This window comes from Chiloscyllium punctatum, chromosome 1 (assembly GCF_047496795.1).
Source record: "Chiloscyllium punctatum isolate Juve2018m chromosome 1, sChiPun1.3, whole genome shotgun sequence".
Taxonomy (NCBI): domain Eukaryota; kingdom Metazoa; phylum Chordata; class Chondrichthyes; order Orectolobiformes; family Hemiscylliidae; genus Chiloscyllium; species Chiloscyllium punctatum.
Window position 1 is genome coordinate 137,477,524 of NC_092739.1, and position 124,462 is coordinate 137,601,985.

The 124,462-nt window shown below is 41.6% G+C and overlaps 3 protein-coding genes across 3 annotated transcripts; 1 reads left to right on the forward strand and 2 right to left on the reverse strand.

Moving 5' to 3' along the window:
- Nucleotides 1-5,241: 5,241 nt before the first annotated feature.
- nicol1 (NELL2 interacting cell ontogeny regulator 1) lies at nt 5,242-15,233 on the reverse strand. The gene is made up of 4 exons (XM_072575195.1): nt 15,025-15,233; nt 14,777-14,896; nt 8,156-8,244; nt 5,242-6,249 (listed from the first exon to the last, which is right to left on the reverse strand). Exons 2-4 carry the CDS (start codon nt 14,868-14,870, stop codon nt 6,178-6,180), a joined length of 255 nt encoding a protein of 84 aa, XP_072431296.1. The 5' UTR covers nt 14,871-14,896; nt 15,025-15,233; the 3' UTR covers nt 5,242-6,177.
- Nucleotides 15,234-15,343: 110 nt separating this feature from the next.
- On the forward strand, nt 15,344-84,704 carry nelfa (negative elongation factor complex member A). The gene is made up of 11 exons (XM_072575182.1): nt 15,344-15,639; nt 63,789-63,960; nt 66,028-66,189; nt 69,897-69,983; nt 70,221-70,348; nt 71,513-71,582; nt 76,315-76,403; nt 76,988-77,099; nt 79,275-79,576; nt 81,041-81,140; nt 83,741-84,704. The coding sequence occupies exons 1-11, from the start codon at nt 15,430-15,432 to the stop codon at nt 83,923-83,925; spliced, it is 1,617 nt and encodes a 538-aa protein (XP_072431283.1). The 5' UTR covers nt 15,344-15,429; the 3' UTR covers nt 83,926-84,704.
- Nucleotides 84,705-92,081: 7,377 nt separating this feature from the next.
- Nucleotides 92,082-103,913, reverse strand: ino80b (INO80 complex subunit B). The gene is made up of 5 exons (XM_072575210.1): nt 103,804-103,913; nt 100,359-100,548; nt 99,499-99,605; nt 96,740-96,912; nt 92,082-95,284 (listed from the first exon to the last, which is right to left on the reverse strand). Exons 1-5 carry the CDS (start codon nt 103,841-103,843, stop codon nt 94,826-94,828), a joined length of 969 nt encoding a protein of 322 aa, XP_072431311.1. The 5' UTR covers nt 103,844-103,913; the 3' UTR covers nt 92,082-94,825.
- Between the last annotated feature and the right edge of the window lie 20,549 nt (nt 103,914-124,462).

Consider the following 124,462-nt stretch of genomic DNA (forward strand, 5'->3'; position numbering starts at 1 on the left):
TCTGCCTGCACAGAAAGCATCTGTCTGTGATAGGATCAGTTGGAGTGACCACCACAGAGCCTATGTGAAGACAAAGTCCTGCTTCCATATTCACAATATCTCAAATCGTATTGTACGGTGCTATCACAGTGATAAATGAGGCAGATTTCAAACAGATCTAGCAATTCAAGACTGGACATCCATGAGGCAATGGGCACGATCAGATACAGCTGAATCAAACTGCAAACACATGGCCGGAGATGTTCCTCACTCTACATTACCATCAATCCCAGGGGCATGAACTCTGGTTCAATAAAAGAGTATAGGAAGGTATGTCAGAATTAGCACCAGGTGTAGCTAAAAGTGTGTTAATCTGGTGACGCAACAAAACGGATACCAAACAGCATAAGCAGCAAACGACAGAGCTAAGCAATTGCACAACCAATGGTTCAGACCTAAGCTCTGCAGTCCTGCCATAGCTGGTTGTGAATGGTAATGGGACTTGAGAGCAAAGGCTTCACAAACATCACCATCCTCAATGAAGCATTCACAACAGTCTTCAAACAGAAGTGCAGAGTGGATGGGTGATCCATCATGGTCTCCTCCACTGGTCCCCAATGCACACGCGCACCCACACACACAGCCATGGCTGTTGGCTCATTATCCTTAATTACAGCTCTTCTGCTCCTGTAATACTCTTATTTATGTTTGTACGTTGCTGGTACTAAATATAGCTATCTAACTTAGTGCCTTAAGATCTTGCCTTTTGCTCCCCCTTCTGCCATTATACCCTCTGGTTGTGGACTTTCCCAAAAGGGGAAACAACTTTTCCAGATCTATCACGTTATGGACTTTAAAAATCTTGTATGTTTCAATAAGGCAGCCTCTCATTCTTCTGAACTTCTAAAGTTGGGCAGAGAAATGGCAGATGGAGTTCAACCCAGGCAAATAGGAGGTGATGCATTTTGGAAGATCCAATTCAAAAGTGAACCATATAGTAAATGTAAATGTCCTGGGGAAAAATGATGTACAGAGAGATCTGGGTGTTCAGGTTCATTGTATCCTGAAGGTGGCAACGCAGGTCGATAGAGTGGTCAAGAAGGCACATAGCATGTTTGCCTTCATCGGACAGGGTAGAGTCTAAGAGTTGGCAGGTCATGCTACAGTTGTATAAGACTTTGGTTCTGCCACATTTGGAAAACTGCATACAGTTCTGGTTGCCACATTATGTAGATATGGATGCTTTGGAGAAGGCGCAAAGGAGGCTCAGCAGGATGTTGCCTGATATGGAGGGTGCTACCTATGAAGACAGGTTGAATAAATTAGGCTTAATTTCATTAGAAACACAGAGGTTGAGGGGAGGTCTGACTGGAGGTCTACAAAATCAGAGATATATAGACATAGACAAGGTGGATAGCAATAAGCTCCCCCCCCCCCACGAGTGGGAGACTCAATCACTAGGGGTCACAAGTTCAAGGTGGGAGGGGAAAGGTTTAAGGAAGTTATGCATAGAAAGTTCTTTACGCAGACGATGGTGGGTGCCTGGAACCTGTTGCCAGCAGAGGTGGCAGAGGCAGGCATGATAGCATCATTTAAGATGCATCTGGACAGATACATGAATGGGCAGGGAGCAGAGGGATACAGATTCTTAGAAAACAGGTAACAGGTTTAGATAGAAGATCTGAATCGGCACAGGCTTGAAGGGTCAAAGTGCCTGTTCCAGTGCTGTAATTTCCTTTGTTCAATAAATACAGACCAATTCTATTAAACTGATCCTCACAGGACAATCACTCTGTACTCAGGATCAACCAAATTATCCTTCTCTGGATGCCTCCAATGCCAGTGTTTCTTTCCTTAGATAAAAGGAATAATTTGAACAGTTTTAGTCCCAAGTGTGGGACTAAAACTCATGCATTATATTGTATTAGTAAAACTTTACAATTCTTATACTCCATTCCCTTTGAATTTAAAGGCTAAAAGGTCCATCAGCTTTACCTATAATCTTCTGAACTTGTATGCTTGTTATTTGGGATTTATGTGCATCCTCAAATCCCTCTAAATTTAAATAATATTCATCTCCTCTATTCATCTGGCCAAAGTACATAATCTCACATTTTACCACATTGTATGCCATCTGTGACTTGTTTAACCTGTTCATATCCTTCTGCAGATTGTCACCCTCAGCACTTACATTGCCACCCACTTTTGTGTCATGCACAAACCAAGCGATAGTACATTCACTTGAGTCATTCAGGACATTAATATATGCTGCAAATAATTGTGATCAAACCAAACATGTAGTCCCTTATCAAAGGCCTTCCAGAAATCCAAATAGATTATACACACTGCTTCTCCTTTGTCCGACTTGTTACATCCTCAAAAGAATTCTAATTTGCCCTTCATGTAACCATACTGACTCTGTTTAACTGTTTTATATATTTCTAAAGGTTGCGTCTGACATCTGAAATGGTTCAGTCTGCATTCTGCGCATACACTCATTGTTAAACTCGCAAAAAACATGGTGATGCCCAAATGTGCACAATAAATATAAGTGGAGAAGATGATGTCATTGGCAGGGCTGGCTGTGTTACCTAGCATGCACATTTTGTACATGCATATTGAGCACATTTTCATTTCTCAATTCTCTGCTGTTACATGCTTTACAATAAGCTTAACATTTTCAGAATGGCAGGATATTACACTAACTGGCCTATTAGTTATGTGCTTTTTGTCTCCTTCCCTTTCTAAGGTGTAACATGAGCAATTTTCCAATCCTCTGGGACGTTTCCAGAATCGGAGTAGCCTTGGAAGATTACGACTGGTTCAGTCATGATCCCCATAATTACTTCATTTAATATCCTGGGATGCAGCCCATCAGGTCCAGGGACTTATCAGTCTTTAAACCCATTTATTGCCACCTTCAGGGTACAATGGACCTGAACACCCAGATCTCTCTGTACATCCAGTTTTCCCTTGGGCTTTTCCATTTACCATACAGTTCACTTTTGAATTGGATCTTCCAAAATGCACATTTTCTCTAGTGATAGTTACATTTTGCTCCTTGATTATTTAGATTGCACCAAGACTAGGTCTCAGTGAAAGGAAAACTGCACTGAAGATAGTGAGTAAGTCAACCTGATGTTAGGTCCCAAACAGAAAGATCAGCAAGAATTACAAGCTGAGTGAGTGAATGAATCTCATTCAATGTATACATGGGAATGATATCATCTGGCTCACTTATTCTAACATGGAGGGATATGACAGATGAAGACTGAGTGTAAGGTGATGTTTAAAGTGAAAGATTGCTGGAAATCTTGGCACTTTAAAGTGAGCATGGCAGAGAACAAGTTCTGTAAATGAACATGGATGACTAGAAGAGCCATTAAGACAGTCACAGCTGAGAATCATGGGAAAGTTCTTTCCAATATTTCCCTTGCCAGACTGCAGATCTTTGTGTGGTTTCATAACTAGATCTGGTACCATCTTATTGCTCATCACAACAGGGCCATGGGGTCAAACGACCTACTCATTATCTGAATTTTAATATGCAATAATTGTTCCTTTATCAGGGATTCAAGATAAAAGTGAGCCCAGTGTTCTGCAATGACTATGCTGTACGAGCAACGGCAGCCTCTCTCAGACATGTAAAGAGTTTTCTCTGACCATCAGCATCAGAAAGATAAATGTCCTATCCAGAATTCTCATACTGCCAATGAGATACTGGAGTTTGTCAATAGCTTTAAATATCCAGGCTCCACAACAATTAGCAACCTCTCTCTTGCTGAAATCCACATGCATCACAAAAACTGCTGCTACTCAAGCTGAGTAAGAATGGACAGCAACAGCAACCTCACTGAAAACACCAAACCTGACAATCTACCAAGTCCATATCCTTAGCACACTTCTCTGAAGTAGTAAGACCTGGACGACATATTCTACACAGAAGACGCTGTTGAATAGTTTCCATTTCCACACTCTCGGGTGTACCCTCTGCATCACTTGGCTGGATAAGGTCATGGACTCAGGTTCTGGAGCATGAAAATTCCATCAACCGCTGGCCAATATCTGCATTGGCCTGGCCACGCTACGCTCATCCGATGGATGACGACTTGTAGAGAGTAAGCAGCTCACTGGCTCACATCACCTAGGTATCCACCACTACTACAAACTCAGATGCATGATATGAAAATGGTGGATGCTGTTATAACATTGAAAACTACGAGATAGTCAGTTGTGAGAGGTCAGAGCAGTCTGAGACTACTTGAAAGGACATTGAAAAAAAAAGAGGGAAGCAGAAACAATAAGCATAGCTGGCCATGTAGAGGGCCCAAAGGATACAGAGGCTGCAAACCTTACACCTTCCCGTTCTTTACTTTGCAGCAAAATTTGCAATGAAGCAGGGCTGCAGAGTAGCAGAAAACACTGCTTAGTATACCCCATAGTATAAACCATTGTCTTATGTATTTTTCTTAGAGCAATTCTCAATTTAGATTAGATTAGATTCCCTACAGTGTGGAAGCAGGCCCTTCGGCCCAAGAGGTCCACACCGACCCTCCAAAAGAGTAACCCACCCAGACCCATTTCCCTCTGACTAATGCACCTAACACTGCGTAATTTAACATGGCCAATTCACCTGAACTGCACATCTTTGGACTGTGGGAGGAAACCCACGCAGACAGGGAGAACATGCAAACTCTACACAGACAGTCACCAGAGGCCAGAATCAAACCTGAGACCCTGGTGCTGTGAGGCAGCAGTGCTAGTCACCGAGCCACCCCATTTACTTACCTGATAATTTTGGATCCCTTTCCTGAAAGGGAGTTTTAACATAAAAGTTAAGTTTCCAAATTCAGTAGCTCTGCATTTTAGTTATGAAAGCAAATTTGCATATTTTAAAAACTATAATCTAAATACTTAATGTATGATGTATGAGGATGCAAAAGATTTTAAGTAAGTTCACCGCGCACGTCTGATTTACATTACAATGGCATTCCACAAACTGTTGAGAAAAGCACAAAGCAATTTTTTGCAAACAGATGTTAGCCAGAGGCGGAGTTCTAACTATTCTGATATGACCACTTGAACAGCTTCATGGTTAGAAACTCTCTCAAAACAGGATTTCAGTCTGACTTATAGTCAAGATGCAAGAGAGGGAAATGAAGTTTTTTTAAAATAAATTAATTTGCACTAAATTCAAGATGATGCAAGAGGAAGTCTGTTCAAGTGAAACCTGCTGCTAAATATTCAGAATGACAAAAGCAACAAGATTAAAATATTTTAATGAAGCACACTGATTTTTATACAGTAAATTGCAACAAAATAAGTCAATTCAAAGTGTTTCATAGAGTAGAATTTTACTTCAATGTAGCATGTTATATTTGTAACAGTACCATGCATATTCTCATTATGAAATAAGTTACACTTTTAGGATCAAACATATATTAGCATAGAAAATTACTTGTTAACTTGACACAAAACCACATTTTCCCCCACTAAATATTTAAATCTTACAAGACATAGTAAAGTACATTCTACTCACCAATAATTGAACATAATGGAATCCTATAAGGACACAAGAAATAGAAGCAGGGTAGACCAATGGCCCCTTCAATTTGCACATCAATCAACTGAATCATGGTTAAACTTGTTTCTCAACTCTCCTTTCCTGCCCTATCCCTGTGAAAGCTAATAGTACAGGGATAAACACAATACAATATTAAGCTGTCTTATTACATCACAGTTCATGCTTTCTAGTGAAGTGCAGGATAAATAAAAGTGCAAACAAATTATGCCAACTAGCATATTAAAATTTACATGCAGTCACATTACACCTATTCCTCACAGAAAAAAAGATGCAAAATATTTGACAACAGGACAGGTAGGTTGGGTAGCTTTGAAAATATTAATTGAAGGGAAAGGGAGAAATAGAAAGATCAGTGAAAGAAAAATGGTTTTCAGAAGACATCTGAAGACAGGAATAGGAAGAGAATTTCAAACAACAGTGCCTTCAGGAATCAAATAGTTTATTTGCCTTTTTTTGAAAAAGGTCTCTGAAACATATTTATTATTTCACTGTGAATATTTAGCTCATCTCAAACGCTTAAGACATATTTCAAACGCTTGAGACATATTTCATTTGCATGTCACGAGGCACAGGAATATGTTCTGAGCAAAGTGTCGCGGCCCACCTCTAATACATCAGGCTAACAGATTTGAAGGCAGACAGTCACATAATGCCCGCTTTTCCACTCTCAGCAGCAGATCATCAGTCTGTAAACATAGATATAAATCAAATTTATATGCAAATGCTCTTTCCTCTTAAAAATAATCTATATTTCTTTATGTTGCAATTTGACTGTAGTCCAAGTAATCAGCAAATTTGAATATCATATATAGCCATCACAATTTAGTTCTAATATGCATGAAAATAATTTAGAATATTTAAAAGACTGAAGAAATATTTAAAATATAATTGAAAGTATTTCAGATTTCTGCATTGCATTAATAAAATGTACTAACAATTTATGATCTTAGTCAAAGCACACAGATCATTGACGGTGGCAGGACAGATGAAGAAGGAAGGTAATAAGGCATACAGGGTTCTTGATTTTATTTACAGTATGAGTACAAGAGCAAGGAGGTGGATGTTGAACTTGTACAAGATACTTGTTAGACCTCAGCTAAAAGTACCATGTATGGCTGTGAGTGCAACATTGTAGTAAAAATGTGTGTACTCATTGGACAGAGTGCTAAATTGGTATTTACTAGAATGGTACCAGATATGGTGAACTTTAGCTATGAGCATAGATTGAAAACATTGGATTGTTCTTCATGGATAGAAGGCAGCCAAGAGGAAATCTGATTGAGGTTTTCAAAATCATGTGTGGGTTGCACAGAATAGATAGGATGAAGCTGTGTCTACTTGTCAAAGAAACAACAAAGGGGTGTTGGTTTAAAGTGATGTGCAAACAAAGCAGGAATTATTTGAGGAAAAAAAACGTTTCCATCTAGTGAGTTGTTAGGGTATGGAAAACACAATTTAGTGGAGGCACATTTAATTGAGGTATTTAAGAGGGCAATGGGTGTTTTTTTTGGATAGAAATGGTGTCAGGGATAGGGAGAAAAGGCAAGAGATTGGCACTAGATAATACAGCCAGTGTGGGCACCATGGGCTGAATGGCCTCCTTCTGCACCATAATAAATTGTGATCCTGATCCTGTGATTAGCCTTTTTAAAAAAAAAGATACAAATCTAAAGGAAGTGACTCATCCCCAAATATAAATATGATTATCTATTCTCAAATGGATTATTTATTTTAGCAATGAATACTAGTAAAAAGCTGGAGAATACAATATTCAAGCAGAGGCCAAACTAACATCCATCACAACCAAATCATGTTTAAGTAAAGATCTCTGGAAAGAAATAGAAATGCAGATGCTAAGATATTCCATATGCAAATCCTAAAATAATCTCGAGGTACTTCGAATTACAACATCAAAAAGTACTTTTAAAAAGCAACATCCAGAAACGTCAGTATCTCATTCATTTGAGCAGAGCTCAAAAGTTGCAGCAATCTCTTCTCAAAGACAAACTAGATGGCAACAGATTGAGGGGTCAACCTAGGATAGTTGGATGACATATCAAGTGTGTTGCACATGAACTACAATGGATGGGTGAGGATGACAACACGGATGGGCGTGAAGTGCAGATCTCCTCTGTGGGATAAGCAGTAGCAACAACAGTAATCAAGATGATTTGGCCCTCTGGTTACCCATTGCCTATGACAATGAACTAAATGCAGTTTTACATAGTGAAAGGGATGCTTTCCTCGCCCCTTATTCTAACTGCAACTCCATATAGTAATTCAGATGATTTTATGGTGATATATTGCAATAAGTGTATCTGACAATTTGCGATGATTTTATGGTGATATGTTGCAATAAACATACCTACCAATTTGCATCGTGTTAATGCAATCCATCATACATTTCACCACCTCTGAAAGTTAAGCTATATTTTCTTACATACCTGTTACAATTTACCTACAACATGAACACTTCTGTTTGTAAATTAAAATTACTGAATAAATTTTGAATGGCTCATAGCAATAAATGTTTAAGTTTGTTCTGCTTCGATTTACTTTATCGACTGGTTATAATGAACAATATACATTTACCCGCGTGTTTAGGTTATTTGCAGTCCTTTTCAAGTCTTGTAATGCTCTCTGCATAAATTCAAACGCATGGCAGTCAACACAGGGACGACCTGTGGAAGAAGCATTAAAAACAGCTAAAATGCGCTTGACAGTTATTATTAAAATCTCATGTCTCACACATTTAACAAGTTAAAACATAAAATCATAAACACTGTTACTGTGTTATGTATATAGCAGTAATTCAGGGATCAAAATATTTTTGAAAGATCTACATGAGATTTTTGACAGCTACCTTTTAGTTTTCAGGGATTCCTTTTTTTCATTACCTGGGCCTCCCCTTTTCTGCCAACCCCTCTCTCCACAGCCCAGATCCAACCTTTACAGCACTTTTTAACTCTATTTTGCAATTCTTCTTTTCCATTTGCGAATTCACTTCACCCCAGTCTGACTCCCCAGGCTCAACAACCTCACATTTCACCTGTCCTCTGGCTGTTCTACCTGTTTCATCACTCTACCAGTGGTCCTGCTTCACCTGACCATTTCTTCCAGCACTATGACCTCAAGAGACTTCCTCCTGCTGTCAGCAATCCTGTTGCTTCTCTAATCAGAGGTGGCTTCCTATGTTTTCTGCTAAGTTTACTATGAGGAGCAGATTCTAATTGGTTACCTTTTGATTGGAGTAGTTTGCTGGCAAAGGGAGCTTGGCAAGTCTTTAAAAGAGACATTGAGAGTTCAAAGTCTATATGTTCCTTTGGAGGATGAAAGGCAAGGTTGACAGGAATAAGTAACCCTGGATGACAACAGATATGGAGGCTTTAATGAGAGGAGGTATGGCTCAAATACAGGCAGCTGGGACAAAAGGAATCCCTGGAGGTATGTAGGGGTTACATAGGTCCCACAGATATATCATCTTCATGCTGAAGAAATTCCTCCTCATTTCAGTTCTAAAGGATCATCACTTCATCTGAGGCTACGTCCTTGGGTCCTAATCTCTCCTATGCATGGAAATATCTTCTCCGTGTCCACTTTATCCAGGCCTCTCAGTATTCACTAAGTTCCAAGGAGATTCCCTCCCATCATTGCAAAATCCATTGGAGTAAAAATTCAAAGTCCTCATCCGCTCTTCATGTAACAAGCTCGTCACCCCCAAGAACAATTTTGTAAATGTCCTCTGGACTCTGACCAAAGCCAGCAAATCCTTCCTCAGATATGGCACCCAGAACTGCTCACAGTATTCCAAATTCAGTCTGTCTACAGCTTTGTACAGCCTCAGTAGTACATCCCTGCTCCTGTATTCTCACCCTCTTGAAACCTTAATTTCTCCTTCGAATCCTCCCACTTCCTCCAGACCAAAGGGGTAGCCATGGGCACACATATGGGCCCCAGCTATGCCTGTCTCTTTGTTGGCTACATAGAACAGTTGATCTTCCGTAATTACACCGGCACCACTCCCCACCTCTCCTCCGCTACATTGATGACTGCATTAGCACCACCTCGTGCTCCCACGAGGTGGTTGAGCAATTCATCAACTTCACCAACACATTCCACCCTGACCTTAAATTTACCTGGACCATCTCTGACACCTCCCTCCCCTTCCTGGATCTCTCCATCTCCATTAAATGACGACCGACTTGACACTGACATTTTTTACAAACCCACCGACTCCCACAGCTCCCTGGATTACATCTCTTCCCACCCTACCTCTTGCAAAAACGCCATCCTGTATTCCCAATTCCTCCGCCGTATCTGCCCCCAGGAGAACCAGTTCCACCACAGAACACACCAGATGGCCGCCTTCTTTAGAGACTGCAATTTCCCTCCCCACGTGGCAATTTCCCTCCCCTCTTTAATATACTGGTTAATATAAGCCTCACAATTCATCTTCTCTCCCCATATTGCTTTTTCAATTATATCCTCTTCTGGTTTTTAAAAGCTTTCCAATCCTCTGGCTTCCCACTAATCTTCACCACAATTTATGCCTTTTCTTTTGCTTTTATGCTGTCCTCTTCTTACATGCGTTTTCTGTATCCAGATTTATTTTCTGCTCCACATCCTGACTACTGCTAGGGGTCCTGTACATAACTCCCATCAGCATCATCTTTCCTTTGCAGTTCCTCAACTCTACCCACACAGATTTCATGCCTTCCAAGCCTACATCACTTTTTGCCATTGATTTAATTTCATTTCTTAATAACAAAGCAACAACAACCCCCTCTGGCACATGCCTATCCATTCAATGGGACATGTATCCTTGGATACAGAGGAACCTCGATTACCCGAATATCGGATTATCTGAAGGAGATCTCAAGGTCCTGATAGAAACATTACATCAAAGACTGTTTCCAACACTGATCACGACTTTTGTTTACAATGATTAAAAGTGAAGTCAGCTTATTGACATGCTGCTGGAAATTGGTCGTGGACTGATGGGAGCCCAGGCACCATCTCCAAATGACTAACCTCCCACCCTCTCTCCCCCCACATACTTCAGTTGCAGAACAAAGGGGTGTGTGCGCATGCGCTCTATTTGGAGACTCACCCTCCCCGAAAGGTGGCAACAGCAGCAGTCTTGTTGTTGGTGTCCAGTCCGGCTGCCCCCTGGAGTGGACGGAGGTGGGTGGGGGTGATGGGGGCGGGCGGGGGTGCCATTGGACAGGTTTGGGGATGAGCGCGAGGCTGCATTGGACAGGGTTGGGGACATGCGTGGGACAGCGTTGGGAGCAGGCAGGGGGTGGCGTTGGGAATGGATTTGGATGGCGGGCAGGGGGCTGCATTGGACAGGGTTGGGGGCAGGCAGAGGGCAGTGTTGGACAGGATTGGGGGGCGGGCAGGGGTGCCATTGGACGGGTTTGGGGATGACCACTGGGCAGTACTGAACAGGTTGGGGGCGGGCAGTGTTGGACATTGTTGAGGGGCAGTGTTGGGGCGGGCAGGGGTGTGGAATTGGACTGGGTTGGCGACGGCTGCATTGGGCGAGGTTGGGGCGGGTGGAGGGCAATATTGGATAAGGTTAGGGGCAGGTGGGGGGGTCGGTGTTGAACGGGGTGGGGGAGCCTTGCGCAATGCTGCTGCTGCCTCATCTCCCAAACAGGGAGCGGACTTAACAGAAAACTGAGCCCAGAGGAAAGGTATTGAATCAATTAACCGAATAAATCAATCAATTATCCAAACAAAATAGTGCCTGCCCATCTCGCTCAGATAATCGGGCTCCTCTGTATATGGATCCCCGTCCTGATACTTTTGCAGCCACACTTCACGAGCCATAACATCATACCCGACAATTTCAATCTGAGCCAGAAGCTCATTTACCTGGTTCTGTATATTGCATGTATTTAAGTGAAACACCTCCCCCCCCCTCCCCCCCCCCCCTTCTCATAGTTGTCTGTTTATCTGCTATCAGCTTCCTGATTATTTCCCTACTCTTTGGATGCAGGTTTGCTCGCTGAGCTGGAAAGTTTGTTTTCAGACGTTTCATCACCATACTAGGTAACATCAGTGAGCCTCCGGATGAAGCGCTAAGGGCATGGCCTGCTTTCTATTTGTGTATTTAGGTTTCCTTGGGTTGGTGATGTCATTTCCTGTTTTTATCCCCCCTCAGTAAAAAAACAGAAAATGACATCAACTACCCAAGAAAACCTAAACACAAAGAGAAAGCTGGCTACATCACCAGCGCTTCATGCGGAGGCTCACTGAAGATGTGACCTGGAATAGTGTCAGTGAGCAAACCTACATCCAGAATATCAACCTGAGCTACAAATCTTCTCAAAACTCCCTACTCTTTGTCCTATCACTTGTTCTGGACACCTCAATCCCTTCCAGGGCCCTCCACCTCCTTAACTTTTTTTCCCCCCCCATAATTTACCACACAACTGCACCCAGCCCCTCACTGCTTTTTCTCTAGAATGTAGAAGGGTGATCTGATCGAAGTCTTCAAGATATTAACAGAAAAAGCCAATGTAGATAAACTATTTCCACTGGTTGGGGACTTTAGAACCAAGAGGCATAGTCTGAGAATAAGGGCAAGACTATTCAGGAGCAGTACAATGAAAGAATTCAATATTCAAACACTGGTAGATGTTTGGAACTATCTTACACATGGCAGCTGGATCAGTTGCTGGTTTTAAATTTGAGTTTGATTGTTGTTTGTTGAGCAAAGGTATTAAGGAGTATGGAGTTAGGCAACAGATCAGCCATGGTCTCAACGAATGGTGGAACAAACTCAAAGAGCTGAATATGCTATTCGTGTTCCTATGTTTTATTAAGTAATTATTTCTTTTCAAGTGTTACTTGATATAGCAGGACATCATCTCCTCAAGCCTCTACCCAAAAAAAAAATCACAGGCAATCTGATAGTTCCACTTTCCCACATAGCCTAATAATTCTGCATCTGCTTGCATATGAAGAATCTATCTACTTAAGAGTTATAATCATACAGCATGGAAACAGACCCTTTAGTACACCTACAATAAAAATGTTCAAAAGACTGCTTCCACCGCTTGAGGAAAAGAGTCCCAAAGATTCAAGTTAGAGAAAGCAAACTTGCCTTAAATGGGCAACTCTCTATTTTAGATCAGTGATCCAAAGATGCAGAGGAACTATCCTTTTCACCTTCATCCTGTCAAGACCCCGCAGCATTCTATATATTTCAATCAAGTCACCACTTACTCTTACGAACTCGAGTGAATATAAACATAGCCTGTCCAATCTTTCCTCCGAATACACCCTCCCAATTCAGGTATTAGAGTAGGAAACCTTCTCTGAACTGCCTCCAGTACACCTCCATCCATCCATTCATCATTAAATAAGGAGATTAACAAGGTGTTCTCGTTATGGTCTCACTACTGCCTTGCAGAGATAAACCATAACCTCCCTGTTTTGTATTTTATCCTGCTTGCAATAACTAACATTCTATTAACTTTCCTAATTACTTGCTTAATAGCTTTCTTAATAGTCTCTTTACAACTTACTTTCCTACCTATCTTTGTGTTCATTAGCAAATTTAGTGACTCTACCTTAGTTCCCTTCATCCAAATAACTTAAACAATTATAAAAGCACAAGATCCCCAGCACTGATCCTTGTGGTAGACCATATTGTCAACTAGAAATTGACCCAATAACGCCTTTTTCTTGTTAGCTAGCCAATCTTCTATGCATGGAGAAAGTGAGGACTGCAGATGCTGGAGATCAGAGCTGAAAAATGTGTTGCTGGAAAAGCGCAGCAGGTCAGACAGCATCAAAGGAGCAGGAGAATCGATGTTTCGGGCATAAGCCCTGAAGAAGATTCCTGAAGGAGGGCTTCTGCTCGAAACGTCGATTCTCCTGCTCCTTGGATGCTGCCTGACCTGCTGCACTTTTCCAGCAACACATTTTTCAATTTTCTATGCATGCCAATACATTACACCTTGCTTTTAATTTTCCACAAAAAGCTTTTATGTAGCATCTTATCAAATTCTCTGGAAATTTTGTAGATCAATTGGTTTCCCTTTACCCACAACAAACTACTTCCTGAAAGAACTTAAATAAATTGATTAAACATTATTTTTTCACAAATCCCCATTGACTTACAAAAACCTAAGCTAATGGGCAGTGTCCATACCCAAGTATTTGTTTGCCCCAGTCTTTCTGAATACAATATCAGAAGGGAAAGTCTTTTGTAAGCAAAACGTTTAACCTAAAAATTCTTAAAATTAATTCTTGGTATGTAGATATTGCTGACTAGAGCCACTCCTAGTTTTCCATCTGTTACAATAAAGAGGCTCAATAGAAGGACAAATCAGGTTTCCTTCCCTAAGGCACATCTTTACAGCAAATGGATGTACATGACAACTGGACAGCTTCACAGTCACTTTCACTGCCAATTTTATATTCCAGATTTTTGTTTTATGTGAATCCACCTTCTGAAACTGCCATTCTGGGATTCCTGTACCATTATCACTTTTAAGATTAACTTTGGCTGAGCTGGAGGTAGTCATACATCTTGCTGCCACTGGTCACCCAACACATACCCATTCCTGATAGAGGGCTTTTGCCTGAAAGGTCAATTTTCCTGCTCCTCAGATGCTGCCTGACCTGCTGTGCTTTTCCAGCACCCCTCTAATCTTGACTCTGATCTCCAGCATCTGCGGTACCCACTTCTGCCTACCCAAAACATACAGCATATACCACCTTACCATGACACCTGGAAGAGCAAAATCACACAAACCATTTGCTTGCTGGATGGGTTTTGATAATTAGCCATACAGCTTGGTATGTAGGTATTGATGACTAGAGCCATCTCTAGTTATCCATTCGATACAACAAAGAAGCTTGATAGAAAGACTTAATGGGTTTCCCTTCCCTTAGGGACATCTTTGCAGTAGAAAGGGATAAACCCTTACCATCACAACCCAGTGCTCTAAAATGTGAATAAACATACATGCAAAGGCTTTTTTTAAAAACAAAGACACGTTTCGCTTTCACGCCGGTATGCGTCTTTATTTGGTTTTGCTCTCAGCAGCCTCCTGGAAAACGGACCTTTAATTCCAGGAGTTTCCCAGGCAACCCAGGACAGTCAGCAAGCCCTATCCGAGACGGTCCAAACTGTCATGCTATGAAAATACGGATTTGGGCGTGGGTGGGGGGGAAAGAGAATCGGGAACTTACTTTCAGCCGGGATCACAGTCCCAGAATCACCGTTGACTTCGGCTATGAAGCCGGCAGCGAGCAGGACGAAGACACAGAGCGAAGGAACGGCCATGATCCCCCGCGGCGGCAGCAGCGACCCTGTTTCAGACGAGGGCGGGTGGAGGAAGAAAACCTGCGTTATTTCCAGTTGCCTATCGAAAAACTGCACTTTTAAAAATTAAATGGCAACAAACCCCTCTCAAAACCGCTCTAAGTATAAAACCTACCAAGAGAAAGATTTCAAATTTAAAACCACTCGACCGTACCAAACAGCCCCGCCTCGATCCGACCAGACGAGTAACGGATGCGCAGGGAGGGAGGGGCGGTCATGCATATGATCGACGTGAATTCTAACCAATCGGCGAAGCGGCCCGACGGGGGAGGCGGTTCACCAGCACGTCAATCAGAATAACTGACTGCAGCATTGACCGTTCTTCCATTGGTGGCTCCCCAACAGGAGTGGGGGAGGGGTTTTGGGATGTGGGCGGGGCTGCAGCGTGGTTGTGTTGCAGTTGTAGGAAGAGGGGCCCCAGCGGCGAGGGGGCGTGGCCCTATGGCAAGGAGGCGGAGCCCACAGCAAAGGCTCTCGTCGTCCCGGTTAATGCCCGTCCATTCAAATCTCCTTCTTCAAGATGGCGTCCATGAGGGAGAGCGACACAGGTTTGTGGCTGCACAACAAGCTCGGCTCAGCCGATGAGCTCTGGGCGCCTCCTAGCATCGCCTCGTTGCTCACTAAGGACGTCGTGGACAATATCCGAGTGTGTTTTCACGGTTTATCGTCGGCAGTGAAGCTGAAACTGCTTTTGGGGATCCTGCACCTTCCCAAGCGGACAGTAGACGAGGTGAGGTGCCTTTGCTTCTCTCTGTGTGTGTGTGTGTGTGTGCGTGTGTCAGGAGCTGGAAGGGAAGCTGAAGAGAGCGCGCCAGGAAGTACATGAAACATAGGGGTCAAAGCACTAAATATAACCGCCCCTTCTCAATGTAAGACGTGTAAAGTTTTTTATATGTATGTGTCCATTGTAAAAAAAGCTGATGGATCATCGCCAAAGAGTTTGTTTTTACTGTGTTCATAGAAAGGGAAACTGTGATAATACATGAGCTTTTTGGAATGCGTTTAACTTTAAGCAATGAATGTAACAGGTTTTTTTTCAAAAAAGTCATCTAACAATAACGGTTCATTGTAGAGATTCCCAACCTATATTGGCAAAGGTTCGTCTTTTCCAAGGACACATTTTATCATCTCTGGAGGACCTTATGAAGCAATGTAAAGCGCATAATGTCAAGAATGAACTTGAACAAAAAAAGAACATTTAGTACGTCAGCTTTATCTGAGCTTGTTTGTTAGTGCACAATTTGTGGAATCTTGGTTTGATTTGGAGTTTCAGCTGCAAATCACTCGCAATATTCAAGAGACTTTCATTCTTTTTGATGTAAGTAAAAGAATTCCAGCTTCATGCTCATGATTTGGAGATGCTGGTGTTGGACTGGGGTGTACAAAATTAATAATTGCACAACACCAAGTTATGGTCCAACAGGTAATTGGAAGCACTAGCTTTCGGAGTGCTGCTCCTTAATCAGGTGGTTGTGCAGCTTCTTGCTGTTATGTTGAGGAAAGGTAGGCAAGTAATTAATTCAACTACTCTTTGGACAGCACCACGTTTTAAATAGATATCCAGAAGTGGTCAAGGAACGCAATTAAAAATTATATATTTAAGCTGAAGCAACATAAACATCAGTTGTGTCGATTGGTAAGGAATTCACAATAGTTAAGAAGAATGGGAGGAGATTTTAACTTATTCAATTCTTGGCTTAAGACTGTTAGTGACAAGACCAGAATTTGTTGTGCATCCCTAATCACCTTTGAATGGAGTGGTTTGTTAGGCTATTTCAGTGGTCTGTTAAGACCTGATCATGTTCCTATCAATCTGTAAGTGAGATCAGGTATAAAATAGTAGATTTCCAACCCATGGATATTTATGAATCAGTTGGGTTTTTATGACAATTGATCGTTTCATGATGACCAGTACTATAACTAGCTTTCAACTCTGAAATTTAGCACTTGAATTGAAATCCCACCAGTTTTCAGAGTAGAATATGAACCTGAAATATTAGCCTGGGCCTGGGATTGCAAATTGTGACATTTATTACACCACTATCTTCTCTCATTGAAGCATATACAATTATTAAAGAACTTGATTGGCTAGATACTAAGAGGATTTTCCCTTGGCTGCAGAGTTTAGAACTAGGGGTTGCATTATGAAGGTAATGGAATGGCTGTTTAGGATTCAAGATGTTTCTTCACTCAGGATTGTAATTCCTTGGCGTTTTCTACCCCAGAAGGATGTGGTAATGTTATGAACACTCGAGGATATCAATAGATCTTGTTTTGGGCATGGGAAATTGGGAGTTATGAGGATTGGGTGGGAAAGCCACAGCCTTATAGAATGAATGAGAATGCTTGAGCTTATACATAATGAGAAAGCTGAGAGGCTGTATAACCTACTTCTTATGTCTTGTCTGCAAAAATGTCAACAATTATGCAACTGATTGTGGGATGAGACATGACCTGCCAGCAACATCTGCTCTACTTGAAAATAATGCCTTTTCAATTAATGTTAACCAAATAAAATTTGCACCAATCGACTGAAACTTTCCATTTGCCTTTGTGATGCCATGGGGTGTATCAATTGCTATAGTAAGGGTAGAATTGTACATCTCAAATATGTTACTATGTCTTTTTAGTTAACTGCATTGTTAAAAAGGCCTACTGTTTATGTACAGAAACAAGATGTTGGAGCATTGGGTTGTATTTTAATTTCCTTGGTTTCATATTATTTTTATCAAGAACATTGGCACAAACACGCTGGTCCTATTTTGTGGTCAGTGTTGAGTAAACAATAATTGCAAATTCCCACAGTCATGAACTGTTAGATATGATTCTGCCATTGGGCAGTACTTGTCGAACAATCCCAAATGTGCTAACAGTTACACTAAACTTCGATTTAAGATAATAGTCAAGGTTGTTGCACATACTAGGAAGTGTAATGCATTTTATATGTAAGGATCCATTCTTTGGAGCAGAAGGGTTCAAGGTTGCCCTTGAAATGAGTGGCTTGCAAGTCCATTGTAGGGGCCAGTTTAAACTCAACAAACTTGCTGTAGGTGTAGGCCAGACTGGATGAGGATGGCAGATTTCCTTGCTTAAAGGATCTCTGTCAATCAGTTTTTTTTTATTAATGACATTCATGCTGGTTGTTACAGTGATTCTAGCTTCCAACTACATATTTATTATTAGAAATTTAATTCTGCCGACTGCTGTGGTGAGATTTACACCCATGGCCTCAGGGAATTAACCTGGATCTCTGGATTCCTGATACATTGCCATCACTATGACACCATTTCCCCATTAAGATTTGGTCTCCCAGCTGGTATAGGATAACTTATATTGCAGCGATTTCTAATAGATTGGAATATGATTGTCTGGGGCTGTTGCAGAGGAGGATTTGGATTCATGGGGGTAATGTACAAACCACTTAATTATTGTATGGATCTAGTTATGAATCCTGAGTTTTAATGTATAAGAAATGCCACTCAGCCCATTTTAATTGATCTAATCAGGTTTCTAATGAATGCCGCTGTTCTGTCGTTTGCAATATTGTTTAAATTAATCTAAGAATTTTTGTTCCACCACTGTATTTGAAAGTTTATTGTACATGTTGACTATTTATAGCCGAGTGAAAGATTTCATCAGTTCTAAAATTACACTTTTCTGAAATGAGCCTGTTTCCTACTTCTACCGCAATTTATTTTGAAGTAGCATTGTATCCTTCATCATTTTTCTAGTGCTCTGTTTCACAATGAAAAACCCAAGTCTCTTGCATCACCTCTTATATCCACTGTTAAAAACCACACAACACCAGGTGATTTTTAACTTTGTACACCGCAGTCCAACACCGGCATCTCCAAATTATATCCACTGTAGTGGAGATTAATTTTTTCAACCTTTGATATTGAAGACATGGTCCAGCTAAATACCAGAATGTTTTATTACCTGTTTTGTTGCATATTTTACTGTTCTGCCTATGTACTTCTATTAATCTTTTAGGTTAAATGATTGTCATGCACTGCTTGGCATCATCACCATTGAGCATTAGATCTCCTTCATTGCCTTTTCATCATCAGTTGTGGAGTGAATACATAGTCTGTCTAGTACTTTGTCAGACATAAACAAGCAGGTAACACTGTCCTGCTAATTTTTACATCTTAACCTTCTCAAGCTGTGACTTATTAACTCCCCATTCTGAGTTGGCAAAGCTGGATCATAATGTAGGGAAAATGAGAAATTGTCCATTTTCAAAAAAAAAATAAGAATAAAACATTATATAACTGGTGAGCTGTTGCAGAACTCCAAAAATTAGAAAAATCTGCTTGACCTAGTGCATACATAGCAAAACGTTAGAATACAGGTACAACGAATAATTAAGAAAGCAAATAGAATGTCATCAATAATTGTGAAGGGAATTGAATGTAAAACTAGGGAGGTAATACTTCGATTGTACAGTGTACTGGTGAGACCTGAACTGTGTTTGCAGTATTGCATTCCTCATTTAAGGTAAGATGTATATATTGGAAGCAATTTTAAAAAAAAACACATAAGCTCAAGGGACAGGTAGCATTGAAGAGGCAGGAAGGGTGTAGGGTTTGGACAGGTTAGAAGAGTGGGCAAAAAAGTGGCAGATTAAGTACAATGTGGAAAAATGTGAGGTCATGCCCTTTGGTAGGAAGAATAAAGGCATGGACTATTTTCTAAATGGGGAGAAAATTCAAAAGTCTGAAGTGCAAAGAGACTTGGGAGTTCTAGTCCAGGTTTCTCTCAAGGTAAACTTGCAGGTTGAATCAGTAGTTCCGAAGCCAAATGCAAAGATGGCATTTATTTTGAGAGGATTTGAACATAAAAGCAGGGATGTGTTTCTGAGGCCCTATAAGGCTCTGGCCAGACCACATTTGGAGTATTATATGCAGTTTTGTGCCCCAATTCACAGGAAAGATGTACTAATCCTGGAGTGGGTTCAGAGGTTTATGAGAATGGTCCCAGCAATGAAAAGCTGGAAAGTTTTAGGACTCTGGGTCTGTACTCGATGGACTTTAGAAGAATGATGGGGGGATCTAATTGAAACTCAAAGAATACTGAATGGCCTGGTTAGTGTTTTCATTGGTAAGACATGCGAGGACCCGAAGGCACAGCCTTCGAGTAAAAGGAACACCTTTTAGAATGGAGATAAGGAGAGACTTCCTGAGCCAGAGAGTGGTGCATCAATGGAATTCACTGCCACAGGCTGTGGAGGCCAGGTTATTGGGTATATTTGAGACTGTGACTTGATTGTCAAAGGAATGGGGTTGAGAAACTTAGCAGCAGACGGACTGAAAAGTCTAATTTCTCTTCCTATGTCTTATGGCCATATGGGATGTTCTTCGGACTTGTTGGTGCTGTTTCCGCACTGGGGAGTCTATAAAAATTATGGCTAACTCAGCTCTGAAAATGTTCAATATTTTCGCCTCAACCTCAAGCGCTTTCAGTGGTACAGGCTCACCACTCTGGGGAAAGACATTTTTCTTTATCTCCATTTTAAATGGCCTACCCCATATCCTTAAACAGTGACCCCTGATTCTGGACTCCCTGGTTTTAGTTCACTTCAGATCATTTCATTTATTCCACTTTGGTTCCCTGACTTTGCCTTCATTTATGTTCAAATAATTTCAACAGTTGTTTTGGGTCCATGTTACTTAATTTTGAAATCCATTTTAGACCATGAAGGTTTCAGATATCAGAAATAGATAATGGTAATTAGTTCAGTTGAGAGAGGCAGATGCAAACATGCTGACAAACAGAGGTTCATGTCCTCTGCATGGTACTGGGGTTCGAGTTCCCTGGGGTGGGTGTGATGAGGTTAGAGTCCTCTGTGCAGTATTGGGGTTCAGGTCTACTGAATGGGTTTAAGTGAAGTTTGAGTCCTCCCTGCTGTGCTGGGGTTTGAGTTTTCAGTATTTAAGTGAGCCCCCATGAGAAGTAAAGTGAGAAAGGGGTTAAAGTCCCCGAGTGGTGACATTTGAGGCTCTGCAAGTCTTTGTTCTGGAGGAAAAAGACCCGTGTGGTCCGCTGCAAGGGCTTTCTCTTTTTAGAAGTGTCATTTCAGTGAGAGGATCCAAAAAAAAACAAGAAACGCTGAAATTAAGGTTGTATTAATACTTGTGTTGAAAAGGGAAATTTTGATGTTTAAAAATTTTGGATTGTTAAAATCCTGGTTCAGAAAATCCTTTTGAGCAACTGTTTTGCCTTGCTTGAGTTAGGATCTCAATTCAGTGTGTTTTGTGGGCAATGTAATGGGGCAGATTTTGTTTTTATATTCAATTGTCCAACATTATGTCCTTAAAACAAATTGATCTGTTTGAAATTCTGCAATGCCTGTTTTTGGAAAAAAAAAGTTGGGTCAATGGTCATGCTTTAGCCAGATGAGAATATTGTATTAAAATATCTTTGCTGCTTTTTTTTAATGCACAGTATTCACAAAACGAAGTGTGTTTTGAGTTTGATGTTTTAAGATTTTACAGAATATTAGAACTTGAGGCTGACCTGTTTCAATTCTGTTCATTATTGTTAAGACTTCATTGGCTTCTTTCATATGGTAAATTCAAAGAATGTTGATCTCTACCAAAGTTGCCACTATGACTCCGATTGTGTTATTTGGGAAGTTTCATTTGGAGAACATGTTTTAAAATATTCAGCACTTGTTTCCCACGAATGTTTGAGATTTAAATCAGAACTGAAACTGCCTCTTCAATGGCTAAGGCACAGGGAAGATGTTGTTTTCTTGCTGTTCCAGATTTTGGAAATACTTTTCCTGACAGCTTTCACATTAGCCAAGTATTAATTTATTAAAGGAAAATAATTTTCGAATAACCTGAATGAGATACCCGAGGGTTTGATTTTAGGACCATTGATTGTTGTTTGTAATTGACTGAATTGTTTAGGCAGTACAATTTAGAAGTTTATGGATTGTATAAAACCTGATAATATCATAAATAGTGAATTCAAAGAGTGTTGAAATAGGCAGACAATTTAGTGGCGTCAAACGTGTGACTGTCTTCATACTGATATCCATCTTGGCAAGGAACGAATGAGAGAGGAAATGCAGAGATACTTTCAGCAGCTAACATCGTCTCTAGAGTTTCTCCATTCACAGGTAAAGCATGCCTTTGGACCACCGCCCACCCCTCCACAACCCGATCCAATGGATTCAATCAGCTCACCAGTCATGAGCACGAAAAGTGAAGAAACCAACAACAGTGAAGAGGAGGTCGGTGTGCTTTTTGTCAGTGGCCTTCCTATGAACATTAAACCACATGAGCTTTATCTTCTCTATTGATCATTTAAGGGATATGAAGGTTCACTGATCAAGCTAACATCGCAACAGCCAGTTGGCTTTGTTACATTTGACAGCAGAGCAGGGGCCGACACAGCAAAGAATGCTGCATTCACCTAGCCTGCTGCTGCAGCTGCTGCATGCTCAGATGTGCTGGTATCCTCCATCTGAAGCATCTCTGCAAGGATGGAAGTCTCGTCAGTTTTGTGAAGCATTTATCTGCCCTTATCCAAAAATCAGATTTCTCTATGGAGTGATGCATGAGGACAGACTGGATTTTGTTTTCAGGTTGGACTTTACTGAAGGAGATTTTGGAGTATTGGCTCGTTTCCACTTGACTTGGAGGGGATGGAGTGGTCACTAAAGACTGTGGATTTAAGAACTTTACTAGTGATTTCTTTTCCAGATGGTAGGATTGTTCAAATTCTATTTACTGTAACAGGTGAGTAATTTTTGTTGTTACAATCATTGTATGCTGTGTGTCAATAACTTGCTTAAATACTGGCTATCAGAGTCTTAGAAAAGTTGGTAGTGCCGTCCAGGTGGTTATCATGAAATGATAAAAGGAGGGAATGAGAATTTGTATTGGGTATGAGCAGGTAGGGAAAGATTTAAGTTTTGAGTTTTTTGAAACAAGAGGTTCAGCTGAACATGACTCCAGAACAGATAAGAACTTGCAGTTAACAATGGGGTGCTGGAGCTGAGGGTAATGGGTTAACAAGGTAGAAAAACATGTATTATGTAGAGCCTTTAACAATGTTGAAAGCATTAAGTATATAGTGTCAGTTTAACAAGATGAAAAGAATTCATTATGTGAAGCCAGTTAAGGTTAAGAACATTCATTGTATAACAGCAGATGGCTTAATCTTTACTGTTGATGTTTGCTAGTTGTAATGGTCATCCAGTCAATATGTATGTTACCTTATCCAAATGCTTCTCCCTGTAAAATGACAATATAATTCATTAAGAAGCTGCTGTGCCAGAGAAGACTGGGAATCCATATCCCTGTGCACATGGGTGATCGTTTTTTCTCTCTCTCTCTCCCTCCAGAATAAAGATGGAGGTAAAACTATACTGTCTCTCTGAGTGTTTTGCTTCAACTGAGGAGGGGTGGGAGGAACAGGGCAACAGTTTAGCTTATATTGTTTTAAACTAAATAGTTGAAACACAAGCAAATGGGACTGAGTAGACATGTGCCCAGACAGAAACAAGCATGATGACTTAAACAGCCATCTGGAAAAATGTCTCTCCATCTGTCTGTTAACATAATTGCCAGGTCCCTCATTATGAATGCTTGATTGATCTGTAATAGATCAGCTCAGTATGGTATCTGTTTATAGCAGTAGCCGTTGGAGTGTTAGTTTTGACATCTTTTGAAGTTATTATCTTTTGGGTTTTTTTAATGTCTCTCCACATTTCTTTGGACAGATTTCTGACCTGTGAAATGAGTAAACCTAGTTATTCAGATTATGAATTGCAATGTCTGACACTTTTTTTCTGAAGATTGTAAGAACAACAGTTTTCTTCAAGACGGATTGTGAATGGGTGTTTTTCTCATGAACATTTACAGACTTAACATAGTCACAATATGACTCAGCTACAGTGACTGGAATTCAGGTAGGATCTGTGAATGGAGAAATGGCATTTTCATATTAGGTCATCTGGGGTGGGGAGGGTCAAAATCCTGCAACTCCATCCCTAACAGGTCTATCTATAGCACATGGACTGCAGTGGTTCCAAAAGGCAGCTCAACACCACCTCAAGGGCAGCTAGGGACAGGCAACAAATGTTAGCCAGCCAGTGATGCCCATACTCCATGAATTAATTAATAAACATGCTGTTGACTTTCATCTTGCACTTGGCAAGATAGATGCAACAGTGCCAAAATTTCAAAGTGAGCAAAATTAATGCTATGAGAAAAGGGCACTGATAGATTGGTAAGTTGACTGATTGGTTAAAGGAGCTGCCACAGAGCATACACCATTGAACGGTGGCTCAGTGGTTAACATTGCTGCCTCACAGTGCCAGGGACCTGGGTTCGATTCCAGCATCAGGCGACTGACTGTCTGTGTGGAGTTTGCACATTCTCCTCGTGTCTGCGTGGGTTTCCTCTGGGTTCTCCGGTTTCCTCCCACAATCCGAAGATGTGGTTAAGTTAGGTGAATTGGCTGTGCTAAATTGCCCATAGCGTAGGTTATTAGTCAGGGGTAAATATAGGGTAGGGGGAATGGGTCTGGGGGAGTTACTCTTCGGAGGATTGGTATGGACTTGTTGGGCCAATGGGCCTGTTCCATATTGTAGGAATTCTAATTCTAATTGCTTTAATTTAAGAAAAGAACAATGCCTGGCCAGGTTTCTTTCCCCTGCAGCCAACTGTTAATTAAGCTATTAATGTAATTTTTAACATATCTTGTATTGTTCAGTAAGTTCAGCCCAAATGCAGAATCGCACAATATTAGACGTTATATTCAGAGCACAGGCTAGTTGAATATGTTTAGTATGCTGCCCACTACCTCCTCCACATATCAGGAAATGGTTGGAGGCACTGGAAATCACAAAGGCAATATGCCCTGACAACACTTAAGCAACAGTTCTGAAAACATGCTGTTTAGAGCTTGCCACACCTTTTTAACTAAGCTATACAGTACAGTTAGCATAGATTCATATAGCGCAAAAAAGGTCATTCAGCCAGAGTCTGCACCGACAATATTTACCAATAAAATTGCTCTAATCCCAATTTTGCACTTGTCCCATATCTTTGGATATTATATTTTAACTTTTAAACCAAATATTTGGTTGAATACTTAAGGTTTCCAGCCTCCGCTATCTTCCGAGACAGTGTATTCCAGATTTCCACCACCCACTTAGTGAAAATGGCTTCCCCCCCCCCCCCCCCGCCCCCACCCAAGTCCCCTCTGAATCTCATAGTTTTAGAGTAAGGGGCAGAACTATGTCCTCTCATGATTGACCCTTCAACTAAGGGGAACAACTGTTTTCTATTCACCCTGTCCCTACCGCTCATAACCGTATACACCTCAGCCTTTTCTGCTCTAAAGAAAATAATCCAAGCTGATAGTTCAATTTCTCCATCCCAGGCAACATTCTGGTGAACCTCTTCTGTACCCCTTCTAGTGCTCTCACATCCTTCCTGCAGCGAGGTAACTAGAACTGCACACTACTCTAGTCATGGCCCTACCAATGCTTTGTACAACTCCAACATTACCTCCTTGCTCTTATACTCTATGCTAGGACTGACAAAAGCAAGTCCCCCATATGTCTCAACTATTCTATTCATGTGTTCCGCCATCTTGAGGGATTTGTGAATAATTACCCATCACAACAACACCCTCACAGGCATAAAGTTCACCGAGGAGGAAGAAACCTACAACAAACTCTCATTCCTGGACATCACAGTCAAAAGAACGGACAACGGAGAGCTACAAACTTGCGTATACAGAAAACCGACAAACACTGACTTAACTGCACCAGCAACCATCCAAACACACACAAACGAAGCTGTATCAGCACACTATCCCAACGAGCCACCTCACACTGCAGCACAGACAAACTTTGGAAAATCGAGGAAAACTACCTATACAACGTATTCAAGAAGAACGGATACTCAAAAAATATAGTCCGCAGATTCCTTAAGAACAAACCACGACAAGCAGACCAAACACAGCCAGGAACCCTAACCACCTTACTATACATCAAAGAAGTTTCAGAAATGACAGCCAGACCCCTCGGAATTCTAGTAGCATACAAACCCACCAACACTCTCAAACAAAAACTAACAAACTTAAAAAACCCAGTACAACCCATGGACAAAACCAATGTCATCTACAAAATCCCATGCAAGGACTGCCACAAACACGACGTAGGACAAAGAGGAAGAAAGTTAGCCACCAGGATACACGAACACCAGCTAGCCACAAAAAGACACGACCCTCTCTCCCTTGTAGCCCTACACTCGGAGGAAACAAAAACACCATTTCTACTGGGACAACACATCTATCCTGGGACAGGCTAAGCAAAGACATGCCAGAGAATTCCTAAAGGCCTGGCACTCCAACCACAATGCCAGAAACAAACACATAGATCTGGATACCATCTAACAACCCCTCAGAAAACGAACAGGAAATGCCATCACCACAAACCCCAGGAACGCCATCCAGGAGAAAGATATAAATAGAAAGCAGCAGACAACAGCTTCGCTTCACTTGGAGGTCGCCACTGATGATGTTACCTAGCCAGGTAATGAAACGTCTGGATATCAAACCTACAGCTCAGTGAGCAAACCTACACCCTATAATTACCCTAAGATCCTTCTGTTCCCTTTAAGCTACTCAATGTCCTGTCATTCATTAAATACTCCCTCTCTTATTTCTTCTTCCAAAGTGCATCACCTCATACTTATGGTTAAATACCATCTGCCACTGATCTGCCCATTTGTCAACATGGAATTTCTAAAGCTTTTTAAATCTGACTGTTTGAATTACCTGGACCTTCGAATTCTGAAAAAAAAAGTGATGAAAGACTATTCCCGCCAGCCTACACTCAAACATAGAATGCAGATTTTCACCAATACAGGACAATCCCAAAAGGCAATTCTACATCAAATAATTGATAATAAGTTTTACTAGTAAAAGATCATTTTTATTTATCAAAAGGTTACTGTTGGGTTTCCAAGGCAGCGAGGTGAAGATGCTAAAATGCATTGTTTTAAAAGTTTGTTTCAGAATAAATTTAATATTTGTAAGTACCCTCCTCTTCAAATATTATCCATGATCTTTCATTTTCCCCTCTCTGCAACGACCATCCAACGCACCTTTACTTGATAGATTCACCGGCATCATACAATCTCAGCTTGGCATAGTTAGTTGCATTCTTAGTTCTAGGTCAGATGATTGTTGATTCAAAGCATTGTACCAGTTTTCATGGACATTAGAGGTCAACTTTGCAGGTTTAGAAGGATATAGGCCAAGTGCTGGCAAATAGGACTAGACTAATTTAGGATAGGCGTCGAGTGTGTGGTGCTGGAAAAGCACAACATGTCAGGCAGCATTCAAGGAGCAGGAGAATCGACGTTTCAGGCATAAATCCTTCATCAGAGATGGAAGCCCTCTTGATGAAGCCCGAAACATCGATTCTCCTGCTCCTCACATGCTGCCTGACCTGCTGTGCTTTTTCAGCACCATACTCTTGACTCTGATCTTCAGCATCTGCAGTCCTCACTTTCACGAATTGGACCAAAGGGTCTGTTTCCATGTTGTACTTCTCTTGAGGCTATAATTGTACTGGCCTTCACCACTTCCTCTGGCAGCTCATTCCATACACTCTGAAAAAGTTGCCCCTTAGGTCCCGTTTAAATCTTTCTCCGCTCACCTTTAAACCTATCCCTCACGTTTGACTCCCCCACCAGTGGAAAAAGACCTTCGCTATTTACTCTATCCGAGCCCTCATGATTTTATAAACCTCTAAGGTCACCCCTTAGCCTATGAAACTGCATAGAAAATAGCCCCAGCCCATTCAGCCTCTCCCTTAGGTCAAACCCTCCAATCCTGGCAACATGCTTTGTAAATCTTTTCTGAACCCTTTCAGGTTTCATAACATCGTTGCTATGTCAGGGAGATCAGAATTGCATAGTCTTCCAAAATGGCCTAATCAATGTCCTATACAGTTGCAACATGAGTTCCTAACTCTTACACTCAATGTTCTGACCAATAAAGGAAAGCATACCAAATGTCTTCATTATCCTATCTATCTATCTACAACTCCACTTTCAAGGAACTATGAACTAGCACTCCAAGGTCTCTGTTCAGCAACACACTCAGGACCTTACCATTAAGTGTATAAGGTCTGCTCTGATTGGTCTTTACAAAATGCAGCTCCTCACATTTATCTAAAGTAAATTCCATCTGCCACTTCTCAGCCCATTGGCCCATCTGATCAAGATCCCATTGTACTCTGAGGTAACCTCCTTCATTATCCACTACACCTCCAATTTTGGTGTCATCTGCAAACTGACTAACTGTACCTCTTAGGAGAAAGTGAGGACTGCAGATGCTGGAGACCAGAGTTGAAAAGTGTGGTGCTGGAAAAACGCAGCAGGCCAGGCAGCATCCGAGGAGCAGGAGAATCGACGTTTCGGGCATAAGCTCTTCTTCTTCAGGAATGAGCCGCTTGTGCTCGCATCCAAATCATTTATGTAAATGACAAAGTCCTCGTACCTTTTATAGATCGTAGCGAGGCTTTAGGGAGTCTGGAGGTGAGTGACTTGCCACGGCTTTCCTAGCCTCTGACTTGCTCTTGTAGTCAATGTTTATGTCAAGAATCCAGTTGAGTTTCTGGTCAGTGGTAACTCCCAGCATGTTGATAATAGGGGATTCAGTGTTAGTGACACGATTGAATGTCAAGGGGCAGTGGTTAGATTGCCTCTTATTGGTGATGGTTATAGCCTGGCATTTGTTTGGCTTGTGTGAATGTTACTTGCCATTTGTCAGCCCAAACCTAGATATTACACAGATCTTACATTTGAACATGGAATGATTCAGTAGCTGAGGAGTCGCAAATGGTGTTGAATGCTGCAAAATCATCAGCGAACATCCCATTTCTGACCTTAGAATGGATGGAAGACCGTTGATGAAGCTGCTGAAGATTGTTGAACCGAGGACACTACACTAAGGAACTCCTGTAGAGATGTCCTGGAGCTGAGATGACTGATCCCCAATAGCCAATTCCATCTTCCTATGTGCCAGGTATGACTCCAACCATCGGAGAATTAGCCCCGTGATACCCATTGATTCCAGTTTATTTAGGGTTCCTTGATGCCATACTTGGGGAAAAAAAAGCACCTTTTGATGTCAAGGGCTGTCACCCTCCCCTCCCCTCTGGAATTAAGCTCTTTTGTCATGTTTAAACCAAGGCTGTAATGAGGTCAGGAGCTGAGTGGCCCTGGAGGAACCCAGACTAGGCATCACTGAGCAGGTAATTGCTGAGCAGGTGCTGCTTGATGACACTTTCCATCACTTCACTGATGACCGAGAGTAGACTGATGGGGTGGTAACTTACTGGGTTGGATTTGTCCTGCTTTTTTATCTATAGGACACACCCTGGGGCAATTTTCAACATGCACAAATAAAAACCGAAATTGCTGGAAAAGCTCAGCAGTTCTCACAGCATCTGTCGAGAGAAATCAGTTTAATGTTTCGGGACCAGTGACACTACTTTAGTACTTTGTTAACACTGATTTCTCTCCACAGATGTTGCCAGACCCACTCAGCTTTTCCAGCAATGTTTGATTTTATTTCCAATTTCTACATCCGCAGTTCTTTTGGTTACAATTTTCCACTGTCAGGTAGATGTCAGTGTTGTAATTGTACTAGACCGCTTGGTTGGTTGGGGGGGGTCAAGTTCTGGACCACAAGTCTTCAGTGCTATTTCATGATTGTTACCAGGCCCATAGCTTTTGCAGTATAGTGTCTCCAACTGTTTCTTGATATCACGTGGAATCTGTAATGCTGGGGACCATTGGAAGACACCGAGATGGATCATCCACTTGGCACTTCCGTCTGAAGATTGATGTAAAAGCTTCATCCTTATCTTTTGCACTGTTGTTGGCTCTTGCATCATTGAGGATAGGAGTATTTATGGAGCCACCTCCTCCAGTGAGTTATTTTCAACGTCATCACCATTCATGACTGGATATGGCAGGACTGCAGTTTAGATCTGATCCTTCAACTACTTACCTGGCTTTATTACCTAAAATTAAGTTCAGGACCATCTTGTAGGGCCTTCTACATATTGGTTTAAAAGCCCTCCAGGGTTCATTTTAAGAATTTTGCTCACTGAAATTTTCTCACATGACTACCCCAATTAATTTTGGGGAATTTTGCACATTGGGTGTTGTAATAAGAGAGCTCCTGAGCTGATGGAGGTCTGAAGGCTTCACACTATCGTACTCGCTATATGGACTTCAGTAAGGTGTTTGACAAGATTCCTCATGGTAGTCTGGTTAGGAAGGTTTGATCACATGGAATACAGGGAGAACAACCATTTGGATACAGAACTAAATTGTGTCTGCCTATTTCAACATTCTTTGAATTTGCAATATGAAGGAGGCAAATGAAGCTTTAACAATAATTGACAGACCTGACAGCTCAGCCTCAAGTTCTAATATTCTCCGAAATCTTAACAAAACATCAAACTCAAAATACACTTCTTTTTGTGAACACTCTGCATTAAAAACACAGCAGCGGCAAAGATATTATAATACAATACTCTCATCTGGCTAAAGCATGACCACTGGCACATTTTTGTAAACTGGCATTGTAGAATTTCAAACAACCCTGGGGCTCAAGGACTCAATCAATTTGTTTTAAGGTTACGTGTTTGATAATTTAAAAATGGATATAATGTTGTATACGAATGTAAAAACAAAATCTACCCTATTACATTGTCCACAAAACACATTGAATTGAGATCCTGATTCAGATAAGGCAAAAAAGTCACTTAAAAGAATTTTCTAAACCAATATTTTAACAAACCAAAATATTTAAATATCAAACACTCTCAGCATGACACAATTTACATTGAAACCTCTCTTTTCGACCCAAGTATTAGTACAACTTTAACTTCAGCATTTCTCTTTTTATTTGCATCCTCTCTATGAAATTGCACTTATAAAAAGAGAAAATTCTCGCAGCGGACCTCCGGGTGCCGGAGTCCATGTCACTCCCTCCCTCAGAACACAGACTCGCTGAGTCGAGTCCACAGCCCAGAAACTGAGACTCTCCTAACAAAACCCCAGACAAAGCTTCCCTGGCAGTCAATGCACTTCACTTCAGGATCCAAGCAGACTGGCTCTAGTTTCTCCCCTCTTTCTCGGTGACGCCATGTTGTCCTAAAAGTACTTCTAAGGGAAGATGTGGAGGATAAAGGCAATAACTTTTAAGAAGTGCCAAATTTTGTTTAGGTGTTTTTTTACTGATTTCTAACTTTTTTTAATGTTCCGGAGCCTCAAATCTCATGTCTGTCGTCTCCACACCCACTTTAGGGTTCTGACCTTCGCATGGGGGACCACCCCTCTTAATAACTGGTCAAAGGGTGGGTGGTAGAGACCGACACAGCAGTTTTTTTCCCCCCACACTATGCTCCGGTGCCTCAAACCTCACCGTGAGGGCATTAACCTCCTTTTACCTGGGGGACTCTAACCCCTTTCTCACTTCTCACAGGGACTCAAACCCCTTTTCTTACTCTACATGTTCAGGGACATGAAGCTCTGTTTGTCAGCGTGATTATGAAACTGTGTCTCTCAATTGAACTAATTATTATTGGAGGAGTCCAGAGAATAGAAATGAGGGGACCGTTTCCAACATACAGGAATATTGAGAGGGCCAAGGTTTAAAATCTTACCTTGTGGGCCCATCTGTCTCTACTGGTGATCTGGGCGATTGCTGACACCATCCGGTCATAACTGTTTGTTTGGAATCCTACCTGGCTCACCAATATTGTTGTCCCATTTCTGTATCAGTCGAAGCAAAAACAGAGACACAGTTGGGTCTACCTTCTTCATCTATATTCCGAGCCCTGGAGAGAGAGCGCTTGTCTATGTACACAAAGGCATAAGTTCTTGGTCTTCTCTCAAATAGCAGATTCTTAGAGAATTATATAGTCAGTTGCAGAGAGCAGCATCCAAATAGGCAACATCTATATTGATTGGGTGACCGTTACAATCAGCAAGCATCAACAGTAAAGATTAACCAACTGGCATTACACAATCGATGTTCTTCACCTTGTTAAACCACTACCCTTACCTCCAACACCTCATTGTTTACTGCATGTCCTTATCTGGCCAAAGTCATTGTAGCTGAGCCTTTGTCACGCAACTCTAAACTTAACTCTTTCCCTACCTGCTCATACCTTAAACGCATTCTCACTATGACCTATAATGCTGGGCTATTTATTTCTTTACTTTTTTTATTGTTTCATAAAAATTTGATCTTCAGTATCTGTACTTTTGTACCTTAGATGGTGCTGTAATATGGTGATTGTGAATCTTTCACTGTATTCATTTGAGTACGTGCAACAGTAAAGTCATTTCAATTCATTTGGAAAGGAATGGACTGAAAAGAGATAGTCAACATAACTTGGGAATTCATGTGTCACTAACTTTATTTTTGTTTGAAGAGGTGACAAAAGCAGAGCAGTAGATATCTGTAGATTTCAGCAAGATGTTTGACAAGATCCTGCATGGTAGACTGGTTAGCAAGATTAGATCACTTGGAATCCAGGGGTGCTAGTCAGTTGGATAGAAAACTGGCTTGAGAGGAGGCAGGATGGTGTTTGAGGGTTTTTTGGGATGGACATCTGTGACCAGTTGTGTGCTGCAAGGATTGGTGCTGGGTCCACTGCATTTCGTGATTTATATAAATGGTATAGATGTGAATAAAGGTGATGTGATTAATAAGTTTCTAGATGACACCAAATTGGTGGTGTGTAGAAGATTATCTTAGAGTACAATGGGACCTTGATCAGATGGGCTAGTGAGCAAAGAGTGGCAGATGGATTTTAATTTAGATAAATGTTATTAGGTGTTGCATTTTGGTAAGGCAAATCAGGGCAGGACTTACACACTTAATAGGATTCTGGGAAGTGTTGCTGAACAAAGGTACCTTGGGGTGCAGGTGCACAGTTCCTTGACAGTAGAGTCACAAGTAGACAGGGTAGTGACGAATATGTTTGGCATACTTACCTTTTACTTGTCAGTGCATCGAGTGTAGGAGTTGGGTTGTCATGCTGCTACTGTACCGGACATTGATTAGGCCACTTTTGGAATATTGTGTTCAATTCTGGTTTCCCTGCTATAGGAAAGATACTGTGAAACTTGAAAGGGTTCAGAAAAGATTTACAAGGATGTTGCTGGGATTGGAGGGTTTGAGCTAAAGGGAGAGATTGAATAGGCTGGAGCAATGGAGACTGAGGGGTGACCTTTATAGAGCTTTATAAAATCATGAAGGGTGTGGCTAGGGTGAATAGATAAGGCCTTTTCCCAGGGTCGGTGAGTTCAAAACTAGAGGGTATAATGAGAGGGGGAAAATTTAAAAGGGCCCTGTGGGGCAGCTTTTTTTATGCAGAGGGTGATGCATGTCAGATTAGATTAGAATTAGATTGCTTACAGTGTGGAAACAGACCCTTTGGCCCAACAAATCCACACTGACCCGTCGAAGCACAACCCACCCAGACCCATTCCCCAACATTAACCCCTTCACCTAACACTACGGGCAATTTAGCATGGCCAGTTCACCTAACCTGCCCATTTTTGGACTGTGGGAGGAAACCGGAGCACCCGGACCAAACTCCACACCATCAATCGCCTGAGACCGGAATTGAACCCAGGTCTCTGGCGCTGAGAGGCAGCAGTACTTACCACTGTGCCACCGTGCTGCCCATGTATGGAATGAGCCACCAGAAGAAGTGGTGCAGGTGGGTATAATAATCAAGTCATTTAAAACTTATCTGGATGAATACGTGATTAGGAAGGGTTTTGGGATATGGGTCAAATGCTGACAAAAGGAATTAGATCAGTTTAGGATATCTGGTCAGAAGGATTTGGACCAAAGGGTCTGTTTATGTGTTGTGTATAACTCTATGATTCTATGACACAATGAGTAATTTAAGGTTCAAAGAAATCTTAGAAATTGTAGGATTTAGATTGGTAGTGATATTACAGGGGAGCAGTTTTTTTTAAGCTGTGTCCAGGAGAGGTTTTTGTAACGGTATGTGGATAGTCCAATGAGGGAGGAGTTGAGAGTGTGATGCTGGAAAAGCACAGTAGGTCAGCAGCATCCAAGGAGCACGAGAATTGACATTTCGGGCATAAGCTATTTCATGAAAGGCTCATATCTGAAATGTTGGTTTTCCTGCTCCTTGAAGGTTGCCTGACCTGTGCTTTTCCAACAACACATGCTGCACTCTGAGCTCCCCCATCTCCAGTCCTCGCTTTCTCCCAATGAGGGAGGAGCCTATGTAGACCTGGTATTGGGAAATGAACCTAGCCAGGTGATCAAAGTCTATACAATACGAAATATACAATAAATGGCAAACCTTTAGGAGCATTGACATACTGAGAGATCTGGGCATATAGGTCCACAGATCCCTGAAATTGGATCAGTTGGTCAAGAAGATATATAGCACACGTTTCTTCATCAGCCGGGGTATCGAATATAAAAGTTGGCAAGTTATGTTGCAGCTAGACAAAACTTCAGTTAGGCCACATTTGGAATATTGCATGCTGTTTGGTTGCCACGCTCCCAGAACGGCATAGATGCTTTGGAGAGATGCAGAGAAGGTTTACCAGGATGTTGCCCGGTTTTGGGTATGAGGGAAGGTTGGACAAACTCCAGGTTGTTTTCACTGCAAAGATGGAGGCTAAGGTCTATAAAATTGAGAAGCATAGTTAGGGTAGATACAGGCTTTTTTCCCAGGGTGGAAAGAAGTGCAGGGAAAATGTTTCACCAACTCTGCCAGTGGAGTTGGTGGAAGCAGGCACATTAGCAACACTTGAGGGGTATCTTGATAGACACATGAACAGGAGGCAAATAGATGGATAGAAACTGTGCATGGGCTTAAATAAGGATTAGCACAAGCTTGGTAGACCAAAGGGCCTGTTCCTGTGGTATGTTGTATTGTACAGTGATCTCGCCAAATCGAGAGACTCCATCGCAGACATCCACAGCTCTATTGTTTAGGGATGGAAGTGAAATGAGAGACGAAGTGAAGACTCTTGAACTATTTGACAGACAACAAACAACAGTTCTATTTTTGTGGCTTGTGTTTGTTTGGCCTTTTAGGACTTGTCTCTTAATGAGGTATTTTTTTCTGTTTGACTCAGTTAATAAGACTGAACTAGACTGGGGCAAGTTAAACTTGCAGTGAATTGGTAAATGCAAATGCGACTTAACCAGACTAGCAACTGGTTATTCTCTGCTCCCAGATAGAGGTGTACTCTATTGTAGGTTGCCTTTAATAATTCCTATTGGGCTAGTGAGCTACAGACTTTGATCATTAATGCTTCTGTTGCCCATTGCTTCAGCAGCAAATTCAATATGCAATGTATGGCATCCGCTTGTATTACTTTTCTTGTTGTATGCAGTTCGATTACATCAGCATTACTTGATCGTCAGGTGGCAGAATGTGGGAGTTTGTGAACAGTGAGACTCCCCAGGTGCAAATGTTTGCAGGTGATGTCTCCATCTTGCTTCTCTGACTTTGGAGTGAGAGTTAGATAGAATCTGAATCAGTGAACTGGGAGGAGTTTCTGCATTGCTTTATCCAGAGTTTGTCAAATCCCAGAGGAGAACTCAGACTCAGGAAAGTGAGCATGACTGATGAGATGCCAGGCAGTGGGGATTTAAGAGAGGTTGAGAAGGGGATTATGATCGCACACACTCACATCTTGTCAAGAAGTGGGATGTATTCATTAACTGAAGATTAGGAGAATGACTGCATGGAGACATTTTCAAAGCAGGTCAAGAGAGCATGGCTCAGAGATTATCCAGAGGGATTAACAAAAGTGAGAAGAGGGACTGAGTAGAAATGTGTTGTAATAAGGGAACCATCATTAATTAATTTGTTTTATACTTAGCAAGGTGGATAGTTCCCCTGCAGTCAATAGTGCGAATCCTAAAGGGTACATTGCCTACCAGGGTTAAGAGACTTTGTGGCTGAAGAGGAAATTGGAAAGGGAGGGGGTTTCGGTTGTCTTAGTCTGTATGCAGAAAATAGAACGAGTGAAGATGTCCTGTTGAAAGGACATTTGGAATTAAGACTTCAAGAATAATTTTTGAATTGAGCCACTGAGCAAATTGTCACAAGAGCAAACCGATTCGCAGAATTAATATGTGGCTGAATGGTTGGTGTGATGTGGGAAAGATGCGTTCCTTTTTGTGGGATGCTGATACCAGGACAGGAAGGTGCTTTTTCAGTAAACTGGACTCCACCTGATCCAGAATGAGATCCATGGCCTAGCTGAAAGGGTAAGTCAAAGAGATGTATAACGTGGAATAGACCCTTCGGTTCAACCCGTCCATGTCAACCACATATCCCAACCCAATCGAGTCCCACCTGCTAGCCCCCGGCCGATATCCCTCCAAACCCTTCCTATTCATATACCCATTCAGATGCCTTTTAAATGTTGCAGTTGTGCTAGCCTCCACCACTTCATCTGGCAGCTCATTCCACACACTCACCACTCTGTGTGAAAAAGTTGCCCCTTAGGTCCCTGTTATATCTTTCCCCTTTCACCCTAAGCCTATGCCCACTAGTACTGTACTCCCCCACCTCAGGGAAAAGACCTTGTCCATTTACCCTATTCAAGCCCCTCATTATTTTATAAGCCTGAATAGGGTCACCCCTCAGCCTCCAACCCTCCAGGGAAAACAACCCCAGGCTGTTCAGCCTCTCCCTATAGCTCAAATCCTCCAACCCTGGCAACAACATTCTTCCTATTGGAAGAAGACCAGAATTGCACGCAGTATTCCAAAAGTGGCCTAATTAATGTCCTGTATAACAGCAACATGACCTCCCAACTCCTGTATGCAATACTCTGACCAATAAAGGAAAGCATACCAAACACCATCTTTACTATCCTATCTACATTCGACTACTTTTGAGGAGCTATGAACCTGCACTCCAAGGTCTCTTTGTTCAGCAACACTCCCTAGGACCTTACCATTAAGTGTATGCATCCTGCTAAGATTTGCTTTCCCAAAATGCAGCACCTTGCATTTATCTGAATTAAACTCCATCTGCCACTTCTCAACCCATTGACCCATCTGGTCCAGATCCCGCTGTAATCTGAGGTAACCCTCTTTGCTGTCCACTGTACCTCCAATTTTGGTGTCATCTGTAAACTTGCTAACTGTACCTCTTACGTTCGCATCCAAATCATTTATATAAATGATGAAAAGTAGAGGACCCAGCATCGATCCTTGTGGCACACCACTGGTCACAGGCCGCCAGACTGAAAAACGACCCTCCACCACCACCCTCTGTCTTCTACCTTTGAATCAGTTCTGTATCCAAATGGCTAGTTCTCCCTGTATTCCGTGAGATCTAACCTTGCTAATCGGTCTCCCATCGGGGACCTTGTCAAATGTCTTATTGAAGTCCATATAGATCACATCTTCTGCTCTGCCCTCATCAATCCTCTTTGTTACTACTTCAAAAAATCTCAATCATGTTTGTGAGACATAATTTCCCACACAAAAAGCCGTATTGACTATCCCGAATCAGTCCTTACTTTTCCAAATACATGTACATCCTGTCGCTTAAGATTCCCTCCAACAACTTTCCCATCACCGTCAGGCTCACTGGTCTATAGTCCCTGGCTTGTCCTTACCACTTTTTTAAACAGCGGCACCACGTTAGCCAACCTTCAGTCTTCCCGCACCTCACCTGTGACTATCGATGATACAAGTAACTCAGTAAGAGGTCCAGCAAACACTTCCCTAGCTTCTCAGATACATCTGATCAGGTCCTGGGGATGTGTCCACTTTTTTTTATGCATTTTAAGACATCCAGCACTACTTCCTCTGTAATATGGACATTTTTCAAGGTGTCTCCATCTATTTTCGTACAATCTATATCTTCCATATCCTACTCATTTAGTATCTTTCCCTCTTTCCCCCCCCCCCCCCCCCCCCCCCCAACCCACCATCTTCTGCGGCTCCACACAAAGGCTACCTTGCTAATCTTTGAGGGGCCCTATTCTCTCCCTAGTTACCCTTTTGTCCTTAATATATTTATAAAAACCGTTTGGATTCTCCTTAACTCTAGTTGCCAAAGCTATCTCATGTCCCCTTTTTGCCCTCCTGATTTCCCTCTTTAGTATTCTTCTACTGCTTTTATACTCTTCTAAGGATTCACTTGATCTATCCTGTCTATACCTGATGTAAATTTCCTTCTTTTTCTTAACCAAACCCTCAATTTCTTTCGTCATCCGGCATTCTCTATACCTACCAGACTTTCCTTTTACACTAACAGGAACATACTATCTCCGGACTCTCATTTCTGAAGACTTCCCATTTTCCAGCTGTTCCTTTACCTGTGAACATCTGCCCCTAATCAGTTTTTGAAAGTTCTTGCCTAATACTGTCAAAATTGGCCTTCCTCCAATTTAGAACTTCAATTTTTAGATCTTTTCCATCACTATTTTAAAACTAATAGAATTATGGCCGCTGCCCCAAAGTGCTCCCCCACTGACACTTCAGTCACCTGCCCTCCCTTTATTTCTCAATAGTAGGTTAAGTTTTGTACCTTCTCCAGTCGGTACATCCACATACTGAATTAGAAAATTTTCTTGTACACGCTTAACAAACTCCTCTCCATCTAAACCCTTAACACTATGGCAGTCCCAGTCTATGTTTGAAATATTAAAATCCCCTACCATAACTACCCTATTATTCTTTCAAATAACTGAGATCTCAGTTCCACCCAAATACCTTCCTTGAATGTATTTCTGGGAATATCCTCTCTCAGTACAGTTGTAATGCTATCCCTTATCAAAAATACCACTCCCCCTCCTATCTTGCCTCCCTTTCTGTCCTTCCTGTAACATTTGTATCCTGGAACATTAAGCTGCCAGTACCATCCCTGAGAAAAGTTTCTGTAATTGCTATGATATTCCAGTCCCATGTTTCTGACCATTTCCTGAGCTCATCTACTTTCCCTGTTAGGCGTCTTGCTTTGTAGTAAATGCAGTTTAATTTATTAGTCCTACCTTATTCTCTGTTTTATCCCTGTCTGCCCTGACTGTTTGACTTGCTTCTGTTGTCAACTGTACCAATTTCAGATTGATCTCTTTCCTCACTATCTCCCTGGGTCTCACATCCCCATCTCACCAATCCTCCCGAGCAGTTCTAGCAAATCTACCTGCCAGTATTTCGTTCCCTTCCAATTCAGGTGCAAGCTGTCCTCGCACAGGTCACTTCTACCCCAGAAGAGATTCCAGTGATCCAAAAATGTGAATCCTTCTCCCCTGCACCAGCTCCTCAGCCATGCATTCATCTGCTCTATCCTCCTATTCCTACTCTCACTAGCTTGTAACACCAGGAATAATCCAGATATTACTACCCTTGAGGACCTCATTTTTAAATTCCTGCTTAACTCTCTATATTCTCCCTGCAGAATCTCACCCTTTCCCCTTCCTATGTTGTTGGTTCTAATGTGTACAGTGACCTCCTGCTGGGCCCTCTTCTCCTTTGAGAACATTCTGCCCTTTCTGAGACATCCTTAATCCTGGCACCAGGGAGGCAACTGACCATTCTGGTTTTTTGCTGCTGGCCACAGAAACGCCTGTCAGTGCTTCAGACTAGAGTCCCCTAACACAATCGATCTCCTGGAACCCAACATACCCCTCTTTGCATTAGAACCAGTCTCAATACCAGAAACTTGGCTGTTTTTGCTACATTTCCCCTATGAGTCCATCGCCCCCTACATTTTCCAAAACAATGTACTTGTTTGAAATGGGGAGAGCCACAGAAGACTCCTGCACTACCAGCCTACCTCTCTTACCTTTCCTAGAGTTTGCCCATCTATGTGACTGTATCTGTGGCTTTTCTCCCTTTCTGTAACTGCCATTCATCAATAGGCAATAAACAATAGACAATAGGTGCAGGAATAGGCCATTCTGCCCTTCGAGCCTGCACCACCATTCATTATGATCATGGCTGATCATCCTCAATCAGTATCCTATTCCTGCCTTATTTCCATAACCCTTGATTCCACTATCCTTGAAAGCTGTATCCAACTCTTTCTTAAATGAATCCAGAGACTGGGCCTCCATTGCCTTCTGGGGCAGAGCATTCCACACAGCCACCACTCTCTGGGTGAAGAAGTTTCTCCTCATCTCTGTCCTAAATGGCCTACCCCTTATTGTTAAGCTGTGTCTTCTGGTTCGACACTCACCCATCAGCGGAAACATGTTTCCTGCCTCCAGAGTGTCCAATCCTTTTAATAATCTTAGACGTCTCAATCAGATCCCCTCTGAGCCTTCTAAACTCAAGGGTATACAAGCCCAGTCGCTCCAATCTTTCAACATAAGATAGTCCCGCCATTTCAGGAATTGACCTCATGAACCTACGCTGCACTCCCTCAATAGCCAGAATGTCTTTCCTCAAATTTGGAGACCAGAACTGCACACAGTACTCCAGGTGTGGTCTCACCAGGGCCCTGTACAGTTGCAAAAGGACCTCTTTGCTTCTATACTCAATCCCTCTTGTTATGAAGGCCAGCATGCTATTAGCTTTCTTCACTACCTACTGTACCTGCATGCTTACCTTCATTGACTAGGGTACAAGAACACCCAGATCTCTTTGTACTGCCCCTTTACCTAACTTGACTCCATTTAGGTAGTAATCTGCCTTCCTGTTCTTGCCACCAAAATGGATAACCATATATTTATCCACATTAAACTGCATCTGACCGCTCACCTAACCTGTCCAGGTCGCCCTGTAATCTCCTAACATCCTCCTCACATTTCATCCTGTCACCCAGCTTAGTATCATCAGCAAATTTGCTAATGTTACTATTAATACCATCTTCTATATCATTAATATATATTGTAAAAAGCTGCAGTCCCAGCACTGATCCCTGCAGTACCCCACTGGTCACCGCCTGCCATTCCGAAAGGGAGCTGTTTATCATTACTTTGTTTCCTGTCAGCCAACCAATTTTCAGTTCAAGTCAGTGCTTTGCCCCCAATACCATGCACCCTAATTTTGCTCACTAGCCTCCTATGCGGACTTTATCAAAAGCTTTCTGAAAGTCCAGGTACACTACATCCACTGGATCTCCCTTGTCCATCTTCAGAGTTACATCCTCAAAAAATTCCTTGCTCTTGTAAATTCCTCATTACCTCTAACTGTCACTCCAACTGATCCATTCGATCTGATAAGATTCACAACCAATGACACTTATTGCAGATATAATCCTCCGTAACATGTAAACTCTCCATAAACACACTCATCCATCGAGAAGAGCATATCACTGTACTAAGGGTCATTTTTGCTTCTTCCAATCTGCAGACCCAGAAAATAGCACTGTCTTATTTCTCTACAAAACACTGCTTCAGGCTAACTTAATACTTATGGCTTATATTTTTAAAGTTTAATCAAGAGATATCTCAAGGGGATGTTTTTAAAGAAAAAGGCTTTAAGCTTGGAAGAAAGAGAGAATGGATGAGAGCGTGGACCTCCTCCACCTCCGCTGAGTTCCAGGGAGGTGGAGGAGAGGATTGGCAAAATGATTCTGGGTAGGAGTAAAAGGAACACTGGTCATTTTGGGGGACTTCACCTTCCCAACATTGACTGAAAATGCTATAACTCTAGTATGTCAGATGGATCCATTTTTGTCTAATGTGTGCAGAAGGGTTTCCTGACACAGTATGTCAAAGGGTCGACAAGAGGGGAGGCCACACTGGATCTGGTGCATGGTAATGAGCCAGGCCAGGTGTTTGCTTAATGGTAGGTGAGCACTTTGGAGAGAGTGACCATGATTCAGTTACGTTTAGTTTAGCGATGGAAAGGAATAGGTACGTGCCACCGGGCAATAGTTATTGATGGGGCAAGGGCAATTATGTGGTTAGGCAAGACTTAGGATGAAGAATGGGGTAGCAAAATGCAGGGGATTGGGACAATCGAAATGTGGAACTGGTTTAAGGAACAGATATTGCATATCCTTGATAGAGACATGAGAGACAGAGCTAAGATAAGAGGACCGTGGTTTATGACAGAAATTGCATCTCTTGCTCAGCGGAAGAAGGAGACTTGTGTGACCATGAGACAAGATGGTTCAGATAAGGCGATGGAGAGTTACAGATTAGCCAGGAAGAATTTAAAGAGTGAGAGCTAAGAAGAGCAAAGAGAGGACATAAGCAGTCTTTAGCAGGTAGAATAAAAGAGAACCCAAAGCTTTCTATATGTTTGTGAGGAATAAAAGGATGACTAGGGTAGGAATAGGGCCAGTCAAAGATAGAAGTGGGAAGTTGAGAGTGGACCCTGTGGAGATCAGAGAGGCGCTAAACAAATATTTCTCATCTGTTTTCACTCCGGAAAAGGAGAATATTGAAGAGAAGAAGAATGAGATGCGAGATATTAGACTAGAAAGGATCGAAGTTCGTAAGGAAGAGGTGTTATCAATTCTAGAAGGAGTGAAGGTAAACCAGTCCCCTGGGCTGGATGGGATTTATCCGAGGGTTTTCTGGTAAGCTGGGGAGGAGATGGCGGAGCCTTTGGCTTGATCTTTTGAGTCGTCATTGTCTACAGGTTTAGTACCAGAGGGCTGGGAGGTTGCACATGTTGTGCCCTTGTTCAAGAAGGGCAGTAGAGGTGACCCAGGTAATTCTAGACCAGTGAGCCTTACATCTGTTTTATGAAGAGTTTTGGAAAGGATTTAAGAGAGAGGATTTATAATCATCTAGCAAGCAACAATTTGATTTCAGATAGTCAACATGGTTTCGTCATTGAATTTTTTTTGAGAAGGTGACCAAGCATGTGGATGAGGGTAGGGTAGTTGATGTGGTATACATGGACTTCAGTAAAGCCTTTGATAAGGTTCAACATGGTAGGCTGTTGGAGAAAATGCAGAGGCCTGGGATTGAGGGTGAGTTAGCAGTTTGGATTCGAAACTGGCTTTCTGAAAGAAGGCAGCGAGTGGTGGTTGATGGAAAATAGTCAGCCTGGAGTCCGGTTACTAGTGGTGTGCCGCAAGGATCTGTTTTGGGACCACTGCTGTTTGTCATTTTTATAAATGACTTAGATGCAGGCATAGGTGGATGGATTAGTAAATTTGCAGGTGACAGTAAAGTCGGTGGAGTGGTGGACAGAGTGGAAGAATATTGCAGGTTGCAGAGGGACTTGGATACACTGCAGAATTGGCATGAGGTGGCACATGAAGTTCAATGCAGCTAAATGTGACGAGATTCACTTTGGGAAGAATAACAGGAAGGCAGAATACTGGATCAATGGAAAGATTCTCTGTAGCGTGGATGTGCAGAGGGATCTTGGAGTCCATGTACATAAATCCCTGAAAGTTGCTACCTAGGTTGATAGTGCTGTTAAGAGGGCATATATGATGTGTTAGGTTTTATTGGTAGAGGGATTGAGTTCCCCAGCTGTAATGTCATGCTGCAACTATACAAAATGCTAGTGCAGCCTCATTTGGAATATTGTGTACAGGTCTGGTTGGTCCATTACAGGAAGGATGTGGAAGCATTGAAAAAGGTGCAGGGGAGATTTACCAGCATGTTGCCTGGTCCGGAGGGAAGATGTTTTGAGGAAAAACTGAGGGACTTGGGTCTGTTCTCATTGGAAAGAAGAAGGCTAAGAGGGGATTTGATAGAGACATACAAGGTGATCAGAGGATTGGATAAGGTAGACAGTGAAAATCTTTTTCCTAGGATAATGACATTAACTTGTACGAGGAGGCATAACTACAAATTTGAGGGGTGATAGATTTAAGACAGATGTCAGAGGCAGGTTCTTTACTTAGAGTGTGGTAAGGGCGTGGAATGCCTCGCCTGCCAATGTAGTTAACTCAGCCACATTTTCCAATCCTTGGAAAAGCACAGGGATGATGATGGGATAGTGTATGGGGATGAGCTTAGATTAGTTCACAGGTGAGCACAACATCGAGGGCCAAAGGGCCTGTTCTGCGCTGTATTGTTCTATGTTCTAAGAAACATAAGCTGCCTATATGTCAACAAAACAGACAGGAGGTTGTTGGAAAAAATAAAATGACGGATGACCGTGATAGGAAGGGCATATACAACAGGAGTCTAAAAAGATAGTTTAACAAACATTGAAAATAAACCCTATTGTACACAGTACATAATAAAACAGGAGATAATTCTACACTGGGAGGAACCAGAAACAGCATGTATTATGGATATGTGGCTATAAAACTATCAGTTTTTCATAGAATCATGCAGTTCAAAAGAGCCCTGTTGGCCCATTTGAGTCTCTTCTGCCAAAAATATACGACTACCTACACTAGTCTCACTTCCCTGCACTCTGCCCTTAGTCTTGAATGCTATTTAAGCTTTTTAAAGGTTGTGAGGTATCCTGCCTCAACCTCCCTCACAGGCAGTGCATTCCAGTCTCCTAACACCTTTTGGATGCAAATGTTTTTAAACAAATCTCTTCTAAACTGTCACTTTAAAATTACATTCCCTTCATATTGATTAAGGGGAACAGCTGCTTTCTATTTACCCTATCCATTCTTCTCAATCTTTACCTGTCAGATCCCCCTCAACCTTCTGTACTTCAAAGGAAACAACCTGAGCTTATCCAACCTCTCTTCATTGCTGAAATGCCCCATCCCAGCTAACATCCTTGTCAATCTCCTTTGTACCCTCTCCAGTGCCCCTTTAGAGCATTTGGAAAGGCTGCTGGAACTGTGGGTTCACCCTCTCCATCATACGTTGACAAGTCCTCTGAATTAGAGGTGGACATGATGGATATCTTGATGCCTTTGTCGCCAGAAGATGACTGAGATTCCACTGAGATGTTCCTGTCGCAAGTGGTGAACTCTCATGTGTTTAGACGCTGCCCATGTTGGGTGCCAGGTCGGAGGAACCTGACTCCCCAAGAAGCTCTTCAAAGAAAAAAGGACTGGCCTGTGTTCTTGGTCTCGGGGAGGAATGTAGTGATTGTAACGAGGTCAACCAGCTGGATGTCAGAGAATATGAGTTCCCTGATTGGGGCTGTTAACCTAGTCCAATTGGGAGCCCTGGCAGACAGATCATAAGTCAGATATTGACATTCTGGGGTTGGTTTAGCTCAGTTGTTTGGAGAATTGGTTTGCAAAGCAGTGTGATGTCAACAGTGTGAATTCAGCCCTTGCACCGGCTGAGGTTACCATGAAGGACTTTCTTTCTCAACCTCTCCCTTTGCCTGAGGCATGGTAGCATTCTGGTTGAATCACACCAGTTGTCTGTCTCTTTAATGAGAGAACAGCCCTGTAGTCTGGTATGACTATGACTATGACGACTTCACTTGATGGCCACTTTGAAATATGACTGTGAAGAGGCAGTACTAAAGTCAGGAATGTTCATGTATAAATAAAGGGTAACTTGGTGATGGGATACCAGCCTCTGTGGCATTATTTCACATTCATTGGTGTTACCACTGAATCTGCTGCTGTCAGCATCCTGGGATTATTATTGATCAAAAGCTCAACTGGACTCACTGTATTAATAGTGACTATAAGAACAGGTCAGAGGCTGGAACTTTCATCATGGTAATAATATTCAGTGGGAAAATGAGCTGCTGATTCACAGTTTTTGCAGTGAGTCAAATGAGGCCCTCATCTGGAGATGACAAATGAAAGCCAAGAACTTTCCAGTTGGTGAAAGCAAATTTGCCATGTATAATATGCATGGGGGGAGAGTTTTCTGGCAACCTATTTTTCTTGAGCAAACTCAAACATATTCATTTGCATTAATTCAGCAGAGCAGCTAATGAATATTGCCAATAATTATCATTTAAATTATCTGCTTATGGCTTTGGTATGGGTTAACGAATATGAAGTAAGTGTGGCATCAGTTGAGGCCACTGACAAGTTTGAGGTCATATACAGGTCATTCTGCTATAACACACGATTCATTAGTGTGAATTCGCTATAATGTGATTGAATTAGGGACACTTTTGAAAGAGCAAACTTTTAAAATGTGTGTTGGCTATAACGCAATTACAGCGCTAACACTCTGAGCACTATTTCTAAAGCACGGTTTTTCAATATTACCACGTTGTACAGAAACTACCTGTAGTTATTTTAATGACATTTGATATTTTCCTATAAATATTTGAAGTATCTTGCTTCTTGTTTTGATTCTTTCCTTTTTTTTAGAAAGAATGCTCCTATCAAATTGCACTTATTTGCTAAAGTTTGCCAATACTTATAACTTGAAGGATAGAGCCTCCTGTGATTGGTATAGCTGAAATCAGAATGTCTGTGCAGACTGGTACATTAAAACAGTGTTGCTAATCTTCTGTTTATATAAAAAAAATCACCTGCCAATGTTCTTGAGGATTTTTGTCAATTGTTACAATATTGACAAATATTTAATTGCCCACAACTTATTGAGGATAAAGCAATTCAGTACTTCCTATACAAAATTGATAATTGTCATTGCCCATCTTATTAAATTTTCTTGGGAATGCCTTAATCTTCCATTCTTAGCTCTTTCCCATTCCTCATTTACATGCTAACCTTTGGGAATATAATTTCAGGAAAAGGAACAGCTTTAATTAGAGTTGCAGGCAATAGATTCTATAATGCTATATAAATAAATGCATCCTCACTGTCCCCAGTGTATACTACATAGATTCACCAAGCCAATGACTGATGCAAACGGTTGCTTTCTATGCCATTTTCATCTGTCTCTTTTACTTACTTCCAATCAGTTCAATATAAAGATATTTGGAACCCTTGTAACTTTTGATTACAAGACCTATAGTACTTTGCATTATTAAGTTGTTTTCCTTAAGACATCTTTTCATCCCTTCATCCCTCTTGCATGTTTGCTGCTAGTTATGATGCATCCTGTAGTTTCCCAATTCTGGATAGAGACATCTCAGTTACTATGCAGTTTATTCGATTACTCTGCTGTAAGTTTATACACTGCTAAATGAAGGACAAGCAGGTTTACTTCCTTTTTATACCTAAGTGGTACAAATCGCTGACTTCAAGCAATGTCATATTACTATCGCCTTGGCGATCTGTCTGCATTTAACTTGGGCTAGCTTTCCTTTATGTCAAATCTTTCAATCAAATATTAGTGATGCACGAGTTGAAGTAGTGTCTGTTATTGGTCAGAATTATCTTTGCACATCTGGATTATTCTTGTGCCTTTTGTGCAACCACAGGTGGCTGAACATGTGAGCAGGTAGTGCCACAGTGAAGTAAACAGGGCATCTGGGACCTGAGTAAATAGGGCAAACATTGTCTTAAGTCAGATTGAAGGATTAGAAAATCAACACAACAAGGAAGTAAGTATGAAGCAGAAAGTGTGAACTCAATTTGGAAAAAAGATTGGAAGGGGAGATAAAAGGTAAAAGGAGAAGCTTATTCCTTTTAAACATTTTTACATTTTTTAAAATCTCTAACAACTGAAACTTACAATAATTGGAGAGTCATATTCTTTTAATAGTTAACTTTCAGCATCAGTGTTGTCTGACACTAATTATCACTTACCACATTGTTAAATAGCACTTGGACTGAAGAGGCAAGGCTTGACTTGCTGTGGTTAGTTTAATTTATATCCACTATACAAATACAGCAACTTGATGCAATTCAGTGCTGAGTCAGAATGCTAAATGCAGTTTTGACAAACAGCGGAACAATGTATCTTGGATAGAAACTTTTGAATTTTCATGTTTTACCTTGCATTTATTCTCAGCTGAAGCTGCTTTATTGTTGTCATGGTAATGACAATGAACATTTTGACAAAATTATATTTTATTGAAAGTGCAAATCATTAGGATTGCCTGCCAATTCTTCTTTTTCCTTCAAAGCACTGAAGGCGACAATGCGTTGTATATAGCCGTGTGGCACTCATCCCAACCTTGAACCTCCTTGGTGTACAGGACTGTTGTGTACTGGCATGGAGTCCATAGTGAGTTCCATTAGAACAGACCTGACACAAGCATCACCAGTTTACACTCATCCAGTGAAGTTTTCTTCAGGGAGGCCTTAATTGCCTCCTTGTACAATTTGAGGTATAAAATAAGGGTGTTGTTAAGAGCACCCATCCTGGGACTGTTTCTTCACTCAGCGTGATAACATCTGATCTTTTATCTCAATGCCATATTCCTGTTTATTGTCCATATCTCTTGGTGCTTTTTAATACCTAAACCTTTTTCTCTTTCTTGAAAATACTCTGACCTTTGAGTGAAGGTGTGCTTTCCTTATCCCTATCCTATATCCTGAGACTGAGATCCTTAGTTCTAGATTCCCACAGCAACATCTCCTTACATCTAGTCTGTCCTGTCCTGTTAGAACTTTTTATATTTCAATCAGGTATTCTCTTATCCTTCTGAACTCTCATGAATACAAATCCAGTCAAATTATATACAACTCGCACAATAGCCCTGCCATCTCTGCTATCAACCTAGTGAACCTTTACTGAATTCCCACTATGGCAGATATGTTCCCACATAGGTAGTGAGTTCAAAATTGCACATGGCGCCTAACGTGTGGTCTTATCAAGGCCCTGTATTTCAGCAGCAAGGTGTCCGACTTATGAACTCAGTCTCTTGTAATGAAGACTAATGTACGTTTTCCTTTCTAGTTGCTTGCTGTACCCACCTGTCTGCTTTCACTGGCTTGGTTCACAAGGACACTCAGATGGGTCTGTGCATCTACAATTCCCAATATATGATCATTCATATCAGATTCTTCCTGTTCTGTTTTTCATGCTAAACTGTATAACTTCACATTTATTCATGCAATACTACATCTGTCATGGGTTTGCTTACACGTTTGACTTGTCCAGATCACCCTGAAGACACTCAATCTCATCTGGCTTTGTCATCAACAAACTTAGAAATACTTCATTTGGTTCCCTCATCCAACATACCATGAATAGCTATGGCCCAGTACACCACTTGTCACTGCCTGCCACATGAAAAAAGATCCATTTATTCTCACTCTGTTTCTGGTCTGTCAACCAATTCTCACTCTGTGCCATTGTATTACCCACAATGCCATGTGCTTTAATTTTGGTCACTAGACTCTTACATGGGACCTTATCAAAAGTTGTTTTGATATCCAAATATACCACATCCACTGGTATGCCCTTATTATACTAGATACATCTTCAGAAAACCTCAGAGGATTAGTTAAACCTGATGTACCTTTCATAAACCCGTGCTGACTTGGTTTAATCTTGTTATTGCTTTCCAAGTGTTCTATTTTCATCTCTTTTATGATGGACTCTAATAGTTGCCTCGCTACTGATGTTAGGCTAATTGATCTGTGATTCTCTTTATTTTTCTGTCCATCCTTTTTAAATGGTGGGGTTACATTTACCATCCTCCAATCTGTAAGAACAATTTCCAAGAGTTTTGGGAGGTGGCCACCAATGCATCCAATATTGCCAAGGCCACTTCCCTTGGTGCTGACTGGCCTGCTTCTGCTCTCGTCTCTCTCTGCAGGTTATCAGGTCCTAGGCATTTTAGCCCATTAAGTTCTCTGCATTTTTTTTTTACTAAAACAGGTTTTCTTCAATTTCTCACTCTCTCTCAACCATTGGTTCCCTAATATTACTTCGTGTTTACTTGTGTCCTCTTTTATGAAGACAGAATCAAAATTTGTGCTCAATTAGAGTCACTGAGTCATAGTCCTACAGCACAGAGATAGGCCCTTTGGCCCAAACTGTTCCATACCCACCAAAATACCAGTCCAAACTAACCCCATTTCCCTGCGTTTGGCCCATATCCTTCTCCTTTCCCACCCATGTATTTGTCCAAATGCCTTTTGAATGTTGTTAATGTACCTGCCTCAACCACTTCTGCTAGTAGCTCATTCCATGTGCCTATCCCCCCATGCAAAAAAAACTTGTCGGATCCCTTTTATTCTTTCCCCTTTAACCTTAAACTGATGCCCTCTAGTCCTCAATTCCCCAACCCTGGGAAACAGACTGCATGCATTCACCTTCTCTATGCCTCACGTGATCTTATATACCTCCAATATAAGGGGTTCCCAGGAATGAACAGTTTAACATATAAGAAACATTTTGAGGATTTTGCGTCGATAGAGTTTAGAAGGATGAGGGGGGGGGGGGGTGTAATTGAAACTTGCAGAATACTGAATAATCTGAACAGAGTGGATGTTGGGAAGATGTTTCCATTGGTAGGACAAACTAGGACCTGAGGGCATAGTTTTAGAATAGAGATAAGGAGAAACTTCTTCAGCCAGGGAGTGGTGAATCTATGGAATTCATTGCCACAGAAGGCTATGGAGGCCACGTCATTGAGTATATTTAAGATGGAGATAGATAGGTTCTTGATTGTCAAGGGGATCAAGATTTACGGGAGAAAGTGGGAGAATGGGTTTCAATCAACTATGATTGAATGGTGGAGCAGACTTGATGGGCTGAATGGCCTGATTTCTTCTCTTATGTTTTATGGTTTAATGTCCCCCACTTAATCTCCTACGCTCTGAAGAAAAAAGTCCTAGTTAGTCCAACATCTGTGTAGCTTGAAACATTGCGTCCAGGCAACATCCTTGTAAATTTCTTCTGTACTCTTTCCAGTTTAATAACGTCCTTTCTACAGCAAGGTGACCAAAACTGAACACATTACTCCAAGTGTGGCCACACCAATGTCCTGTACAACTGCAACATAACCTCCCAACGTCTTATGCCAAAAGCTGCATTCACTGCCCTGCCTACCTGTGACTCCACTTTCAGAGAACAGTGAACCTGAAATCGAAAGTCTCTTTGTTACACTACACTTCTTAAGACCTTACCATTCACCATGATTTGACTTTCCAAAATGCAAGACCTTACACTTATCCATTTTTAAACTCCATTTACCATTTCTCGGCCCATTTTCCCAACTGATTAAGGTCCTGCTGCAATTTCTGAAAACCTTCCTCACTGTCCACGATACCTTCCATTTTAGTGTCATCAGCAAATTTACTAATCATGCCTTGTACATTCTCATCCAAATCATTGATATAAATAACAAACAGTAATGGGCCCAGAACTGACCCTTGAAGCACTCCAGTAGTCATATGCCTCCAGTCCGACAAGCATCCTTCCACTATTACCCTCTGCTTCCTACCATCAAGCCAATTTTTGTATCCGATTCTTCTGCTTTTTCTTTGTTACCAGTTATTTTCTCCATTTCTGATTGTAAGAGACCTACATTTTTCTTTGCTAATCTTTTCCTTCAAATATTAAACTTAAATAGATGTATACCATAATTTGGTGAAAGTGAGGACTGCGGTTACTGGAGCTCAGTCGAGAGTGTGGTGCTGGAAAAGCACAGCAGGTCGGGCAACATCGGAGGAACAGGAGAATTGACGTTTCAAGCGAAAGCCCTTCATCAGAAATGAGGCTGTGAGCTGAGGGGGTGGAAAGATAAATGGGAGGAGAGTAGGTCTGGGGGGAAAGTAGCTGAGAGTGCAATAGGTGAATGGAGGTGGGAGTAATGGTGATTGGTCAGAGAGGACGGTGGAGCGGATAAATGGGAAGGAAGATGGGCTGGTCATGAAGGCGGAGCTGAGTTAGAAGGAACTGGGATAAGGTGTGGGGAGGGGATGTGAGGAAACTGGTGAAATCCACATTGATGCTGTGTGGTTGGAGGGTCCTGAAGTGGAAGTTGTGTTCTACTCCATTTGCCGAGTGGTTAGGGAGTGGGTGTGGAGGAGGCCCAGAACCTGCTTGTCCTTGGTGGAGTGGGAGGGGGATTCGAAGTATTAGGACACAGGGCAGTGGTGTTGTTTGGTGTGGGTGTCCCGGAGATGTTCTCTGAAGCGCTCTGCAAGTAGGTGTCCTGTTATCCCAATGTAGAGGAGACCATGTCGGGAGTAATGGATACAGTAAATGACGTGTGTGGAAGTGCAGGTAAAACTCTGGATGTGGAAGTCTCCTTTGGGGCCTTGGGTGGCTGTGAGGGGGGAGGTGTGGGTGCAGGTTTTGCAATTCCTATGGCGCCAAGGGAGGGTGGGTTGGTTGGGGGCATGGACCTGACAAGGAAGTTGCGGAGGGAATGGTCTTTATGGAAAGCGGATAGGAGTGGGAAGGGAAATGCACACTTTGGGTCCGTTTGTAGATGATGGAAATGGCAGATGATGATGCGATATATATGGAGTTTGGTGGGATGGAAGGAGAGGACCAGGGGGATTCTGTCCTTGTTCCATAACTTGTCCAGTCTGGCTTGGTACCAAATAATTTCTGTATTTCTGTATTTTGTGGAGTATGGAATGACATTAAAATGCCTATGGTACAGTCAATGTAAATTTCTGTTTTGAAAATGAGCTAGCAGTAAAAGGTGGTTGACTTATTCAGATACAGTATTGTATCTTCCAGGCTTTCACTCCCAAAGTACCATAATGAAATGATCTAAAGTGATGATGCAAGTTATTTAGATGTGTGCGGAACAATTCTGTGCATCAGGAGTTTAAGCCATTGTAGACAGGGGAGGTAGAAGTTCAGTCCAAATACTGTCATGTTTCCTACGTGGAGATCATAGCCAAGTGGGGTCTTAAGGTAAAGTTGATTTGAATTTTCATCTTATTTCTTCTTGTTTTATTACCCCTTATGTGGCAAATTTTTCATTCCCATTCACTTCTTTGCACTTTGTTTTAAACTCCAAAACCATGTTGATCTGTCATTCCTAGTTTCCCCCCAACCCAAAAGCTGCACAATGCACTAATTAAGAAAAGAGGGCTATTGATCCTGCACCCTTCTAATGCCTCAAAAGCCCTAGCTTTCATTGCATTCCGCACAAATTCAAGGCAAGAAATAATTTCTGCTGAAAGATTTTATCCTAGATCTAAGTAATTGGTATAATTCTAAGCTGCCCTGATCCAACAAGATTTGACTAGTATCTCCAATAGAAGGTGAGGCTAGGCAACCTATCAGCCATTTTAAAGGCATTTGGAAAAACAACTGAAAGCAAAATTTGAAGCACAAAAACCTAAGAGTTGTCTAGAGATTTGATCTATATTTAGACAAATATGGAGATTAAAGAAGCATATAGCAAAACAACAGCAAGTTTTAATTTGCACAGAAGCAGAACACCTCATGTTGTACGTAGAACGGAAGCAACAGTAACAGGCTCATAGCCTTAAGGGGGAGGGTGTGCAGCCAGAAGTCGTGATGCACATTGGCACCAACGACATAGGTAGGAAGAGGGATGGGGAGGTCATTCAGGAGCTCAGGGAGTTAGGCTGGAAGCTAAAAGCTAGGACGGATAGAGGAGTCATCTCTGGGTGTTGCCGGTGCCACGTGACAGTGAGGCAAGGAATAGGGAGAGTGTGCAGTTGAACACGTGGCTGCAAGGATGGTGTAGGAGGGAGGGCTTCAGGTATTTGGACAATTGGACTGCATTCTGGGGAAGGTAGGACCTGTACAAGCAAGGACGGGTTGCACCTGAACCAGAAGGGCACCAATATCCTGGGAGGTAGGTTTGCTAGCACTCTTCGGAGGGGGGGGGGGGGTTTAAACTAATTTGGCAGGGGGATGGAATCCGGACTTGTAGTCCAGCAAGTAGGTTAGCTGTTTTTCAGGATGTCCAAGAATGTAGGGAGGCTGTGGAGAAGGTAGCACTGACAGGGAATACTTGCGGACACAGAGATGGGTTCAAGTATGTATACTTCAATGCAAGGAGCATCAGAAATAAGGTGGGTGAACTTAAGGCGTGGATTGGTACCTGGGACTACGATGTTGTGGCCATCACGGAAACGTGGATAGAAAAGGGACAGGAATGGTGGTTGGCGGTTCCTGGTTACTGATGTTTCAGTAAGATTAGGGAGGATGGTAAAAAAGGAGGGGGTGTGGTGTTGCTAATTAGAAATGGTATAATGGCTGCAGAAGGGCAGTTCGAGGGGGATCTGCCTATGGAGGTAGTATGGGCTGAAGTCAGAAATAGGAAAGGAGCAGTCACCTTGTTGGGTGTTTACTATAGGCCCCCCAATAGCAGCAGAGATGTGGAGAAACAGATTGGGAAACAGATTTTGGAAAGGTGCAGAAGCCGCAGGGTAGTAGTCATGGGCGATTTCAACTTCCCAAATATTGATTGGAAGCTCTTTAGATCAAGTAGATTGGACGGGGCAGTGTTTGTGCAGTGTGTCCAGGAAGCTTTTCTAACTTAGTATGTAGATTGTCCGACCAGAGGGGAGGCCATATTGGATTTGGTACTTGGTAACGAACCAGGACAAGTGATGGGCTTGTTAGTGGGTGAACATTTTGGTGATGGTGACCACAATTCTGTGACTTTCACCTTGGTTCTGGAGAGAGATAGGTGCGTGCAACAGGGTAGGTTTTACAATTGGGGGAAGGGTAAATACGATGCTGCAAGACAGGATCTGAGGAGCATAGACTGTTGGGGAAGGATGTTATTGAAATGTGGAACTTTTTCAAGGAACAGATACGATGTGTCCTTGATATGTATGTGCCTGCAGCCAGGAAAGAGATGGTCGTGTGAGGGAACCTTGGTTGACGAGGGAGGTTGAATGTCTAGTAAAGAGGAAGAAGGAGGCTTACATAAGGCTGAGGAAACAAGGTTTAGACAGTGTTGGAAGAATCCAGGATAGCCAGGAGGGAGCTGAAGAAAGGGATTAGGAGAGCTAAGAGAGGGCCTGAAAAATCTTTGGCGAGTAGAATCAAGGATAACCCCAAGGCATTTTATGCGTATGTGAGAAACATGAGAATGACGAGAAGAAGGGTAGGTCCGATCAAGGACAGTAGTGGGAGACTGTGTATTGAGTCGGAAGAGATAGGAGAGGTCTTGAATGAGTACTTTTCTTCAGTATTTACAAATGAGAGGGACCGTATTGTTGAAGAGGAGAATATGAAACGGACTGGTAAGCTAGAGGAGATACTTGTTAGGAAGGAAGAGGTGTTGGGCATTTTGAAAAACTTGAGGATAGGCAAGCCCCCCGGGCCTGACGGGATATATCCTAGGATTATGTGGGAAGCAAGAGAAGAAATTGCAGAGCCATTGGCAATGATCTTTTCGTCTTCACTGTCAACGGGGGTGGTACCAGGGGACTGGAGAGTGGCGAATGCTGTGCCCTTGTTCAAAAAAGGGGATAGGGATAACCCCGGGAATTACAGGCCAGTTAGTCTTACTTCAGTGGTAGGCAAACTAATGGAAAGGGTACTGAGGGATAGGATTTACGAGTATCTGGAAAGACACTGCTTGATTAGGGACAGCCAGCACGGATTTGTGAGGGGTAGGTCTTGCCTTACAAGTCTTATTGAATTTTTTGAGGAGGTGACCAAGCATGTGGATGAGGTTAGAGCAGTGGATGTAGTGTACATGGATTTTAGTAAGGCATTTGATAAGGTTCCCCGTGGTAGGCTTATGCGGAAAGTCAGGAGGCATGGGATAGTGGGAAATTTGGCCAACTGGATAGAGAACTGGCTAACCGGTCGAAGGCAGAGAGTGGTGGTAGATGGTAAATATTCAGCCTGGAGCCGAGTTACAAGTGGAGTTCCGCAGGGATCTGTTCTGGGTCCTCTGCTGTTTGTAATTTTTATTAATGACTTGGAAGAGGGAGTCGAAGGGTGGGTCAGTAAATTTGCAGACGATACGAAGATTGGTGGAGTTGTGGATAGTTGTGGATAGTTGTGGCTGTTGTCAGCTGCAAAGGGACTTGGGTATGATGCAGAGCTGGGCTGAGGAGTGGCAATTCTAGCTATAACACTATAAGTAGGATGTGGAGAATTCCTTTTGTCAAGTGTGAGGTTGTCCATTTTGGAAGGATAAATAAGAATGCGGAATACAGGGTTAACGGTAGGGTTCTTAGTAAGGTGGAGGAGCAGAGGGATCTTGTGGTCTATGTTCATAGCTCTTTGAAAGTTGCCACTCAGGTGGATAGAGCTTAAAAGAAGGCCTATGGTGTATTAGCGTTCATTAGCAGAGGGATTGAATTCAAGAGTCGTGAGGTGATGTTGCAGCTGTACAGGACCTTGGTAAGGCCACAGTTGGAGTACTGTGTGCAGTTCTGGTCGCCTCACTTTAGGAAAGATGTGGAAGCTTTGGAGAGGGTGCAGAGAAGATTTACCCCCAGGATGTTGCCTGGAATGGAGAATAGGTCGTACGAGAATAGGTTGAGAGTTCTCGGCCTTTTCTCGTTGGAACGGCGAAGGATGAGGGGTGACTTGATAGAGGTTTATAAGATGATCAGGGGAATAGATAGAGTGGATAGTCAGAGACTTTTTCCCTGGATACAACAGAGTGTTACAAGGGGACATAAATTTAAGGTGAAGGGTGGAAGGTATAAGGAGGATGTCAGGAGTAGGTTCTTTACCCAGAGAGTTGTGGGGGCATGGAATGCGCTGCCTGTGGGAGTGGCAGAGTCAGAATGATTGGTGACCTTTATGCTGCAATTGGATAGGTACATTGATAGGTGCTTAAGCTAGGACAAATATTCGGCACAACATCATGGGCCGAAGGGCCTGTTCTATGCTGTATTGTTCTATGTTCTATGTTCTAGGCTCCTCGGCCCACCCATTATGCTATTCTAAAGTAATCCTATCTGCCTGCACATGGTCCATATCCCTCTAAAATGTCTGTTCACGTATCTATTTAAATGTTTCAAACTTTACTATTGTATCTGCTTCTGTCACCTCCCTGGCAGTGCATTCCAGGCACCTACTTCCGTCTGTGTCAAAAAAAAGAAAAGAAACTTACCTCATGTCATTTAAACTTTCCAGGGGTATCTCACCTTAAATCTGTATCCCCTAGTATTTGACATTTTCACCCTGGGAAAGAGACTGACTAGCTACACTGTCCACGCCTCATAATTTTATATACTTCTATCAGGTCATCCCTCAGCCTCTACTGAAGGCAGTCCACGTTTGTCCAACCTCTCCTTTTGAGTTGATACACTGCAATCCAGGCAACATCCTGGTAAACTTCCTTTTGCACCCTCACCAAATTCTCCACATCTTTCCTAAAGTGTGATAGCTAGAATTGCACACAATCTTCCAAATGTGGCCTGACTAAGGTCTTGTGCAGTTGCTCCTCATGTATGCATAAAATATCTTGGGATTCTACTTTAATCCTATTAGCCAAGGACATTTTCATGGTGCTTCTAGCCATCCTAATTTTTTGTTTTTTTTTCTGCTTCCCTTATACCCCTCGAGGGTCTTGTTTCATTTCTGTTTCCTAAACTTAAAAGTTTTTGTTTTGAACTAAACTAGCATGTCTTATCATTCCAAGATTCCCAAATCTTGGCATTCTTATCTTTCATCTTCGCAGGAATATGCTGATCCTGAACTCTAGTCAACTGGCTCTCATGTGAGATATGGGTTTACCTTACCCTTACCCTTTTCCATAACTATCTTAAAACTTAGAGAATTATGATCACTATCCCCTAAATGCTCCCTTAAATTTCAATCACCTGGCCAGGCCGATTCCCCAGTACAAGGTCTAATAGAGCCCTTGGACTATTTATATATTGTTTCAAGAATGTCATCTAGATGCAACTAATGAATTCTGCCCCATCTAAGTCTCTGGCTGTAAAGGAATCCCAGTGAATATTGGGGAAATTAAAATCCCCCAGTACCAAAACCTTGTTGTTTTAACATCTTTCCATGATGTTTATATATACATTCCTCTAATTCCTGCTGGGTATTGGTAGACCCATAGAATAGCCCCATCATTGTAATTGCACCTTTCTTATTTCCAAATTCTACCCATATTGCCCTGCTGGATAAGTTCTCCAAGATGTCTTCTCTTAGTACACCTGTGAAATTCTCCTTAATTAGTAGTACAACTTCTCTATCCCTTTTATATACTTCTCAATCATACCTGAAACATCTAAACTCTGGAACATTGAGCTGCTAGTCCTACCTGTCCCTTAACTGAATTTTTGTAATGGCTACCATATCATAGTCCCATGTACTAATCCAGGCCCTAAGCTAATCTGCTTTATCTTTTACACTCATTGGCTTGGTGGGCCAAAGAATCATAGAGATGTACAGCATGGAAACAGACCCTTTGGTCCAACCCGTCCATGCCAACCAGAGATCCCAACACAATCTAGTCCCACCTGCCAGCACCCGGCCCATATCCCTCCAAACCCTTCCTATTCATATACCCATCCAAATGCCTCTTAAATGTTGCAATTGTACCATCCTCCACTGCATCCTCTGGCAGCTCATTCCATACACGTACCACCCTCTGCGTGAAAACATTGGCCCTTAGGTCTCTTTTATATCTTTGCCCTCTCACCCTAAACCTATGCCCTCTAGTTCTGGACTCCCCGACCCCAGGGAAAAGACTTTGCCTATTTACCCTATCCATGCCCCTCATAATTTTGTAAACCTCTATAAAGTCGCCCCTCAGCCTTCGCTCCAGGGAAAACAGCCCCAGCCTGTTCAGTCACTCCCTGTAGCTCAAATCCTCCAACCCTGGCAACATCCTTATAAATCTTTTCTGAACCCTTTCAGGTTTTGCAGCATCTTTCCGATAGGAAGGAGACCAGAATTGCATGCAATATTCCAACAGAGGCCTAACCAATGTCCTATACAGCCGCAACATGACCTCCCAACTCCTGTATTCAGTACTCCGACCAATAAAGGAAAGTATACCAAATACCTTCTTCACTATCTTATCTACCTGCGACTCCACTTTCAAGGAGCTATGAACTGCACTCCAAGGTCTCTTTGTTCAGCAACACTCTCTCTAGGACCTTACGATGAAGTGTATAAGTCCTGCTAAGATTTGCTTTCCCAAAATGCAGCACCTCGCATTTATCTGAATTAAACTCGATCTGCCACTTCTCAGCCCATTGGCCCATCTGGTCCAGATCCTGATGTAATCTGAGGTAACCCTCTTCGCTGTCTACTACACCTCCAATTTTAGTGTCATCTGTAAACTTACTGACTGTACCTCTTATGCTCACATCCAAATCATTTGCGTAAATGACAAAAAGTAGAGGGCCCAGCACTGATGCTTGTGGCACTCCACTGGTCACAGGCCTCCAGTCTGAAAAACAACCCTCCACCACCACCCTCTGTCTTCTACCTTTGAGCCAGTTCTGTATCCAAATGGCTAGTTCTCCCTGTATTCCGTGAGATCTAACCTTGCTAATCAATCTCCCATGGAGGACCTTGTCGAACGCCGTACTGAAGTCCATATAGATCACATCTACTGCTCTGCCCTCCTCAATCCTCTGCTACTACTTCAATAAACTCAATCAAGTTTGTGAGATATGATTTCCCATGCATAAAGCCATGTTGACTATCCCTAATCAGGATTAGTGGTGCTGGAAGAGCACAGCAGTTCAGGCAGCATCCAACGAGCAGCGAAATCAACACCCTTGTCTTTCCAAATGCATGTACATCCTGTCCCTCAGGATTCCCTCCAACAACTTGCCCACCACCGAGGTCAGGCTCACTGGTCTAAAGTTCCCTAGCTTGTCCTTACCACCCTTAAACAGTAGCACCATGTTAGCCAACCTCCAGTCATCCGGCACCTCACCTGTGACTATCGATGATACAAATATCTCAGCAAGAGGCCCAGCGATCACTTCTCTAGCTTCCCACAGAGTTCTAGGGTACACCTGATCAGGTCCTGGGGATTTATCCACCTTTACCCGGTTGAAGATATCCAGCACTTCCTCCTCTGTAATATGGACATTTTGCAAGATGTCACCATCTATTTCCCTACAGTCTATATCTTCCATATCCTTTTCCACAGTAAATACGGATGCAAAATACTCATTTAGTATCTCCCCCATTTTCTGCGGCTCCACACAAAGGCCACTTTGCTGATCTTTGAGGGGCCCTATTTTGTCCCTAGTTACCCTTTTGTCCTTAATGTATTTGTAAAAATAGCTTTGGATTCTCCTTAATTCTATCTCATGTCCCCTTTTTGCCCTCCTGATTTCCCTCTTAAGTATACTCCTACTTCCTTTATACTCTTCTAAGGATTCACTCGATCTATCCTGTCTATACCTTGCATATGCTTCCTTCTTTTTCTTAACCAAGCCCTCAATTTCTTTTGTCATCCAGTATTCCCTATACCTACCAGCCTTTCCTTTCACGCTAACAGGAATATACTTCCTCTGGATTCTCGTTATCTCCTTTCTGAAGGCTTCCCATTTTTCAGCCGTCTCTTTACTGGCGAACGTCTGCCCCCATTCAGCTTTTGAAAGTTCTTGCCTAATACCGTCAAAATTGGCCATATGATTTATTTAAATTAATATTGATTTTTACCTCATAGGTGTAGCCTCATATAAGGGACGAAGTGGAATTTCTTTAATAGGGAGGCAATGGATATCACTAGAGTACCAGAAACGCTCTAATGTTCTGGCGACCCAGAGTAGAATTTGAATTGGATAAATATCTGGAATTAAGAGTCTAATGATGATGATGCGACTTCTGTCAATTGTCATCTGGTTCAACAAGTGTCTTTCAGGGAAGGAAATCTGTCATCTTTACCTGGTCTACTCTATATGTGACTCCAGACCCACAGTAATGTGGTTGACTTTTAACTGCCTTCTGAAATGGCCTAGCAAGCCATTCAGTTGTGACAATCGCTGCAAAGTTTCAAAAGAAATCAGACCGATAGACGACCTGTTGTTGACCATTTCCCAAATGACAAAGGAAAAACAGCCCAGTCGACCCTGCACCGTCCTCTTGGGGTTTCGTGCCAAAATTGGGAGAGCTGTCTCATGAGTCCAGCAACACCCTGACATAATCATACTCGTGGAATCATACCTGACAATATCCTCAACATGACAATCACCATCTGTGGATTTATCCAGTCTCACCAGCAGTGGTGGTGTTACAGTGGTATAATAGTCAGGGAGGAGTTGTCCTGTTAGTCCTCAACATAGACCCTGGGCACCATTAAATCTCATTGAGTCAGGTCAAACATGGGCAAGGAAACCTCCTGTTGATTACTGTGTACTGTCCTCACTGAACTGATAAATCAGTGTTTCTCCACATTGAACAGCACATCGAGGAAGCACTGATCGTGCTGTAGGTGCAGAATGTACTCGGTGAGGGATTTCAATTTACACTACCAAGAGTGGCTTGGCAGCAGCAATATTAATTGAGTTGCTCGGATCCTAAGGGACATTGCTGCTATGTTGGGGTGTAGCAGATGGGTAACAAACAAAACGGCAAAATATGCTTGACCTCATCCTTACCAATCTACCAGCTGTAGATGCATCTGTCTATCACAGCACCGGTAAGAGTAACCATCACACAGTCCTTGTGGAGACAAAGTCCTGCATTCACCTTGAGAATATCCTTCACGCTGTGGCATTATCACCACGCTAAATAGTGTCTCATCAATGTAGTTCCCCCCCCTTCACTTTCTCAAAGGCAACTAGGGAAGGGCAATAAGTGCTGGGCAGCCAGTGACACCCAAATCTCTCAAGTGAATAAAGGAAAAATAATACCTTGCACCATGTTGTGTAGCACTAGCACTGTGGTAAATAGGTTAGTCTTCAAACTGATCCAGCACTCAATTAGATGTCCATGAGGTGCTGTGGGCCATCAACAGTAGCAGAACCATACTCCAATACAACCTGCAACCTGACATACCCCCACAAAACTATTACCATCAAGTCAAGGGATCAGCCTGGTTCAATGAAAAGTGCAGGAGATCATGCCAGGAGCAACTTCAGGCAAAAATGAGTTGTCAACCTGATAAAGCTCAAACTGAACTAAAAGTAGCATAATGCAAAATGTACTACATAACATGTTGTTTGGTGTAACCATATTATTAAATTCACGAGATTTATGTGGCTCAAATGTAAGGATACAAAATGGCCAACAGAGGTCGCTGCTGCAGCAATCTGTCTACTCAAGGTTGTCCTACTTTCAAGTAAATTCATAAATTTTTCCCCTTGCCACCGCCCACTCCAGAGGATGAAGATGATCACATCTGGCACACTTCTGGTTTGCCCATTCTTGAACTGAATTCCTTGTCAACATCAATTACTGTCAGGATTCATTCTCTACCCAAACTGCCTCCTATTCCAGCATTGCTGTGCTGGAGCAAAGATGATATTTTTGCAGTGACAGTGGTTTCCTGTACCTCCTAATCTCCTCCCCCCACCACCCAGCAAGCGCAAGGAATTCATGGTCAATAATGTCACGGATGGTGAGTCCATCCTTTCAGCTGTGTTTGTTGTTTCATCCCCTTCCTCCTCACCCATCAAGCCTAAACCTGCTCTTCTAGCTACATGGGTTAGGGGTAGGGAACTATGTAATCATCATATAACCTCACGTTTCCTAGATTTGCAAGAATATAAGCCATTGCAGAACGAATTTAGTTTTTGATTTGAGATTTGTGCTTTATTTTTTGCCACTTGCTTGTGTTTCATTATAACCGCTTTTCGTCACCTCTGCCTCATTCATTTTATTACAAACAGCATGAATGATGGTCTATTCACAATTTGTGGCATCTTGAAAAATGTCCATATTACAGAGGCGGTGTTGCTGTATGTCTTAAAATGAATAAAAGTGGATAAATCCCTAGGTCCTGATCGGGTGTACCCTAGAACTCTGTGGGAAGCTAGAGAAGTGATTGGGCCCCTTGCTGAAATATTTGTATCATTGATAGTCACAGGTAAGGTGTTAGAAGACTGGATGTTGGTGCCGCTATTTAAGAAAGGTGGTGGTGGAGGGTTATCTTTCAGACTGGAGGCCTGTGACCAATGGTGTGCCATAAGGATCGGTGCTGGGTCCATTGCTTTTAGTCACTTATATAAATGATTTGGGTGTGAACATAGGAGGTATGGTTAATAAGATTGCAGATAACCCCAAATTGGAGGTGTAGTAGACAGCCGAAGAAGGTTACCTCAGATTACAACGGGATCTTGATCAGATGGGCCAATGGGCTGAGAAGTGGCAGATGGAGTTTAATCTAGGTAAACGTGAGGCACTACATTTTGGAAAGGCAAATCTTAGCAAGACTTATACACTTAATAGTAAGGTCCTAGGGGAGTGTAGCCGAACTAAGAGACCTTGGAGTAGAGGTTTGTAGCTCCTTGAAAGTAGAGTCGCAGGTAGATAGCATAGTGAAGGTGGTGTTTGGTAAGCTTTCCTTTATTGATCAGAACATTGAGTATAGAAATTGGAAGGTCATGTTGCAGCTGTTGGAGGATTTGAACTATAGGGAGAGACTGAATAGGCTGGGGCTGTTTTCCCTGGAGCATCAGAGGCTGGGGGTGACCTTTTATAGAGGTTTACAAAATCATGAGGGACATGGATAGGATAAATAGACAAGATCTTTTCACTGGGGTTGGAGAGTCCAAAACTAGAGGGTTAAGGTTTAGGGTGGGAGGGGAAAAGCTTAAAAGGGACCTCTGGGCAACCTTTTCATGCAGAGGGTGGTGCGTGTATGGAATGAGCTGCCAGAGGAAGTTGTGGAGGCTGACACAATTACAGCATTAAAAGGCATCTGGATGGACATATGAATAGGAAGTGTTTAGAGGGATATGGACCAAGCGCTGGCAAATCGGACTAGATTAGCTAAGGATATCTGGTCGGCATGGACAGGTTGCACCAAAGGGTCTGTTTCTGTGGTATGCTGTTTCTATGTGTATCTGTATGACTCTATTATATAGTTTCACTATTATATTGATGTTGAGAACCTTTTTCTGTGGAGCTCCCATTTCCGAGTTTGACTCATCACCATAAATATGTTTATAATGCCAAGGCATAGAAAATTATAGGTCAAGTGCTGGAAAATGGCATTAGAATAATTAGGTGCTTGTTTTTGACCAGCACAAACACAGTAGGCCAAAGGGCTTATTTCTGTGCTGTAGACCTCTATTCCTCTGACATATCTCTACTTGTCTTGCAGATGAAAAGTTCCTTGACTGAAATTGTTCACCTTGCTGCAATGGATACTGACTCTTGGGTTCAGATGGTGGCAGATATTCTAAAAACCTTCCCTGAAACTGGCTCTCTCAATCTTGAACTTGAGGAACACAATCAGAATCTGCAAGAAATTCTTGGGGAACTCCGAGAAAAAGGTACTTCAATATTCACTTCCACTAGGTTCCCAAAACTTGACAATTTAATCGAGGTTATTTACATTTACTTTAAAGGAAAACAAATCCATTGCTTAAAAAATAGGGTGTCTGAATTCAGTTAAACGGTTCTAACGTTTAGATTCTACTTAATTTCTTTAAATAAAATAGCATGCTGTGATACCATACTGCAATACTGGTATACAGAATCTCTAGTTTTTTAAGTATGTTTTCACTTTCATTTTTAAAAAATTATTAACCATTCTGATTGCATTCCATTCAGGCTACTTTCCAGATTGCTATACACTGCATATTAAAATAAAATAATGTGTTCCCCAACCTTGCCTGTTGTGATTTTTTTTTCTCAGTTTCTGGCCCTCCTAGCGATGGGCACAATTCTTCCTGTCCACTCTATCAAAACCATGTGTAATTTTTGGATACCTCTGTTAATTTCAGAACCCTGATATCTGATATATTATTCGCAGTTGCCAAGCCAAGACTTACACTATTGACAGCCAGGCTGATCTGAACAGGAATAGACCTGTTGTGATTCAATTCGACAATTCATCAGGAACCTCTGGTTCAGGTTATGATCAGGGGCAGCACGGTGGCTCAGTGGTTAGCACTACTACCTCACAGCACTAAGGGTCCCAGGTTCGATTCCAGCCTCAGGTGACTGTCTGCGTGGAGTTTGCACATTCTCCCTGTGTCTGCGTGGGTTTCCTCCCACAGTCCAAAGATGTGCAGGTCAGGTGAATTGCCCATGGTAAATTGCCCATAGTGTTAGGTGCATTAGTCAGAGGGAAATAGGTCTGGACGGTTTACTCTTTGGAGGGTCAATGTGGACTGGTTGGGCCAAAGGGACTGCTTCCACACTTGGGGAATCGAATCTAATCATTTATTTGTGTACACAAGGAAAGTTGGTCTTAAACATTCTAAGACTGAACTCTGACAAAAATCCACAATGCCTCATCTCCTCTCTTTTATACCTTACGTCATGTATTCAGTTTCTAATTGGATCAACATATGTAAGATCTAGGAGTAGGAATAGGCAATTCAGCCCCTTGAGCTATTCCACCAATTTATATGACTGGTAATATGGTACGCGATGGTATGTTAACTAGATGGCACTTATTTTCCACTGTATGTGCATTGGACATCGTTCATATCAATACGATGCCCCTCCTTATCCTGCTGGTTGTGCAGTCTAGGTTGCTGTCACTCACTCCCAAATTTGGCTCTTTATCCACAGTTCTTTGTTTATTTATAGTGGCAATGAAGATCTGAAGCAAAAACAGAATTTTCAGGAGAATCTCAGCATGTCTAGTATCACCTTGGAGAGAAAAGAGAGTGAGCGTTTCAAGTGCAGTGACCTTTCTTCAGAGCAGACATGTTCTGAAGAAAGATTATTGGGCTTGAAATATTAATTCTTTCTTTTTCCAGTTTTGGGTCTCATATCTATGGAAGGGTTTGCTGGCGTTGGAGGGAGTCCAGAGGAGGTTCACAAGAATGATCCTAGAGATGAAGGGCTTGCCATATGAGGAGTGGCTGAGGACTCTGGGTCCGTACTCGCTGGGGTTTAGAAATATTGGGTGGGTAGGGAGGGGAGAGATATCCGATCGAAACTTCCAAGATATGAGAGGCCTAGATAGAGTGGATGTGGAGAATATGTCTCCACTAGTAGGAAAAACTAGGACCTCTGGGCACAGCCCCTCAGTGAAAGGACGACCTTTTAGAACTGAGATGAGGAATTTCTTCAGCTAGAGGCTACTGAATATGTGGAACTCATTGCTGCAGAGGGCTGTGGAGGCCACGTCATTGTGTATTTAAGACATAAATAGGTTCTTGATTAGTCAGGGTTATGGGAAGAAGGCAGGAGAACGAGATTGAGAAACATATCAGCTATGATCGAATGGTGGAGCAGACTCAACAGGCTAAAGGCCTAATTGTGTTCCTATACCTTATGGGTTTTTTTTGTGTTGTACGTTTATGATTCTAATTCAAAATATTTTGTTTTTGACTAACACTGGGTCTTGTCTCCTTTATTTAGTATGTTTTCTTTCTAATCAGTTAATGAATGTGAAGCCTCTGCAATGTTGCCTTTGGAGTGCCAGTATTTGAATAAAAATGCCCTGACAACTCTTGTGGGACCACTCACCCCCCCAGTGAAGCATTTTCAGCTTAAGCGAAAACCCAAAAGTGCCACACTTCGAGCAGAACTGTTGCAAAAATGTAAGTGATTCAAGGAACAGAACTAATATAACACACACACACACACAACCTAGTTTTTAAGAGTGTCTAATGTTCTTTTACCCAGAATAGAATTGAAGCATAAAAACAAGAAGGCTTGAGGTTTGTTTTCATTCCTGAGCTAGAGATAGAATAAAATAAGTGAGAGTACTTGTTGCTATACTGCAATCTCTGATGAAAATGAATTTGTGAGGATGTTTGACAGGAGAATTATTGCTTTGATGTAATGCCTGCCAACTTTGAATAATCTGGCCAATTCACTACCTGAAGTGTTCTATAGACAAAGCCGGAAACTATTGTCCACTTAGCCTAACATCTGTCATAAGATTCTAGAATCCATTATTAAGGAGACTCTAGTATGATACCTAGAAAGCCTCGAAATTATTTCAGTACTCAGGCATAGTGAACATCTCTCTGTGAAAGAGACATGGTGTTGACCTAATCTGAGTATTTTTGACAAAGTAACATTCACTGCATGTAGCGAGAAATGGACAGATGTTTCATATTATTGTATTTAGAATTCTAAAAGGCAGTTGACAATGGATTGCATAAAATGTTAATACACCAGATATGAATATATGGTCTAGGAGTAACATTCACATAAGTAAAGGAATTGTTAGCCAATGGTAAGCAGACTGTAAAGTCTTTTACAGGTTAGCAAACTGTAACTAGTGGAGTACCACAGGTTTTAGTGCTGGGTCCTCAAATCTTTATAATTATGTAAATAATTTTGATAAGGGGACTGAATGCATGGCAGTTAATTTTGCAAATGAGAGCAAGATGAGGCGATGGTCTAGTCGTATTATCACTGGACTGTTAATCCAGAGAACCAGATAACATTTTGGGGACCCAGGTTTGAATCCTGCCATGCCAGATGGTGGAGTGTGACTTCAATAAATATTTGGAATTAAGAATCTAATTATGACCATGAATCCATTGTCGGAAAAACTCATCAGCTTCCCTAATGTACTTTAGGGAAAGAAACTGCCATCCTTACCTGGTCTGACCTACATGTGACTCTAAATTGCCCAATGGGCAATAACTGCTGCCTAGCCAGTGATGCCCTCATCCAATAAATGAATAAAGAAAAAAAAATCAGGAAGTAATTTGTCTAGGAGAGAGAATCTGCAAAGAGTTGCTAGTTAGGTAAGAGGTCAAAAATGTGGCACAGTTTTTTCATTCATAGGGTGTGAGCATTGCTGGCTGGGCCAGCATTTGTTGCCCATCCCTATTTGCTCTTGAGATGGGAGTGAGCTACTGCTTCGGACTGATGCAATCCGTTTGCTGCAGGTGGACCCACAATGCTGTTACGACAGGAGCTCCAGGATTTTGCCACAGTTTAATTTGGGTCAATGTGTGCTTGTCATTTTGGCAGGAAGAGTAGAACATCAGTATCTTCTGTAAATGGAGAGTGAGTGCAGATTGTGGTGGCATGGTGGCTCAGTGGTTAGCACTGCTGTCTCACAGCACCAGAGACCCAGGTTCGATTCCAGCCTCGGGCGACTGCCAGTGTGGAGTTTGCACATTCTCCCTGTGTCTGTGGTTTTCCTCCAGGTGATCCAGTTTCCTCCCACACTCCAAAGATGTGCCAGTCAGTTGAATTGACCATGCTAAATTACCCATACTATTAGGTGCATTAGTCGGAGGGAAATGGGTCTGGGTGGGTTACTCTGGGAGGGTTGGTATGGACTTGTTGGGCCAAAGGGCCTGTTTCCACAGTGTAGGTAATCCAATAGATAGATAGATTTTAGATATCCTGGTTCATGAATCTCTCAAAATTAGTGTGCAGATAGCATAAATGATTTGGAAGGTAGATTGAATGTTGTTGTTAATTACAAGAGAACACAATCTAGGAATAGAGAAGTTTTACTGCACTGCACTGCATTGCTGAGAGCATATCTGGTGTACTGTTTGCAGTTTGGTCTCCTTCTTTGAAACAAAATTATCGTAGCAGCTCAGAGAAGGTTCACTTGGTACATTCCTGAGATGAAGGGCTTATCTTACTAAGAAAGGTTAAACAGATTATGACTACATATATTGGAGTTTAGAAAATGAGAGTTGAGTGGATTGAAACATTTAAGATTTTGAGGGGAATGGATAGGATAGTTACTAGGAGGATGGTTCCTCTTCTGAGAGCAACTATAGCTAGGGGTTGTAGTTTAAAAATAAGAGATTTCACTTTTAAGATGGGGTTGAAGATTTTCTCTGAAGGGTAGAGGATGGAGATAGCAAAGGCTGGATCTTCAAATTAACTCAAACTGAGTTGAACTTTTTATGGACAAGAAAGTCCAGTGTTATGAAGTTTAGACAGGAAAATGGAACTGAGAATACAACCAGATCAGCTATGACTTTACTGAGTGGTAGCGCTTAAATGCTCAAATGGCCTACTCCCTCCTTCTAAGATGTGTTCGTCTACTTGGTAGTTAAAATCTCCATGCCAAGCTGTGAAACTGATTCCAGTAAATCTGATTATTTGCACGATAACATGCAAAAATAATGACCATAAAAAGCCATTAATGATTTTGGAAAGTAATTCTTGGACTGTTTATTTAATGTTCTGCAGAAAAGGGGACCTACTGCAATCTACACAATTCCAGCTCCAAATTGTGGTGGATCTATTCATGCATTCAGAGCAACTAGGAGTAAGCAATAAATGGACTTGATATGCTTAATAGCTACCTCCTGTGTTGTAATGATTAACCAATGTAGCTTTGGGTGTTGCTGGCTTGGCCAGCATTTATTGCCCAACCCAATTGGACAGTTAAGAGTCAACCACATTGCTGTGGGTCTGGAGTTGCATGCAGGCCAGACCAGGTAAGGATGGTAGTGTCTTTCCCTAAAGAATATTTGTGAACCAGATAAGGCTTTCCAACAATTGACAATGGATTGGTCATTAGATCCGTAATTCCAGATTTTTTTATTGAATTCAAATTCCACCATTTGCCATGGCAGGAATTGGGTCTCTGGATTAATGGTCCAGTGATAATACCAGTAGGCCATGGCATCCCCTTGCTCACTTCGCATCAAGTAAATAAAAAGGAGGTGGGTCACTTGAATGTGATGCTGCAGAGCTGACTGTGCTTACTGTACTGTACCCAAGTAACAATTGGCATTATCGGAGTGGAAGAAACGAAAATGAAAAAAAATTGGGGAAAAAATATTTTTGTTTTAAAAAGGCAGCCTGAGAAATGCTCCTTCGATAACTTTTAACATACAATGTACTATTTAGGTTAAAGGACAGAGTAGTTCTTTGTATTTACTGCTATTTTTGTATTTGCCTCTGTGAAAAATGATAAATTTTGTAGTCATGATTTGGAGGTGCCAGTGTTGGACTGGAATGTACAAAGTTAAAAATTGCACAATACCAGGTTATAGTCCAATAGGTTTATTTGGAAGTACTAGTTTTTGGACCATCTGATAAAGGAGCAGCACTCTGAAAGCTGGTGCTTTCAAATAAAGCTATTGGACTATGACGAATATTTTAACTAAATTTTGTGCAGTATTGTTTCTGTTTAGTGCATTAAGTTACTTCAGAGATAACCGGCCTTGGAGTTTTTATTTGAAATTATATTAACATTTTCAGGAATTTTTCAATTCTTCCATCCATAGGTAAAATGTCTGTCTCTATCTCTGATGTTTAACCTCCTTTAGGAAATAATTTCCAATAAATATATTTTATTGCTTTTCAGCAACAGAAACTGCACAGCAGCTCAAAAAGACCTCAGGAGTGCCTTTAGCCAAAGGGAGAGGTTTGGTTAAGAAGCTCGATACCACTAGTATGTTCTAATATTATTAGAGTATAGTTCAATTAATCGTCAATGTATTAATGTGTCTTGACAGATGTAAAACGTGAAAGTTTTATGCTAATTGTCTCAAGTAATTGTTTGAACATTTTATTATTGGAAAAAATGCCTGTTTTGCACCTAATGGTTAAGCTAAAAATTCTGCTTTTTTTTCCCTAAAAAATGAACTTGTGGCCTTCGTATGTTTATAACAACTATTTAACTACATAGCTCCCCTCAAAGGGATTCCAAAGCAAGCTCCCTTCCGGAGCCCCACTACTCCCAGTGTATTCAGTCCATCAACAAACAGAACACCAATGGCTGTTCGGACCCCTTTGCGCAAGGAGAGAGGTGTAAAGGTGAGATTAGTCAGTTGCAGAGTTTGTGTATTTCAACTATTTGGAGACTGTTAATAATGAGTTGAGGTATTTTGGCATTTTGAAGCTATGGTCTTGAATGTGACTTTATTCATTATCAGTTGCTCATTTTGTGGACATTGTATGGAGTGTTTATTTCCTGGAGGAATTAGTTTTGAGCAGCTGAGATTGCCACACTTTCAGGAATAATCTCATTTTATTTCTAAGTGAAAAATCAGTACCTTTGAATTAATGTATTTGTAAATGTTCTTTTTTTTGATGTAGAATTGGATTGAAATTTTGGGGGATTTTCTTCATTATTAAGAAGAACAGTGCTTAACAAATTAGTTTTGACATAAATCTGATATCTTTACACATGCTATCACCCATTTTGTTTCTCTCTCTCTCTCTCTGTCTCCACCCTCCCCCACCCCCCACCTCCAAACAAAGAGCAACAAAGTTTCCTAAGATGACAAGGCATTTATTTTGTAATTACAAGCTCTGTGGGAAAAACCTTAATTTTTACTTGGTCTCCTTTCTACAGCCCTATATGTTAATGCTAACCGAAAGTGTGTCTATGTCTGAGGAATAGTTGTTCATTACTGTCAGTGTGCTGAATTACAAAGATGCATAAATTGGAATGGGTAGAAGAAGTACTCCATCTGTCAAATTTTTGCCCACTCTCTTAATCTCTCTATTCCTTTCTATATTTTCTACCTCCATTTGACAACTTAATTTTCGATTTATCTTGGTCTTATCAGCAAAGTTAGCCCACCTTCAGTACCCAAATCCAAATCATAGTAACAGCGTAAACCATTCAGCTCCTCAAGCTTGTCCTGCTACGAACACGATCATGGCTGATCTGTGGCCTAACTCCATACATCTGCCTTTGGCTCATATCCCTTAATACCTTTTGATTGTTGATATAGATTGTAAATAGTTGAGGACTCAGCACTGATCCATGCAGTACTTCTACTTGTTCCTCAATGACTTCATTGCTGCTCTCAAATCTGTTGGCTGTATCATTTGAATAATATAAAAAGTGATTTCTGAACTTGGAAAATGTCAACATTTCTGACTGATGATATTTGATGTCTGATTTTGGATGAAATGTTGAGGTTGGATTCCCAAAAATAGTTACAATTTTATTGTTTTTTTTTGTTCTAGTTGCTGGATATATCAGAGCTGGATATGGTAGGTGCTGGTCGGGAAGCAAAAAGGAGAAGGAAGACATTAGGTTTGTAAAATCTGACTTTGTTGGTTATGGTTGAGGTGTGTGTGTGTATGTGTGTGTATATGTGTGGCAAAAGATTGTCTTCCTTGTCTCAACTGACATTGCTCTGACTTCGCTTGTGCATACAAATATGTGATGTGACATTGAGTGCCTATTCACATGTCAGTCGAGGAATGCAAATGATGAAGAACAAATGACAAACGATTCTGTTGTCATAGTCCAGAAGAACACCATAAGAATTGCTTTAAAAAGTGGTTGGTAGTACTTCCAGTGAGACATCTTTAACAAAGGGAAAAGGATTATATTATAAAATAAAACAGCATAGAAGCAGGCCTTTAGGCTGACCATGTCTATTCCAACCCAATAAACACCCACTACACAAATATTATTTAACTGCACTTGGTCCGTATCTTGCTGTGCCCTGACATTTTAAGATGCTTCTTAACTGTTGCCTCCACCATCCTCTTTGGGCAGCATGTTCTATTTTCTACCACTCTTGGATGAAGAAATGTTTCCTTGGATCGCCAGTCAACTACTTAACTCACCTAAAACTTATGTCTTCTGGTCTTAGACACGTCTTCTGTGTGGAAAAGGTTCTCATGATTTACCCTGTCTATGCCACTCATAATTTGGTACACCTCAATCAGATCACCCCTCAGCCTCCTCTATTCTAAGGCTGAAAACCCTGCCTATCCAGTCTCTCCTCCTGCTGAGACTTTTCATCCGAGGCAACTTCCTGATGAATCTTTTCTGCACTGTCTCCAGTGCAATCATGTCCTTCTGAGAGTGTGGTGACCAGAACTGCTCACAGTATTCTTTCTGAGGTATAATCAATGTTTTATAAAGTTGATATATGTTTGGCCCTTAGAACATAGAACAATACACACGTTAACGGGGCCTTTGGCCCACAAAACCTTATCCAAGGCTTGCCAAAGTGGGTGGGTCACGACCCCACGGCAATAGCAACTGTGGAGTTCTAAATTATAACAGCTACATTCCCCTCTAGCAGACAGTTCCTCACTTTTTCACAGGCTAACTTTCCCTCTTTGTTCCCACCTAGGGGGGTATAACAATTTTCAAACCTCAAAATGGCAAAAGGTTTTGGATATCTTTGTTTATAGCCACATTTGGGATCCATTATATCCCTTCTGTTGTAATTGCTGCTCGCTATCTACTGGCCCAAAACAGGATAAGTTTCGTGTTCTTGCTAAGGATTGCAAATCATTCTATGACCTTGTATTCCACACCTCTGATTTGTTTTTAGATCTACCTATTAATTTTCATCTTCTGCTATTCTGACTCTACCCCTTTCCCTTTTATTACTTCTGCTGTCCCCTACTGCCATACCAGTGACAGAGCCTTCAGTATCTGGAACTCTCTTGCTAGATCTGTTTCCAAGCCAATTTTTCCCTGCAATGTCTTTTGCTCTTCAGATGCTTCGTCAAGATGTGCCTGTTACCAGCCTTTCAAACTTTTCCCAATGATCCCCACAGCTTCTACTGATTGTCTCTCTCCTCCATTTTTTTCACCCCCACCTACTTCCTCATCACAAAATTGGGATCTTTCATTAAATTATAATCCAATAATTCAGATCCCCAGAGGAAGAGGAGCTGTTACGTAAGCATGTAATCATTCTACATGACTTTGTAACTTGACTTGTAATCAGTTGGACAATATACTTAAATTCTGGCTAAGATGCTCTGAACGTCTTGCTTCATTTTCTTAATGATATACTCAATATTTGGACTTTCCTTTTACGGAAATAATCTGTGATCCCTTTGTCAAAACATGCAATTGTAATTTTGTATTTAGTTATCTGAAGCAATTGTAAATCAACCTGAATCTTCCAAGATTGAAGAAAGTGTCTTTGCAGTTTCCTTTGACAAATTTTACAAATGATATTCCTGGCATCAGCATTCCAAATTTCTCATGACATTGAGTGACACAAGGCACTATGTAATAAGGCCCAGATATAACGATATATGTTGGAATCTTCCGTCAGTGATCGGATTAAAATGTGCTCATTTACCTTTTAGATGGCTTCTACATTGGGGATTCCTAAATGGGAACATCTTGTTACAAATATATATAGGAATCCTCTAATCCAGCAACAAAGGCAATCAATGTAGAAATTATACCCCTTTTGCTGTAGTCAGTGTGCTGCGGAGTTCAGAGGATTAAGGGGTAGGGTAAAGTGCAGCAGGATGAGGGAGATATGGGAGTCAGTTTGACAGTTAACCAGGAACTGTATTGAATTTCAATCTTCTAACATTTCTTGGGCAACTATTAACCATAAATGGGTTGGAACCTTCCAAAATCTCCACCTTTTTATGTATTCTTTGGATGTTCCCAGCCGCAGAGAAATTGCCCATTGAAAAATTTAATTTCTGGGCACTTCTCATGGAGACGCAGCATCAGTATTCCTCATGGTGCTGACATGCAATTCCAGTCTATGTTGTTCTTAAGCCTTTCTGGCCATTGGAATAGTGTCTCACTAGGTAAAAAGATGGCGTATTTAAAATCTGTAAAATTTATCACTAGTTAGTAGTTTGAGTTAAAATCCAGTCCAGACTCCTGTTTGCACTGTTCCTGTCTGAAAATAATTTGGGCATCTGAGCCATGTTCTTTTAGTTGCATGTGTTTATTCTTTCGACTCCAATTTACATTTGAGCTGATAAATCTCATGCTAAGAAAAACTGGCATTGAAAAGTAAGCGAGTTTTTTTTTGAGGTTCTATTTTCTCATAATAATTATAACATAGTAAGGGAAGCTGTATTTTGCATGTAAAATACCTGATGTCAAATTGACTGCTGATTATTCTGAGTGCCAAAATGAAAGAAGGACTGCTGTTTGTTTGTTCTGTTTTGCTTTATTACCTTAAACAATGACAGTAACAACTGCAAATCAGAATTCCAAATTCAGTAAGCTTATGTTTACAAGAATACTCAGTCAAGTTATGCAATATGGTTCCATGTGACATGTTTCTTATAAATGAGTTCAAAATTCAGAACTTTAGAACCACGGTGCACCATTTCAGTGAGACTATAGCAACAGTGGTTTATTCACTAATGCAGTTCTACTTTTTGATTCTATAGTCCACGTACATTAATGCCACACTATAGTACATTCCAATATACAATTAGTCATTAGCCATGTGACCTAAAAAATGCACTTCTCTCCATCTCAGTCAGTCGTGATGATTGAGTTGCATAGTAAATAGTCCACTTGGATTTTCAATCAATTTATACAATGAACAGTGACCAACTAGTATGCCGCCAGACCCTTAAAGACTTGGGTTCTTGTACTGAGCCTGCTTTATAGATATAGATATAGATATAGACAATAGGTGCAGGAATAGGCCATTCTGCCCTTCGAGCCTGCACCACCATTCAATATGATCATGGCTGATCATCCTTAATCAGTATCCTGTTCCTGCCTTATCTCCATAACCGTTGATTCCACTATCCTTGAGAGCTCTATCCAACTCTTTCTTAGATGAATCCAGAGACTGGGCCTCCACTGCCTCTGGGGCAGAGCATTCCACACAGCCACCACTCTCTCTGGATGAAGAGGTTTCTCCTCATCTCTGTCCTAGATGGTCTACTCCGTATTTTTAAGCTGTGTCCTCTGGTTCGACACTCACCCATCAGCGGAAACATGTTTCCTGCCTCCACAGTGTCCAATCCTTGAATAATCTTGTATGTCTCAATCAGATCCCCTCTGTCTTCTAAATTCGAGGGTATACAAGCCCAGTCGCTCCAGTCTTTCATTGTAAGGTAGTCCCGCCATTCCAGGAATTGACCTCGTGAACCTACACTGCACTCCCTCAATAGCCAGAATGTCTTTCCTCAAATTTGGAGACCAGAACTGTACACAGTACTCCAGGTGTGGTCTCACCAGGGCCCTGTACAGCTGCAAAAGGGCCTCTTTGCTTCTATACTCAATCCCTCTTGTTATGAAGGCCAGCATGCTATTAGCTTCCTTCACTACCTGCATACTTACCTTCATTGACTGGTGTACAAGAACACCCAGATATCTCTGTACTGCCCCTTTACCTAAATTGATTCTATTTAGGTAGTAATCTGCCTTCCTGTTCTTGCCACCAAAGTGGATAACCATATATTTATCCACATTAAACTGCATCTGCCATGCATCTGATCACTCACCTAACCTGTCCAGGTCACCCTGTAATCTCTTAACATCCTCCTCACATTTCACCCTGTCACCCAGCTTAGTATCATCAGCAAATTTGCTAATGTTATTACTCATACCATCTTGTGAAGTATGCCTATTGAGCAGGATTGAATGATGTTTCAATTTAGTGTGTTGATCCCACAAACAGAAAGGTTATAATGTAATAAATAGGTAGTGTGAACTTGCAATATTATAAAAGTGATTTCTATTTGTTATCACATATTCAGCACAATGAATAAACTTTTTAAACTCCTTATTCCTCCTCCCATCCTGCTATAAAAACTCTATTCCGTACAGTAGTAAAATAATATCATTTGGGACTGGAGAATCACCTTGTTTCTCAAATACTAAATCAGTAAATGAGATTCTGCTGTTGCTTGGATAATTTTGTTTTTCCACTTGTAGGTAATCCAATATACAAATGTTTTATCATTTCAGAACTGTCAATGTTTATTTGAATCTTCAGAAGCTTTTTAAAAATGTTTTACAAGTGAATACACTTGAGTCAAAACTCTGACCGAATATTTATTTTTAAATATAGATGCAGAAGTCACAGAGAAACCTGCCAAAGAAGAAACAGTTGTTGATAGTGTCACACCAGATTATGCTGTTGGACTAGTCTCTACGCAGGTAAATATGTCTATGGTTCAAGTGTTATTCTAACATGTTAAGTTTTTAAATCGTAGTTAATTGATATAAAGTAGATTTAGTGAGTGAATCATTTTTGAAAAACAATTAATTGTTTGACTTGAAGTTTAGTTTGCAGTAGTTTAATGTTGTATCAAACTGCTGAAGGGATCTCAGCAATAAGAAAATCTTAATTGCGATCTTGAATTTAGAAAACGCTAAACTTTTCAGAATTCTGTTGCCAGCTAAAATTATTTCTAAAGCTATTTAAAGAAGGTTGGATATTTTTCAGGGAGACGATCAGGCCTATGTTTTGTCTAGAATGCTTGTTGTAAGAAATTATAGCACCTGTTAGATATCTTAATGCTGTGTAATGATTTGCAAAGAATCTAGTCAGTTGCTGAATTGAAATGATGAGCAAGTTGAAACATTGGAAGAATCCTTGATCTGTTGCTGTTTAATTTCATTGGATAGGACCTTAAAAACTGTCAATATATAGTAAATTCTTAATTAACTGTGCATTCATAAAAGCGTCTATTCCTTAATGATCGGTGTTGTCACTCTCTCATTTTCCTTTGTCTTTTCAGAAACTTGGTGCTTTGAATAATGATAACGCACTACCATCTACTAGTTACTTGCCTGCTACACCAAGTATGGTGCCATCATCTTCCTACATTCCCAGCTCTGAAACACCACAAGGTAAATGCTGACTGACTTGTAGGAAATGGTGATTCTTGATTTGATTTCTTCCTCTAGAGAAATGCATCCAGATGCACAAATTTCCAGAAAAAAAATGCTTCATTAATAGAAGAGGGAGTACAGTGGGCTGGTGAGACAGCAGTCTGTATTTGAAACCATTTGTTCTTAAAAATGTTTAATTCTATTGATAATGTTAAAATCATATTGGCGAAGGCATTTTTCGCATAAACCATCAGTTCTCTGAAGTGATTTGCTTCCATATTTTGTGAATTGTATAATATCTTAATTGTACTGAAAGCAGCAGCTGTCACATAAGCTTATTTAAAAGACCTATTAATATACAGCCATATTATTTTAATTAGTAATCCAATGGTCTGACTAATAATCAAAAAAGTGAACTTCAATGTCTACTATTTGAGAATGTGATTCCAAGTTTTTAAAAATATAATGCATTCATTTTTGCTTATGAAATTGGCACTGGATTTTTAATCAGCAAGGCAATCAAAGATTGAGGGATAGATGGCAGGGAGAAGGCAGGAAACGGGAGTTAAGGATTAAAAGATGAGCTCTGATCTCATGGAATAGTGGACCAGATGTGATAAGCCAAATGGCCTACACCCGATCCGGTGTCGTGTGGTCTACTTTTGTCATCTCCAAACTTGGCAATAGTACATTCACTGGTGTCATCCAAGTAATTAATATCTATTGTAAATAATTATTGCCCTTGTACTGATTCCTGTGGCACTCCACTAGTTACAGGCTGCTACCCTTAAACTGAACTCCTTATTCCAACTCTGTCTCTTCTACTAGTCAGTCAATTCTCTGTCTGTGCTAAGTACTATCCTCATGCCATGAGCTCTCACCTTACTAAATAACTTTATATATAAATGTAAATAGGTTTATATCCATGTATATTACATCTACTGATCAATTATATCCTTCTTGCTACCTTTTCAGAGCATTCTAATTTTTTTTCCAGGCATGATATCCCGTTCTTGAAGCCTTCATACTGACTCTGCTTGATTATATTGCATTTCTAAATACTCTGTAATTATATCCTTTAAAGTCTGTAATTGTTCTTCCAATGACAGATGCTAAGCTAAATTACCTGTTTTCCTTTTGTCTCTTTCTCCACCCCCCCCTTTTTTTTTTGAATAAGGATGTTACACTGGTACTTTTCCAATCTCCTGGAACTTGTGCACAATCCCAGAAAATTGCGACCAGAAGATCAACTATTGCTATAACTACTTCCTTTAATATCCTGGGGATGAAAACTGTTGCGTCCAGGGTACTTATCTGCCTTTAGATTGTGAACAGAAAAAGATTAGTGAAGACAAATGCAAGTCCCTTACATCAGAAACTGGAGATGTTATATGCAAAAAGAGATTGCAGATGAATTAAACACATACGTTGGTTTTTTTCTTCACAATGTCCCAGAAATGTTGAGGAACAAGCTCTAATGACACTGGAGAGAATCAGTATTAAGACTCAGCAGTTAGCAGTTTCCTGGCTTTTCCTTACAGCCTTTAAAGTAATGGCACCACATTAGCCAAACTCCGGTCTTCCAGCACCTCTCCTGTGGTTGTCGATAATATGGATGTCTCAGCAAGGGGCTCAGTAATCTCTTTCCTAGCTTTCCACAAAGCTTTGAGAAGCACTTGATCAGGTCCAGGGGAATTATCTACCTTTTTATGCCTTTTAAGAATTATCTACCTTTTAAGACCTTCAGCACCTCCTCTTCTGTAATATGGACACTTTTCAAGCTATGACTATTTATTTTTCAAAGTTCTTTATATTCCGTGTGCTTCTCGCCAATAAATGCTCGGTCTGGATCAATAACACCAGGATAGACCAGTTGACCCAATGACCCTTTTTGGTTTGGCAACATTCTATGTCAGAGCCTGTAATTTGATGCAAAAATATGCAAAGGAATTAGAATTTAATGGTAATGAAATATACTTTTTAAAATTTGCATCAACATGGCTTTGAAACTTGCACAGTTAGTAAGAATAATGGGATCGCATTTCTTTCAAAACCAAGGTTAGCCAAAGTTGCTTTTTACAGAATCTAGGAATATTAATAGCACATAAGTATAAGATTATTGGAGATGGTGGCTTTGCATTATACCTAAATCTATCTTCTCCCCCTCTTCTTGACACCACAATGAATATGCAGCCAATACAGTTGGATCAGTTCGGGAGGCTTTACAGACAAATAGACTGCCAGAAGAATCAGCAGCGCCTACCTCCAATCTACCTGGCCAGTTCAAACAAAGACCACCAATTTATAACAGTAGCTCAACTACATCATCTACCTCGACCACCACTGCCCCAGGTACTGCACCTGTCACTACAACAACACCAACAACACCTGTACAGCAGCAGACCCAGCCTCAACAGCAGACCCAACAGCAAACCCAACAGCAGACGCAGCCACTGCAGCAACAGCAGCAACCTCGCAAGAGTCTATCACTTACAGTAAGTAGAATTTACAGTATGCAATGTTTTGAAGCCACTGATCAAGTTAAGTGTGAAGTCTCCATGTCGAACTGGGTATTGCTATTATTGCATTTGGAAAATCCACCTATGAGTCTCTGATATATCCTTTACAAGGACAACTCTTGGTTGTCTAATAGATGTTAGGTTGCATGTGACATTTATACAGTACTGTACTTTAACTTTGTGCAGGACATGTTTACTCCATGGATCATTGGATATACTTGATCCAGGTTGCCAGATTAATTTTGTTTATTGTCACTTGTTCACTCATAAAGTCACTTCTTCTTGAAATAATTTTGCTGTTTTAAAGCACTGCTTGTAGACCAGGAAGCTTGGAAGTTTTCTTCAGTCAAAACTTTGGTCTCTTTTTCTGCTGATTGTGGCCTGTCCTCACTATTAAGTCTGGCTGATCTTCAGCTGCCACTAATTTCTGACTCATCCCTGCAACTTACACACCTATTGCCCATCTATTCATTAACAATGTTCTAATCTTTCCTTCAGTCCTCCTCAGTGGTGAGCAATAATAAATGTTTGGTCCCATGAGAATCAGACTCTGGGTTTAGTCCAGGCATTGCACACATTTACATGAAAAGTGTTACACTGCTTGTTGGATGTGAAAATATGTAAAGACCTTGATCTTTCCCAATTGACAAGGATCAGATGGCTTCCTGTTTTTGACAATCCCTGGATGTGAAACAGAAGTAAGCAATGATAATAGGTAATTTTGTTTAACCTTAACCTTAGCATTCTTGTGCTTTCTAGAACATTTCCAAGTGTGACCATGTCCTCTATCATTGTGACTGCTTTGTAGAAGATTCTGGATTAGTGGTGCTGGAAGAGCACAGCAGTTCAGGCAGCATCCAAGTAGCTTCGAAATCGACGTTTCGGGCAAAAGCCCTTCGCCCTGATGAAGGGCTTTTGCCCGAAACGTCGATTTCGAAGCTACTTGGATGCTGCCTGAACTGCTGCGCTCTTCCAGCACCACTAATCCAGAATCTGGTTTCCAGCATCTGCAGTCATTGTTTTTACCTCGCGGATATGTAGAAGAGGCTTGTTAGGGAGATTGAAAAGTAGCTAGTTTTAATTCATACAAATGTAAATTAGATTTTCAGAAAATAATATTTGGGATACACTACATACATAATTTGAGTCTTTATGTTAAATGTAGAATATTTGGAAGGAGCAAATTGGAGATTTTGTGTGTTTTTTTTGGTCTTCCCTATTCTGGTGTTCCATCATGTCTGGATCTGTTGCAGACTAATTCAGAAAGAGCGATTGATGTGATTAGTAAACAATTCTAACAATATATCTTGCAACCCCCAAAATATAGCTGGCAATCCAGTTGGATCTTAATTTTTGTTTTGTTCCTTACTAGTTATTTTGTTGACATATGTTATAGGCTTATGTAGTTATTTTCATGTTTGCTCTCTTTGCATTTTACAGAGAGACCAAATGTATGCAGCCCAAGAAATGTTCAAGACTGCCAACAAGGTTACTCGACCAGAGAAGGCCCTTATACTTGGCTTTATGGCTGGGTCAAGAGGTATATTGTAACATTTCATTCTGTTCTCACCACTTGCATATGTTGACTCCTGCCATACATTTACAGGTCTCCCCTTTGAATTTTATTATTCAGTATTGGCTGGCAAGTTAAATACTGTGAGAAATAGGAGTGCTAAGTACATGTGTGAAGTTATCCATTTTGAATGCAGAGAAACTTCAGAATGCTTTAGTGCAGTGGGATCTTGGTGTCTTTGTACATTGCAGAAAACTAGTGAAGCAGGTAATTAGGAAGAAAAATTGAATTTTGGTATTCGTTGCTAAGGGAATAGAGTATAAAAATAAGGAAATGCACAAAGCATTACTGAGACTGCACCTGGCGTATTGAGTGCGGCACAATTCTGATCGTTATACTTGAGAAAGGATATTATTGCATTGGAGGCATTTCAGTGTAGTTTGGTAAATTCATTCCAGAATTGAGGATTTGTCTAATGAAGAGAGATTGAGCAGTTTACGATTACTTTCTGGAGCTTGGATGAGAGGAGATCTAATTGAGATATATAAGATGCTAAAGTAGACATAGAGAAGATGTTTCCTAATGAGGCAATCGAGAATAAAAGGTCATAGTTTTTGGATATGGATAGCAGATTTTTATCAAAGAAATTAACATTTTTTAAAAAATTATTTCTGTCGGTGTTCTGAATCTTTGTAATTCATTACCTAGTGTGGTGGATGCCAAGACGCTGAATAAATTTGAGGAGAAAGATAGATTTTTAAATTAGTAACAGGTTGAAGGGTAATGGAAAGGGGGGGGATATTGAGGCCAACATGAGATCAGACCAGATGGATACACCCCAGAGTTCTCAAGGAGATAGCTGAGGAGATTGAGGAGGTATTAGTGGTGATCTTTCAGGAATCAGTAGGATCAGGAGGGTCCCAGAGGACTAGAAAATGCCTAATGTAACACTTCTGTTTAAAAAGGAAGGGAAGCAGGAGACCTGAAACCATAGGCTGGTTAGCCTGACCTCAGTCATTGGTAAGATTTTAGGTTCCATTATTAAGAATGAGATTGTGGAGTACTTGGAAGTGCATGGCAAAATAGATCTGAGTCAGCATAACTTTTTCACAGTGAGGTGTTGCCTGACAATCTGTAAGAAGTCTTTGAGGAGGTAATGAGCAAGTAAACAAAGGAGAGCCAGTGCATGTGATCTATTTGGATTTCCAGAAGGCCTTTGACAAGGTGCTGCACAGGAGGCTGCTAAATAAGATAAGAGCTGATGGTTTTATGGCCAAGGTACTGACAAGAATAGAGGATTGGCTAATTGGCAGAAGGCAGTAGTAGAGGTGAAGGGTTTTTTTCAGAATGGTAGCCAGTGATGAGTGGTGTTCTGCAGGAGTCCGTGTTGTGACTGTAACGATTCACATTAGACATTGGATGAAAGAACTGAGGGCATTATTGCTAAGTTTGCAGATGACACAAAGATAGGTGGAGGGACGGGTAGTGTTTAGGAGGCAGGAAGGCTGCAGAAGGACATGGACAGTTTAAGAGAGTGGGCAAAGAAATGGTGATTGGGAAATTGTGATGTTGTGTACTTTAGTGAGAAGAGGGGCATAGGCTTCAGAAATCTGAAGCACAAAGGAGTCCTCATTCAGGATTCTGTTAAGGTCAGCATGTAGGTTTATTTGGTAGTTAAGAAGGCAAGTGCAATGGTCGTATTCATTTCAAAAGAGCTAGAACATAAGAGAAGAGATGGACTGCTGAGGCTGTATAAGGTTCTAGTCAGACTGCATTTGGAATATTGTGAGCAGTTCTGCATCTAAGGAAGTATATGCTGGTATTGAAGAGGGTCCATAGAAGATTTACAAGATTGATGAACATCTTATAAAATGAGAAGCAGTTGAGGACTCCAGGTCTGTACTTGATAAGAGTTTAGAAGGATGACAGGGGGATCTAATTGAAACTTACTGCATACTGAGAGGCCTGAATAGAATGAACATGGAGGTGAGATTTCCACTAGTGGGAGAGACTAGGACCTGAACGCATAGCCTTCCGAGTGAAGAAATTACCCGTTAGAACTGAGATGAGGAGGAATCTCTTCAGTCAGAGGGTGGTGAGTCTGTGGAACTCATTGCCACGTAAGGTTGTGGAGGCCAAGTCATTGAGTGTATTTAAGAAAGGGATAGATTCTTGGTCAGTAAGGGGATCAAGGAATACAGTGAGAAGGCAGGAGAGTGGAGTTGAGAAAGATATTGGCCATGATTGGATTGGGGAGTAGACCTGATGGGCTGAGTTGTCTGTTTCTGCCACTTCTCCCAACTCTCTGACCTCTATTAGTTCACCAATTCTTTCTATTGGTGGAAGTCCCATTCCCATTTCTCTGCCCCTCAATATATTCACTGGAAATGTATGTTTATTTTTCCCTTGTATATTTTTCCCCCTTGTATAAGTGTAACAAGGTGGATGAATGAATGGAGGGAGGAAAGAAGGTTACATGACGTTGAATGTATTTCTAGTTTCACATTGGAGGAAAATAGTTAAAGATGTAACAACTGACCCACAAAATGTACGACATGAGTGCTATTTTTGTTAATATTCTACTTCTGGATCATTTATTATGTAAAATTCTCATTTTATTCCTTCAGAAAACCCATGTCCAGAGCAGGGTGATATCATTCAAATCAAACTGAGTGAACATACAGAAGTTCTACCGAAGGCAGATGGCACAGGCAGCACCACAATGCTGGTGGATACTGTCTTTGAAATGAACTATGCCACAGGCCAATGGACCAGACTGAAGAAGTACAAGCCTATCACAAATGTGTCCTGAGAGTTCACAAGGACCTCGAAATTGTGGACCAAATCCAATGTTACCTTGATTGCCACTGACCTGAGCTTCAATGATTGTATTTACAGCCAGTTCTAAAACATTTGCAGGGGACATCTATTTAACAGATTGTGATGCAGAATTTAGGGCTGCCAGAGAGTGGGATGAAATGAATAGAGAAATGATTTCCTGCAATTAGTGTGTTTTTCTATCTCCTGTGGTGTCAATGTCTTTTTAATGATGGTCCAGTCTCCAGCTACACTGACAACTTCAACATGAAAACTCTTTGATTTGTGGAAAGCATGTGGACCCTAGTTACAGCTGAAAGGAGAACCACGTGACCACAACCTTGAGTTGGTTTGTCATTTCTGAAATACCAAGGGGAAATCATTTAGCAGCTTAGATTTGGTTCACTTTTAATTGTGGGTTTGAACTGGAGAGCATTGGAAAGCCAGATATCCTGGTATCTGTTGCCTTCACTGAGTAACATAATCAGTTTTTGTAAAGTATTTGTTGCAGAGGCAGCATGATTTAACAACACTTTTTTCTATTTTTTGTACAGTCGTAAAGATTCTAGGTTTTTCTTTCGCGTGCGCTCTCGTACAGTGTAAGATGTAAAATAATTAGATTTTCTATGGAAAATAAGTGCAGATTAAAGACTGCACAGCCATAATTGGTTTTCCTGTGTTTAGGCAGCTGGTTGAACTGTCAATGCTTAAGGGACGGCAGTGCTTTTACTGAACATACAGTACCAAGCACAATAAAATTACAATGTAACTGGAGTCACATTTTTTGATTCTTTTATTAAGTAGGAATGCACTCCTAATATGTTCAGAATTTTCTTCAAAGAGAGTGCACAGTTTGCAATGTTCATTGTTTAACGCTGTGAGACACTAGCAGCAGTAAAGTTTGATCATCTGTTTTTCTTGTAAGCACTGTTAAACATCTATCTGAATTCAGTTGTCACTTGGTGGATGAGATTGGCTGGATTGCTGGTTTGCAATGCAGAGTGGCACCAGCAGCATGGGATCATTTCCTGGACTGGCTGAGGTCATCATGAAGGTCTCATGTTCTCAACCTTTCCTTTCACCTGAGGTGTGCTGATACTCCGGTTAAACCACCATCGATCGTCTCTAATGAGGGAGCAACCCATGGCATTATGGCAATTTTACTTGCCTTACTTTATCTATCTTATTTTGTGGAAGCTGTACAAACTGTAACAAAGCAAAATGCTGCAAATGCCTGAAATCTGAAATTATTATTTTTAATTGTTGAATGTGATGTGGATGTCACTGGTTAGGTCAGCAAAAGGTTAATTGCAAGAAAAGAATTAAAGGATGAGAGGAAAAGTACAAATGTAAAAACAGAAAGCATAAGTTTCTAAGGTATCTAAAAATGTAGACTAAATAACATGCGTTAATTCTCTAGACAGTGAGAATGAGGAAGTAATAGTTGATGAGAAAATGGCAGATGAAATAAGCAAACGTTTTATTACTTTCTTCACTGGAGGACAGAAAAAAACATTTTAGCAATACATGGACATTGGAAGGGAGAGAAGAACTTGGTGGAGTTAAAGGCATTAGAGAAACAGTTCTGTGAAAATTGATGGAACTGTGGGTTGACAGGACCTCCAGTTCAGATGGACCTAATTTTTGAGTCCTGAGAGATGGATAATGAAAGAGTGAACATGTTGGTGTTAGTTTTCAAAAGTTCACTAGATTCTGGGAAGGTTCCATCACCCTGGAAAGTAGCAAATATAACTCCTATAAGAAAGGAAGGAGGCAGAAAAACAGAAATTTATAGTCTAAAGAGGTCACGTAAAGCATGTGGAAGTTGTTAGCTTTCATGATTAAGGGGTTTATACTTGGGCACTTAGAACATCTCAAGATAATCGGGAAGAATCATCATGGTTTTGCGAAAAGGAATGTTTGACCAATTTATTGAGACTTCTTTGAAGGAGTGACATGTGCTGTGGATAAAGGGGAGCCTCTACACCTGCTGTACTTCGATTTCTAGAGGTCAAGACTATAACTAGTATCAAGGCTTCGATAAAGTTAACGTTTCAGATGACAATAAAGAATTGGGAATGTATGTGAAGACCTCATAAGGAAGTTGCAGGCAGACATAGAAACTGTGTGTGGAAAAAAATCTGGCAAATGAAGATTGAGAAAATGTGAAGTTCACTTTGGCTGCAATAATTAAAAAGCAGAATATTGCTTAGATGGTGGTTGGCTGTGTGACCTGACTTCAGAGATGCAGAGGGGTCTAGTTAGTATGCAAGTGCATCAATTAATTATGGAGACTAACGGGAGGCTGCGCTTCTGTTATGGAAGAAATATGGGAAGGATGTTCTGCCTCTGTTATATAGGACCTTGGTGTAACATAACTTTGAATACACTGGAGTTTCAGTCTTATTTACCCAACCATGTGATTAGTTTTGGGGCTATTCAGAGAAGGCTTACTAGATCAATGCCTGGAATAAATGAGTTGACTTCTGAGGAAAGGTTGGACAGGCTGGGCTTGTTTGTACTGGGGTTTAGAAGAGTGAGACTTGACTCAAGTCATAGAGATGTACAGCATGGAAACAGACCTTTCGGTCCAACTCGTCCACGCCAATCAGATATCCTAAACTAATCTAGTCCTGTTTACCCATTTGGCCCATATCCCTCTAAACCCTATTTAGATACCCGTCAGATCCCTTTTAAATGTGGAATTGTACCAGCCACCACCACTATCTCTGGCAGTTAATTCCATAAACTCCAGTCTCTGTGTAAAAAAACTTTGTCTCTTTTAAATCTTTCCCCCTTTTACCTTAAACCCATGTTCTCTCGTTTTGGTTTTCCCCTTACTTTCAGGAAAAGACTTTGACTATTCACCCTATCCATGCTCCGCGTGATTTTATAAACCTCTTAAGTTCACCCCTCAGCCTCCGTTTCTCCAGGGAAAATAGCCCCAGCCTACTCAGCCTCTCCCTTTAGCTCAAACCCTCCAATCCCAGTAGCATCCTTGTAAATCTTTTCTGAATGCTTTCAAATTTAACAACATCTTTCCAATAGCAGAGAGACCAGAATTGAATGCAGTATTCCAAAAGTAGCCTAACCCATGTCCTGGTAAAAACAATGACTGCAGATGCTGGAAACCAGATTCTGGATTAGTGGTGCTGGAAGAGCACAGCAGTTCAGGCAGCATCCAAATAGCTTCGAAATCGACATTTCAGGCAAAAGCCCTTCATCAGGACTTTTGCCCGAAACGTCGATTTCGAAGTTATTTGGATGCTGTCTGAACTGCTGTGCTCTTCCAGCACCACTAACCCATGTCCTGTACAGCTGCAACATGACCTCCCAATTCTTGCATGTATAAGATCTTGAATAGTTATGACAAGGTGGACATGGAAAAGTAGTTTCTTGTTGTAGGTCAGCCCAGAACTCGGGGGCACCGTTTAAAAAAATTAGGTGTCCTCTTTTTGGGACAGATCAGAAGAGATGCTTTCCAATGGCTGAGAGAATTTGGAACTCTGCCTCAAGACAGTACAGATGAATTAATAGGAATATTCCAGAGGTAGAGACAGAATTGTGTTAAAGCAGGGATTTGAAGGTATCAGGGAATACCTTCAAAGATGGGAATTTGGAATTCAAAACACAAAATTAGACTTGGTCTTAGTGAATGGCAGAGCAGATATGAGGGCTTGAAATTGTCTACTACTTTGTTCAAATGTTTTTATTTATTGCAACCCTATGAGCCCTTAGGAATCTGTTAGTGAGTGGCCACTGCAGTCCATGGGTATAGGTAGACACAAAGTTTTTAGGCAGTTCTAAGATTATGACCCAGTGACATTAAAGGAATAGTGATGTAATTCTAGTTCAGAGTAATTTGCGGCTTGAAGACGAACTACAGTTGGTGGTGTTCCCCTATATCCACTGCCTTTGTCTTTCTCGGTGACTTGAGAGTGCTGTCAAAGGTGCTTTGGTGAGCTGCTGCAGTGCATCTTTTACATAGTATACACTGCTGTTACTGTGCACTGGTGGTGGAGGGAATGATTGAAGGATGGTGGATGGTGTCCAGCTTGAGTGGTGATCGAACTGCACCCATACAGGCAAATAGAACGTGTTCTGTTAAACTCCTGACCCATGCCTTGTGGATGATGAACAGGCACCTGAGAGAAAGGAGGGGAGTTATTTTCTGCAGCATTCCTCTGACCACCTCTTGTAGTTACTGTATTTGTATGGCTCGTTCAGTTTTGATCAGTGGTCATCTCCCGGGAAATTGACATATTAAGGAATTCTAGTGATGTCCTAGTGATGCTATTGAATGTAGAGGGGAGATAATTAGAGATGTGCATTTCTGAAAACTGAGAGTAAATGAGTTGGTGGAAGGCATCCAGAACTGATTTATAGATAATGATTCATCATTGATAGTCAGTGTATTGTATTTACCAATGAATAGATCTAGTCACAGGCTGGCCATTGGAATGTTTTTAAAGATAGTGGTATCTTTTCATTTAATAATTACTAAAGGGTTACTAAAGATGGACAACAGTACATCCTCTTCAGGGTATGTTTGACGTAGTTGTCACACCAGATTCCGTTGAGCCAATGTGGCAACTTGCACATTTCTAATGTTCAAAGAAGAAATGGGAACAGCCCGCCTTCTTCAGTCTATCCAAGGAACTGAAATTCCTCCGCCTTGGAACGATTCCATTGTAAACTCTTCAAAACCTACAGGTACAGTATTTCTGACGGTGATGTGCCCAGATTTAGACACAACATTCCAGTTGGTGACAAACTGGTGTATAATGTAAGTTAGGATAACTTGGTATTTATTCCATTTATTTACAAAGTCTGATGATTGTTCTCGATGTGTCCCAACTTTCCAAATTGGTAAGAGTTTCTATTTTACTGTTGAGACTTTGGTAAGATTTCACTAATCATCCAGAAAATTAACAGTAAACCAGCCTGGTAATAGCTTCAATTGCTGAAGGTTATCTTGTGTTGTCATAAACTCACACTCCAATCTACTAACACAAAGATTTAGATTTACAATATCAAGAAATGCACAACTATATGACGACAGCCAAATGGGAAAAAAAATTATTGTAACTCTGAATCTTTGCCTGGGGCAGGAGTGGGGTGGGGGGTTGCATTTGCTAATGCTCTTGGGTGGGGTTTAAACAAATGCTGCAGGCGGATGGGAACCTGAATTGTAGCTCCAGTGTAAAGGAGGTTGAGGGTCGTGAGAGGGCACCGGCAATCAGGGTGTTGGTTTGAAATGTGTGTACTTCAATGCCAGGAGCATCTGGAATAAGGTGGGTGAGCTTGCAGCATGAGTTGGTACCTGGGATTTCGATATTGTGGCCATTTCAGAGACATGACCCAAGGAGGGACAGGAATGGTTGTTGCAGATTCCAGGATTTAGGTGTTCAGTAAGAACAGAAGATGGTGTGGGAATGAAGCTCTTGTCAAGAGGAAGAAGGTGGTTTATGTGAGAATGAGGTATGAAGGCTCAGTTAGGGGGCTTGAGAGTTCTACGTTGGCCAGAAAAGATCTAAAGAGAGGGCCAAGAAGTCCCAGGAGGGGACATGAGAAGTTGTTGGTGGATAGGATCAAGGAAAGCCCTAAGGCCTTCCATGGATATATCAGGAATAAAAGAATGACTAGAATAAGATCAGGGCCAGTCAAAGATAGTAGTGGGAAGTTATGTGTGTAATCTGAGGACATAGGGAAAATGCTTAATGAGTACTTTTCATCAGTATTCACATTGGAAAAGGGCAATGTTAGTGAGAATATGGAAATGCAGGCTACTAGATTAGATGGGATTGTGGTTGACAAAGTGGAGGTTTTAGCATTTTTTGGGAAGATCTGAAAATAGATTAGACTTCTGGGCCAGATGGGATTTATCTTCTGATTCTCTGGAAAGCAAGGGAGGAGATTGCAGAGCCTTTGGCTTCGATCTTTGTTATCATTGTTGACAGGAGTAGTACGAGAAGAGTGGAAGACAGCAAATGTTGTTCCCTTGTTTAAGGAGGGGAGTCAGGACAACCCTGGTAATTGTAGATCAGCGAGCCTTACTTCGGTTGTGGGTAAGATATTGGAAAAGGTTATAAGAGATAGGATTTATAATCATCTAGAAAAGAATAATTTGATTAGGGATGGTCAACACTTTTGTGAAGGGTAAGTCGTGCCTCACAAACCTTATTGAGTTCTTCGAGAATGTGACTAAACAGGTAGATGAGGGTAAAGCAGTTGATGTGGTACCTATGGATTTCAGTAAGGTGTTTGATAAGGCTCCACAGGGTAGGCTATTGCACAAGAGTTTTGGGATTGAAGGTGATTTAGGAGTTTGGATCAGAAATTGGCTAGCTGAAAGAAGGCAGGGTGGTGGTTGATGGGAAATGTTCATCCTGGAGCTCAGTTACCAGTGGTCTGCTGCAAGGATCTGTTTTGGGGCCACTGTTGTTTGTCATTTGTATAAATGATCTCTGTGTGTGCGCATAGAAGGAACGTAGAGTACTAGGCCAATGGTAAAATTCTTGGCAGTGTAGATGAATAGAAAGAACTTGGTGTCTAGGTACATAAATCCCTGAAAGTGGTACCCGGGTTGATAGAGTCGTTAACAAGGCATATGGTATGTTGGTGTTTATTGATAGGGGGATTGAGTTTCAGAGCCACGATGCCATGCTTCAGCTGTACAAGGTACCTGGAGTATTGCGTAGAGTTCTGGTCACTGCATTATAGGAAGGATGTGGAAGCTTTGGAAAGGGTTCAGAGGAGATTTACTAGGATGTTGCCTGATATGGAAGGACGATCTTATGAGGAAAGGCTGGGGGAATCAGAGGCTGTTTTTGATGGAGGGAAGAAGGTTGATAAGTGACTTGTGAGATGTAGAAGATAATCAGAGGGTTAGATAGGGTGGACAGCGAGAGTTTTTTTTTTCTTGGATGCTGAAGGCTAACATGAGGGAACATAGCTTTAAATTGAGGGCTGATAGATTTTGGACAGGTATCAGGGTATTTTCTTTACTCAAAGTAGTAGGGGTGGGGAACGGCCTGCCTGCAACAGTAGTAGATTCGCTGATGTTAAGGGCATTTAAATGGGCATGGGACATACATATGGATAATAATGAAACTGTGTAGGTTAGATGGGCATCAGATTAATTTCACAGGTCGGGGAACATAGAGGGCCAAAGGGTCTGTGCTGTGCTGTAACGTTCTGTGTTCTAATCAACAGAAGTGAAGTTGTTGCGACAAATATTACATTGAACAGATGGGCACCAAATAGCCACCAAAAGACAACCAACTATCACTAGTATCCATACACACAGACGAAGAGGGACAACAGTTTGACTGGGACAGGCTAAACAAAGACACACAGGGGAATTTCTGGAGGCTTGGCATTCAAACCTATTGACTTGGACCCCATTTACGAACACCTCAGACAAAGTGATATCCCCCACCACAACAGACCAGTTCAGACAGCTAGCAGGACAGAACACCAGCACTTCATTCTTTCTGCTGGATGGTGCTGGGCTGCTCGAATGTTGTAACTACATTCATCCAGGCAAGTGGAGTGTGATCCATCATGGTCCTGACCTGTGCCTTGTACACAGACAGGCTTCAAGTTACTTACCACAGCATTCCTGGACTCACCTGCTCATGTAACCATGACATTTGTGTAGTGCAGTTCAGCTTCTGTTCAATGTTAGTCTGGTGATATTGACAGTTCTGATCTTTACCAGGCATAAATCAAATACCAGATACTTAAGTCATGGGCTATGGCTAGTGTTGGCTAGGCCAGCATTTATTGCTCATTCTAATTGCTTTAGAGAAGGTGGTTTTAAAGTGTTGGGAATTGCAACACTATCTTAGATGTTGTACAAGTCTTGCTGAATATGGACATCACAGCTGCATAATTCAATGTATTCCAACTACTATCAAGAAATGCTGGAAGTAGTAGGTGCAGCAAAGGCACTAGAGCTGGCCATATTCTGGCAATAGTACTGAAGAGTTGCACTCCAGAACTTGCTGTGAACCAAGCCAAACTGTTTCAGTACAGATACAACATTGGATAATTACCTCGGTCTGAACTTGTCCATGAAAAGCTGGACAGTTAACCTGCCAATTACCTTCCAATCAGTAAAAGAGAAATTTAACAAGCAGTCCTTTTTGAAATACCTGGTGAAAAGTTCAATGTAAAATAGTGCACAAATTGCAACAACTTCAATGACATCTTGTATTTAGTGTGCCTTTACAGTGAAAGCACCACGTGCAGCTTTGACAATTACTGCACCTGTTAAAAGAACTCACTGTCAAGGAAACTCCTGCTCAAAACTGACTTGGGGGTTTCCAGTTATTCTGTAGAATGACTGTATTTAATACACTGAATAAGGGACTTCCCACACCAAATTTTCACCCAGGCAACTGAGAAAATGCACCTCTTGAATTTTATACATAGTTCACAACAGCTTTTAAACTGTTCAAATGAATGCCAAGGAACATCCAATAGATCCTCAACATTTTCTCGTTATTGGTTGGAATCTAATGTGGGCTAAAATAGATAATTGAGGAATTTATAAGCTTTAACAGATAAAGCTCAACCTACCCAATTTCTACAAAGTTGCAAAATTGATAAGATAAAGTCTGCTGAACTTGACAACTAAATCATGTCAAAAGTCATACTGAAAATGCATTATGTTCTGTTCAGACCACATTTTCATTGTATTCAATTCTGGATCCTGTAATAAAAAGGAGACATTTAAGCCAAAGAGGCTCATCAGTGGCAAATTGAACTCACTCTGGCTAAGTGAGGTGATTCACTTGGGTAGGACAAAATGGAAGGGAATGCATGATGAATGGATGACCCTAGGAAGCACAAAGGGACCTAGATGTGTGCATCCACCACTTCATTAAAGGTAGCAGAACAGGTAAAGTAGTTGAGGCAGCATATGGGAAATTCTCTTCGAGTCAACACATAGCATTTAAGTTCAATGAGGTGATGTGATGCACTACAGCTATAATATGGAGTGTGGTTCTGAAATCCACATAGGAGGGATGTGATTGCCCTGAAAAGGGTGCAGAGGAGATTTACCAGAATATTGCCTGGGCCAGAGAGATTTAGTTATGAAAAAAAGAGCAAAGACTGGGGTTGTTTCCTTTAGAGCAGAAGAAATGGAGTGGCATGAATCAGATGTGTAGATATGAAGGAACTTTTCCTTTGGTGGAGGGATTAATAACCGGGGAACAGATTTAAAGGCAAGAGGCAGAAGGTTTTTAAGGTGTTGTGAGAAAATAAAATTCACCTGGAGGAAGAAGCCTTAGTAAATCTAAGTAGTATTTTGATGTAAACTTGCAATCAAGGCTACAAGCCAAGTGCTGGAAAATAGGTTATTTTTAACTGGTACAAACTTGATGACTCAACGATTTAAAAGGCAAGTAAGCTGATCCTGAGCAACAGTAAAGTAAAAAGAATAAAAGAAACAAGCCTTACAAACTGAACGGAGAAAATCTTATGGAGATATGGACCGATGGGGGAAATGCAGAAAAAGGTACCAAACATTATTTCAAAGTGAACTGTTCAAGTACAACAAAGATAAATGTAAAAAGGTAAATATGGAACCACTATCAGAATGTTAGTTCAAAATGATCAACATGCAGAACGGCATTTGGCAAACTGGCTTTGGATTGCTTGATAGGCAGCGAATGGCATTATCTGGTGTCAGGCATGAACTGAGATTACTTCTGAGTGGTTTATCATCTTCAGCTGTAACCTGGTGATGACCTCATTAGCTTATAGAATTCACATATCTCAAAATACTTTTTCACCAAAACATACTTTATTTAGATTTTATCAAATCTTACATAAAGCAGCCAACCTTTGCTGACCATTTCCTTCCACATTAAAAATGCATAGGTGAGACGGTCAACAAAATGTTTATAACCATCTCAGTATATTCAAACTTCCAGTTCTGATGAAAAGTCAATGACCTGAAATATCAACTCCACTTCTTTCTCCACAAATGCTTCCTAACAGGTTAAGACTATACAATAAATTTCAACAAATTGTTACTGAAATGGACAGCCAATCTCACTAGGTTGATGTCCTTTCCCTGGTTGGAACTGGGGTGTTTTCTTGCCTTGCCTGAGATTTGGAAATTCCTGTATAGGTATCAAATATATCTCCTAGTTGCATGGCTATAGGGTTTGCATGACCACTACGGACAGCTGGAGTAATTGTTTGGGGTGGGGGTGAGGTTAGTGTGGAACAAAATGAAAGAATATTGAGTTAACAAATAATTAGGATTAGGAAGGACCGTAGGTTGGAAACTGGCATCCAAAATCTTGAATTTGTATGTAATCCACATTACTGGGATGGAAGTTTATTCTGTTCCCAATTAGAGTCCACTGAAACTGGAGAACAGTCAGTCTCAACTCACTACGTCAACATTACTCCAATTGCTTCTTATTGCACACAATTATTCACAGGAAAGGAATGGAGAAACATCACATTAGTGAGGATGAAATGCACCAGTGCACAGGGAAGAGATTTTTTGGAACCAATCATTGTGCTAGAGCCACACTGCCAATGTAATGAACTGCAGAGGAACACCGTTTCATTCCTTATTGTGTTGGCACCATTCTTTTCATTAATATTAAACTGCAGAATACAATCCATTTATCCTGCCACTTCAGTAACACAACCAATATCGTTCCAAAAGAAACAGCCATCAAATGAAGCTTGCTGGGTAATTCTTATTACAAAATTATATTACCAATTAGTTCTCGATTGGTAACCAGAGGTTGCTCCTGGTTCGTGCAGGAATCCACTGTCAGAAGCCTTGAGCCAGTGGGCTTTCTCGATACCTTTCACTTATTTCCTCCAGGCGAATATTAAAAACAAAAGCTTGCAGCCCATCAGACCAATCCCTGGATCAACAAATTCTTTTTGTAGCACTCAAGGCTGCAGAGCGGTAACCCAGTTTTAGAACAAGAGTATCTCTTGAAGTTTGAACAGCCCTCAACCCCACAGGTTACAGGGAGAGGCACAGGCTGCAAGACAGATGGAAGGGGGACTGGACATCCATGTGGAAAGGAGACAGTAATTGCTTCGGCATTGTTGGAATATCTAATCATAGGATAGTGCATTCTTTTAGTTTTTCTCTCCCTCAGCGTTTTGACTTTGGCCTTGTTAGTCTTTGTCAGCCGTTCAATTGTTTGGTTTTTGTTGTCCTCTGCTTTCTTTGCAGCTTGCAGGCGCCTTTTTCGAGCACGCTCAGCTCGCTTTACCATCATCTCCTCAGTCATCTCCTTCGCTTTATAGCCCATGGGCAGCTCCAGGAGTGGTTGGCTTTGTTGTTTGTGTAGCAGGGCACGCTGCATAAACAAAGAAAATATTTTGAAAAACTAGAGTCAACAGTTTAAGCATTTTTATGCTATGAGTCACCACTTCCTAAAGGCAAGTTCAAAACAGATTCAGTAACTTTCAGAGACTGGACAAACGTTTGGAAAGCACTATGGGATTTTGAATACGTTAAATTGCCCCAAGGAGAATTCAAACTTCCTTCAAATACAAGGAATTATCATGGATGTTGGAAATCTGAAAAATGGAATGCATTGGAAATACTTTTTACCTGTGAGGGGAGACCCAGCGAATGTTTGAGTCAAATATGACTTCAGTGTTGAGGAAGTCATCAACTCTGCTTCACTCTCTACAGATGCTGCCAGACCAGAGTATAATTCAGCACATCATTTTTATTTCAGCTTCTCTCCTCTTCCCACATAAATAGGTCAAAATATCCTTTGTACTTTTTAAGGCCACAGTGTCCTTCCTAAAGTGTGGTCAGCAAAATTGGACCCTGCTTCAAGTTGGGCCAAAGCAGTGATTTACAAAAGTTTAAAATTCCTTGCTTTTGTACTTGATGCGTCCTTCTATGCTGTAACTGTTGAATCATCTGTTTTAACTGTAACAATGTGCTTCAAAATCAGCCTCCTTTTCATCCTATAACATTCAAATATTTGAGAATGTCTATCCTTTGAACTGTTAGTCTATGTTGTCTTTCTTCTTTCTAAATGCACTTCAAACCTGCTGCAATATTTCATGTGTACACTTCACCAAACTGTCTATTTCCTCCTAAAGCTTGTCACTATCCTCATTGTTTTCTGTGCCAAGTACAGAACTTAAAACAATGCTCAGTGTATCATATTCAGATTGATATTTAAAAAACATGAGGTATTGTTAATACTGTTCACTCCCTCCAATCTGAAGGGTGACTATTCACTACTACTTTGTCCCTTAACCAATTTCTGTATCCACACTGCCACTGCCTCCAATTCTGTAGGCTTCAACTTTACGACCAAGTTTATGAAATGCTGACAGTTCATACATAGTTCAACTGCACTAAAGTAATTGACAGAATACAGAGGTTTAGTGAGTCAGTCAAATGTAATTTATATTTAACAAAGCCATTGTGGCTGCCACTTATTCTCAGATTTGAGACTCTGCAGTTCAAAATTTGGGTCATGAGAGCTGATTGAAACCGAACTATTATCACATTTCTGAAAAGGAAGTTAAGCCATTAACCATCAAATCAAACGATGGAGAACTTAATGCAGTGCAAACATGCACATCTTGCAAGTTTTAAAGATAATATTGAGAGACAAAGGGCAAGATACCATCTGTGCGAAACAAACAACTGAGCTGTGTAGATCAGCCAAAATTTGCAGAAATATCTAACTTGCGATAGATTTCTTAATTCCCTCAAACTGCTGGCCAATGTGTACATCATTGACATTTGTCATATCCCCTGCAAGATGTGGCCCAACACTCACCTGCCTTGCCGTCAGCAGTGATTCATCAATCTCCTTCTTTAATTCTCCATTATCATCCAACTCTCCTTTCTCCAAAGCATCCAGCCATCGCTGCTCCTCATCCTGTTCTGGCTCCTGAAGGCTTTCAGAATCCAGGTCTGGTAAAGGAGATGGATCCAAGTTGCTCTCCTCATCTGTAAATGTTACAAATAATTCTGATCAAACTCTACATTTTTACCTTTATTTATTCCAAGGTAACAATGTAACAATGGAAGTGGTGCATCAGGATTTGTTTTTGGTTGATAAAAATTATGGTGTCTGTCTTTCTCCTTATCTCTGTAACAGAGTGTGTTCTCACCAAGATGAGGGGGCTAGAGAATGATCTCAGATTTGTTAACAATCCCAGTGTTGATAATATCCGATACAGCAACCATCAGCTACTGTAGAACCCTCTCCTCATCATGAACAGGAGGCAAACAGAGGGATGAAAACCACATATGGGCAATAAGTAACGGGTCTAAATAAAGGTAAGGAATTGGCACAGGCTTGGTGGGTCAAAGGGACTGCACCGATGCAGTTTGCTGTTTTTCATTTTTAAAAAAATGACAATGTGTGAACTGGACAAATCAATTCAGATTCTTCACAAACCTTCAACAAATTTATCTTATGCAGCAAATGGTTAGAATGGAATATACCAAGATTCAATGGTGGTCTTAAGAATGAGAACCGAAGAGAAGCGGTTTGTAGAGCTACAGGGAAAAGGCAGGGTAATGGGACTAGTTGAATTGGCCTGAGAGTCAACATGAATGCAACAGGCTGAAGAGTTACAACAAAAGGAGCACAAAACGACACTGCTCTATTATTGTATTAAATCTCCAATTTGCAAAGTTCATTTTGACAAAAACAAAAAAGAAATGCAAGTTTGCAGTAAGCATCCCTATTGAAATAATATGCACATCATGAAATTGTTGCTTCTATGCGATTAATGCAAATTAAACTTACTCTGGGAGGGTAGCTGGTAATTAATGGCATTTATGGCCCTGGCAAGACACTCAATCGAAGAGCATCAGAAAGAGAATAGCACATTTTTGTGAAGATTTGTAGCTCAGGTTTAAATTTGCTTGCTGAACTGGAAGATTTGTTCTGACGTTTTGTCATCATGCTAGGTTACATCAGGGAGCCTCCATTGAAGCGCTGGTGGGTTCTGGCCTGTTTTCTATTTCTGTATCTTGGTCTGTCGTGATGGGTTTTTAATCACTTCTGGTTCTTTTTCTGAAAGGTTGGTAAATGGGGTCAAAATCGACGTGTTTGTTGATGGAGTTCTAGTTTGAATGCCAAATGGTAATGTTACCCAGCATGGTAACAAAATGTCTGAGAACAAATCTTTCAGCTCAGCGAGCAAACTTACAACCAGAGAATAGCAAAGTTGTGAAGTCTCACTCAAGATAATAAAACTTGCTTATCTTTTTTAAAAATATTTCCCTGTCCTGATAGCATTTTCTGCTAGTCTTGTCATTTACACTCTGCTCCTGTTGAAAATTGGTCATTTCCAGAATGCAATGCTGTTTCAATTCTCAAAAAACCTGATGAGCTAACTTATTTTAGAAAGTAATTTTAACACAGACTTAATTTGTAACATGGCATAGAGCAAACAAAGCAGAATGGGTATTTAATTAACAATTAAGTGGACCTCAAACTTTAAATTTAATGTTGATCTTGTTCTTTGTTACAGTTGCAAGAGAAGGTGCACATTGTATTCCTCATACTGTTCTAGTACCCCAACACACTTAGTATGGGTAGATCATGCCATACAGCATGCAAAACAAAACTCTTCACTGGACCTAGATACACGACAATAATAAATCAAATCAAAAAATTCAGTTAAGTGTGACATGCACTTTGATGGGATGAATAAGGAAATCATATATTCCTTGGAAAAGTCAAAAGGAGATGTGGGTTCATTGGAATTTAGGAGTACAGACTCAAACCCTATAAAAAGTAGTTGATATCTTAAAAATAGTAAAGATCATTAAGACAACAGAATTTATAAACAGACAAGATCATTAAAATTAGATAACCTTGATGAGGCCACATTTAGAACAGTGCACAATTTTGATTCATTTTCTTTCCCATTTTTCTCCAAAGGGAAGTAGTATTTCTTGAATAAACTCACAACAAACAGCCTACAGTCTTTAAGGACCAACTACTGCTGACTCAAGGTTTCTTTGCAGCTCAAGAAAGAATATCCTGATGAATTCAGCCTTTTAAAAAAGAAAGAAAGGCAGAAAAATACTCCTCCACTAAATCTGACCAACTGATAGAATGTACCACACTGGGAGAGCTGTTTACCTAATGGTATTATTACTGGACTATTAATCTAGAGACCCAGGTAATGTTCAAGGGACCCATGAATTCCACTGTGGCAGAGGGTGAAGTTTGAATTGAATAACAATCTGGAATTAAGGATATAATGGTGACATTGAAACAGCTGGCAATGGTCAGGAAATACCATCTGGTTCACTGATGTCCTTTAGGGAAGGAAACTGCCATCCTTCCCTGATCTGGCCTACATGTGACTCCAGACCCACAGCAATGTGCTTGACTCTTAAAATGTCTTCTAGGCAATTGGGGATGGGTAATAAATGCTGGCTTAGCCAGTAACACCCATACCCCATGAATAAACATTAGAAGAAAAAAAGGCTGGCAGAGGTTGTAGAAATGTCCAGATTAAAATACATGCCTTGACACCTTTACAGATCATTACAATGCACAGCACTTACCAAGCCAAGCCCGATACTGGTCCAATGGCACTTCATCTGGTTCATCATCAACCATCAAAGGAGAGGGAGATTGCTTAAGCTCAGAAGCCAAAGAAAAGTGGGGCACACTGTTACATAAAAAACAAATTATGAATTACATGTACAATGGAGGTCAAGTTGAACACTGCTTATTTCAAACAAAAACCTAGTCAGTCCCTTCATTTCTTGGTCAATAAGGTCATCTGTGGTGTCTATAATCAATTAGTATATTTACTAACCAACAGAAGACAGGATACTGCATAACTAGTCTATTCTAACATAATGGTACATTCTTCGCTACCTTAGCCCATGCAATAATTGGACAATTGTTTCAGAGTGGCATCCTACAATAAATTCTTTGAATTCTTACACTTTGTTAACTGTATCCTGAGAAACAATTAAGCAAAGGCAAGACCACGTTCCTTATCCTTTGCCAACTGCTCTTATTTTTAAATTGCAATAGCAATCATTTTATTAAGAGTTATTTTAAATGAGTCCATGAATAATATTGACCAGACAGGGGTGGCACCAGTTTAATCTAAGTCAGCAATTTTGTATTGCAGCCCACAAATTGAATTCAATTTATGGAAAGGAATGCAACCCCTGACGATTGGGCTGCTTGTCCATACCATAGCCACTGTCCTACCATGGAGTTTTTGACCTCAAAATTTGACAGACATCCTCAGATAGGAAAATTGTCAATTTCTCAGTGAAGACAAACTATTTTCTGCTAAAATGACTCCTTAAAAATATAGGAGCATTCCTTAATAGGGCATCAAGGGGTCAAAATGAGTTAGCTATAAAAAGGCAATGTGAAGTACGATTATGAAGGTATATGTTACCTCTTTGTGCCCATGGTTTGACCGCCCAGTTTGATTTTAAGTTTTAGCTGGGGTTTTCCAGTACCAGAATCAGATTCCAGAGTTTCAGAGGAAAAACCAAGCCCCACATCCGCTTGGTGATGCTTCTTCTTGTGTTTCTTGTGCTTCTTGTGTTTCTTCTTGTGAGCACTGTGCCCACCAGCTTCGTCCTCTGTGGAACGGCAAAGGATAGAGGTCAAATGGTGCCAAGGCAGCAGTGACCTACCTCTCACAAAAACTACCTGCCACTCAAGCCAATAGCCAAACTGCCTAAGAGGAAACAAGACTGACAATGTCAAATCAATTGTGCATCTTGTATGGCAAACACTCAACCTTAAACAAAATGCTCTGACTGTGAAATTAGTGTACACTTGCTGTGCCTTCATGTACAGATTCATTATTCTGAGGATGTATTGGTATAGTTGGTACCATTATGCTTTCACACTCATTTCTCATAGTTGTGTTGCTAGTTTTAGAAACAATAAATCATACCTTGGTTTTATAGAGTTGAAAATATCCTCCAGACAACAGACTTGGATGATAAGCTGTAGTGCTGACTGTCCTGCAGATGTCACATGCCCATTACACTTTACTGACACTTGAATAGACAATAGGTGGAGGAGTAGGCCATTCTGCCCTTCGAGTCAGCACCACCATTCATTATGATCATGGCTGATCGTCCTCAGTCAGTATCCTGTTCCTGCCTTATCCCCATAACCATTGATTCCACTATCCTTAAGAGCTCTATCCAACTCTTTCTTGAAACTATTCAGAGACTTGGCCTCTACAGCCTTCTGGGGCAGAGCATTCCATACACCCACCACTCTTTGGGTGAAAAGGTTTCTTCTCAACTCTGTTCTAAGTGGCCTACCCCTTATTTTTAAAACTGTGTCCTCTGGTTCGGGACTCACCCATCAGCAGAAACAAGTTTCCTGCCTCCAGAGTGTCCAATCCTTTAATAATCTTTTGTGTCTCAATCAGATCCCCTCTCAGCCTTCTAAACTCAAGGGTATACAAGCCCAGTCGCTCCAATCTTTCAACATTAGATAGTCCCGCCATTCTAGGAATTGACCTAATGAACCTACATTGCACTCACTCAATAGCCAGAATGTCTTTCCTCAAAACTGCACACAATATTCCAGGTGCGGTCTCACCAGGGCCCTGTACAGCTGCAGAAGGACCTCTTTGCTTCTATACTCAATTCCTCTTGTTATGAAGGCCAGCATGCTATTAGCTTTCTTCACTGCCTGCTGTTCCTGCATGCTTGCTTTTATTGACTGATGTACAAGAATACCTAGATCTCATTGTACAGCCCCTTTACCGAACTTGACTCCATTTAGGTAGTAATCTGCCTTCCTGTTCTTGCCACCAAAGTAGATAACCACATTATCCACACATTTATCCACATTAAACTGCATCTGCCATGCATCTGTCCACTCACCTAGCCTGTCCAGGTCACCCTGTATTCTCCTTACATCCTCTTCACGTTTCACCCTGCCACCCAGCTTAGTATCATCAGCAAATTTGCTAATATTACTTTTAATACCTTCATCTATATCATTAATATATATAGTAAAAAGCTATGGTCCCAGCACTGATCCCTGCGGCACACCACTGGTCACTACCTGCCATTCCAAAAGGGAGCCGTTTATCACTATTCTTGGTTTCCTGTCAGCCAACCAATTTTCAATCCATGTCAGTATTTTTCCCCCAATACCATGCGCCCTAATTTTGCTCACTAACCTCCTATGTGGGACTTTATCAAAGGCTTTCTGAAAGTTCAGGTACACCACATCCACTGGATCTCCCTTATCCATCTTCACAGTTACATCCTCAAAATTGCAGAAGATTAGTCAAGCATGATTACCCCTTCATAAATCCATACTGACTCTGACCTATCCGGTTACTATTATCCAGATGTGTCGTAATTTCGTCCTTTATAATTGACTCCAGCACTTTTCCCCAACACTGAGGTCAGACTAACTGGTCTATAATTCTGTTTTCTCTCTCCCTCCTTTCTTAAAAAGTGGTACAACATTATCCACCCTCCAATCCGCAGAAACTGATCCTGAATCTATAGAACATTGGAAAATGATCACCAATGCATCCACGATTTCTTGAGCCACCTCCTTCAGTACCTGGGATGTAGACCATCAGGCCCCTGGGGACTTATCAGCCTTCAGACCTAACGGCCTCTCCAACACCATTTCCTGCCACTTGCTTCATTAAATCCTGAAAATGAATTCTGTTAAATGGTTTTGGGGTGGCACAGTGGCTAGGACAGCTGCCTCACAGCGCCAAGGACCCAGGTTCAATTTCAGCCTTAGGCTACAGTCTGTGTGGAAGTTGCACATTCTCCCCATGCCTGTGTGGGTTCCCTTTGAATGCTCCAGTTTCCTCCATGGTTCAAATGTGCAGGCTAGGTGGAATAGACATGGGAAATGCGGGGCTACAGAGATAGAGTCTGGGTGAGAAGGCCTTTGCAGAGTTGGTGTGAACTTGTTGGGCCAAATGGCCTGTTCCCACACTAGGGATTCTATGAATCAAGCATTTCCAATAGTTAAGCATTCAAGCCATACAAACAGAAGGGTCTTGGGTTTAATCAGTGATTGGTGTTCAGTTAGATGCTCTCAGAATACAAGCCAAGGCAGTTGAATTGGTCTCATTTGTAAGTAGCTTGATTGTGGCTGGGTGAGGTGGAGGGGGTGCAACTATAAGTGCAAGAAAAATATTATTGCTAGTTTAGAGTCTTTAGATGATTTCACTAGTACATCAGTGCAAGTTAGTCCCACAAGTAGTTTCAACATCTTCTGTTTAACAGGACATCTGTACTGCCCAAAACTAACCACTCATAGTATAAACCAAGCATTAACAACAGTTATATCAGAGATCTGAAGCAGAGATCTGAAGCAGACACCTGAGGGAGGGAGGGGGGGAGGGAGGGGAGGAGGAGAGAGGGAGGGGGGGGAGGAGGAGAGAGGGAGGGGGAGGAGGAGGAGAGAGGGGGGGGGGAGGAGGAGGAGAGAGGGGGGGGGAGGAGGAGAGAGGGAGGGGGGGGAGGAGGAGAGCGGGGGGGGGGGGGAGGAGGAGAGCGGGGGGGGGGGGGGAGGAGGAGAGCGGGGGGGGGGGGGGAAGAAGACGGGGGGGGGGGGCGGGGGGGGGAGAGAGATGAGAGAGTGAGGAGCGAACACAGCAGCGACCTGGGGGCGGGTAAGGGCAAACAATAATGACGTGTTTTTTTTAAATAAAAATGGGGATTAAAAGCAATCCCCGCTGTCACTGAGTGTTGGCCGTTTGTTTTGTTTTGTTTTTCCGTGTCTAGTGACAGGGGCCCGGGGGGGGGGGGGGGGGGAGCGGATTAAAGTTGGCGGTTTTCCCTCCGGGGCTCTGACCCCTCACAGATCGATGACAGGATTTCAACTCTTACCCAAACCTCTGTCCACCGCCGACTCTTTCTTCTTTCCCATATTTAACCGCCGTTTTAAAGCCTCACTTTGATTGAAACCCGGCGGGGGAGGGAAATTCAGAAGCCCCTTCCGGTGCAAACACCGGAAACAGCCGGACCGCAGCCCGGCCATTGATTAAAGTTCCGCTTCTCCTGTCAGGGTTCACTCAGAGTCTACACCTCAAAATACTCCAGAAAATAACCCAGAAGAAAGAGCAGCACATCTGGGTAATTTATGAAATACACAATTCTGTAATTCAGGGAAAATATACTCTTCTCTCTCTAATTATGATTCTGAAAGAGCAGTTCAGGTCAGGAAAGCCCCCAGATTCCATCTGCAGATCTTGGGACATTTGGCCTTAATGACTGGAGAAGGGAAACCTGGAAGAGTGCAAGACCAAGGGATTTCGATCAAGGTAGATCACTGAGAGTGATTTCAGAAGATGAGGGTAATGCAATTATTTTCGAAACATATAATAAAAACCAAAAGAACTGCAGATGCTGTAAATCAGGACAAAAAAATAGAAATTCCTGGAAAAGCTTAGCAGATCTGGCAGTACCTGTGGAGAGAAATTAGAGTTTCAGGTCGAGTGACTCTTCCTCAGAAATACGACTAAATATGTAACAGGGATGGGAACAATGCAGAAAAGTCAATTGATAACCATAATTTCCTATCTTCACCTTTAGACAACCATCCATTGCTACTGCTATTAATAGGTTTTAACTGAGAAACATCAACTTTCTTTTATGTAGAGAATTCATTGAATAGACAAATCCAACCATTCTCTTTTCCAAACTGTAGTGTTTCAAGCTTTCCAGGATTGTGTTGAGGTTTACTGCAATCTTGGAGCAGTAATGATAAACATTCTTGAAAGAAAATGGAAGACAAAACACTTTGAACATTGTTAGAAACGAAAATTGCTTCTTAATAATCGCTCTAGACAAATTCAGGAAAACAAAGCTTTATTAGCAAGTCTGCAGAGATGGGCAGCCTTCTGAGTAAAAGGCGCGCTGAGGCTTACAAAGTTTCTCATTATATACAGCACAAGTCCCTCCCCTCCTTGGTTCTAACGAGCCATGAGGTTCACATTCTTAAAAACATCATTATTCTCCAACTTGCATCCTTATCACAAAGTCTGCAACAAATGTCTCCAGACCCTAGAGGTGTTATTTTTCTCTCCCTGTAGTCTTATCAGTCAAAGACTTATTCTTCTCTGTCTGTGCTGTAGCAGATGTCTCTGTATCAATCTGTAGCAGATGTCTCTCGAGTCGTTTCCCTGTCCTGCAGTCTTTATCAGTCAAGGACTCATCCTTCCCTGCCTGTGTTTATGGTTTCATCAATCAAGGGCCTGCTTGTTTTACTCTGCTCACAAACTGCATGCACTATTTTAAACTATTCTACTTTTGAGTATACAAAATGTTTTAAGAAAGCAAAAGTCTAATGTTTTAGAAAAGAAGCAAAAGTTTTATCTTTTATTATAGATCAGTCTGTGGTCTAGGCACATCTTAAAGTTGCAAACCGAAATTACCTCTCACAAACATAATCTTATAAGATCTGACCAACATGGGGTATAGTGAGATATGTAGGCAAAAGTGAGGGCTGCAGATGATGGAAACCAGAGTCTAGAATACATTGATGCTGGAAAAACACAGCAGGTCAGGCAGCTTCTGAGGAGCAGGAAAATTGACGTTTCGGGCAAAAGCCCTTCATCAGGAATGGAGGCAGGGCGCCTTCAGGGTGGAGAGATAAGTGGGAGGGGATGAGGTTGGGGAGAAGATAGCAAAGAGTACAGTAGGTGAATGGGGGTGGGGATGGAGGTGATAGGTCAGAGAGGAGGGTGGGGGAACGTAACAAAGACTACAGTGGGTGGATGGAGGTGGGAATGAAGGTGATAGGTCAGAGGGGAAGGGAGATTGGCAGGTAGGACAGGTCATGAGGACGGTGCTGAGCTGGACCTGAGTTAGGAATTGGGTTAAGGTGGGGGGAAGGAAATGAGGAAACTGGTGAAGTCCACATTGTTGCCCTGGGATTAAGCTTTCCGAGGCGGAAGATGGGGCGTTCTTCCTCCAGGCGTCGGGTGGGGAGGGAGCAACGGTGAAGGAGAGGGGGAGTTGAAATGTTGGGCCACCGGGCGGGGTGATTGATTGGTGCGGGTGTCCCAGAGATGTTCCCTAAAGTGCTCTGCGAGGAGGTGTCTAGTGTCCCCAGTGTAGAGGAGACCACATCGGGAGCAACGGATACAATAAATGATGTTGGTGGATGTGCAGGTAAAACTTTGATAGATGTGGAAGGGTCCTTTGGGCCTTGGATGGAGGTGAGGGAGGAGGTGTAGGCTCAGGGTTTGCAATTCCTGCGGTGACAGGGGAAGGTGCCAGGACGCGTGGATGGGTTTTTGGGGGGGTGTGGACCTGACCAGTAGTCACGGAGGGAACGGTCTTTGTGGAAGGCAGAAAGGGGTGGGGAGGGAAATATATCTCTGGTGGTGGGGTCCATTTGGAAGTGGTGGAAATGTCGGCGGATGATGCGGTTTATGCGTAGGTTGGTAGGGTGGAAGGTGAGGATCGGGGTGGGGGGGGTGCTGTCCTTGTTATAGTTGGAGGGGTGGGGTTTGAGGGAGGAGGTGCAGGATGTGGACGAGATGCGCTGGAGGGCATCTTCAACCTCATGGGAAGGGAAATTGTGGTCTCTAAAGAAGGAGGCCATCTGGTGTGTTCTGTGGTGGCACTGGTCCTCCTGGGAGCAGAGGCAGAGGAATTGGGAATACGGGATGACATTTTTGCAGGAGGGAAGAGGTGTAATCCAGGTAGCTGTGGGAGTCAGTGGGTTTGTAAAAAATGTCAGTGTCAAGTCGGTCATCTTTGATGGAGATGGAGAGGTCCAGGAAGGGGAGGGAGGTGTCAGAGATGATCCAGGTGAATTTAGGGTCAGGATCGAATGTGTTGGTGAAGTTGATGAACTGTTCAACCTCTTCGCGGGAGCACGAGGTGGTGCAATGCAGTCATCAATGTAGCGGAGGAAGAGGTGGGGAGTGGTGCTGGTGTAACTATGGAAGATAGACTGTTCTACGTAGCTGACAAAGATACAGGCATAGCTGGGGCCCATACGGTGCCCACGGCTACCTCTTAGGTCTGGAGGAAGTGGGAGGATTCGAAGGAGAAATTGTTGAGGGTGAGGACCAGGTCAGCCAAACGAATGAGAGTGTCGGTGGAAGGGTACTGTAGGGGACGTTGGGAGATGAAGAAACGGAGGGCTTGGAGGCCCTGGTCATGGCGGATGTAGGTGTAGAGGGATTGGATGTCCATGGTGAAGATGAGGCGTTGGGGGCCAGGGAAACAGAAGTCTTGGAGGAGGTGGAGGGGGTGGGTGGTGTCTTGAATGTATGTGGGGAGTTTCTGGACTAGGGGGGATAGGACAGTGTCGAGGTAGGTAGAGATGGGTTTGGTGGGGCAGGAGCAGGCTGAGACAATGGGTCAGCCAGGGTGGTCAGGCTTGTGGACCCCACACACTCTGCCAAGGACATGCAGGTCCTGGGCCTCCTCCAACACTACCCGACATTTGGAGGAAGAACGCCTCATCTTCCGCCTGGGAACACTTCAACCCCAGGGCATCAATGTAGACTTCACTAGTTTCCTTATTTCCCCTTCCCCCACCTCACCCCAGTTCCTAATGTCCAGCTCAGCATCGTCCTCATGACCTGTCCTACCTGCCAATCTCCCTTCCCACCTATCTGCTCCACCCTCCTCTCTGAACTATCACCTCCATCCCCACCCTCATTCACCTATCGTACTCTTTGCTACCTTCTCCCCAGCCCCCTCCCCCCACCCCCAATTTATCTCTCCACCCCGGAGGCTCCCTGCCTCCATTCCTGATGAAGGGCTTTTGCCTGAAACGTCGATTTTCCTGCTCCCTGGATGCTGCCTGACCTGCTGTACTTTTGAGCACCACTCTAATCCAGACTATAGTGAGATGTGTGGCAGAATCACATGAGAAATCAGATGGAGTCACAGTCATAAAGTCATACAGCATGAAAAACAGAGCATTCAGTCCAACCAGTCCACACCAACCACATTCCTAGACTAAGCTTGTCCCATCTGCCTGTGTTTGGCCCACATCCCACCAAACCTTTCTATTCATGAACTTATCTAAATAGTTTTAGTTGCACCTACATCCACCACTTTCTTTCGCAGTTCTTTCCACACAATAACCACACTTTGTATTAAAGAAGTTGCTTCTCATGTCCATTTTAAATCTTTCTCTTCTCACCTTAAAAATATGCTCCTTTCTCACCCTTGGGAAAGGACCACTGTTATTCATCTTATGCCCCTCATGATTTTATAAACCTCTATAAGATCATCCCTCAACCTCCCACATTTAGTGAAAAAAGTCACAGTCTCTCTAATCTATTTTTATATCTCAAGTCCTCCAGTCCCAGCAGTATCTTGGAAAATCTTTCTGAATCCCCTTTGGTTTAATGATATCCTTCTGATAACAGGGTGACCAGAACTGCACATAGTACTCCAGAAGAGACCTCACCAATGACTTGTATAACCTCAACATGGCATCCCAACTCCTATAATCAAAGATCTGAGCAATTAAGGCAAGCATGCTAAACACTTTCTTAACCACCCTGTCTACCTGTGAGATCCATCCTGATTGTTCTGAAATCTAATGAACATAATCCCAACTGATTCAACCCCTCCTCATACATCAATCCCACCTTCCCAGTCTGGGAAGTCTTCACTGCACTCCCTCAATAGCAAGAACATCTTTGCTCAGATGAGCAGAACAAAACGCACACAATACTCCAGATGTGGTCTTACAAGGACCCTGTATAATTACAACAACTGCTGTACTGGATTCATCTGGACTCATTTGCTATGAAGGCCAACATATAATTTCCCTTCTTCAATGTCTGTTAAATCAGCATGCTTACTGTCAGTGTACAAAATCATCTGGGTATCATTGCACCTTCTCCTTCTCAACCTATTGCTGTTCAGATAAAAATCTGCCTTCCTAATTTTGCTACCAAAGTGAATATCCTCACATTTATCCATATTATACTGTGTTTGCCATGCTTTTACCCACTCGCTCAGTTTGTCCAAATCATAATAAAGCATCTGTGATTCACCTTCACAGCTCACCGCTTCCCCCCGCCCCCCGCTCCCCCCCCCCCCCCCACAACACACACCTCCCCACCAGCTTTACATCATCTTCTTTGGAGATACCAGATTTATTTGAATTTGAATTTGAATTGAATTTATTGTCACATGTACCAAGTCACAGTGAAAAGCTTTGTCTTGCGAGCAATACAGGCAGATCACAGAGTTAAGTAGTATAGATAAGCAAATAATAGGTAAACAGTGGCAAAGACAAAAACATAGGTACAGGCGACTGCTAAGAGTTTGTGAGTCCATTCAGTATTCTAACAACAGTAGGGTAGAAACTGTTTCGAAACCGGCTGGTGGAGTGTTCACGCTTCTGTACCTTCTCCCCGATGGTAGAGGTTGTAGAAAAGCATTGCAAGGGTGGGATGGATCTTTGAGAATGCTGGCGGCCTTTCCTTGACAACAGGCCTGGTAGATGGATTCTATAGATAGGAGGTTGGCCTTTGTGATTGTCCAGGCCGAGTTCATCACTCTCTGTAACTGTCTCCGATCTTGAATGGTACAGTTGCCATACCAGGTAGTGATACATCCAGACAGAATGTTCTCGATCGCGCACCTATAAAAGTTGGCAAGTGTATTTGCCGTCACGCCAAATTTTCTCAGCTGCCTGAGGAAGAAGAGATGTTGTTGGACCTTTGTAACCAGTGCGTCCACATGAAGAGTCCAAGAAAGCTTGTTGTTGATGACCACTCCCAGAAGCTTGACAATCTCCACTCGTTCCACCTCTGTGCTGTTAATGTGTCAGGGGGCATGAGTAACATCCCACCGAGACTCAATAATGAGTTCCTTGATTTTGCCAGCATTGAGAGCTAGGTTGTTCTCAATGCATCATTTTTCCAGATCTTCCACCTCCCGTCTGTAGTCTGTTTCGTCACCATCTGAGGTTCGACCGACTATGGTGGTGTCATCAGCGAACCTGTAGCGACGCAGTTATGGGTATACAGTGAGTACAGTTGGGGGCTGAGTACGCACCCCTGGGGGGGGGCTGCAGTGTTGAGTGTAAGTGAGGATGAAATATTGTCCCCAATCTTCACTGATTGTGGCCCGTGAGTCAGGAAACTGATGATCCAGTTGCAGAGAGTGGGGCTTAGTCCATGATCACTAAGTTTAGTAATCAGTCTCGAGGGATAATAGTGTTGAAGGCTGAACTGTAGTCAATGAGTAGGATTCTTACGTAGCTGTTCTTGGTGTCAAGATGTTCTAGGGAGGGGTGAAGGGCAAGTGACATGGCATCTGATGTGGATCTGTTAGTCCGATAGGCAAATTAGAGTAGGTCAAGAGTAGTGGGGAGGAAGGAGTTGATTAATGCCAAGACCAGCCTTTCAAAGCACTTCATGACGACCGAAGTTAGGGCCACTGGGCAGTGGTCATTGAGACATGCTGCATGAGCCTTCTTAGGCACAGGGATGATGTTGGCCATCTTGAAACAGGCAGGGACAGTGGCCTGCTGCAGGGAGAGGTTGAAGATGTCTGAGAAGACTTCTGTCAGTTGACCTGCACATGCTTGATAGCATGGCTGGTACTTTGTCTGGTCCCATCGCTTTCCTTGGATTCTCATGACGGAAAACTGATCTGACCTCTGATGCAGTGACTGAGGAGATAGATTTGTCAGGACTTGTCGGAATAGGTGTTACCTCTCGCCAAAATTCTGCTCAAAGTGAGCATAGAAGGCTTTGAGACGATCTGGGAGGGATGTGTCATTGTCTGCTATCTTGCACTGTCTCTTTTTAGAACCTGTGATATCATTCAGTCCTTGCCATAGTCGCCGGGTGTCTGTGTGGGTCTCTAGTTTGGATCAGTAATGGTCCTTGGCTGTCTTAATGTCTCTGCGCAGGTCATACTTAAATTCCTTTTATACTTGGATTTTCTCATCTAAATCATTAATATATGTTGCGAATAGCTGGGCCCCAATCCTACTCGTCACTGCCCACCATTTGAAAAAATACCCATTTTTTGCACTCTTTGTTTCCTTTCTGCTAACCAGTTTTATCCATCTCAATGCACTACTCACAATCCCACCCACTTTAATTTTACACACTAATCTCTTATGTGAGATTTTGTCAAAAGCCTTCTTAAGTCCAAGTTATTCACATCCATTGGCTCCCTCTGATCATTTGTACTATTACATCCTTGAAGAATTCCAGTCGATTTGTCAAACATGATTTCCCTTTCATAAATTCATGTTGACTCTGTCCAATCCTGCCACTGTTACTGGCTCTTTTATATTGCAATGATAAGTATATTGCTTTAAGAGATGTATCTTGCCCTAGTTTGTTATCTCAACGAGGTTGAGACAGAAGTGCAGAGCAGTCTGTTCCCAGTCAATAAAGCAAACAGGCTGTGAAGCCTTGGGATCTTTATTTTCAAGTTGGAGCAATAGAAGCAACATGAAGGGATGGGGTCAAGCTCCCACGGAACCAGGATTTTAACGTTCAGTAGCTGTTGAGTTTTGGAAGCTGCTATACATCTCTCCCTGCTACAGCAAAATGTTTGAGTTTACTCTTTCTCTCTCTCCCCCAAGTTTTCACTTGATGATCTTTCCTCCTGGATTGGAGAACTGCATGTATGGCAATCTCTTTTACTGAATTTGATTTTGCCAAGAATGTGTTTATGGGATGGTACTATATTGGAATAGTTGCTGTTTAGTAGTTAAATAATCTATTGTTCTGTTAAGTTTTCTAATAGCGTAAAGTTGTTCCGATTCTTCTATCATTTGTTTGTATTTTAACTATAGTGTAAGAATACAGTTTGTTTTGCTTCCGGTCTAGTAGTTTGGCCAATTGAATTGCATCGGAAAAACAATGCCTTACACTTGCCTTTAAAAATAAGAAAAAGTTGGAGTCTTGGCTATCTTCTTAATATATTTTGAGAGGGGTTTGATCTGGTCCATAACAATATTGGACTTTCGCACATACCCCACTACCGATGTCAGGCTGATTGGTCTATAATTCCTGGTTTTCTCTCTACCTCCCTTTTTAAATGGAGGGTTTACACTAGTTACCCTCTAATCTGTAGGAACTATTCCAGAGTCTATAGAATCTTAGAAGATGACCACCAATGTATCTACTATTTCTAGGACCACTTACTTAAATACTACAAGATGGTGATTATCAAGCCTTGGGGATTTATCGGTATTCAATCCCATCAATTTCCTCAACACCATCTCTCTACTAATACTGATCTCCTTCAGTTCCTTCCTCTCAATAAACCCTATATTCTCTAACATTTCTATTTCATTATTTGGTTCCTCCTTTGTGAACACAGGACCAAAATATTTACTTAGTTGGTCAGCTATTTCTTTGCCGGAAGACCAAAAGATATAGGAGCAGAATTCGGATATTTGGCTGATCAAGTCTGCCCCACCATTTGATCATGGCTGAGATGTTTCTCAACCCCATTCTCCAGCCTTCTCCCTGTAACCCTCGATCCCCTTACTAATCAAGAACCAATCTATCTCTGTCTTACAGACATTCAATGAGTTGGCCTCCACATCTTTTTGTGGCAATCAATTCCACAGATTCACCACCCTTTGAATGAAAGAATTCCTCCTCATCTCAGTTCTGAAGAGTCATCCTTTCACTCTGAGGCTGTGCCCTCAGGTCCTAGTCTCTCCCAGTAGTGGAAAAAACTTTCCCATGTCCATTCCACCCAGGCCTCTCACTATTCTGTAAGTTTCAATCCGCAACACCCCATCCTTCTAAACTCCATTGAGTACAGATCCTGAAACCTGAACCCACTTCTTGTTATCCCTTTATCTCCAGGATATTCTTTGTGAACCTCCTCTGGAACCCTTACAAGGCTAGCACATCCTTCCTTAGATGCAGGACCCAAACCTGCTCACAATATTCCAAACGCAGTCTGACCAGAGTCTTATACAGCCTCAGCAGCCCATTATAAATTCCCCTGTTTCTGACTGTAAGGGAAATACTATTGTCTTCACTTCTCTTTTCTACATCAGTGTCTTCAGGAAAGCAAAGGAGAAATTATGGGTGAAGGTAAGAAGACATATGAATTCAACAATATCCTTTACTCAGCTCTACACAGAGAATACACCAACATGTGCAATCTGAAGGTCAACATTGTGAAAACCCCAAAATGTCTCTCAAAAAAATGTGGAAGCTGAGGAAGTTGATCACAACTACAAGATAGTTGTATATGGAACATGGGAAACAGATCCATGGATGTTCTGTTGATTGTCTGGGATGATCACTCATGTAGACATATCTTTCTTAACACTCGTGATAGGATAGCAGGGTTAACCAGAGCACATCATTTTTTTGCCCGAAACGTCGATTTTCCTACTACTCTGATGCTGCCTGACCTGCTGTGCTTTTTCAGCATCACAATTGTGAGAGTGCACATCATTTCCTGTTCTTTCACCTCCTCTACTACAAAGCAAGATACATAGATGCAGATACTTAGCCTTGTATACCTGAGGCTAAATATGGAAACTATGCAACATTATTATATCTTCACACGCAGATGCTAAACGTTTTGCCTTCCACAATTTTTGCAATAAATTTTCCTTTCAAATGCTACGTTGTATACAATTTATATATATATATTCATTCACGAGATAAGGGCATCACTGTCTAGGCCAGCACATATTGACCATTGCTAATTACCCAGAGGGCAATTAAGAATTGCTGTGGGTCTGGGATCACATGTAGGCCAGACCAGGTAAAGATGGCAGTTTCCTTCCTGAAAGGGCATTAGTGAACCTGAAGATCTGGAACCCTGGGTTTGGGGGGTCCTCTCTGTTCCATGTTCGTTCAATAAGCACTCACAATCGGTCTGGTTCTTTACAACTTCATTATGTATTTCTTCATACGGCTGGGTACAGAGCATCTGGAAACACAGAAGTTGCCTACATCTGTATTCCACAGAGGAGCTGCACACATGGCTTAAAACAAAGACATTTTTATACTTTTCTTAAAGAAAAGTACAGGCTATGATCGCATAGTACATTCAGACAATTATTTGACAGTTACTTGGTCCAAGGATATTTCCTGGGAACCAACTTTGTTTTCCAACATTCAAGCCATCCTTATCTCACTAACCGAGTATTTGCACCTGCATCTGAAGATCAGTTAGGATGGCCGGTAATGTCTTATCTAGTCTAATTATTTCTATGCTGTAAAGGGAGCATTGTCTGCTAATCTCTACTAAAGCAGACTCTGGTTAGTCAATGATGCAGTTGTAACAGAATTAAAAGCCATTTTATGCAGCTTTTAACAGAATTGTCAATTTGCAGCCTAGAAGCCATTTTGTAATTTTTTTTGCATTGAGAAGCCATTTTATTACCACCTAAGTTATTAAAAGCATCTGTTAAGTGGTTGTTCCTGACAACAATTAGTTACCTCAGCCTATAATGAGGATCTGAAACCAGAAATGTTGCCAGAGTATTAGCTGGGTCTCTGTATTGATAGTCCAGTGATAACACTTGGTGTCCTATCTACACTAGCATATGAACTGTGAATCATCACTAAGTCAACTGGCAACTGTCTTGAAATAACTGACAGTACCATGTAGTGGTCCTATGTCAGATATGCCACTTCATCCTTAGTGTGACTTAATGAATATACCTACTCTGAGAATGCCAACCAAAATTTTATAGATGGTCAATTCCATTAGTTGTGGATATAGAAATGATAGTTAATTTCAGAGATTCTTAATTCTATTTTAATCAGACAAATACTTCACAGTTACATTCAATTGACAAATATCAAGGCACTTATTTATAAAGGAGCAAATTGATACTATTATTCTTTATAATCTATATGTCACTAATACTTATATTCTTATTGCTAAAATTAAGCGGGAAATGTAATTTAACTTTTAATCAGCTTGTTTTCTTTATTGTATATATTTTCCGTGTGGGATTTGAAATAAAATGATGCTCACTTTATAACTATATGCCACCTTTGCTTCTTTGTAAAGCAGTATTCCATGCAGGTGCTCAATAGGTTGTCAATTGTGGCTCAGTTGGTGGTCTATTTGCTTTGGAGTTAGAAGGCTATGAATTCAAACCTATTTGGGAGACTTAAATAGACTGATGATTTTGTCGAGTGCTGGTGCATAGTCAGAGGTGAAGTGTTAAAATGGTATTTTATTTGGCAGACATAAAACAAATTCTGTTTGAACATAAGAGCAGTAGAATGTCCCCCTGACATCCTGGTCAGTATTTGTTCCCCAGCTATCATTATTGTAACTTGATCCAATCATTTATTTCATCTCTGTATGTGAGAAGCAGATATTAGATGTCATATTTGCCCAAATAACAAGTGAATTGAGTTCACTAAAGTAACTAACTACTTGGCAGTAAAGTGCTTTGGAGAAACCTGATATCATGGTAGGTGGTTTAAGGAGTAAAACAGCCATCAGTTTCATAGCACATCCAGTTTCTGCAACCATTTGATTACACTACATCACGGGCTTTCTACTGTACCATTCACATTTATAAATTTCAACTTATTTCTTTAAAAATTTTTTTTGACAATTTATGCATGTCAAGATGGTACAATAGTGTTAATGTTGACATTTCTTACTCAGCATGGGTCCTCTCGGCTGAGATTGCCCAATGTAGTTAACAGAATCCGTACAACTAGCGAAGAAAAGAGATTTTCATTCGATAATTTGGAACTATCTAATTTCAATTCAGGTTTTCAAGCTGAAAGGTCAGTGTCCAAGCTATTGCATCATACAAACATTTTACATTCTGCTCTTTCACAGTAACTTATTAACAAGATTTACATCATGAGAGTTTGGCACTCAATTGAGCCTGCAGTATGGATACTTAAAATCTAGAATTGACATTGTAAAACTTTGCGTAAGATTAATCTTGGACTTCAGTTTTTGTTTATGTTCAGATGAACTGTTTGAGATTTCCACTTCCAATCAGATTAGAGAACTCCTGCTTTACTTAGAATAGAAGTTTGATGATGTGGCTCTCTCGCTTATTTTTCCAATAGGTTTGACAGTGGAAAAATGTTAACATGTCCACATCACCGTCATTTTTCTCAAACCAAAAGTGATATATCAAAGCAGAAAAGTCTTAAGTCAGAGTCCACAGACATGGTCATCTGGTTTCTGCCAACCCATCATGAACTTCCTGACACTTCTACGGTTCACTGGCAGTACACTTGGAAAGAACAGGTCTGCATTGCAGAACGGCATTGCCAGCAACTAGAATTGATAGGCTGCAGCAGGGATTCCTTGCACTCAGGGACAGGATAGAAGCCTGGACAGGGCTGCATCTCAGGGACACTTGCTTTCTCTCTTGGCACTCATTCATTTCCGTGATGCTCACATTCTACACCATGCTACATCAATTTCAGCTTACACAGTGAGCAGCAAGCAGATAGCCGCATCTCAAGATCTGAGGGTGTAATCCTCACCAAACCGCATGTAGGTACCTGTCAGTCAGGGGGTTCTCGCACTGTATGACAAGGCCAGGCGTCCACACTGGTCAAAGGCCAGGTGTGCAGGGAGAAAGGTGACACCATTACACAATAGCATTGCTCACCCTGCTTCCAGATGGTGCAGCGGGCCCTCAGCACAGGCCTCCATTCTTGGAACCACCCTCTGGCCAAGAAGTGCTACCTGAAGGGGTGAAGATGTGTTTAGCACTGACACAGAGAGACTCAAAAACAGTTAACATCCGAGTGCCAGTGTCCTAGGGGTTTCTTCCTCAGCTAGCTGCAGAACTGTCACAGGGAGGTGCTCACCAGATTGTGGATCCACACTCTGTCTGTGGTTTAGCCCTATGGTCTGGTAAGACTATGGTGACTTGACTTGGCCTGGTTCCTCCTGAGGTGTCACTGTCTGTCCTAGTGGCAGTGGTGAGGGGGAAGGGCAGCTTTGCCAATGTTTACTCTCTCCTCATTGCCTCCATACTCTGGTCGTCAGAGGTTGAGCATGGTACTTTTGGGGGAGCTGGTCATTTTGCTGCAGAGGCAGGCTGGCAAAGCTCATTTATTTTGATCTCCATGTCTATCTGATTAATTTGCCTCTGTGAAAACCTCGGAATGTTTTCTGTATTAATGGCACTTTGTAAATATGGTCATTGTTCTCCTGCACCACTCCATGATAAGTCAAGCTTTGTGTATTTCCACATTGTGCCTCCCCTGTGGAGCACCCACCCTAACTCTCTTAAAATTGATTGTTGGAGTGGCGCTTCCAAAGCTAGTGCTTCCAAATAAACCTGTTGGACTATAACCTGGTGCTGTGTGATTTTTAACCTTAAGGTTGGTTTTGTCAGCTTCCCATTGGGGAGTGAGTAAAGCGATGCCAGTTTTGAATTCAGAGGGAGTCGTGTCTTCCTCAGCTGACATGTTTTTAAGAAGTGAAGCAGAGGAGAGTTTTGAATGGTTTCCTGACTAGAGAGATTATGTGCCCCTTTTTGTAAAGGACTGAAAGGTACAGGTGCCACAAACTCTCCCACTTCCTTCTCTTATCAGGATATAGATTGTTAATGTTCTAATGTTTTCATTAAAACAGAGGAGATTATGGTGTGATTTGATTGGTGTGTTAAAATTGTGAAGGGTAAGGCAGAAACAGCCTGCATCCAATACACAAAAGGGTCTTGAATGAGAGGCCTGAATAGCAAAGTGATCCTATGTAATGTGAGGACAGTAATACTGTGGAATACTATTACAGAGTTGCACCTTCCTGAATTATCTGGGAATCTCCCAGCTGGTTGACCAAACTCCTGGGCATTATTTCAGCATTCTGGTTCATACTGGAAATGGGCAAAGATCACTGTTTCAGAAATTAGCCCTTGCAGACATGTTTTGCCAACATTTTCTCCCGTTGATGGTTTTAATGCTGAGGAAAGCCCATGGACTGAAACATAGAATAAATATTCACGCGTGTTACTATCTTGATAAACCATGAACCACCCCCCATTTGTATCCAGGGCAATTAGAGATGGGTGAGAATGCTGGCCCAGCTTGAGTTCCACACATTCCATGAATGAATCAAAAACAATAAGGTTTTCTTTAAAAAAAACAAATTGGAATTATGGCTGAGGACCACATCAGATCTGCTGACGCATAGTTTTTAATTGTAAGAGACATTTATCTTGGTAGATTTACAATACGTTTCAGCAGTTTTATTTCTCCAAACAATACCGGAAGAGCATGGTGAAGGCCAGTATGATTTGAAAGCCTGTGTTTTTGGAATATTTGGGATTGATTTTGCTAATAGAAGAGAGAACTCTGAACTTTATAACCAAATAGCAACAATCCTAACACCAATGTTATCGCCCAGTCTAACTAAATACCCAAACATTCACTGGGAAATATGTTTATGTATACTCACTTGTACAGGAATATCATGTGTTAAAGAGTGTGGTGCTGGAAAAGCACAGCCGGACAGATAGCATCCGAGGAGTGGAAGAGTCGACGTTTCGAGCATAAGCTCTTCATCGGGAATGTGTCATGTGTCTGAATGTCATGTGTATGTGTCTCTCACATTAGTCCTATCAGAGCTGAAAATATGAAACCACTGACTCTTCCCAATTACCTTTGAGGTTTTAAAAAAATGTTCATCTATAACTTCTTTAATAATTGATTCTAACACCTTCCCCATGTCAGATGTCAAGCTATCTAACCTCTATCCTGCCTCTTTCCTTCCTTGAATATGGAGGTTATGTTTGGTACTTTCCAGTTTGATGGAACCGTGCCTGAATCTAGGGAGTTTTGGAAAATTATCACCAACACGTTGATTATTCTTTCGCTACACTTTTAAGACCCTTAGATGAAGTCCATCTAGACCAGGAGATTGTCAGTCCCCAGATCCATCAGGTTGCTTAGTACTGTTTCCCCAGTGATTATAATTTCACCAATTTCTTCTTTCCCTTCCATCTCCTGATTTACAGCTATTACTGGGATGCCTTTTCTATTCTTTAGTGAAGATAGAAGCAAAGTTCATTTCACCCTCCATTTCCTTATTATCTACTGTTAACTTCCCACTATCTCTCTTTTTTCCTTTTTAAGTACAGAAGAAACATTTGCTATCTGTTTTCGCATTCCTAGCTCATTTCCCCTGTTACCCTAACTTAGTTCTGTGGATTGATTTTTTTTAGAGGTAAAAACAATGACTGCAGATGCTGGAAACCAGGTTCTGGATTAGTGGTGCTGGAAGAGCACAGCAGTTCAGGCAGCATCCAAGGAGCTTCGGAATCGACGTTTCGGGCAAAAGCCCTTCATCAGGAATGAAGGGCTTTTGCCCGAAATGTTGATTTTTTTTTTAGTCATTCTAACTCATTTGTATAGTTGCTTTTTCATTACGTTTGATGCTTTCCATAACTATTTTAGTTAACCATGGATGGTGGGTCCTCTCTAGATTTTTTCTTTATTATAAGAATGTACTTATTGCTCTGAAATGATCCCCTAAAATGTCTGCCTCTGTCTCTCTATCGGTCTGTTTCTAAGCCTGCTATACCAGTTTACTTCAGCTAGCTCAATTATAATATAACACAATATAACCTGTTCTTTGGTCAGTTCCAGAATGTTCAGCTCTCAGAAACCATCTCAAAAGCATTCCAGGAACTCCTCAATCAGGCTAATCCTGCTCATCTGATTTTTCCACCTTACATGTAGATTAAAGTTGTTTGATTCTGGAGGTTCGGGACCACAGTTATTGAATAGAGGCAGTCACCCATTAGTAAGGAATTTTCAGCTGGTTTATTGAGTTTGTTAAGAAGCAGCAGTTTAGATATGATACATATGATACAAAATAAAGTATCTCGAGGGTGATTTATTGATACCAATGGCCAAACAGGTAGTCGACATGAAGTGTGTAACTCCCATTAAGGTTGTGTCAGCATCATCCTGCTCTCTCACCAAAGTGTGAGGGTAATCTTCGTGGGTCGTCTTCCTCCTCTCTTTGTCCATTTTTCACCTGGAAGGCTATCAAACAGCTTTGACAAAGGGTCAATTAGACTCGAAACGTCAGCTCTTTTCTCTCCTTACAGATGCTGCCAGACCTGCTGAGATTTTCCAGCATTTTCTCTTTTGCTATCAAACAACCACCTGACAAGGACACCCCCTCTGATCTGGGCAATTGTTGGTATATGTTGTTTTTAGCATATCTATTTTGGTTCAATAACTTATCAGAATGCTTTCTAGCTAATAAACAGGGGACTGCTACTAATTTCCCCCCTTGCTCACCTCCAGCATAACATTAGTTTTAATTTTTCAGAACAAATCCTTATGTTTTACTGCTTGGGACACTGCGAGTCAGTGGCCGGCTTACCTCTATAAGTATCATCCTCAATTTTATGTTTGTCCTTGTTTATGGAATTGTTTATATTTGGGGAAGGGAACTAACAGCAGTAGCAGCCATAATGTGAAGACTCATGTTGGAAAGGAAATATTAGAAAAATTCCATTTCAAATGAATCCTAATTTCCAACAAAGTCACCCATGATTATTGCTGTCCCTTTATCACAAGCACTCAGTATTTTCTTTCTTGTATGGAAGAGTCATATTGGACTCAAAAATATTAACTTTATTTCTCTGTCCATAGAAAGTACCAAACCTGCTGAGTTTCTCCAATTTTCTGTTTCTAATTCAGATCAGTTCTGGATCTACAACATACCAGTTACTTTTTAAATTAATTCACGCTAGGACAGCATTTATTGCCTGTTCCTAATTGCTCTTGAGAGGATGGTGGTAAGCTGCATTCTTGAACCGTTGTGTTGTTGAGGAAAGAATATCAGAAGTTTGTCCAGTGATAATGAGGGAACTGCGATAATTTCCAAGTTAGAATGGCAAATAGCTCAGAGAATAACTTGCAGGTGGTAATGTTCCCATGTTTCTGCTACCCTTATCCTTCTAGCAATCTCCCTGAGGTAATAGTGGCTGAAGGACCTGAACTTAAGGGAATTTATATTTGCCAGGAATTGGTGTTGGAGAGACTGTTAGGTCTGAAGGCTGATAAGTCCCCGAGGCCTGATGGTCTACATCCCAGGGTACTGAAGGAGGTGGCTCGAGAAATTGTGGATGCATTGGTGATTTTCCAGAGTTCGATTGATTCGGGATCAGTTCCTGCGGATTGGAGGGTGGCTAATGTTGTACCACTTTTTAAGAAAGGTGGGAGAGAGAAAGCAGGAAATTCTAGACCAGTTAGTCTGATCTCAGTGGTGGGAAAGATGCTGGAGTCTATTATAAAGGATGAAATTAGGACACATCTGGATAGTAGTAACAGGATAGGTCAGAGTCAGCATGAATTTATGAAGGGGAACTCATGCTTGACTAATCTTCTGGAATTTTTTGAGGATGTAACTGTGAAGATGGACGAGGGAGATCCAGTAGATGTAATGTACCTGGACTTTCAGAAAGCCTTTGATAAAGTCCCACATAGGAGGTTAGTGAGCAAAATTAGGGCACATGGTATTGGGGGCAAAGTACTAACTTGGATTGAAGTTGGTTGGCTGATAGGAAACAAAGAGTAGTGATAAACGGCTCCATTTCGGAAAGGCAGGCAGTGACCAGTGGGGTACCGCAGGGATCAGTACTGGGAACGCAGCTTTTTACAATATATGTTAATGATATAGAAGATGGTATTAGTAATAACATTAGCAAATTTGCTGATGATACTAAGCTGGGTGGCAGGGTGAAATGTGATGAGGATGTTAGGAGATTACAGGGTGACCAGGACAAGTTAGGTGAGTGGGCAGATGCATGGCAGGTGCAGTTTAATGTGGATAAATGTATGGTTATCCACTTTGGTGGCAAGAACAGGAAGGCAGATTAATACATAAATGGAATCAATTTTGGTAAAGGGGTAGTACAGAGAGATCTGGGTGTTCTTGTACCCTAGTCAATGAAGGTAAGCATGCAGGTACAGTAGGTAGTGAAGAAGGCTAATAGCATGCTGGCCTTCATAACAAGAGGGATTGAGTATAGAAGCAAAGAGGTTCTTCTGCAGCTGTACAGGGCCCTGGTGAGACCACACCTGAAGTACTGTGTGCAGTTCTGGTCTCCAAATTTGAGGAAAGACATTCTGGCTATTGAGGGAGTGCAGCGTAGGTTCACGAGGTCAATTTCTGGAATGGTGGGATTACTTGCACTGAAAGACTGGAGCGACTGGGCTTGTATACCCTTGAGTTTAGAAGACTGAGAGGGGATCTGATTGAGACATACAAGATTATTAAAGGATTGGACACTCTGGAGGCAGGAAACATGTTTCCGCTGATGGGTGAGTGCCGAACCAGAGGATACAGCTTTAAAATACGGGGTAGACCATTTAGGACAGAGATGAGGAGAAACTTCTTCACCCAGTGAGTGGTGGCTGTGTGGAATGCTCTGCCCCAGAGGGCAGTGGAGGCCCAGTCTCTGGATTCATTTAAGAAAGAGTTGGATAGAGCTCTCAAGGATCATGGAATCAAGGATTATGGAGATAAGGCAGGAGCAGGATACTGATTAAGGATGATTAGCCATGATCATATTGAATAGTGGTGCAGGCTCGAAGGGCAGAATGGCCTACTCCTGCACCTATTGTCTATTGTCTAGTTGATAGTTGGGCTTGATGAGTTGCTGCAATGCATCTTATAGATGGTATACACTACTGCCACTCTGTGTCAGTGGTGAAGAGACTGAAGGCTGAAAGTGGTAAATGTGGTGCCAATCAAGCAGGCTGCTTTGACCTGAATGGTGCTGGGCTTCTTGACTATTATTCGAACTGCACTTATCCAAGCAAATGAGGAGAATTCCATTCACACTCCTGAGTTGTGCCCAATATGTATTGCAACAGGGAAGCATTATAAAGGGCTTGCTGATGAAGAGCTGGCAGAAGGGAGGTTTATATACTTGACTATTTGCAATCATTATACTGCTAGTTAATGGTGAGAGCAAAATCACCAGACAAATAGGGCGGCACGGTGGCACAGTGGTTAGCACTGCTGCCTCACAGCGCCAGAGACCTGGGTTCAATTCCCGCCTCAGGCGACTGACAAACTCCACACAGTTTGCACGTTCTCCCTGTGTCTGCGTGGGTTTCCTCCGGGTGCTCCGGTTTCCTCCCACAGTCCAAAGATGTGCAGGTCAGGTGAATTGGCCATGCTAAATTGCCCGTAGTGTTAGGTAAGGGTTGGTGAAGGGGTATGGGTGGGTTGCGCTTTGGCGGGTCTGTGTGGACTTGTTGGGCCGAAGGGCCTGTTTCCACACGATAAGTAATCTAATAAAATAGACCATTGTGCCCCCCTAACTGTGTTAGCTCATTTTACTTCAACTGTGGACACACACACTGGTTATTTTTGCTACTGGTGTTGATCTATTTATTGTTAATTTTTTTTAGTCCTTGCACGTGTGCACACACACAGTCACACACTGATCCAACTCTCAAGGTAGGCAAACACCCAAGTGGCCAGTGACAAGCAGTGCCCTTATCTCCTGTTTATTTTTTTAATTTTTTTTAGTGCTTATTTTTCCACAGCACCCATGGTGTGTGTGTGTGTGTGTGTGTGTGTAGGTGTGAGACACAGTGAGAAACACGAGGTGCACGAATCTTTATTCAATTTCCACCACCAGGAAGATAGGAAAACACCCGAGTGGCCAGTGACAAGCACTGCCCTTCACATCAAAGGACAATGCTGTGTGATCAAAACAGTGAAGGGATTAAATCAAAATAGAGTTGGAGGGAGAAATAATGCACTCAACTCCCTGCAGTGCCCACCTCTCCCTGAACAACTCCAGGGTGTTGGTGGCCTATTTATTGTTAATAAATCAGTTTGGTAATTAATGACCTAAACTACCAATTCAAAGGTTCAGGTGGCCACAAGTGGGCATGCATTTTATCCAGCAATAAAAGATTTACTTTCACAGCTGACCTCAGTATGTAGCTGACAAGACACAGCTCATTGCTGCCTGAGGTGCTTTGCAATTGCTTAAGGAGATCAGAAGCCTCTATTAGATAAGAGTTGGGAAATTGTTTTGAAGCGTTCAATAAGGCTTACCCAGCACAAAATAACTGCCTCAGAACGAAGGTACCAAAGATATCAGCCCAAATAAATAAATATATGCTATACATTTAAATTAGTTCCTGATTCGTCCCATAAATCAACACAGCCCATGGACAATTCCTCTGCTCTTCTTCAAAATGCATCAAGGGAACTTTTAAATAACCAGGCATTTTGATATCCCACCCAAAGGACAGCATCTACAACATTAAAGCACTGGGCCGTCAGCCTTAATTTTTGTGTTGAACATTGGGTATGGTGCTTGAATCCAGCATCTTGTGACTCTCAGTCAATAGTGTTAGCAACTGAGTCACAACTGACACTGACTATGACCTGATCGTTCATGGCTATTCGGTCAAATAATAAAAGAATAAAATTATTTTCAAAAGTATTGTGTTTGCTGGAAAGCTGAAAAAAATCATTTTAGGAAACCTTGATGGCATGGTCAGGTTGGGCCAAAGGGTCTGTTTCTGTGCAGTATGAATCTATGAGTTTCAGCTATAGGGAGAGG

Coding starts and splice junctions, on each gene's coding strand:
- nicol1 (XM_072575195.1), bottom strand. CDS start 14,870: ATGGCCGTTCCTTCGCTCTGTGTCTTCGTCCTGCTCGCTGCCGGCTTC. Junction 8,245..14,776: donor GACTGTGATCCCGGCTGAAA/GTAAGTTCCCGA, acceptor CTTCTTCCACAG/GTCGTCCCTGTGTTGACTGC. Junction 6,250..8,155: donor CAAATAACCTAAACACGCGG/GTAAATGTATAT, acceptor CTATGTTTACAG/ACTGATGATCTGCTGCTGAG.
- nelfa (XM_072575182.1), top strand. CDS start 15,430: ATGGCGTCCATGAGGGAGAGCGACACAGGTTTGTGGCTGCACAACAAG. Junction 66,190..69,896: donor AGCAGAACTGTTGCAAAAAT/GTAAGTGATTCA, acceptor ATTGCTTTTCAG/CAACAGAAACTGCACAGCAG. Junction 79,577..81,040: donor GCAAGAGTCTATCACTTACA/GTAAGTAGAATT, acceptor TGCATTTTACAG/AGAGACCAAATGTATGCAGC.
- ino80b (XM_072575210.1), bottom strand. CDS start 103,843: ATGGGAAAGAAGAAAGAGTCGGCGGTGGACAGAGGTTTGG. Junction 100,549..103,803: donor GGCGGTGGACAGAGGTTTGG/GTAAGAGTTGAA, acceptor GCCGTTCCACAG/AGGACGAAGCTGGTGGGCAC. Junction 95,285..96,739: donor CACTGCTGACGGCAAGGCAG/GTGAGTGTTGGG, acceptor TTGTTTATGCAG/CGTGCCCTGCTACACAAACA.